Source organism: Carassius gibelio, chromosome B16 (assembly GCF_023724105.1).
Source record: "Carassius gibelio isolate Cgi1373 ecotype wild population from Czech Republic chromosome B16, carGib1.2-hapl.c, whole genome shotgun sequence".
Taxonomy (NCBI): domain Eukaryota; kingdom Metazoa; phylum Chordata; class Actinopteri; order Cypriniformes; family Cyprinidae; genus Carassius; species Carassius gibelio.
The window spans coordinates 12501322-12623217 of NC_068411.1; the positions used below are offsets into that span (position 1 = coordinate 12501322).

At 37.3% G+C, this 121896-nt stretch overlaps 9 protein-coding genes across 21 annotated transcripts in view; 3 read left to right on the forward strand and 6 right to left on the reverse strand.

Annotated features, from left to right (window-relative positions):
* cd27 (CD27 molecule) overlaps positions 1-328 on the reverse strand; it is an 8898-nt gene extending 8570 nt beyond the window's left edge. For 2 of the 5 annotated variants that reach the window (XM_052578134.1, XM_052578132.1), the window contains exon 1: positions 1-322. This exon is cut by the window's left edge. The gene's annotated coding sequence lies outside the window, so the exon portion shown is untranslated. The other 3 variants (XM_052578133.1, XM_052578131.1, XM_052578130.1) reach the window with 2 other exon arrangements.
* Positions 329-5178: 4850 nt separating this feature from the next.
* Positions 5179-13687, forward strand: tnfrsf1a (tumor necrosis factor receptor superfamily, member 1a). Of its 3 annotated transcripts, none has more exons than XM_052578126.1 (11): positions 5179-5312; positions 6440-6520; positions 6916-6999; positions 7495-7612; positions 8472-8600; positions 9590-9739; positions 9850-9934; positions 10148-10230; positions 11492-11640; positions 12031-12151; positions 12271-13687. In XM_052578126.1, exons 3-11 carry the CDS (start codon positions 6964-6966, stop codon positions 12573-12575), a joined length of 1176 nt encoding a protein of 391 aa, XP_052434086.1. In that variant the 5' UTR covers positions 5179-5312; positions 6440-6520; positions 6916-6963; the 3' UTR covers positions 12576-13687. The 3 variants fall into 3 exon arrangements, with proteins under 3 accessions (XP_052434086.1, XP_052434087.1, XP_052434085.1); XM_052578127.1 differs by lacking the exon at positions 5179-5312 and adding an exon at positions 6104-6122; XM_052578125.1 differs by lacking the exon at positions 5179-5312 and having other exon boundaries at positions 6324-6520.
* Positions 13688-14117: 430 nt separating this feature from the next.
* Positions 14118-30146, forward strand: plekhg6 (pleckstrin homology domain containing, family G (with RhoGef domain) member 6). The gene is made up of 15 exons (XM_052578135.1): positions 14118-14626; positions 16362-16551; positions 17618-17749; positions 17851-18003; positions 18504-18599; positions 18803-18853; positions 19178-19327; positions 19434-19544; positions 20403-20552; positions 21264-21398; positions 21498-21617; positions 21708-21837; positions 23315-23430; positions 25060-26489; positions 29720-30146. Exons 1-15 carry the CDS (start codon positions 14598-14600, stop codon positions 29904-29906), a joined length of 3180 nt encoding a protein of 1059 aa, XP_052434095.1. The 5' UTR covers positions 14118-14597; the 3' UTR covers positions 29907-30146.
* Positions 30147-30204: 58 nt separating this feature from the next.
* On the reverse strand, positions 30205-32754 carry LOC127974678 (lymphocyte activation gene 3 protein). Its single transcript, XM_052578124.1, has 8 exons — positions 32600-32754; positions 32371-32494; positions 32067-32281; positions 31769-31990; positions 31370-31675; positions 30940-31197; positions 30685-30803; positions 30205-30544 (listed from the first exon to the last, which is right to left on the reverse strand). Exons 1-8 carry the CDS (start codon positions 32649-32651, stop codon positions 30425-30427), a joined length of 1416 nt encoding a protein of 471 aa, XP_052434084.1. The 5' UTR covers positions 32652-32754; the 3' UTR covers positions 30205-30424.
* Positions 32755-38468: 5714 nt separating this feature from the next.
* On the reverse strand, positions 38469-43367 carry rpl18 (ribosomal protein L18). Its single transcript, XM_052579078.1, has 7 exons — positions 43295-43367; positions 42598-42684; positions 42384-42491; positions 42122-42220; positions 38951-39074; positions 38694-38763; positions 38469-38608 (listed from the first exon to the last, which is right to left on the reverse strand). Exons 1-7 carry the CDS (start codon positions 43295-43297, stop codon positions 38533-38535), a joined length of 567 nt encoding a protein of 188 aa, XP_052435038.1. The 5' UTR covers positions 43298-43367; the 3' UTR covers positions 38469-38532.
* A 1091-nt stretch (positions 43368-44458) lies between these two features.
* On the reverse strand, positions 44459-46764 carry si:ch211-120k19.1 (uncharacterized protein LOC563199 homolog). The gene is made up of 5 exons (XM_052579077.1): positions 46647-46764; positions 46002-46460; positions 45798-45868; positions 45608-45637; positions 44459-45534 (listed from the first exon to the last, which is right to left on the reverse strand). Exons 2-5 carry the CDS (start codon positions 46450-46452, stop codon positions 45415-45417), a joined length of 672 nt encoding a protein of 223 aa, XP_052435037.1. The 5' UTR covers positions 46453-46460; positions 46647-46764; the 3' UTR covers positions 44459-45414.
* A 1181-nt stretch (positions 46765-47945) lies between these two features.
* Positions 47946-51163, forward strand: LOC127975332 (uncharacterized). Its single transcript, XM_052579296.1, has 3 exons — positions 47946-48488; positions 48731-48920; positions 49465-51163. Exon 3 carries the CDS (start codon positions 49886-49888, stop codon positions 51029-51031), a length of 1146 nt encoding a protein of 381 aa, XP_052435256.1. The 5' UTR covers positions 47946-48488; positions 48731-48920; positions 49465-49885; the 3' UTR covers positions 51032-51163.
* A 576-nt stretch (positions 51164-51739) lies between these two features.
* Positions 51740-97465, reverse strand: myh14 (myosin, heavy chain 14, non-muscle). Of its 4 annotated transcripts, XM_052578283.1 has the most exons (44): positions 97284-97465; positions 92694-92862; positions 88976-89182; positions 87106-87262; positions 86345-86372; positions 80039-80156; positions 79389-79436; positions 77993-78085; positions 77831-77894; positions 77578-77676; positions 77337-77480; positions 77012-77226; positions 75883-76035; positions 75626-75799; positions 75349-75522; positions 75146-75260; positions 73918-73989; positions 73229-73434; positions 71304-71425; positions 70927-70996; positions 70565-70725; positions 70383-70491; positions 69441-69572; positions 69127-69333; positions 68916-69053; positions 68711-68834; positions 64713-64884; positions 64393-64605; positions 63329-63473; positions 63008-63214; positions 62341-62445; positions 61499-61651; positions 61160-61408; positions 60314-60526; positions 59972-60184; positions 59701-59862; positions 59352-59480; positions 59173-59261; positions 58865-58988; positions 58575-58783; positions 57686-57794; positions 57126-57298; positions 56751-56777; positions 51740-55649 (listed from the first exon to the last, which is right to left on the reverse strand). In XM_052578283.1, exons 2-44 carry the CDS (start codon positions 92850-92852, stop codon positions 55460-55462), a joined length of 6171 nt encoding a protein of 2056 aa, XP_052434243.1. In that variant the 5' UTR covers positions 92853-92862; positions 97284-97465; the 3' UTR covers positions 51740-55459. The 4 variants fall into 4 exon arrangements, with proteins under 4 accessions (XP_052434243.1, XP_052434245.1, XP_052434244.1 ...); XM_052578285.1 differs by lacking the exon at positions 73918-73989; XM_052578284.1 differs by lacking the exon at positions 56751-56777.
* Positions 97466-99071: 1606 nt separating this feature from the next.
* On the reverse strand, positions 99072-116814 carry kcnj14 (potassium inwardly rectifying channel subfamily J member 14). Of its 4 annotated transcripts, none has more exons than XM_052577561.1 (6): positions 116570-116814; positions 109464-109531; positions 109013-109319; positions 106688-108930; positions 104091-104408; positions 99072-103119 (listed from the first exon to the last, which is right to left on the reverse strand). In XM_052577561.1, the coding sequence occupies exons 4-6, from the start codon at positions 107735-107737 to the stop codon at positions 102859-102861; spliced, it is 1629 nt and encodes a 542-aa protein (XP_052433521.1). In that variant the 5' UTR covers positions 107738-108930; positions 109013-109319; positions 109464-109531; positions 116570-116814; the 3' UTR covers positions 99072-102858. The 4 variants fall into 4 exon arrangements, with proteins under 4 accessions (XP_052433521.1, XP_052433523.1, XP_052433524.1 ...); XM_052577563.1 differs by having other exon boundaries at positions 109464-109534; XM_052577564.1 differs by lacking the exon at positions 116570-116814 and adding an exon at positions 112510-112720.
* Positions 116815-121896: the final 5082 nt, after the last annotated feature.

The window sequence follows — 121896 nt, forward strand, 5'->3', positions numbered from 1 at the left end:
TTGTGGTATACTTAGCATGAAAGATATTAGTTTCAAATACATATATATTTTTCACTAGGGGAGCCAATTGCACTGAAGAGAGTAACTGAATTTCAAATTCAGCAAAAAAGTTACACAGGACTTATCATTGTTTATGCTCTTGATAATTATTTTAGAGTATTCATGCACATCCCTAGTGGCTAGAGTCGCAATATTTAATAGCAACAATTATTCTGAAACCAATAAATTAATTTAAAATCCTACCTTTCAGAATTTAAGACAAGAACCGGATAATTCGTGTAATGATCATGGAAGGAAGCTGATGCAGAGCCATGAGTTATAGGGAAGTTACAGAAAGAATAACGAAGTGGAAAGAAGGTGGGGCCATAGAAGGATTAAAGGGGGGGTGAAATGCTCGTTTTCACTCAATATCCTGTTAATCTTGAGTACCTATAGAGTAGTACTGCATCCTTCATAAATCCAAAAAGTCTTTAGTTTTATTATATTCATAAGAGAAAGATAGTCTGTACCGATTTTTCCTGGAAAAACACGACCGGCTGGAGGCGTGACATGTGGGCGGAGCTAAAGAATCACGAGCGCGAGTAGGCTTTTGCGTTGAGAGCGAAGCTGTGACAATACCGTGAGGACAAAACCAACCAAAACAAACCATGGCTAACAGTCAGATTCAGCCGTTTATTTATGATCCAGAATCAGATCCAGAGGCTGAAATTTAACAAGAGCAGCATCAGCAACAACGTCTCTATGTGGTATGTACTGAAACAGTATATATTTGCTTAGCGGTTTTGGAAAATGACTAAGTTCCACTTTGTCGTCTTTTTTTTTTTTTTTTTTTTTTTTTAAGCTGTACATGTGGAGAGTGCAGTTTGATGACAACATCGCATGTTGTTTACTTGATGTGCTTAGGCGCCTATAGCTAAGTTAACAACACAGAGATATTTGAAGCAGTTTTACTCACCGCCTGCGGTTCCAACACACGATCGTGACCCTTTTTCGTTGGGACTGCATTATCCTTAAGAAATAAACGATGTGCAAATCCGGCGTCAAACTGGGCCTTGTTTGTAAAACAAGCATCTTCGAAATGCAGGGAACAAACACAAACACTTGCACAACTCCGTTGATGCTCTGTAAAAATAAACTCCATCCACTGGTCCCTTAATACTGTTTTTTTTTTGGTAATCTGTGCAGGGTTGTCTTGCCCTGGCAACCAAAAACACACTTCTTTTGTGACATTTCGCGACGCTCTCGCTCTGATCAGTGAACATCTGTTGTGCTCTCTCTGCTCTGCTATACAGGAGCGTGCGCTCTTCCGGCAGACGTGCCCTCATGACCCATATAAGGAAATTCTGCTCCATCTAACGTCACACAGAGCCATACTCGAAAAAAACTTTCCGAAACTTGTGACAAACCGGAAGGAGTATTTTGGGAACAAAAATACTCTTTCAAACGTACAACTTAATTTTTTTAACTTTGTCCATGTTTAGCATGGGAATCCAACTCTTTAACAGTGTAAAAAACTCAGTATGCATGAAATAGCATTCACAGAAGTGTGCATGCTGTGAATTTAAATTGTATTTATTTACAGAGGTATATTATTTCACACTTCACTAGTAAAGTTTCAGAAAACTTTGAATGAATGTTTCAAAGTGAAGTCAACTTCAATGGATTTTCCTTGCACAGGAAGTAGGGAACAAAGAACAATGTGTAGGAACCGTGTCAATTGGAATGCAGTTCATTCATGGACCTATCTTCTATTGAGCTGATTATCTGGATCAGGTGTGTTAAATAGCTAAGAGAAGCATGCAACAATGCAGAGCGGTGGTTTATTTAACCAGTAACCAAGGTCCAGAGTCTGAGGCAATACCGGGAATTCCCCAATGCTGGGTGGGACCAGCGGAGGACGAACAATATCCCCGGGTGGAACAAAGGAGTCCACTGCACTGTACATAAACAGAGAGGATAAGGAGCTAAAGCCGTAGGCTGAGGAAGAGAAAAGGTTGGGGAACTGGCTCTTGGATAGACTTTCCAGTGTGAGCTTGCACTGAGATGAGGCTTCCACTGATGAGTAAACCACAGGAAGTTTTGGAGAAAGAAGCCCTTGCACTGACCATAAGGAACAGTTTATGCATTGACATACAAGTAGAAAAAATTTGAATTGGTGATGGTGCCATGTGTTTGGGGGTGGGGGGTTGTGCTTACTTTTGGCTGAATCTCTGGCAAGTTTGACGTAGCATCTGCTGGGCAGTTACTTACTGTAGTTCGGTCAACTAACTATTACTGTATGTCTCCATTCAGATGGTGTTAACTTCATCTGTTATATTCTTGAAGTAACATTCTATGGTGGCTTGGCTTCCATGGTCAAAAGAATGCAGTTCCAGACAGAATTCAATAACACCAAAAAATGAGAAGGTGGTATACTGTACAAACTCAGTACTTGGAAACTGAACAAATAAAAAACTAAAAAGAAAGGCAGGAAATACACTCAAGTCCAACACAAACAGAAGGACCTTCCTGGAGTCCACCCATTATTCTGATGATAACAGTTTTAATGGCCAGTGAGGATTATCGGTTAACATGTATGTCTTAAGCAGGAAATTAGGGTGTTACAGCATGTTCTCAAATTTTAATGCACATTTCTTAAAATTAAGTATAAAACATTTTTTATGTCGATATTAATGATGATTGCATGATCTCTGAATAATATTTGTCTTTAAATGCAATATATTTAAAGTGTTCCGGAAGTAGAACCAACCACTTTAGCACAGTCAAGAATACTTTAGCATATCTTTAGTTGGACTTTAGCATTACTTCCACACATTAAGTACAAAATGATTTGTTTCAGTTTAGCAGACTTTAAGTATCCCAGTTTAGTATACTGTACAATTGCAGGGTATTTTTATTTACCACATAAATACTCAAATGTATTTGCAGTATGCTTAGCATGAAATAAATGTCTTTCAAATACATTTTAGTCTATTTATTTTTCACTTGGGATACCAGACTGTTAGCAACTTTATTATGTAAAAAAAAATAAGTTGAAATAATGCAGACTGCTTGCTTTAAAAAAAGCATACACAATTTTCAACAACAAACAAAAAAATTCCATCAGCTGCGTCTGGGCAGGCGACATCACTTCCTCAAGCCCCACTCGCGCCAAAAAACTCCAAAAAACTCCACCGAAGTAAGAAGAAGAAAGTTAAGTCTGACACAGAGAAAGGGACCGATGTGTGCATTTCTAACATGTTTGGTTGGTAAAATAAATGTGGTAAATTTAAATAAGAGCGTCTTCCGTGTCTGGAATGGATGTATTCTTGAGTCTATAAGGTAAAAATAATACAATAAGATAACCTTGTTTGAAATGAAAATATTGGTTTCATCTATACTACTAGGTAAAGTTACTTATACTACTTTATAATGACTGGGTTAAATATAGGGGTGCACGATAAATATCGGGCGATAATAAATGCGCATCTCCTCAGTAAAGCCGGTGTTCTGACGATTTGTCCTACCCTGTCAGATTTTCCTACCTTCCACTAAAACAGTGGGTAGTACAATTCGACATGAAAAATGCTACTGTAAAGTTATGATTTATTAATGTCTACACCTACCACAACTCTAAACCTACCCTTACAGTAATGCAAATAATGTAATTATGTGTTATATTCGCAGTTGTAGCTAGAAGAGATACAGCTGCAGGAAACCAATAATACATTTTTTTTTCTACCAATTAGATTGTTTTTATTAAAGTTAACAACTACCCCAACCCTAAACCTACTGTACCTATGCAGATACATTAATTATCGTTTTTTTAGCATGAAAAAAAGGGCGCGAAATTGATGTGCGCATGCACAGTAATCCCTGAAAAATAGTAAAGAGTAAATCGTGTGCACAATTTACTAATTCATTCCCTCAATTTATTAAATTGTGGGCACGATAACTATTTCATTCACTCAATTTATAAATTGTGCGCATGATTTACTAATTCGTTCCCTCGATTTGCTAAATCATGCACACGGTTTAGCAAATCGAGGGAATGCAATAGTAAATCGAGGGAACGCAATAGTAAATCATGTGCACAATTTTTTTTTTTTTTTCTTGCATGTCATGTGCAGGGCTCCGTAATTCTAAAGCGTCACGTTTTTTAAAATGCCAGGAGTGTGCGTTCGGGCAAAAAAAAATTATTATTTTTTGATTAAAATAACTCATTGGTTACTCAGCTAACCAATCAGAGTGCAGGAGGGGCGGGGCAAATTCCACACTATTCAACTGTCATTTTGCCAAAGCAAGGACCAGAGCAAGTACTCTACATTGTGTCAACATTTTAGTCAGAAACAAATTATCTACCAAATCAGAAAAAAGTAGCAGTTTTTAGCAGCGGATATTTTAAGATAACCAAAGGGTGAGTCATCTGAACGGTAGAGAAGTTACAAGCAGTGTTTGATTCACTACAGTTATTCAGTTCATGGTAACACACCACTATTCATTCTTTTCCATTGAGGCACTCTTGGCAGGTTAATGGAATACAACCAGTATTAGTGTTTTTTTTTTAACTACCATCAGATAAAAGAATGAAAAATAGTTCTAAAAAATATGTGCTTAGTATACAATGTAAATTAAATATCAGACCTTTAAGAAGATCATTAACAGCATTATATGTTATTTGTTTTGAATTAATTTTGGCACCATGCTAAAGAACAATCCGTGGGCAATTTGTACAATCTCCATGGTTACATTATAGGTCACAGGGGAAATGAAGACAGGATGTGGTTTCAGAGGTGAGGAAGTTATTTCTTCGCCTCAGTTTGCACTACATTCTGTCTGCGATAATCAAAAAAGTCTTTAACTTCTTCCTCAACTCAGTGAAGAGTTTACGAAAATAAAGACAAAACATGGTATTTCAAAGCAAAGATAATTTCCTTAGTTGCTATGCAATGCAAAATCACACACATACTTTTTTTCATACATGCACTTGCATTTATTTTCTATTTTATATGGCCTTACTTGAACTGGTAATAATTCACTCATAAATGATAATGCTGTCACTCACCCTCAAGTGAACTCCTATGACTTCCTTTCTTGCATGAAACAACAGGCGAAATTCTGAAGAAGTACTCCTCTGATCCATGCATTGATAATGAATGCTGAATGAAGATGTCAAGCCTTAAACAGGACAAAAATTTACCAGAACATGATAAAAAGCGGTCCACGTGAAGTCATATGATTACTTTTTGTGACAAACAGATTGAAATTTTAATCTGCAGACTTGCTCAACTGAGGACGGCTCATCCAGACTGCAAATTAGGAGCAAAAGTCATGTAAGTAGAGATGTCTGATTTGTGAAGAATGATTTGAGTCTGATCTTTTCAAAGAATAGGTTGATCTTATTTATAAAACCACTCTGAATGATTAAATCTGATCGTGTTCTAAGTTCAAATCATCCACTCAGTAATGCAAGTTGCAACCATTAACCAGAATATTAAAAATGCCTTTTTTAGTTTCATGAATTAAGAAATTCATGACATGAGGGTGATTAGGCTAAATTGGGGTTTTAATTTTGGGGTTAATAATGGCTTTTTAAGTCTAATTTGACATTCTGATATATAAACCCTAGCAAAAAAATAAATAAAATGAAAATAATAATATACTTAAAATACATTTATTTCATACTAAGTAGTCTATTAATATATTAACTGACATATAACTCGAGACTTAGGCTACTGATATAAAAAATATAATTCAACTTTATTTGGAGTACAATATTTCTTAATTTTAAAGCTAAAATGTGTTTCAATGTCATTATTAATGAGAATTGGATCTTTGAATAATACCGGTCTTTAAATGCAAGAAATTTAATGTGCATCTGAAGTTTACTTGCAATAGTTCCATTTTAGCACCAAAAAATATACTTCAACATATCTTTAGTTGGACTTCTGCACAATTAAATAGCAAAATTTGTCATATAGCACAGCAGTTTAGTAGGCCAATACCAAAAATACAATTGCAGGGTATTTTTATTAAGTATCTAAAAGTATTTGTAGTATATTTAGCATTAAATAAATATATTTCTCATATATATTTGTATTTTATTTTATTTTTCCTTTTAGCCTTGGCTATGTGCATATATGGTAAGTCTCCCAAGCACAATAAAAGACATTCAACACAGTCCATATTAAGCTACCGTTAGCAGACACTGAACAAGGACGTTTTGTGTCCTTCAGTGTGCTTCCATTACTGTGTAAATACTGTGATTTTGTCAAAGTTGTTATATAACTTTAGAGTACTTTCGGTTTCATCCAGCCTCTCGAATTCCTTCATGAGATTTGGCACGAGAGGAGGAGTTGTTGTGACGCATAGCATTTCCAGTTAAAGACTGCCCTTCTCCGAGGAAATGGACGGTAGCGATACTTCAATCTCACATTTTTAAATTCGTTTTCAAATGTAGGCTATATTCCAGCTCTCTTGGGGATGACCGAGCTCTTCTGGGAGAGTAAGACGACACGATGTTGGATCGCCATGAGTAAAGGTAAGTTCACGCGAGCGCAGTAAAATCTCCACACGGAACTTGATCGTTATCTCTAATGTGGCACTTTTAGTGTGGGTGTCGAGATTGTACCGTAGGTTTGAAACGGATGGAAATGTTAAAGCGTCTCGCCGTTTGTCTTCTTTCCTAGTGTACATGTCTGTGTGGGTCTCATCTGGCATTAACAATAAAAAACTATTGTAACTTTAGATGTTACTGGGTGTGTGGTTTAGGTCTCGTTTGTTTCACAATAGGTTACTGTAAGAATAATCTGCTTTATAGACTACAAGGACATCAGAGTTAATGAAAACTGTCGTTTTTCTTATTTGATAAAGCTGTGAAATTAATCATGTTTAAGATTCTTAACTTCAATTCCCCCTTCTCCTGTGTCCGCCTAGTGTGTTTGGTGAAGTGAGAAATACTGCTTTAGCGCCCCCTGTAGCGCCATGAGGGAATGTCAGCTGTTCGCTTGTGTTCTGCTGGTAAGTTAGCATTTTCAGAGCATTTACTCAGCCACGAGCCTTCATTTCCAAAAGTGCCCCAGGTGGCCATCTAAAATACTTTATTAAAAGGTTGTGTTTTGGGCTGCTTTTCATTATGGTTGACTATGATTAAATAGCTTAATTATTCAGTGACTTTACCTATACATCAAATTAATAGTCAGGTTCCATAATCTAATTTTAACTATAACATTTAAACATTTCAGGACCGACCTACATTGAGATTTTGTAAGTTATGATGAGTGTAAGCCATGAGTAAGTGTAATTTCATTAAAAAAGAAAAAGTTTAATGAGGACTACATTGCCATAATGAGTGGAAAGGTTGTGTGTGAGGAATTACTTCTGGTTTATTCACCTCACTTGAAAGGAAAAATAAATCAAGCACTTTTCATGGTGGAATACAGTATTGCACTGTGCACTCACACATAATGTAAGGTTCTGGGATTTTTAACCTAAATGATCTTTTGTTCCCCACAGGCTCTAATCAGCCAGTCATATGTAATATCAGTTAGTGGAGGTCCGACTGGGAAAGGATATTGTCCTGAAAATGAATACTGGAATAATAAGGGATTCTGCTGTGATAAATGTCATGCAGGTAAAGCTCATTTAAATGCAGGCTTTATGTTATAGATGTACAGAGTGTATATCCCTTCAGTGAAAGGTGTTTTTTTTTGGTTTGAAGAAGATTTATCATATAATGTATGGAAGCATATGGTTTGCAAAATGCATTTTGTAATGTAACGTGCAAAATGACAATGCTATATGTACAATGGCAATGTATTTCTTTATTTAAATCTAATTTTTCCTTTTCCAATACATATGTGCAACATTTGGTGCAAAATGAAAATACAGTTATATGATTTACATTTGGCATTTTCTTCACTAGTTTTCACCTGTAAATTAAAAACTAATTTTAATGAAATTATTACATGTTTATTACATATAATGAATGGAATTGTATCACCCAAATTGATTAGCTATTTGTGACATGTCCAAGCAAAAGCTGTAGCAAAATGATCATTTAAATGCCCTTTTTTCCTAAATGCATTTAGACTTTACAGATACTGTAGGACACTTGAGATAGCATTTTTATGGTGATACCATGTGATTATTGTAGCAAAATGCATTCTGAGCCAAATGTGCAGCAAAAGGGAAATCTTTTATTTTTCTTAAATGGATTGACACTTACACTTAAGACATTTCAATCGCATTTTCATTAAATACCCTTCGATAATGGAGTTTAAGTCAATATGGATTTGAAAATGCATTCCGAGCCGATCCGGCACCCAACCTGTCAATCATAATATCTAAGCGGGTCTTGGCAACAAGATGCACGTCAATATTCCCCATTAATCAACAGGGTGTGTTTTTTTCTTTTCTTTTTTAAGAAACCCTTTGTTCAGCTTTCATAGATGGTTTTGTTCTGTCCTTTGTCCTTCTGTTTTCTACTCTAGGGTTTAAATTGAAAGAGGAGTGCCCTAAAAACAACACGAGGTCCTTATGTGTAAAATGTGAGAATGGAACCTTCCTAGAGACCGCAAATCACTATGACAAATGCTTCAGTTGCAGGAAGTGCAGCAAAGGTACAGCAATGGCATTTTAAAACTTTGATTTTCATATTTTCTTGTTATTGAAGAGGTAGTTAACCCTAAAGTGAAAATTCTGTCATCATTTACATAACTGTTGCATCATTCCAAATCTGCATGACTTTCTTGCTTCTGCGGAACACAGTTTGGAAGAATGTTGTAACAGGTTTTGTCTAAACAATGAAAGTCAAATTTAATTGACTTTAATTTATTGGAGAAAAAAAAAAAAACCTGTCCTCCAACCAATACGCTCTTATAGGTCGCTTGTCCAAATCCCTGAAATACGACCCATCAGAGCGTATACTACAATTGTGCCCCTATCGGCAAAAGGTCGTTTTCATATTAATGTTTTGTACTCTTTTATTTGCACTTTGGTTTGCGTTTTGTGTAGCTCCGATTATTGCGTTATACCTTGATATGTAATCATGCTATCATGGGTTCGATCCCAGGGAACGGATCTGCACGAAAACGTATATGCTCAATAAATCATAATTTAGCATGATTTCTGTGAGGGTTAGGTTTAGGGGTGGGGTTAGGTGTGGTCATTCGAACGAATAAGCCACATAGTAAAATATGTAGGAAATACTGTGAGATCGGTGTAAAAAGCCCACACATTGCATTTAAATAAACGTGCGTTTTGATTGGTAACTGCATTATACTTCATTTTATGACGACAGACACAACGCGATACTGTCATTATTTTTACGCCCACTAGAGGGCGCTTAACTTTAAAGCGTAAATAAAGGTCGTAATAAATGCTTGCACAAACGACCTATATGTTCGTTTTTTGTTGGAGGACAGGCTAAAAAAAAACCATAAGATGTTTTTTACAAATTTTCCACCTTATAAGGGCGAGTAAATGATGACAATTTTCATTTTGGGATGAAAGTATCCCTTTTATATATGCATGATTGTTAAAAACTTCACACAACCAATTAATCTGACGTTTGCTCAGTTTTCATGTGTATTTCTTCCATTAATCACAGCCAATTCCATAGAGCTATCACCATGTACATTCAAAAGGAATAGAGAGTGTGGGTGTAAACCTACATACTATTTCAACAATCTAAGCCCCTCGGATTGGGAATGTTCTCGCTGTAGAAAATGTGGACCTGGACAGCTGACAGTTGCAGAATGTAAGTCCCTCAAGTTTAATAAAGCTTCTTAATGAATTAAAGATATACATTAATCTTGTTTTTACATACCGTAATATGATAACCTTAGTAAATGTTTTCAATTTTGTCAGGTGGTGAAAAACAGAATACAAAGTGTCAGTGCAAAGAAAACCATTATGCTGTCCCTGGCAAAAACCTCTGTTTGCCGTGTGCTGAGTAAGTCAAACTTCGGTACTCTTCAAAATCCTGCTGGCAATTGTTCAGAGGTTAAGCTGATGAATGCACTTGTTCATCTTTTGATTTTGAAAAGTCTTAGTACACTTATGAATTCAGATGCGTTTAACTACACAAGCTCAGTTTTGTTGCAGTTTGAAATGCGTTCAACTGAAATGAATACCTCAGTACAAGTACACATCTTTTATCTTATAGATGTCAGGATGATTGTCCAGACGTGTGCAAATCCACCACACCTCCTAACATTTTAGGATCTTCCAAACCAACTAGTCCTCCAGGTGAGTACTGACCTGGGACATCTCCTCTGAGGAGGCATTGCCTCTTCAAAAAACTGGTTGAGAAATCTATGCAAATATTGCAAAATATAAAATAAAAAACTTTTCTTAAGTAACACTACAACAGCGTTTGCAGCCGGAGGCTACATCTCTCTCTACTCTCCTAAACCTATTGAGTTTTAACAGATCCCCAAGGCATGTGTTAGGTTTCGTAAGGGGAACAGTAAATTGAGAATGCATGTTGGAAAATCACATGAGAAGTGGCTATGATTGATTCATGCAATAAATCCCGCCTCCAGTCTTTGTATTTGTCACAAGTTTGATTATCAGTCTGAATGAACAAACTGATGGCGTTAATGAGAAACCCAATTAAAAAAAGGAAAAGAAGTCACATCAAAATAAAATTTCAAATAGACTGAAAACAGCATGGTGAAATTTCTTTGATGGCTAATGATCTGAAAAGCTGACAATTAATAAGAACAGCTGAATAGTCATTATTATGGAATAGTTATTGTTTAGGAATGAATGCAAGAAAAAAGCTTAAAACTATACTGGTTTTTTTCTTTTATAAGACTGGTTATAATAAATAGAACTTTACATTACATTTTTAAATGGAATTGGGTAACCCTTTATTTTATGGTGTCCTTGTTACACATTGTTGCATATACTTCTTATTATAATAACAATACGTTATTTATAATTACTGTACATGCAAGTAACCATAAACCAAAACCTAATCCTAATCCTGACCATATAGTAGTTCATATTACTCAGTACTTACATGTATAATTACACTGGAACAAAGAGACCTTAAAATAAAGTGTAACCTAGAGAAGTAATTGTTTTGTTTATTTGATACTGTAAATAATGTTAATTTAACCAGGAAAATGTGTAACTGAGACAAGAATGTACATTTGATTTAAAAAAAAAAAAAAAACGCACACCACTGGTACTGATCAACACCCATCCAATAATGTGTATCCCTTGGAAATAAAAAATATTGAAAAAGTTGATGTTTGTTGGCTTTCCTAACAGGACACTGTTGGCAAAATACTGTAAGGCTTTAGACTGTAACGATAAAGAGAGCTAGTCCGATATTTTTTTTGAAAGCATGAGCAATCTTGGGAAGTCCCCTCGCGTGTTCCTTTGAATTAGTCTAGCCATGACTAAGCAGTGATCCAAAAAACAACACGTGTCCTCAGGCAAGGAATAATGTTAAGGGGTGAGCTAAATGAGTTTGTTTCTGTTCTCCTTGGTGTTTCAGGCTTAATCCATCACATACTGGTCCCTGTGTGTGCATGCATCACGGTTCTAGCAGTGGGAGTGTTCCTGTTATACGAGGGCATCAGACTTTGGAAGAAAAAGAGCCGTGCTTTGTCATCGCAGCAATCAACACCTGTTTCCGATGATCAGGTAAAATGCTTGTTTGACCTATGACTAACAATGACAGAGACACCACAACCATTCTTCTCCACAATGCTAAACACATAATTACAGTAGCTTTGTTTTTATAGAAGATGATTCAGCTTTTATCGTAAATACTAATACTAATGTTATATCACAGGGACCCCCATCTGAACTCTCAGCCGACAAATAATATTAACAGAATTGCACTAATGCCTTAAAAAAATAAATGCTAAAGCGGTGCTGTATTACCTGTTTTTGTTAGTTAAACTGGTATATATATGTAAAAAAAGCCATGTTATCATCATGTGATGTTTTATACCCTATTTGACCGTTTTTGCATTTTTTAATTATTATTATCGTATAGTAATTAATATATATTTTTTATGTTCTCCACAGACATTGATTATCACAGTGGCACCAGACAAAGAACTCGATGAGAGCGTTCCTTTCACAAACCAGCCGTGCGAACCGGAGCTAAATGGGAAACTCCCAGACTGCGTCCCAAGAGAGATCAAAAGTATGTCTGTGTTTATTTCGTTCTACCCATAAATCCCTGGAAGCTGAAGTAACGATGCTTGTGATTCACATCTGTTGTCGCTCTCTCTCTCCCCGTTTCTTTCACTTTCACTCTTGTAGTTCACGAGTTCTTCTATTTTGTGCTGGACGAGGTGCCTATCGGAAGATTTAAAGAGCTTGTTCGTCGTCTTGGTGTATCTGAGCAGAACATCGACAGGGCCGAACAAGACCACAGGAACAGCAAAGATGCCCATTACCAGATGCTGAAGGTTTGGAGTGACAGCGGCAGTGGAGGAGGGAACAACGTTTTGCCATGGCACCGCATCCAGATGTTTGTAGACACTCTGAAGGACATGTATTTGGTTAACTGTGCAGACAACATCGAGAGCAGGTTCCTTTCAAAGGACCCAAGCACTTCAAACTGAGGCCATTAGAGGAGAAAGAAGAAAGGGCATTAAAGAGCGAACTTAACCTCCACCAGTTTCCAGTGGATTCCTTTGAGAATGGAACAGCTGTTTTTTTGGCCATGTCATATTTCCAGCTGTCCAAAGATTGCACACTAATGTTTTTTTGAATATGCTTATGTTCTTTGTTTGTATGCAAGCTTTTTTTTTTAGTGCTGTCAAAGTAAATGAGGGTGGTGGGGCGGTTGGGGTTTGGGTTGTAATTTTTCAGATGTTTATCGGAGATGACATAATCATAATCATATTCTCTCCAGGTTCACCTTATCATAGCACACATCTCACAATAACATGTCCAGGTCACACACACACACACACGCACACACACACTGTTCAACATTTTAAGGAAGAGTATTTTTGTTTGTTTGTTTGTTTTCAAGATTGTGTTCATTAAGACGACATTTATTTGATCAAAAACAGTCAATAAAAAACGGTGGTCCCTAGCAGCCTTTACTCCAGTCTTCAGTATTAAACTTAAACACCATAAGGTTCATATTCCTTTCATTTACATTTCTTACATATTCTTTTTTTGGCGGTGACCTGGGTATGTTCTTGATGGGTTTCGTGAGAGGCCTTATTGACCCAATAATGCCTCCAACTGTATAGATGAATTTAATGCTGATAGTAGTTGTATTTGCATGTACAAAACAAAAACAGTTTATAATTGCATTTGCATTTGAGGGGTATTTTATTAAAAAAATTAAACAGTTTTCTATTGTTGCATTATTCCACGGAATGATATTGAGCTTCAGCTGGAAACTAGCATTAAAATTCAATGCAAATGCAAATTATAAAGCTGATCTGACCAAAGATGTTTTTGTTTTTAAATTTAAATTCCTATATAAATAACCCATATATGCTGGAAAAAAACTTGGTTTTTCAAAACGAGTTGAAGGATTGAAATAGTGTTTTTTGTCAAATGAACTTCAATCATTTGTATGTGTCACATTTTCTTTTACAGAGGATGAATAGAAATATAAGAACAAATTCCCTAAATACATTTTTATATATTTTATCTCTTTTTTTTCATTTAACTGCCTAAAAACACAAATAAACAGTTTGTATATATTTTTTAATTCATGTGTAATTTGCTTCTTATTCTAATTCATTCTTTATCAGTTTAGATGAAACCTGGAAGTACATGCTTTGCAAAAGGCCTCAGCAGCACTAAATCTACAAGTGTTCTGTTAACAGACCTTTAACCACTAGACAAGCACCAAACCCAGCTCTGTTTCCTTTGATAAAAGGTGCATGTGTATTTATGTCCTGATGTGCATATGTTATGATCTTGCGCAATGTTGCTTTTCTGCATTCCTGTCCCACTGTATTTATTTCTGTCTGATATTTTTTCACGCCCTCTCTCGCTTCTTTTTTTTTAATCAGCTGAACTGCACGCGTTCACAGCTTGACTGATACCACACAATATGTACTATAGACATGAATAAAAACAGATAAAATTATTAATAAATGTAAAATGTTCAAAATCGGATTTACACAAAAGGAAGATTCTTTAAATCTACAGCTAAACCTAGGTATACCTAAATATGACCATGGCATCATGTTGATGGGTTTTTCTTTGGTAAGCACCTGTCAAATCCTCCCAGCATTTTAATTTCCTCATTGGAGGTGAAATAACATCTTTCTTCCTTATTCTGCATGTTTGCATGTGTGTGTGTGTGTGTGCATGCTCGTCTTTGTGGAACTAAACCACAGATCATCCATGTCTAAACAATAATAACTTTACATGTTGTTATGTAGCTGTGATCAAAGGCTGGTTGGTTGTCAATCACATCAGAAAGCAGTAATGGCCCCGTCAGGTTTATCTTCTCAGTCATGCCTGAAATAAGTCTGAAGAATCTGGTCTCACTTGCTCAACCTGTTGCTGAAGGAAAGGGTAAAGAAAAACGATATAGAAAGACACCGAGGACTCAGAAAGACAGATCCAGAAAGACAAGAGGGACAGAAAGAGACCTTGAAGATGTCTGAATGAGGGAAATGGACACAGTTAAATCCAGGTATCTGTTGGGGAAGACTTGTGTGTGTGCGTGTGTGTGTGTGTGTGTGTGTGTGTGTGTGTGTGTGTCTAAAACAAGAATCACATGTAAACAATTAAAGAACTGAGATTGTACTGTGAATCTAGTTTCGCTTCAGACTTTGTGGGACTTGCTGATATACAGTAAATTGCCTTTAAATCTAATTTTAGATATCCCATGCTGAATTTTTCAAAATGATGTTATGACTTTGTGTTTATGGCATATTCAGTGCCAGGCCTGCACTACAAATGTGCATTTGCAAACAGGTTCTGTGCATGTATATGGCTGAGTGTAAGTGTTTGTGTGTATTTTACCCTGAATTGACGGCTGATGGTAATGTTGACAAGGTGAATTTGAGCGGAATTGGTTTCTTGCCCAAAAGTGATGTCAAACGGGGGCGGATATTCAGATCTTTCAAAGGACATGTGTTTACGAGTCTCCTGAATCACACACCGGTGCATTTTATGCCCGTGAGATTCATGCATGACTGGGGAAAACTTACTCATCTGAATTACAGTGAATTCTGTGAATCAGAGTTGGTGTGTAAGAATACTGTATGTGTATTTATAAGCTTCAGCTTGTCTGTGCATGCCATCTCTTGTGAATGGCATGTATTGTGTATGTGTGTGTGTATTTAACACTTTATTTACTTACATTTATAGGACAGATTATTCCTCTGAAGTGAGCTAAACATTTGGGGATAAAATTAATTATCAGTTTTGGGAAGTCATCCTATAATTTAAAATGAAATCCTTCCATGTGTGATGCTGTAAAATGTGATGTTTTTTTTTGTTATTTTTATTTTTGAATTTTTACTATTATAGTAATTATGTTAATTCGACATAAAATTGCTGGTGGATTTATTGGTTTAATATTTTTTTAACTGTTTTTTTTTCAACTATTTTTACTGTTCTTTCTAACAGTTTTAAACTCCATATATACTAAATATGCAAAAAACACAAATATAAATTCTACAATTAAAAATGATATTTGTGTAATATACTAATTAGCAGTGAAATAAAAAATAGTATGGTATATTAATAGTTCTACAATTTATAAAACTACTTTAATGAATATGAAGTTTTTAATAATGAATTCATTTGAATTATTAATATTTATCAAATATGGATTACATGTTATTTATATCATTATACATACAGTATGTACAGGGAGCAGAAGACAGTTCCCACGGGAAAAATGCCTTAACATAGTAAATAATGTCATAATGACAATATAAATTAAAACAATGTTAAATAAATTAAAATATAATACAAGCGTTCAGACTGAGGGGGTAGAAGACATCATTAGCTCAATATAAAAACAAGATGAATGTACGTCAATGGAAAATGATCGAAAACCCACCATGATAGAAAAACAAGTGTGTGTCTGTGTGTGTGTGTGTGTGTCTGTGTGTGTGTGTGTGTGTGTGTCATGCTAGGTCAGGTCATGAGATGTAAAATGTTTTGAGATTTAAAGGGCACCAGTGGGCTCCAAATGTCTGGTATCAGTTCCTTCTAGTTGTGGTTTACAGTGGGTTTTAAATGGTTATGTATTATGCACAGCACAGTGATAAATGAAGCATAGCAGGTATGTTTTTTTTTTTTTTAGTAATTACTCAATGCTACTATTTTCACTTCTACTTTCCCTGTTTACTGTTGCACTGTTGTTGATCTTATTCATGTGTTCCTCTTATTGTAATCCTATCTGTGTCTATTAGTAATCCATCAAAAGGACCGGAACTGAGCAATGTCATGGCCCCAGAGGAAACTGCCCTCGGTGACAAGAGTGACAGACAGCGGGAGGAAGAGAGAGAGGCAGACACAGACACTGCTGATGGACTTGCAGTACTGTCAGTCGGTCAGCGGAGGGCACGACAGAAACACAGATACAACACTGTAGGCTACCAGGTACTCAATTCAGCAGATTATATTATTCAGCACCTGGAATTTCATTGCATTATGCAGCTGTTTTCATATAATCTGACTTTTAATGCATTTTAGATCAATAACATGACCATCCAAAACAGAAAAAAATTTAAGGGGGTACTGTACAGTTTTGATATCATAATTAAGAAAAAAAAGATGAAATTCTATTTTGAATTTTAAGTAGTTAAGCATATTGTTTTATTAGCAAAAATATCTCTGTCATGTGTTGCAACCAGCAAAATCAAGTGGTGCAACCAAGGTGCTGAAGTAAAGCAAAAAAAAAAAAAAAAAAAAAAAGGAAATGATATCAGGATCCCTAAAATTAATGTGCGTCATGGTCAATGTGTGTTCTGACATGATAAGATTAGTTCAAGGTATGCAAAATGTTGTGTGGTGCATCCTTCCAATGAGGAGCACCAAATAACTCAAAATTGAATAGTTAATTATTTTTTAAATATTTAAATAAATGATCATATTTTAGACATTATCATTATTATTAAATAGTTAGGCAAAAAAAAGCAACAAAAACAAATATATTGTCATTCATTAAGCAAATTCAAGAATGATGGAAATTTGGCTCTCCATATCCCAAAAACTTTATATTTAAGCTTTTTTTTTTATTTTTTGCTAAAATTGAATGGCATGTATTTTATACAATCCATGGGAAATCAAATGGTGCACTACTTCCAATGTTTAGTTACAGAAACCCGTCATACACAGATTCAGCCAAGGTCTTTTGAATTTAACACCCATTTCCTCTGCTTTCGTTCTGCAGCTCACATGTTCAGATGTCCAGACAGGTGCATATGCTGATTTGATTGATACTCAAATGATTTAACCAAGTAGAACATTGAACAGTGTGCTCTGTTGGTTCTGGAATGACATTTGTATCAGTCCCGCTATATGAGGAATGCTCTTCCAGGACCAACAAATGATGTTTTCGCAGAACCATGTTCTAGTTGGGCTTTATAAGCAGACACAGATTTAATCAGGCTTTACCTTATTGCTGTCAATTCAGCTTGTCACATTTATCAATTCTGGTTGTCAGAAAAAGAAGCAGAGGACAGCTATGGACTTTTCTACAGTGAGCAAGGGAACATCTGCTGGGGCGAAGAGCAGGGGTGCATTAAAGCAGGCACTTTTTAGCCAGGGAGTGTCTGACAGAAATGGCACATTTGAGGTAGGTCTAATTCTTTAATATTTATTTATTTATTGCCTGAACTGGTTCATAGTTGGATACATGGACTGATTACATTATTCTTTTTCGAATCTCTCCCTCAGGAACGATCAGGAGGTGTACAGGGGCAGCTGGACGCGTTGAAACAGGTTTTGGACTTATTCAGTACACCTGAGGACCTGAGGTGGACATGGGGCGAGGGAGGTACTGAGAAAGCACTGGAAAAGAGCTGGACAGACATAGTGGACTCTCATGAGGTAAGGCTAGATGCTACACAGATTCCTCAATTGGGCATGCGCACCAGTATAGCCTTATTTATGTCACACCGTACAACAATAATCACAGTTTGTGCATTTTTGTAAGGGGTAGGTTCAGGGTTGGGGTAGGTGTAGACGTTAATAAAACACAATTTGTGTTATTTGTAGCATACTTTCATATGCTCTGCTTATGAAAAGGTTTTATATGTTAGCTATTTATTAAATAACGTATAACATTTATAGAAACTTTATATACTATTTATAGGGAATAATTAAAATTATATAAATTAATACGAAATCGTAATCTTGTAAGATAGTTCAGGTAGGCTACATAGCATGTGATCGGTGATGTCTGTCGAAAGTGTAACACTGAATCATGCGCACTGGCAGGAATGTGCACTAACTCCATCACAACAAAGACGACAGAAGAAGTGTGTTGTTGTTGTTGTTGTGTGTATGTTGGCGTGTTGGTGACATGATCTATTTGTCTCTAATTCTAGTCCATGTCAAAACCCCAGCGGCACCAGCAGGAGGCGCTGTGGGAGCTTATTAATACCGAGCTATCCTACATCAACAAACTCACTATTGCCAAAGAAGTATGTCATAACACTGCAGTTTTTTATTAATGAGGATTCATTACAGTTTACTTGAGCAGATATAGACAATTAATTCACTATAACAGCAAAACAAATCGAATAATCATGTGTTTATGCTGAACAGATATTTGTTTTGCTTTGTATTTCCATGTGTGCATTTTAAGTGTATTTCTTACACATCCTCTTTCCTCTTTTCTGCACAGTTTGTGATGGCAGCACTGTCACACTGTCACAGACATGGATTCCTTCAGGAGGTTTGTGCGTCTCGTCTCATCTCATCTCTCACGTTTACATGGAGCCTTTTTCTTAAGAATTGACCTTCTAGAGTTACATACTCAGCAATGGCAGGCAGACGGAGTGCACAGCTGTATGTGACGGCAGAAGTGTGGTCAAATAGTGTGCCACTCTTTCATTCATTCTATAACCTAGAGCACCGGTGATGTCAGAAATGGAAACACTTTGTACGGATAGAATGGAAAATAATTTTGCTCTGAGTAGAGAGTAGAGCGTGTGGGCTACAACACCTGTCTCGATTCATCTTTTTCCATTTCTGTGTTCTTTCTTTCTTTCTTTTTCAGGTCAGCCCCACAATGCTCTTTTCCAATCTTCCTTCTATCCTTGAAGCACATCAAATCTTTTGGCGTGAAGTGATGTATCCAATGTTACAAGAGGTCCGTCTCACTGGAAGACCGTTCGACCCTCTCAGACTCGAGGCAGGATGTTTGCAGGTATGACACAACAACAGTACATGAGATTCTCAGCATTAAAGCTAATAATAATAATAATAATAATAATTTCAATCGTTTTACCTCATTTCTTTAAAATCTGTTTCAGTTTCCTGACCGTTTTCCTGCATACTTTGAGTACTGTTTGGAGCAGGAGAGAAATGTGGAGCTGACACGCAGACAGCTCGACACAAACCCACATTTTCACACCTATCTTACGGTACTCAAAATCACATTTGTATGTTAAAAGCAAGGAATTATCCTATTGGGAAAAACAATAACAATTAAGAAATAGTATCAAGAGTGCTGATGCTCATTTGGAACACCACTAAACTAAAGTTTTCGAGGGAAAAAAGCAATATTTGTGGACAATTTTGGCAATGTTCATTGTGCAAAATCGCAAATCAATGGGGCCTACATCCAGGCAATTTCAAATTCAAAAAAGAAATACACAACCTGTGCTAAATGAAAGAAAAGAAACTGATAAAATGACTGAATCCTATATATGGTAATTACATAATGTAGCAACATTAATTAGCATTTTCAGAAAATCCTCTCCAGATCTTAATGTGCAGAACACCCTAAATTAAGGCTGGAAAAAATGGTCAAATATAGACATTGAGATGGGTAGCGAGGTGTGAATTTATTTTCCACGTTTCACATGAACCGATTACCACACCAAGTTCCCCTGACAATGTTTTTTGCAACAGTGGACAGTATGCAAAGTAAGTAGGGTAGAAATGAGTGTGAGATAGCCTGCCTTTATGGTGGTGTGACTGTAGCTGGAGGTAATGGGGGTGCGCAGTTTCCTGAAGGGTACATAAAAATAACTGCACATTAAGCCCTGAAATTGCTTATCTTTAATTATCTGGCTATCCAGAAAACTGCAACGTCTGCGTTGAAGTCCACATGCTAATGTGCGATCATTTAATCATTTAATGTAATCATTTAAGCAAAATAAATGTCAGTAGTAAATGAGTTCAGATGCACATTTCAAACCACAGATGAACATGAGCTATAGATAACAATCGAATGTGTCGCATGAAGAAAGCTTTTTCTGATGTATTCGGTTCTGCAGTGGGTGGAGAATCATCCCCAGTGTGGGCGAATGCGTCTGGGCGATATGCAGGCCAAACCACACCAGAGGATCACCAAGTACCCTCTTTTACTGAAAGCTGTTCAGAAGACCACAGAAGACCACCCCACCAAAAACGCACTTGAGAGAATGGTGAGGAATTACATCATACACTCCACTTTTAATTTGTACTATCTTAAAAAATAATAATAATAATACTAAGTGCATTATAAAAATGACATACGTTACTAAAACTGTATGAACTTTACTGAAGCAAAATGACTTTATGAGATGAATTTTATTTGAATTTATTTAAAAAATCCAGATGGACTAGACGATGGAGGGATAAAAAAATGGTTTAAATCCATTTGTTGTTGTTGCTGGTGTTGGACAAAATACTAACCTTCTTTTTAGGACTTAAGGATTTTTGTGCATGATTACAGTGAAGATTCATACTTTGCAAAAACGTGTTAATTCGGTTGATGCACCTTCAGTGCTACGGTCATTAAAGCAAAAACTGGGGAAAATAAATTACATTCTAAAATCGAATGATATTGTTAGTATGAAAAGAAGAAGAAGAAGAAGTATATGAAACCAAAGGAAATAGAGGCACTTTCACTAGTTGGTCTTTATTACAATAATATTATGTGTGAAATATCACACCATGAAATGATCATGTCAAGAATATGAGTCAAACTATTGAGCTGCATTGTCTTTGTTATCATCTCTGTAATGTATGTCTTGCTATACACCTCTCTCTCTCTCTCTCTCTCTCTCTCTCTCTCTCTCTTTCTTTCTCTCTGTCGCTTTATTCTATTATTGAAGTTAAAGATGTCTGAGATACTGTCTCTTTTTCTCCTGCAGTTGTACAGTGTCAGTCATTTTCTAGAATCTATCAATGGCTATTTGCAGCTGAAAGAAGATACTCTTGCCCTCTCTGTTGCTGCTCAAAGAATAGAGGGATGCAAACTAGAAGGTCTGAGTGAAGAAATAGACAAGGTAAACAACAACAACAAAAAAATCTTGAATAACCATAAATTGTACATCCTTTGCGTGTATACATAAGAAAAAGGGCTAACAGAAAGATCTCCACCACAGTACGTTCGTGAGTTCTGCTGCTTTGATTTGATGAGGCCGGTGAGGGGGGTGGGGCCAAATGTCATAAGGAAGCAATTAATGGAAGAAACGTTGAAGGTCAGAATAAGAAAGGACACCAAGGCAAGTGAAAAGACAAACGAAGCTAATGTGATGTATTAATAATTTTTGCTTTGAACTCATAATTTCAGCTTTGATTTCTGGTTATGTCAGGAGCTTGTGGTCCTGCTCTTCACTGATGTGTTGCTGATGACCAAAACGCAGAAGAAATCAGACAAGCTGAAGGTAGTGCGTCCCCCTCTGCCTCTGGAGAGAATACACTGCATTGAGCTCAAAGATGGATGTGAGTGTGAACACCAACTCCTACACTTAACAATCTCCCCTGTCTGAAAGAACGTTTTAAACTGGGCTCGCATCAGTATGTTAACCCCGTTAATATGTATGGGCCATATTTTGCAATAGTTTTGTTTTAATAGGGCAAAATAAAACATTAAACACATTCTGAAATCTATCTAAATATCTTCATTTAATATGATCTTTACTTAATATCCTAATGATTTTTAGCATAAAAGAAAAATCTATATATTTTTTTGCTATTGCTAAAAATATACCCCAGCGACTCGAGACTTTTTGTGGAGAGAGTTTTTGTGGTCCAGGGTCACACTTATTATATACCTTAAACTGTACCAAAAAGATCTGATACATCATATGTATTTTATCCTATGCAGTGTGTGAAAAAATCTTAACGTACAGCAGATTTTCTGCCAAGACATTATCAGTTAAGTTTATAAAAAAAAATTTTACACCAAAACTCAACACAAAGCAATGTGTATTTTAAAATACTAGCATTACATAAATTTCTTTGTATTAACACCGCATGAGTCTGTTTTAACTGACTTTTGTGATTACCATATACGATGTGGTCCCAAAATCTTTCATTAAATTGAATTTAAACCATAAGCATAGTTTACCATAAACAAGTTTTACAAATATCAAAAATGTAAAAAACGAAACATTTACGAGTTTCCCGCTTTTTAGGTCACTAAACAAATAAGCAAATCTGTGACATCTTTTATTCGAACTCCTACAAAAGATCATGTTTTTCTTCTCATTAAAGAATAAGATGTCTGACAGGTGTTAAGTTATGCTGGTTTTACCTAAGGTTTATGCAGCTCGAGGGCTGCTGTCACTATTAACCAAATAATAAGTAAGTATTAAATTCATTTTATTATTTTTAAATTGTTGTGCTGAAACAAAAAAAAAAAAAGTCAGTGAGCCTTATATGCATATAGAAATTTGTAAATCAGTTTGTTTTAGTTTCTATATACTGTCATGTAACAAAGGGGGTCTCAGAGAGCAAGGGTAGGATTCAATTACAGTGTTATTTAAAGTGATAATCATGAACACAGGCATAAAAGAACTACAACCTAAAAGTGTCATATACTCATATACTTTTATATACTCAAAAGCATGAAGACACAAAATGCAAATTTCAAAATGCACATTGATTTTCCACATAGAAAAGGCTTTTCAAATAGCTCTATGTGAGCATTCTGTTGTTAGCATGTCAGGGCAGAGCATGGCATATTACTTGATAAGCTTGTTTTTGATTGGCTTTTTGAGAATGACTCCACCTAGGGTGAGTCCTGGTACATTGTCACAAAATATTCATTATGATTATGTAGTTGTGAATTCAAACATGAACGTTACCTGAACATGGAATTTGGAGTCTGGTGCACATTATGACCTCAAGAGAACTTCGAACTATGTATTATATGAAGCTAGATTAATTCTCACGCTATATCTGTTTCTCCCCGCAGATTCGTTTGTGCTGGTGGAGGTCGGTGATCTAGGATGTGCTGTCAGTGTGAACTTCCTGTCCACACCGAGTCCAGACAGCTGCACGTCATGGGTGTCTGCTCTGCGTGAGACTCAGGTACTTGCAGCAAACACACTCGACACCAGTGCGACAGAATATATACAAGAAATGTATTCCTTTTTTTTTCCCAAAATTAATTCTTTGTACTTTTTACTTTTGCCACTTTCCACGAATAGTAAAAAAGGATTTGAAAAGGGTAAAACATGAAGTCATCTTTTATGATTAGGAGAATGTTGACTGTTGATCTTCGGAGCTGCTCAGACTAATTTATATACAATTTATTTATTTAGTTGCGTTTTATACTTCGTTTATCTTAAATGAGGTTGTACGTTTTTTTTTTTCAACCAATCCTCAAATCCTAGAAATTAAATTCATAATCATTTAATTAGAATCTAAATAAAATAGACAAAATATATGATGTAATAATAATAATAATAATAATTAACTATACCAGAATGGGTAACAGGGTTGAAAGTAACAGGATTGTAAATTTAGCCCAAATGACACTGTCACTCAATAAAGGCTAATAAGACTTAAAATATACTGATTTATAGTTATTGTTAAACTTCATAAACTTAATAAACTAAAGAAAATATTTAAAATAAGGTTTTGCTATTTTTTTTTTCAACCCTGTTGCCACAGATCCTAGAAATTATATAAATGATTACTGAATTAAAATCTAAGTTAAATAGACAAAGTATATAAAGAAATAAGAATAACAACAACAACAACAACAATAAACTACACAAGAATAGGTAACAGGGTTGAACGTAACAGCATTGTAAATTTGGCCTAACTCCCGCTGTCACTCAGTTAGGCCATTCGACTTAAAATGTATTGTTTTATAGTCGTTATTATACTTCTATTTAATAAACTAAAGAAAAATATTGTAAAATATTTTAAATTAGGTTTTGCTATTTTTTCAACCGTGTTGCCACAGATCCTAGAAATTCTATCTATAATTATTGAATTAAAATCTAAATTAAATAGACAAAGTATATGAATTAATAATAACAACAACAACAATAATAAGCTACACCAGAAAAGGTAACAGGGTTAAATGTAACAGGGTTGTCAATTTGGACTAAATTACATTGTCGGTCAGTTAGGCTAGTTAGACTTAAAATATATTGTTTTATAGATTTTATTAAACTTCTATTTAATAAACTAAGGAAAAATATTTATTGATAGGTTATTCTTATTAAGTAACAGAGTAGAAACTAACATGGATGCAGATTTTCCCTATGATTACTCAGTAGGGATCTTTAAGGTTGTGCCTCACAAATGCAGTATACATTACAATTAGTCGAATTTGAGAATATTGAATGATAATATTTACTTTTCTTCACTCCATGCTTTAAAAAGGAACTACTGACATTAAAATTATTTGTACTTGGGGAAAATCATGCAGTAATAGGTGCATGTATAATGTGACAAACAGGTAATGCGCATATTACACTGTATTGACGATTTATTTATGGTTCTTGTAATTAAAATTAGTTTATTTCTGAAGAGATAAACATGAGATTTGTGCAGTTAATGCTTAATCAAAAGTAATTGGAGTGTGCCATTGTATCATTGAGTTTTATATACCATAATATACTTTACGTGCAGTATAGTTTGTGAGCAGAATACTGTATACTGTAGAGTTTGCTACTATAAACTGGTTCTTGTTGATGATCACAGGCGGCCTTAGAGACCTTGAGGAAAAATGAGACCAACAAAACACTGAAGACAACAAGTACGACAAAGTTTGGTGGTTCAGAGAGACTTCCCACTCAGGACGAACTGTCTGACAAAGTCATAGAGGATCCTGATGACCAATCAATATCTGATAGATCTGATAGTGATTTTGAGTCGGGGAGGCTATATCCTTACCATGGGGGAAAGTCTGATGAAGAAATGTTGATAGAAGAAGAACAAAGTAAGGTTCAGCAGCTGCCAGAGGATAGGAACTCTCCACTGATTGGCCAATCGAATGAAGTTGCGGCAACGACTAATTTAGATGGATTAAAAACTGAAAAAGGAAGAAAAATATCAGAAAGGCGAGTTACATGGAAACGTGGGCGACGGTCATCTGTAAATTCTAATGACATTACACAACAGGACTTACTTGTGAGAAACCAGTTGAATGGATCATACTTGATGCCTGGTGGAGATGTGGAGAACAATAGCACTTCTATTCAATCCCTGCCAAGCACTTCTGCATCAAACAAGTCTCTAATAACTGCATCGTCATATGGGACAACTGCAGAAACAGAGGAACCAGTGCATCAGGATCCAGATGATGACTCTGAAGAAATCAGGAGGAACTCTTTATACAGTCAGTCAGGAGATGACCAAGGGCTCCTCACAGAATCACGGAGGTTCTCCCGGAAACTGAAGTCCCCTCGCATTTGGAAAAAACGGGCCAATAATTTGCAACCGTCTGTTCCCTCAGACATTTCCAGGACAGATGTGAACGGATTGGAACTTACTCCCAATTCAAACTCCAATGGAAACCAGAGAAGAGCATCCAACCCTGTGAACAGTTTAGAACTCGCCTCCGATGCAAACTCCAGAGGAAGCCAGAGAAGAGCATCCACCCCTTGCATTAAACCCCAAGATTCCCCCCGAGTGCTAAAGCTGGGATCTCTAAAAAACAACCATGGCACGTTATGGTATGTTCCTGAAAAAAGCTTGTCACCAGACTCTCAGACGCACTCTGAACCTGAGCAGACGTGTGATGGGAATGTTAAAATGAAACCAATCAAACTGAAGACACGGAGGAGAGCCTCCAACCCGAAAATCAGCTCCTCTCAGAGTTCCCTTCCACCTTCTCACAGACGCAGCCCCTCGCCCCCAGCAGGCCTGGACCCCCAGATTCCCCCTTCTCCACTCCAGGGCCTGCTGCAGAGGGCAAAGGAACGGGAAAGAGAACGTGGACTGGGAAAAAGAGAGGGAAGGAAAAAAATCCCTCTACAAAGTTCTCCTACTGTTTCTGCCTCTCCATCACCGTCAGTTAGTGAAGGAGAGAGAGCGGCAGAAAGAGAGGAGTCGACAGAAGATGGGATGACATCTGCTCATGGATGGAGAGAGGGGAACGTGGATGGAAGTGAGGATGAGATGACAGACAGGTGAGTCTACATGTTGTCTCCTCTTCTCTGTGAGAAGTGAGGCGAAAGCACAATCTGAAAACAGTTCTTAGCATGGTTGTATCATGAAGTCTAAAAAATTTTTCTTGATCTTCTGAGATAGAAAGAGCTTGTTATACTTTAAAACCATCAGATGGCGTCATGCAACCATTTTTTGGGGAACCGGTTTAGATTCTGGCTATTTATTTAAAAAGAAATGCAACAAATTCTATTCAAATCCCAACCTACAGTAACATACTGTATGATGCTGTTGTTGTTTTAACTGGACTAACAGTGATAACCTTGTTTTTAGCATAGATATAGCTTTAGCATTTTAATAATCAATGATTTTGTGTTAAATGGAAAACGAGTAATATGGGAGCATTGATAAGTGAAGCATGAGGGGTCATGATTTTCACAAGATTTTCAGTTTATTTTCAGATAAATGGCGCACTAAGGTTATATATATTATATATAAGTAAGGTTATATATATATATATATATTTAATTAAATGAATTTTTGTAATTTAACTTTGTATAATATACAATATAATTGATAATTTACATAGAAAGGAAGCATAGCAGTTAAAAAGGGTCAGAGAGGGGACGAAAAATTATGAAATAAACTTAAGGTATAACCTATATATATTTTATTTTATATATTTTTTTGTTATTAGCATTGAATCTCAGCCTCAGTTATGAAATAATCTGTGATAAATACAGTATTGTTCAAAAAAATAGCAGTACAATGTGACTAACCAGAATAATCAAGGTTTTTCGTATATTTTTTTATTGCTACGTGGCAAACAAGTTACCAGTAGGTTCAGTAGATTCTCAGAAAACAAACGAGACCCAGCATTTCATGATATGCACGCTCTTAAGGCTGTGCAATTGGGCAATTAGTTGAATTAGTTGAAAGGGGTGTGTTCAAAAAAATAGCAGTGTGGCATTCAATCACTGAGGTCATCAATTTTGTGAAGAAACAGGTGTGAATCAGGTGGCCCCTATTTAAGGATGAAGACAACACTTGTTGAACATGCATTTGAAAGCTGAGGAAAATGGGTCGTTCAAGACATTGTTCAGAAGAACAGCGTACTTTGATTAAAAAGTTGATTAGAGAGGGGAAAACCTATAAAGAGGTGCAAAAAATGATAGGCTGTTCAGCTAAAATGATCTCCAATGCCTTAAAATGGAGAGCAAAACCAGAGAGACGTGGAAGAAAACGGAACACAACCATCAAAATGGATAGAAGAATAACCAGAATGGCAAAGGCTCAGCCAATGATCACCTCCAGGATGATCAAAGACAGTCTGGAGTTACCTGTAAGTACTGTGACAGTTAGAAGACGTCTGTGTGAAGCTAATCTATTTTCAAGAATCCCCCGCAAAGTCCCTCTGTTAAAAAAAAGGCATGTGCAGAAGAGGTTACAATTTGCCAAAGAACACATCAACTGGCCTAAAGAGAAATGGAGGAACATTTTGTGGACTGATGAGGGTAAAATTGTTCTTTTTGGGTCCAAGGGCCACAGGCAGTTTGTGAGACGACCCCCAAACTCTGAATTCAAGCCACAGTACACAGTGAAGACAGTGAAGCATGGAGGTGCAAGCATCATGATATGGGCATGTTTCTCCTACTATGGTGTTGGGCCTATTTATCGCATACCAGGGATCATGGATCAGTTTGCATATGTTAAAATACTTGAAGAGGTCATGTTGCCCTATGCTGAAGAGGACATGCCCTTGAAATGGTTGTTTCAACAAGACAATGACCCAAAACACACTAGTAAACGGGCAAAGTCTTGGTTCCAAACCAACAAAATTAATGTTATGGAGTGGCCAGCCCAATCTCCAGACCTTAATCCAATTGAGAACTTGTGGGGTGATATCAAAAATACTGTTTCTGAAGCAAAACCAAGAAATGTGAATGAATTGTGGAATGTTGTTAAAGAATCATGGAGTGGAATAACAGCTGAGAGGTGCCACAAGTTGGTTGACTCCATGCCACACAGATGTCAAGCAGTTTTAAAAAACTGTGGTCATACAACTAAATATTAGTTTAGTGATTCACAGGATTGCTAAATCCCAGAAAAAAAAAAAATGTTTGTACAAAATAGTTTTGAGTTTGTACAGTCAAAGGTAGACACTGCTATTTTTTTGAACACACCCCTTTCAACTAATTGCCCAATTGCACAGCCTTAAGAGCGTGCATATCATGAATGCTGGGTCTTGTTTGTTTTCTGACAATCTACTGAACCTACTGGTAACTTGTTTGCCACGTAGCAATAAAAAATATACTAAAAACCTTGATTATTCTGGTTAGTCACATTGTACTGCTATTATTTTGAACAATACTGTATATGCATAAATATGTGATATGACCCCTATAAATCGTACTGCATCTGTCGAGTATAAAACTCATCTTTGAATGTGTATTCATGTTTGTGTGATTTTTTTTTCTTTCCTTTCAAATTAACCCCAAAAATCACCTTAACTGTCCAGTGGAAAATCAATGATTTTCATTTTAAGTATATCTGTTCCATTTGTGAGAGATTGATGGTATGATATGACTGTCGAGAGTCCTTTCTGTGTTGAGGAACCTGACAGTTTCATGTGCGTTATTTCTTCTCTCTGCCCACACGTCGCACAATTCATCCATGTACTGTTACATAAAAATCTTTCTAAATTATTACATTCAAACCTTCCCTGCAAATTGTATTCAAATTTGACAACATCATTGTCCTGAAATGATATATAATCACTTGTTACTTCTTTTGGATGATAGACAAATTAGTTCTTCATTAGGGCCATTAGGAGTCAGGCTTTCCCCTGAAGAATGATTGCATGCAATGATATTGCACTTAGAACACTTCTTTAATAATTCATCAAAAGCTATGCAATTCTCAGTACAGGGTATATTAGAAACACATGAATTAAAGTTGCATGACATTTCAGATTATTTGAATGCAGCTTGAGCTTTTTGGTTAATAATAATTGATTATCTGTCTACATTTTTAATTTTACTGTACTGAAAAAAGTGTTTGCACTCACAAATAATTCCAAAGAAACACCAAGTAAAACAGAACTGAACATTACTGTACACATTGAAGGAAAAATACTGGAATAGTATTTTCTTGTAAACAACAAAATCATTCTCTGGAGTGTAGAGAAGAAAGGACATTAACCTTTACTTTTTTGAAGACATTTACCCATAAACCACTGTTCTCTCCCTTGAAGCAGTAATGTCCTAGAGGGCATCAGCGTGGACTGGCCAGGCTGGTGTTTTGATGATGAGGAGGTGTTTGACTTTGAGGACTTAGAAGATGAAGACTGGTTTAACACGACGCTGAACACAAACGAGCCCGGCAGGTCAGAGACCAAACCGTCAGAGAGGCAAGATGAAACCGAATGTAGTGAGGTGTAGACTGTTAAATCTGTAAAAAGTTCTTGGAGAAATGTAATGTATAAAGGTCTTTTGTGTTGTTTAAGGATTATGTAGCATGACTATTATGGTCAAATATATTTGAGTGATACATACAGCCTGCACAAGTGTTTTTTTTTTTTTTTTTTTTTAATGAAAGATGAATTTTGTGTCTATTGTTATTAATATATTTACTTAAATGTATGTGTGTACAGAATGTTTTCTCTGTATAGCGATATCAAGAACCTGTTTATATTGTATTTACTGTGCAAAAGAAACAAAAATCAATTAAAACATGATATATGAAGTATGTTCCCCCTTTATTTACATAGATTTTACATTTATATTTAAAACATATCTGCACCAAAATTAGTTTTTTTACAAAATGTATACATTTATATGTCAGTGATGTATTTACAGTTTAAATGGACTGCTACAGTTGTCTGTGTTTAAAACGAACTCACACACACATCCACATAGGCATCTGCCACAACACACACACACGTTTACACACACACTGGTTAGAGATCTCCGACACACACTTCAGTCACTTTTGGCCTGCTCCTCTCTCTCTGCTCTCGTTCAGTGGCGGCCTGATGGACGATGGTTTCCATCGCAGGGTAAAGAAGGATCATCTTCTTCTGTAAGGAGGAATAAATGAGATGAATATTAAAAAAGTGGTAACAAATCTTTCTTTTTAGAGAGCTTTTGTCTTTTGCAGCTTTGAAATATCAGTATGAAGCATGAAGCAATGCCTTGTTAAATCGAGACTGAAACATACCCGGCGGTAGTTCCTGTACATCTGGAACACAACCAGGAATACCACCAAGAAGAAAACGCCCAATCCCACCACCATAGCGGTTTTGTTGCCAGAACTTGAATTTTCACTCTTTACAGCGCCTGGAAAAAATGAACAAAACCGAATCAATCCAAATGTACTGCTTCTAGGGCTCATTTATCAGCACGCTGCTTTTATTTACTGCTGTGTAAATGCTAATGCAAAGATCATTTACTGTAATATAACTGCTCTACCTACCCATCACATGAAGTTCGTAAGTCACGCTCCCCAGAACTCCTTGCTCCCCGTAGTAGCGACAAACCCATTCACCAGCATCTTTCTCACTGACTTCTTGAATCCTGACGCTCTTTGTCTTTTGAACAGAGGTCACCGTTCGAGTGTCGTTTGGGCCGTAATTCACACGGAGCCACTCATAGGAAGTGATCTGGCTGGGGTTGCTGAGATGGCAGCTCAGGGACATGGGACCGTTACCACTGGATGATGACGAACTCAAAACTAAACCGAATTCAGAGAAATGCAGCATTCAGCAAATTCGGTTATTAGTTATTAGTTACTATTCAACATTAAATGTACAATCATATACATATAGTATTACGATATTAAAACTATATATCATTTTATGAAGCCACTTCATCCAATATTCTGAGTGATATATTATTCTTCTCACCTCGAGCTACAACTAGCTCCATCCTTCTTAGTACTGTATTGGTCTCTCCATTCAATCCCTTCATCGTTCCTGAGCATGTGTACATCCCTTCATCTCCATCCTGCACTGTCTGTATAGCAGCTGATGCCGAAGGCCCAGCAGACTTGTTGAAAGATTCAGGGAGAGGAAGAGGAGAGTATGATGTTGTGGAGGTTCTGTTCCACGTCGCGGTGGAAGGGATCAGACCATCGGTGAAGACGCAGGGCAAGGGGACGGAGGAACCCACTGCAGCGTACACCACTGAGTTGTTCTGAGGGGTGACGATTCCTGGGAAACCAACGGATGAGGTGGATGAGCGACTCTTGCAGATGTTATCTGAATGATGAAGCTGTTGTTGTTGTTTTTGAAACGGACACTCACCTTTGACCTGGAGGGATGCGGTTGCCTCTACCACTCCACCATTGTATGTAACCTGACAGGTCCAGTCTCCTCCATCTTTTTGAGACACGTTGGAGATGCTGGATCTCCATGTTAATTTGCCGTCTCGTTTCCAGTTGATTTGTACAGACTGTGTCCCAGGACTGACCTGGCACGCTGCCTCCATTCCTAATCCTTCCACCACTACTGCAGGAGAAAATGACACTGCGAAGAAAGAGAAAATATTACAGAAGACAGCCAATGACTTAATAAAGAATAAGTGACAATTCTTGGTTATTACCTCTTACAACTCTGAGATTGATGACCTTCAGCGTCCGAATCTTTCCATCGACTTCACAGATGTACTTTCCTGCGTCCTCGATTGTCGTTTCAGCGATGTGGAGGCTGTAATCCGCCTTTCCAGATTTCGGGACGGGACAGTTAACACGTGATGGGTTTCTAACCTGACGAAACTCTAACCCGCTCTTCTCTCGCCGCCAGACTGTCTTCAGGACACTGGGAAATTGAGAAAGAGAGCGAGAGATTAAAATGCCGATTGTCAGGTTTTGGATAGCTGTGTTTGGGGATGGATGAAATGTTCTTACTTTTCGACTATCCTGCTCCAGAAGACTGCGGTAGGATGTGAGAGCGCAGAAGTCTCATCCCTACATGGCAGCACTGCTAGAGAACCATGAGCCACAAACACATCATGTTCCTGACACTGAGCACCTGCAGAACACAGAAAGACGGCACATTTAAACCTACACGAAGAAGTTCAAACTAGCTGAGAGAGATCAATCAATATTTTACTCTACTCTAAAATGACACGCTCACCTTCAAAAACCAGCGCTAACCCCAGAATCGTCAGAAACTGCTTCTTAATCATGTTTCTTCTTTTATCTTTTAGTTGTTTTCCCCTAAAAACCCTTGTGCGTTTACTCCCGTCTCTCGGTTCATGTGCGCCGTCTCTGGTCTTTGTTCTTGATTATATAGTCTTGTGGGAGGTTATGTGGGTTGCAGTGTAGTCGGGGGGTTGCTCGCTGTAGGTAGTTCCTCTTCTTCTCAACATCACATGACTTCTAAAGATGCATTAGTGAAACTGTTGCTGTGCGGTCTGACTGACGTACTTTGGAAAAAGTTAGAGACACAAAGAGATGCTCAGAGAGTAATAGAACGAGGGAGAGGCAACTCTTGGGGTTCAGTTCTCCCCCGGATTCACCAGGTTTATCTTGAATTTTCTCTCACCATGTGAAACATCTGAAAGTATGTCAAACTTCAAAGAATGGAAACGTGTTGATATAAAAAAGTAACATGGAAAATGTACACAAGCAAGAATGTCTGTGTTTATAAATAATTAGGGTACTGTTGTGTATGTATATATATATATATATATATATATATATATATATATATATATATATGCATACTGTATGAAATTGAATTTATCTGCATGGTGCTTTACACAATGCATATTGCTTCAAATCAGCTTTATGCAAAATGCATGCACTGTAAGAAGAAAACACTTAGAAAACTAGAGCGGAAAATTGCAAGTACATTTTCTGTTAAATTGACAGACATTTCCTTTAACCCTAGAACACCCTACAATGCAAATGAGTCATTCAAAATATGGGTAAAACTCAACAATCAGTTCACAAAAATCCTTTACATTAACAGATTAGGCTGCATTTTTATAGTTTCTTAGAGTGTTTATGTATATATAGTCATTACAGTAGTATTTGATATTGTAATTCTATTTGCACATTTACATATTTGCATGGTGTTGAAAATATTTTCTATTACGTGCAAAGAATAATATCATATCATATTATATCATAGAATTCATCAGCATAAATAGATAACAAACATATAAATAATTTAGCCAACATATAAATAATTTATGCTGCAGCATGCAAGGAAATTCATGCCTAAATCGACGATATATAAAGATGCATTAGGGGGAGAATCATTGTAATTATAAAGAATGTAATCAAGTAATCAATAAGAAATTAATTATATTCTTATTACAAGTATTTTAAAATGTAACTTAATCTAATTACAATTACTGATTAAGTAATTCAGTTTACATGTAATGAGTAACTATCCTGCTCTGTATGTATGTATGCATGTATATTCATGTTTTGTTATGTTGCAGCGTTACGTTAAACTGCTTTAAGTAAAAAATGTTCCTCACCAATCTACACTCCATACACCATAATGAAAAAGCAATGCAGCAATTTTAACATCTTTGCAAATTTATTAAAGATAAAAAAAAACTTAGGAGCATTCATTTTACTTGTAAATGTTACCACACTTTTAATTACGTTGGATGGGTATGATTTGGAAAGGCACACACATCTAAATAAAATATCTGAAAGGTGAAAGTGAAGCAAAGACCAAAAAAACAAATAAAAAACACTGCCTATAGAGCTCAGAGACAGGATTCCATCAAACCACACATAATGGAAGATTTTTGGAGCTTAAACCGGGCCTTCTGGCCAAAATTGGCAGAAGAAGGTCTTTGGTTTGTGTAGTGACCAAGAACCTGATGGTCACTCCAGCTGAGCTCCAGGATCATATGTGGAGATAGAACACTTCACCAATCTGAGCTTTATGCCGGTGTGGGCAAACTCAGTCCTCTCCTCAGTGAAGATGCACACATGAAAACACACTTGGAATTAGCAAAAAAGCACCTAAAGGACCCTCAGATTGTGAGAAACACGATTGCTCATCACCTGCAGAGTACCATCCCAAAAGTAAAGTGTGCTGGTAGCAGCCTCATGCTGTGGGCATGGGACTGAGGAACTCGTCAGAGTAGAAGAAAAGCTCAATGCACCAAAATAGAGAGCAAGCTTGATTGACCTTAAACCCAATCAAATATTTCTGGAGAAACCATCCAACCTGACAGAGCTTGAGAGGTGAACAGGGGAGGAGAAGAATGGCAGATAATTGCCAAATGCTGATATGCAAAGCTTGTCGCATCATATTCCAAAATACTTGAAGCTGTAAAAGTGCCTCAGCTTAGTACTGAGTATGCAATGTACTTATATATATATATAGATAAATTTACAAAGCTGTGACAGTTCTGTTTTTGCTTTGCCATTATGGTGAATGGAGTGTAGACTGATAGGGAAAAAAGTCATTTAAAGCAATTTAACATACAGTAAGTTTGCAATAAAAAAAAAAAAATTTATGAAGGGGTTTGAATGTTTTCGCAAGGCACTATATATATATGAATGCCAAGACAGAATAAATTATTTTTTTGTACTGAAACTAGCCCACCCTTAACCAATGCATAAAAACACAAATGGCATGTATAGTTTTAGCCTGCACCGTGGCATCATTGTTTGTTTATGTGGTTGTGTAAGTGTGCTTTCTGTTATGTCAGCCTAGTTTTAGAGCTGAGCTTCGGAATGCATTTGATTCAGCCGTAGATATGCGGATGTGCGATCAGCATATTCTAAAACAGCACCACTTCCAGTAAAGGCAGAGAGACTGTGTGTGAGTGACATGAATATGGGGGCTGGAGTTGTTTTGATGAAGAAAGAGTTTGTGGCTGACTCAGTCGCTCCCCTCCCATTTACGCTTTGTTTTTCACTCCTCCTATCTTCTCACAATCCAGTTCAAGAAGAGGCATCTTTTGTAGTTCTTAGCATGCCGTGTACGACTCCAAGAATCGGAAGCATCGAATTTCCTTCCTTGTTGCAAAGTAACCCCGAAAAAAGTTTATGTTTAGGATCTTAATTTCTTTGAATGAGATACAAAATATTAAGCTAAGTAATTATCCAAATAAATTTCTCAACCAAATGATCTCAAGGTGTCTATTAATGAATTTGTGAAGTTCTCACTGGTGTTCACATTTACAATATGTTTGTTATATTAACATTTGGCAACCATAAATTGTATATCTCTTGATATCTATCTGTATAAGGGATGATTTTTTAAAAATTGGATTTCAGAGGCTGCTTATGCCAGCTTAGTGACGTTTGAACTTCTCGCCAAGTGGAAACAGTAAGCTGGCTATTAAATATGCAAATATGTAAATCCATGGAAAAAGCAGAAGGTAGGCCCTAGGTATGCCTTCATGAGGTAAAGTATGGGAGGATAACCGCAGATCTTCAGACTCTTTCATTCTTAGATTCTCATCATTTCCTTCCTGTCTGCATAATGTGAGCTCTCATGCCCATCATGCCCACATTTCACACATAAACATCCAAAATATCGACCTTGATCGACCTGAACTGCTGCTATGAATCTGGGCCATGTTGTGGTTGCATACAGCGCACAGATATCAGCATTCCCTTTCATGATCTCCTTCTCTTCAGAGTGATGGGGTCTTTCCTATTTACTGTATATGATATCTGATACAGCTGATTTGAATAACAGAAAAGCTGGGGAAGAACTTTCTGAGCCCCTTTGTGATGTGCATGGAAACTAGACAGAGTCATGAGTGGGAATACTGTGTGCATGCAGATAGCAGCGAGAATGGAACATATTAACACTGATTATGCTTGATGGAGGGATTATGACAGAGATATTACATATTCCTTCCCCTTTGACCCCATCAGTCATTTTCTCAGAAGAACAGACACCAGCGTTCTCCAGATTCATCTGTATTTGCTTTCTTGAACATGCTGAATTGAATTATTTGAATATATACTTGAACAGACTTTAGCAACTGTCAAATGCATCTTCTATATGGAGAAATTAAAGATGGCATTTTTAGTGACAGTAAAAGTTGTCTCTTATTATTGTAGTTTTTATTATAAATCCATAAAATATTTGAAACTTTGCCTTAATATGACAGTGAACTTTCTTTCTTTTTTCTTTTTTTATGGTAATTTTCTGCCGGGACATTATGTGTTTTCATATTTATTTCAACTGTAAAACACAACATAATGTAATACGTAATAATAAATAAATAAATAAATAAATAAATAAAGAGAGAAAAGTTGTAATTGTTAATTATGTAAAAAAGCAGTAGTGTGATTTGCAATTAGCGAAACATTAAAGATGTTCGCCATATAATTTTCGATTCAATAGGTAAATATATTTATGATTGCAAAATTGTATATATTTTTAATTATATTTAATATTTAAAAGAGTGCATTTCGAATGAAATTTGTATTGTAAGAGGCCTTAAATGCATATTCATAAACACCCCAGTGACACATTTAATTCAGAAAGCCATGCAAAGAATTTATTTTTATGTCTTGCAGCCTTTTTTTAGTGGCCAAAGTTCCACGAAAGCCAACAATAGATCACATGAGCTGTTTCATTCAAAACTTTGAATCACACAGAACATTTCTCCATAGAACTTATTCGAAACAGAGCTTTATAGATTATATGAATAGATGACGAGTCTCTGAGCGTCAGCCTCTTACCGTTTCTTACATCATGGCATTGATTCGTTTCATCTAGAAAGTTTTGTCCTTATATAGAAACCCCTAAATGTGTTTTAAATTCAACAGACTTCAGTGTGATTTATTAAAGGGGTTTAGAGTTTGAGAACCTGCTCTTCACAAGGGCTTCAGATTTCCTCATTTAAAACCATTTAGAAATGAAGTTTGAAATTATCAGTGGAAATTCAGAAATTAATATTCATTGTTAGTTATTATGATACCATCACATGTGGCTGAAACTATAACTGTCTACCGAAGTGTTTAATTTATCTGGTATATACTGGAAACAACAACCGCGGATTTGCAGATCAAATGAGGTCAGTTTCTGAAAAGTGTTTACTCACCAATAGCTAAAGTGCTTTGATTACCGGCCAAGCACTTCACTTCATTTTTGTTTCCACACACTTCTGCTGTCGCATTGCTCATCTTAGTTGCATCGTTGTTATTTTCGGTGTTTGCACAGACATCCTACATGTCAACAATTTCGAATTTGAATTGGGGGCATTGCATTTTCTATTGCTTTCTCTCAAAACCTCTGAAGTGATCTGCATTGATTGAATTTGGTATTTTACTCAAAAATGTTACTCATTTTAAAAAAACATTAAAAAAAAAATAGCATACTTGCATTGATCTATTTATTTTTGCGAACAGACATGCCATTGCAATGCCAAAGAGTCCAACTCTACTTAATCTAAAACGAATTTTCTTACTGGACAAGTTTATTGCCTTCCATAAAGAGTTTAGAAAATTTCTACTTTTAAATATAAATTTGAGCAATTATCTATTACTGAAATATGTTGCCAAAAACGTGGTTAAAATAACACTAATCTGGCCTGACAAGATCATTTTAAAAACATTTTTCTTACGAATTTCTAAAATTGTGAGCTAAATTAGATATTTACACAAATTTATCACTCGCTTGTAAAATTTTCATAAATGTTTAACTCAAACGGTTTAGGGCTCATTTTGTGCAAACGTACATGCAAATTAAGATGGAACATTCAAGGTCTGTGCACCTGTCCTCTGACGTTAACTTCTTGTAACTTGACAATAATAATTCTTAGAGTTAATTCTGAAACTGTATTGGAAAACGTGCATACACACATGTAGTTACAAAACAAAATTTCATCATTAGGTTTGCTTTTTCCACCTGTTGTGGTTAAGTCACAGTCATTTCAGTGCTTCAGGTGCATGCAGGGTGTCAATTTCACAAGTAAATAGGATTCAAAAAGGAAAAAAAAAAAGCCAGTACATTTCTGCAAAACACTAAGCTATTTTGAACAGAGCACAGATGAACTCAAAGATTGCTTTTGGACTATTATCCAATCTTTATTTGCATCACAATATTGAATACAAAAAGACAGATGTTTAGTTCTTGTATCCTCGGCTGGCTCTGCGACCACGGGCACGCTCGAACTTCCTGCCTTTGGAGCGCACATAGGGTCTAGAGAACAGAGAAACAAGCTTTGAGTAAACTGTTCATCAAAAGAATCAACGGCCTTAAATTAAAGTGCATATAGTTTCCTTACTTGGTATGGCTGTGGGGGGTTCCAGGAGCTTTGCCAAAATGCCTGTACACCTCTCTGGCCTTACGGGGTCCTGCGGACAAACAAGACAAGAGCTTTAACAACCCTGAGCTTAGCAGAAAACAAAATACCCATGTTGAAACTTAATTCAGGACATAAGCAATAAAACAAACTTAAATAATCCGGAGGTGGTTATGAAGACCAATCTGACTGAATTAAATTTTTTACTCCAGTTGAATCCTTGCTTTACGACCACGTACCTGACAACAGAACGGTGCCCTGTCCTCTTGGTGCAGTAAGCGCCAGCTGGTCAAAGGTCATGATCTGTCCACCAGCCTTCAAGATCCTGCTACGAGCACGGTCAGTCAACTTCAGGGCACACACCTGTGAGACGACACAGGATAGAGAAATGAGTATTTGGAAATTCAGACCATCTCATAAATCTGTGCGCTCATCGGCAGGTGTCAACAAAAAGAGACTTCAGAAAGGTTTGTGTGAAAAAACATCAAGACACACACCATTACTTGCATCGGATTATTAAAAGCATCATTATCCTTGTAACACAAAGTAATTCTCAGCTGTAAAGAGAAAACTTACATATATAATTCACATTATATCACATTTAATTTTTTTTATTCTTTTTTTTAAATATGATATAGCAACTGGCTACTTTTTATGCATGCCAATACTATTAAGCATTTACAGCAAACATAAAACACGTGTTATGAAACACCAGGAAACATTTCATCATTTGAATACATTTAGTATATACTTAATACAACTATACACATCCAATTATATAACTATAATTTATGCATTTTATTATAAACCAAAGCAAAATGCACCTTATACAACATCAATAAAGAAATTAAGAAAACATGTTAACTACGTATGCACAATATGAGATATTTGCCGATATCTGATATGCTTAAACTCTTTTTGGCCGATAACCAATACGGATACATTTCATTTTATTTGGAAACAACACCAAGTTCTCTCCTGTGTTGATATTATAATTATTTAAAATTTAGGTTAGTTTGTAACAAGAACATATTTGTTAGAACTAAACAATAATGAAATTTTATAATGACAGTACATTGTGAAAGCAACAATAAAACGATCCAATTTTTTTTTTTTTTTTTTTTAGAAAGATGCAGCAGTAACCTTAACATTTTATTTTAAGATTTAAAATTTGTAGATGGTCTAAAGCAAAAGAGTTGTAAAAATCCTGAAAATATTTTAGAGCTTAATAGTTTAAAAATGACATATTAAACATTAATGAACATCAGTACAGGCTATATAAAATTATTTAAATTTCCATAATATTGTGTCATGTTTGTGATTTTTTTTTTTACTCATGCAAGCTATAGCTTTTTGACCTTTATACTCATTTTATGACATCAATTACTGCTTTTATTTAATCAGAAATAGTCTAATTGTTATTTGTGCATTTTACTTTCATTTTATTAAAAGTAGAATAACAGCGCCACCTATGGATTTGAAACACCTCACTGCTGCCACTGCACGTGCCATCACAGTTTATTCTATCATACACAATGCGTCATTGTAGTGCTGGGCAGTAAACCAGTTCATACCGAAAACCAGTGTACCGTATTTTTCGGACTATAAGTCGCATCAGTCCAAAAATGTCTCATGATGAGAAAAAAAAAAAAAACATAAGTCGCACTGGACTATAAGTTGCATTTATTTAGAACCAAGAACCAATAGAAAACCATTACCGTCTACAGCCGCGAGAGGGCGCTGTATGTTTTCAGTGTAGACTACAGGAGCACTGAGCAGCATAGAGTGCCCTCTGGCGGCTGTAGACGGTAATGTTTCCTCTTGGTTCATGTCAAATTAATTTTGATAAGTCGCACCTGACTATAAGTCGCAGCACCAGCCAAACTATGAAAAAAAGTGTATACAGTATTTTCTCATTACGATGTTAATTTTGAATATACCGCCATACCGGTGTACTTAATTACTCAGCGTTTGGAACAAGCGCTATGCTGCGACACTGTTTCAGACAGACCCTTTACAATGTTGTTCTTATAAGCAGCAACTGCTAGGCCTGGTGAGGGTAAACTCAGCAGTGCTCTGGTGTTATGTTATAACGCCTGTTTCACACAGTCCGTCTGCTGTGTGTATTAACGGATTCCAGCTGCACGAGGTTGCCATCAGGGTGTTCAAGGAGCAGTGCGTCTGCAGCAGTGCAGCGATTGTTAACGTACGGAGTCTATTTTTGCTGTGTTGAAGGCACTGAATTAAAGTGAAAGTGCATTGTTCGCAGGAAAAATGAACATGGATTGACATGGAAACGCTGTCACATGGGTTTTAGGCTAGGTTTAAAACAAGAGCACTTTTAGATAAACAAGGAAAACAATACATGTTCACTTTTATGAAAGCAGGAAAACAAAGTTCATTAAGACCCGTGGGATTGCTTGTGATAAAGATTTAAATGCAAAATGCACAAGACTTTCTGTCTGTGGGGTTTTCATTTTAAATATTTTAACAAGAAAAGTAGGCCAATTATTGTGTTTAAATGTTTTGCCACTTGCTTAAGCAGCTTATTATACAAATCTAGAAGTAAAAAGCATGAATAATACGTTGTTTATATTTATCGAGTTTAAACTAAAGTCTATATGAAAGATTGTTACTGTTCTGTGATAAAAGACTTACGATGCTGAAAAAAAATATATACTTTTTTTTTTTACATATGAAATCAAAACAATGAACAAATGTTGTGTTTGTGGACTAAACAGACACGGATCAGTAGCGGACTGCAAACATGTCCTGTGTGAAAGCACAATGAGTCTGTGCTGCAGACTGCATATGCACTGCAGGCAGATTATGCATATATAAGATCCATTTTATGCAAGTGCTGTCGTGCTATTGCATAAATATTCACATAAATACACGTCTTGGAATATCAACCAGCAGAAAATGCACTGTATACCTGATTATGCATGAAAAAAACCCTGCATTATTTCACATGGAGCAGTATTAATTGACACAGATCCATTTTTCACTGACAAGCCGTGTAAAAACAATTATATGAAGAGTATTTTGTGCATCTTTTGTGCAGCTTATCAGCGAACAATTGCTCTGTGTAGTTAATGCTGTTCCATGTGAAATAGTGCATTTAGATTTACAGTTGATTCCAGAACCGGCTTTAAAGAGATGCACATTAAATATTGCATGCAATTTATCATGCAGCCTGAATGAGAACATTAAAAAGATAGCATACTTTAATAAAAAGAGGACACATTTAACTATTCACATTTAGCAATCATGCAGTTCAGCATCTCTTAAAAACAAATTTCTTATGAACAAGTGGTAAGAATCAGAAGACAGACAGATGTGTGGCCAGACAGACCTTGAACTCAAAGGCTTAATGACAATGTTATATGGCTTTCATTGTCTGGTCTTACCTTCAGTTTAGGGATTTTCTGAATCCTGACGTCATCAGTAATAGTTCCCACAACAACAGCAGTCAGGTTTTCACGGCCTGGATGCTTCATCTTACGGATCTAGAAGAAAAAACAATAAAATAAATTAGTTTACAAAAAAATAAAAATAAATACTTGTTCATCTTTTGAACATAACAGAGGTTCACTTATGTGACAAGGATTAACACAACAGGGCAAATGAGATGAGATGCATATACTGGAGTAAAACTGGGGTTCATCTCACCAGTCGGGACAGGGCCATAGGGGGGCGGTTGGTCTTGCTCATGAAGAGCCTCCTCAGGATGACCTTGTTGAAGGGGGCATCAGAACGGCGAGACAGGAATCTGTACAACTACAACAGAAATGCATTGTCATAAAATGAAAGCAACAGACATACTCGTGTGTCTTAATTAACATGGATTAACATTATGGTTTAACATTAACATTATGGTTCTTACCTTGACCAAGAGCCTCAGGTAAATATCCTGACTTTTGGGCTCCTTCCTGTGAACCTTACGGTCCTTGTTGTGTCTGATGTCAACTCCCTTTTAGATCGAACACAATATTCAATTAACGTTACACACAAATAAAAAGATTAAAACATAAAAAACGTGGAGCTGTGTTAGATTCAGCACGTTCTCAATTATACTAGCCACTATGATGTATATTTGTGAAATAATGGCTATAATAAATACAAACCCAACGTAAAATGAAGAGAACTTCATAAGATTAATATTAATGCATCGGTTTCAGGTACATGTGGCTCAGAGAAACGCGCATTACAAGCGCTAGCATAATTAGCTTAGCCAACACGAGTTCGATTCAGCGTCCAGGCAACATAAAATAAATATAAGCAAATATTCGCCGAATATCTGTGTATACGAAATTTTAATAAGGGAGTTACAGGTTGTTGTTTGACATCTTTCAGTTTTTCAACACACATGAATGGAAACTTCTGCTTCGCGGCCCGATGTGCGCTAGCCGACATTTACTTACTAAAGCCACACACAATACTCTACAATATACATATTTTTTTACTTGTAGTACTATGTAATGCTTCTAAACATAATTTGCAGCAGATTTAGAAGACCTATAGCTGAGGATGGTGGCAGATTTTGTAAACTGGTACATTCCTTAAGAAATCAAGCTACCTACCATCTCGGACTCAGAGTGAAAAGGGAAAAGGAAAGCTCGCGAGAGGACGTATAGCGAGATCACGGAAGGCTATGAGTCATGTGACTGGAAAGGCAAGTCCGGATTGGTGCAAGCTTCCTCTCATTGAAAAACTGCGAGCTTGCCTTACTGTCTATGGATGGTTACAGAAAGGTTTGTCGTAGAGAAAACACACTTAAACATTAAGTACACTATTTATTGAAAGTCTTTCTAAAACGCATTTAACCAAACAAATAGTTTAAAATATAAGTATGAACTCAGTCTCTATTTTAGTTACAAAAATCAACTAGTTACTCTATCTCACCATTACTTTTGAATCTTGCAGTCGAACTAGTGAGAGAAAATATAGAAAATATAGGCATAGACATTCTTGGTGGGACCTTTTTTTTTATTTGCAGATTAAACTCTTTTTCCCCCACTTAAAATTAAAGAGGTGCTACCAGAGTTATTGAAAATAACGGTCTTCTCAAAGGCATCAGGTCTGACTCTAAACTTTAAATGTGAATCAATAGCGATCCATAATTGTAACTTAGTTGATATAGAGTCCCTTCATTGAAACTGTGTGTACGGTATACTGTCCATGTCCAGAAAGGTAAGAAAAACATTATCAAAGTAGTTAGTATGTCAGTTAGAATTTTCTGAAGCATCAAAAATACATTTTGGTCCAAAAATAGCAAAAACGACGACTTTATTCAGCATTGTCTTCTCTTCCGTGTCTGTTTTGAGCGAGTTCAAAACACTGCAGTTTAGTGATATCCGGTTTGCAAATGAATCACTCGATGTAACCGGATCTTTTTGAACCAGTTCACCAAATCAAACTGAATCGTTTTAAACTGTTCGCGTCTCCAATATGCATTAATCCACAAATGACTTAAGCTGTTAACTTTTTTAATATGTCTGACACTCCCTCTGAGTTCAAACAAACCAATATCCCGGAGTAATTCATTTACTCAAATAGTAGACTGACTGAACTGCTGTGAAGAGAGAACTGAAGATGAACCCCTGAGCCAATTATGTGCACTATCCCTTTAAATCCTTCAATTATTGGTTAGCTCGAGACCTATCTATATTGGGTAGAATTATCTTGACTAAAACTGAGGGAATATCTAAACTTATTTATCTCATGCTTTATATATCTGCCCCAAGAGTAGTTAAATCGTTTATTTGGAAAAATAAAACAGATACCAAATCCCATATGGCGAAAAAGTATCTCCTTTCGGTACATTCAGAATTAAATGCTGAAAGATTGTTTAACAAAGTCACACTCAATATGGTATCATATTCCTAACCACATTATTAAAAATATTGCCAGCCTTGAATTTGTGTTTAGATGTGATGTCGACCCTTGCGAAATTCCTCTGAAGGTATCTAATTTTCATAAACAATTACTGCTTTTTTGATAATAAACTTTTCCCCTCAGAAGTCCACTCTTTGGAACAATAGGGATGTAATTATTAATAGGAAATCTCTTTTTAAAAGGGACTGGTATTATTGCTATTCGTGATTTATTAGATGATAATGGCATTAATAAATACAGAGTTAGAATTACAATAAAAGGTTTTAATAAGGTATGCAATGCTATACCCACTGGATTGTTAAGAATAATCCAAAGCGGTTTTCTGATCTTTTATTTAGACCTTTCTCTTTAATCTTTGAAAATATGTAATGTTGACCTTTTATAGAGTAAGTGTGATAACAAATGTATTTACAAAGAACTTAAACACATTATCACTGGTGATTATCAGTGTTATTTTCTGGGAGAAGTTAAAAACCTTGGTAAAGGACAAAGCTTTTACCCATTATGTGGAATACCCAGTTCCTCCAAAGGTCAAGGAGACTCATTACAAAATCATCTTTAGGATTTACCCAGTTAGTGACTTTATACAACAACTATTTCATTTCGAGTTGAATCCTTGTGGTTTCTGTTCTTCTTTTCCTGAAACACTTGAGCACCTTTTCTTTTACTGTGAGGTATGCTTCTAAATCTGGGTTCAATACACTACTGGCTGTCAGTAAAAATGGAGACAATATGTTGCATATGTTGATTAAAGACCAGTCCATGTTTTGGCTAAATTCAAAGCCAAGCAGCTGCAGAATAAAGCCTAAGTCAGGAAGTCACTCTTCTGTTGCTTGAAATGACACAAGAAGACAGTCCAGCCAAGAGCGACTCCTCCAACAAAAACAGTACGAGCCACCGGTGGGATCAGCGAGAAGTTCACAGCCTGAAACAAGAATATCATTTATGGAGAAAATGAGAAAACAGGTGAACAGAACAAATGGATGGACTAACAGTACCTGCATTGTTGACCAATACACAACTCCAGTCTACCGGAGAGAGAGAGAGAGAGAGAGAGAGAGAGAGAGAGAGAGAGAGAGAGAGAGAGAGAGAGAGAATTAAATCAGTGTGTCAGAATTGATCCTGAACCTTTATTATTTACATTTATGTTGAATACTTCTAGTGTTCTTCCTGTGTTTTTTTGGTTACCTTATAAGAGCTCCAAAATTTAGTTCTCCAGTCTTCAAGGGGATCCTCTGCACCCTCCAATGTGCTCAGCCCTTTAGAAGAGTAATAAACCCCTTACAGTAAAACATTTCCAACTATGAATTCATATGCACAGATATGTGTGCATTACTTCCTTCAATTATGAAAGCAGAAGCGGAAGTATGATGAAAATCCCCTGGTTCTCACCAATGTAGAAAGCACTTATTGTCATAGGGGCTGCAAATAGCTGGTCCAGAAACACTTTAAGTGACACTCTTCTGATCCCTCCTCCTGGAAACATCCTCTCCAGCCCCCGTAGCCAATGGTAATTGAAGTTGGCATGAAAACAGAAGCCAACCAGTGCCACCCGAGCAGTCTGGGCCCAGTCGATCCTGTGTTGCTGAGGAGCATGTTGAACTGGAGCCCTTATTTTGCTATCATCCTCTGCGTTTGCTTCTCCAGCCACAGGAAATTCTTCAGTGGTAGTGTTGGAGGTATCTTCTTGTCCCACTGGATCCGGTATGTGAACTGTCCCTTTGTCCTGAGCTTTTCCCATCATGCTTTGCTGAATGAGGTCTGCTGTGGCAAAAAGCGTTGTGTATCCCACCACATTGGAGATGTATGGGTGGGATTTGAACAAAACCCATGCTCTGTTCATGATGACCGCTAAACAACGATAATAGATATGTTATTACACTGAAACATGCACACTGGTTTGGTCGGGTCATTTGAATGTGAAGTTTTTATGTTTACAAATGACAATGACAGATAGATAGATATAGACAGATAGATAGACAGATGCTTAATGATTTTGAAAGAGTGTAAAAACACACTGCTTTTACAGTAACTCACCATGTAGCTGTCCAGTTTCAGAATGAATGACAAATCACAAGGTTCACTTTGTTGGATCCCTCGTAAACAAGCAAGCTGATTGGTCAAACACAGACAAATCGGACCTGTTTGTTCTGTGGTACAAAGTTCTTGTAGCAAGAATGAGTGTTTATGATAACGTTTATCAGTCAGAGAAAGAATGTGAGAAAAGAGCACATGGTGAGAACCAGGGAAGGTAAGTTAGGAACGGGAAAGGCATTAAGTTAATAATCTGTATACAGTTTTCTCATGATAATCATACAAAATTAAATGCAGAAATCAGATGCACAATATGAAGTATGAAGCTCACCAATGTTAAACTGGAGAGAAGGACACTGTAACACCAGGCTGAAAGCTGACGTTCTTCAAAACTGAGAGAGAACATGAGCTACAGTGACATGTGTGTGTGTGTGTGTGTGTGTGTGTGTAGTTGTACTAAATATAGTGAAGAAACTCCTGTCCACAGACAACTGCAAATGTTACCATAGTGCTGAATGATAATGGACCAATAATTATTAATATAACTACATTCAAACAAGATGATATTACCAATTTACCATCAGAGTCTTATCATCTAAAACTACTGAAAATAATTTATTATTTCAAATAACGCAGGAATAAAATATGCATTACAGGACAAACTTATACTTAAAAACATGTAAATGAATATTAGAAATGCTGCGGAATTGTGAAAACTGAAATAAAATAAGCTAAAGTACTAGAATTCATGTAATTAAAAAAAAAATATTAACGCTATAGAAATATTAGCTAAGCAAACTAATAAAAGTTACATAAAACACAACTAAACAACCGACTAAAATCTGAAAACTGAAAAGATAAGAATCAAAACTCATTTGAAATGTGAATAAATGTATAAATTAAATAACACTGAGCTTGGTTAAAATGAACAGAAATACCTTTGTGAATTTCTTTAAGTTATTTTTGAGAAGGAAACAATAAAAATTAAGATAATGAATATAATAGTAATATATTATTATGCTTTTTTTTCCATAAAGCGCATAACTTTGTCAAATTACGTAGATGTTTAATTGTGTGTATAAATACTGTTTCCAAAACTGAATGCGATCAAACATGATGCATTATTTCAGATGTGAATAAAACTACACCTTGGTGTCATTCTCATGAAAAAAATAAAAAATAAAATGTTCCACAGAAGAAGTTTGTCTATTAACAATTGTCCAACAGAGAACATCCATACATCATTGCAGAATTCTTTCCTTTTAAATTAACTAAAAAAAATCTAATTTCAAATATAAAAAAATGCTATATGTGGGTGCTGAATTTTTCATTTTCTTTGATATCACAAATTAAGCATGCACAGTTCAAATGAATATGTATGTGCTGCTATGAATCCTGTCCTCTGGACTGCGTTCCATTATGAATAACCCCACAGATATGTAAAAACAACCTTTTGTCCTAGGGCGAAGGCAATTTGTCAGTGGCAACCAGCGGAGCTCTCAGGCAGGAGAATGTGTTAATGAGAGATCAATTAAAGGGCCGTTAAGCGCTATGTTTGCTAACACTTAACAAGCGCTGCTGTTTCTGACAGAGCTTCAGTTGACTTCTTGGTAATTGCTTTTCTTTTTATTTGGCTGCACTTCTGTCCTCTTTAATGGTGCTATCTTGCCATCCTTTATCTAAGCAGACAAAGAATCGCTCATTCAATGAATCGATGCCACCTTCCTCTCATCATTCGCTCTCTCTCTTTTGGTTTCTTGGTCAGTCAAGGTACATAACCTGTGCAAAGCCTTTTGCTTCTCTGTGCACATCAATTCAAAGTGGATTCTTATTGAGCAACAGAAGGTAAGCTGGGCTTTCATATAGAAAGATTGAATTTGGTTACCATTAGGTTTTAGCGATCTAAATCTTGTTTAAATGCAGCGTTGGAGTAGTTCTGCTCCCTTTAGTTTTTGTGGTACATGATTGCAAAATGGTGAACATAAGCTTTTTTGACATTCTTTGACAATTTAGAAAAGTTACTGAATCTGATGTTGAATTTGATCTCTCTGTCACGCTTATATTTAACCCTCGTTCTATTTCCAAAGCTATGCGTCCATCCAGTATTTTGACCTTTGAACCGGGGTTGGAGGCTGGAGTGCCGTGGGGCCGTGATCTTTTTACTTTCGTGACTTCAGCAGCGGGTCACATGATGAGGACTTTGCAAAGACCACGGAAAAACAAGCCATCAAAACGACAAGTCAATCATCGCAGGTTTCTGCACAACATGATACAGAGGTATGCTATACTGGATATATTCATATAGTTCAAAGATATGAACAAATCTACAGTAGAGCAGTAATATTGTTTTAATATAAAATAACTTTTCTATTTTAATATAATAAAAAATTGTATTTATTCCTGTGATGGCAAAGCTGAATTTTCAGCATCATTACTCCAGTCTTTAATGTCACATGATACTTCAGAAATGATTGTAATATGCTGATTTGGCGCTCAAGAAATTTGTATTTTTATTATCAATGTTGCATACAGTTATTTCATTTCTTTTTTTAAATGCAGGATTCATTAATAAACAGAAAGCTTAAAAAAATATATATTTAAAAATATTATTTTTACTTTTTCTGACTCATTGAATGTGGCCTTGTTGAATGTATTAATTTCTTAAAAAAAAAAAAAAAAAAAAAATTTACCGACCCCAAACTTTTGGCTGTAAATTTATATATATATATATATATATATATATATATATATATATATATATATATATATATATATATATATATATATCATTATAATTAATATTCCATTTGTGTCTACACAGAAAATTTGCTGAAATAGAGGCATCGAACCATCAGCTTGCATCTGCTTTATGTTCAACTGATAACCCCCCCGATCATCTCACTCCCAGTTTATCTCACATTGAAACAGACCAGTCACCCAAACCTTCAAAAAGAGGTAAAAGAGCTTTACTTTTTTATTGTTTGTTCTGGTTTGGTATACGTTTTGTGACTCCTTGTTCTGTTTTCTAAGCTATTGAATCTTATATACCTGTAAATGCTGACAAAACTGAAGCGCTTCCTGAACAACAAGAGGATGTGTGTGACCTCTGGACATTGGACAGTCTTTTGGACACCCATGCGGCTGATAAAAGTTTCTCACCGTGCCAGTTCTCCAACAGTAGAGGAACGAATCCGAGAACTGAGACGGACGGCAAAGCTTTGGACAACATCCCTGCAAGCTCAATGGAGAAGGACATCGACTTCAGCTTCAGCTTCGAAAGGGAGCCAGCATCTACTGATTTAGAAAGCCTGACGCATATGAACAACAGTCTCCTAGAGGACAGCGTGTCCTGGTTTGGGTCCACTGAAAGAACAAGATCATATTCGAAACCACGTCTCACCAAGTACCATGACGTGAAGTTGCTCCCCACCGATGCTGATGTTCAAGACCTGTCACCTCTTTCTCCAGTGATTTCACTCTTGTCTTTGGATTCATGTGATTTGGAGGTTCAGATGCTCATAGATGCAGAGCACAATGTGAACCAAATGCAAGATGCCAGCATCAGAGAGAGTCTCCAAATGGATATGGTGGATGACCTTGACCTACTGGATTGTTCTGGTATTCATGGAGATCTGGCTAAAACGGAGTGGATGGATCACAGTGAAGAGTTTCCAAGCTCTCTGGATTCGGATCTAGAGAAACTATCAGGTTCTTTTGGTGGGGCCAATAACTCCATGTCCAATTTGGGCCAAACAGGTCATGAATGTTTTGCTAATGTTCTCTGTAGTCAAGAGCCACATAGACGTAGTTTCCATCATGATGAAATAAACTATACTATGAACCACAATATGATTCTAGAAGACCGGTTCGGTCAGGTTGAACCTTGCATGAAGACGAATGAAAAGGAGGATGGTTATTTAGATACAGATTTTTCTGTCATGGATGGTAATCACATGTTCCCAGTATTTGAGAGACAGTTGGACCAATGCAAAAGGATTCTTTATGAAAACTGGGAACAACAATCTCTTAAAAGCTCAAACAAGAACTATACAAGTCCAGATCTGATTATAATGCAAAGCACTGGTATCAGAAATGTTGACAAAAACACTGTTCAGGTTGAGAATCTCAACCAGACTTTATCAGGCTCCCAGTGCCCGATAACATGCTGCCTTGAAGGTTTTTGTTATCATAAAGAAGACTCTGGTTTTTACACAAAATTCAGAGGCAGTCACAACTTTGAGGGCGTGGCTACATCTTTCCCAGCCACACTGCATAAGCTCCACCCCACTCCAATTCCGACTCCGCCTCTAGATGATGATTGGTTGTTTGGTAATATTGTGGCGGAGGAAGAGGTGAATACCATGAATAATACATTTGGAAAGTACTGATCAGTCACTGGACAGTAATTGTATGAACTGTATTCATGAATTTCATTGTTTATTACACTTTTGTGATTTTTATGATAATTTCTGTGAAATGTTCTCGTCTGAGGTGTGAAATATTCAGTGTTTTCTGAAATAAAAACTGTATGAGTATTGAAACATAATACAAAAAAAAGAAAAAAAAATATTTAAATGTATCAATTTACTTTTTAAATTTAAACTGATTTTATTTAAAGAGCAAGTGTTTCATTATCTTTGGTCCGATATGGTTGGGAAGGCTTAAAAAATGCTTTAAAAGTTATATATTATTGTATTTTTGCATTTAAGTTACATGAATTACACTTTGCTATTTTAAATGTCTATTTATTTATCAATTTAAAGTGATTTATTAATTTATAATTTTATTGTTATACATAACCACGCTTTTTCATGTATAATGACGTTTTCAATTTCTACTTAATTGAAAAGCAATTCACTAATTATTATTAGTTTATTTTATTGTTAGATATAAACATGTTTTAAAACTTGGCATACTGCAAAACAATTTAAAATGTCTAATAATTTGTCAAATTCAACTGTGATTTCTATTTTTGGTTAATAAACGGATTCATTCTGTTTGTTTTTAAGTGTATTTCATTCCCTCACTGTAATTTTAAGTGGCACTATGCAGATGGTGAATCAATAGTGTGTTAGCGGGAAAATAAACCACACTGATTTCAAAACCAACGGTATATTAAAATTCACTCCAGTCTCAATTTATCATTATAGCAAAATAAAGCAAAAGATCAAATAAACAACATGGTTCAAAATTCAAGTTCTACAAATGCAAAAAAAAGCACAGAGTCCTCTTCAGAAACACTTCAGATACAAACACGTTTCTCCGCTGGAGTTTTAATTCCTTTTCATACATATTCTCAGCTATTGTCCACTCGTTTGACTTATCAAAGCTGCATTATCAAGCACAGGTTCAGTATAACAAAGCTCATATCAAACTAAAATATAGCATTCAAAGAAACACGACTGTTTTTTTTTTTATTCAAATGCACTCCAAATTGATTTTGAGTTTGAACAGCTCTGCAAATCTGTCCGTTAAATGTACAAATCAATTAAAATGACTCAGATTATAGGCAGATGTAATTTAGGAACATGGACAAATAAGAAGAATAAAAACAATCTGTTGTACAAGGCTTGAGTCTTTTGGCTTGTGTGTGCGCTCCTACCCTTTTGTCTTAACAGCGTGGTTTCCTTCCGTTCAATCAACATTTTACAACTAAATACAATTTCTAGGGCAGATACTGTTGCCGAACCACACAGGTGGTAATAACTGCGCTAATAACAGTGTAATAAACTCTTCAGTGCATCAAATTGTAATCTCACAGGCTGAACAGATCTTAAATATGTTCAAATACTTAATGGCGGCGACAGACAATTATTATTCACAGTTTAACACTGTTATCGCTGGAAAAGCTAGAGCAGCGTATTAAAATGCTTATCAGCTCAACAATATCTATGAAGGACAGTATAAGAGACTTGCGTTTAGTGAAGGTCAAGGAAACTTGCATTTGTCATGAATTCATCAATTAAAAAACTAAAAAACATTTCAAAACCAATCAACAACTTTAATCCAAAAAGTTTCTACGAGAAGGATGTCTGAGTCAGATTGCTGTTCAGGGAGACCTAATATTGTCATTTATTTATCAAATTCCAGACCGTGTGTATTTTCTGCAGATACTACAGGCACTGTTGACATGCATACAGCTAAAATAATGTCCCTTTAGTCATTCATATGCACAAGATTGTGTGTAACAGACGCTTTGAACCATAAATATCACCACATTCAAAAATGAACAAACAAACAAACAGTCAAACAAAAATATAATATGTCCTTTTGATAAAAAAAAAAAAGTTGCATTGATATAACGAGATAAGTAATAACTACCAGCCTTCAAACCCTGGGAAAACAGGCAAGATATTATATGTTTATAACTTCACAAGTTCACACCATGAGACAGAAACTCAGAAATCCTGATAAGACTTCTCACTCTTGCCCAGTGTCAATGTTACAATCTTTGAGGTCCGCTGCAGCTTATTTAGTGAAAATGTATTTTTTTTATTCTGTCCAGTGTTACTGACTGATACCCTGCTAACTGTAAACCCATCCTTACCCTCAAATCTCTTTCATTTTGCCTTGTTTTCACTTAATATTGCAAACTATACAACAACCATGACATGTCTATGTGCAGACAAAAAAATCAATACAAAACAAAATAAATAGACTGCATACTGGAATTCTCTTATTTGATAAAAATTACAACAAGTCTGGAGCCGATGTGTTAAAGACATAAATTAAGAAATCCTAACTACCTATCTATGTCACTACCAACAAAAGCGTCCCTTTAGAGTTACCTAACTATCTATGCACAGTATCTAAAAGGGTCTGATCTGCAGCACAGATACCATGAACTTAATAGAGAGCTGAACTGAATACTAAAGTTTGAAGGAGATCACAGAAGGTATATTTCAGATACCTAAGAGTCGTTACTGTTAAATCTACATGGAGGTGGCTGCTTTTCTTTTGTTTTCTGCTATAAGTCCAGTATCTGTTTGTCCTTTTATGTATTTTTTTATTTTTATTTTCTGTATCCTCATTTATTTATTTTTCTTATGGTCAGGTTAAGGCTAAGATGTAAAAGCTATAATGGCCAGCTCAAATTTGTAGCATATTCATTTAATAGAAAAGCATTTTTCTCTTTCTCACTTGTCTGTCTTTGTTTTATACAATCATAGCCATCTATGGAAGCCCATTTTTACCTCAGAGTAAAAAATAAAAAAGATAACTGTGACATTTTAAAATAAGATATAAAGTCACACTGTGAGATATAAAGTCACAATTAGGAGTTATAAGGGCAGATTTACAATCAGCTTGCGCCAGCGCAAACCCTCATTCGGAGTTAAAAAACCAACTGTCAGGATTTACTAAAGACAAGCAGTGAGAAATTAGCGCTGAAAAGGCATGGGCGCAGTTATTTTTTTGCAATTCGGTTATTTTTGCAATTCACTTGATTTAATATGCATTTGTAGGAGTTTTTCTTTCAATCTGTAAATTTATGGAAGGTAAGTATTTAAAAGAATCACACAACGCGATTTACTTGCGTTTGAAAGTTCACTGGAATTTGCTCCATTATTTAATTAGTCTTATAGCAGGCAGTACTTTGCATTTTCATCATGGAAATGAAATGTTACGTCTGTGTTCTTTAATGTGCATCTTATCAGTAAATAACCTGCAGAATTTTTCCCTACCATCTGCACTTTTATCGAAGTGCTCTCTAACGCTAATTTGTAAATCTAGCCCATAAAGTGTTACTGCACGATAGAAAGTTATGTCAAATTTTAAGTTACAAAGTTACAATTAATGGAAACAAGCTCGCAACTGCGAGATGTAACGTTGCAATTGCGAGGTATATAGTCAAACCTTGTCACATTTTGACATATAAGACCACAAATGTGAGTTATAAAACTGCAATTGTAAAAAAAACTAACTTGTTTGTGAGACGTAAAGTGACAATATATGAAGTCATTCATTGCGATTGAGAAAAACAAACTTTCATTTGTGACATATTTAGTCACACTATTAAGAAAGAAAGTTGCAGTTGTGAGGTATAGTCACATTGTGATATAAAGTCACAATTACGATAATCAAAATTGCGGTGGTGACATAAAATTGCAATTACCTTTTTTTTTTCTTTACTGGGGTGGAAATGGGCTTCCATAATCATCCTCTCTGCCTAATTTTGTATAACAAAAAGCATTGTTCTCTATTTATCTGAAGAATAGCGATCACTTTTAAAATTCAAACACGGAGATATTCTATAATACCTTGATACTGTTCAACTCTCAATTTCTTAAAACATTACATCATTTTAGGAGTGAGAGAGAGAAAGTTTCTCAGTGCTTCGAGGGTTTGATGGCTTGTGCGAGCACAGAGGATGCATTCTAGCCTGATCGTGGATCATCTGTGCAATACCCGATGGCCTTTGATTGCCATCAACATGCAAATTTGTTTCCTAAACACATGGCTTTTGATTGATTGAGAGAGAGCTTGAGATGGCCGTCATAATTCTACCACAACAAGCCTGATATACTGCACCGATATACAGTACTTGTATTTCCCAAGGAATGCTGGGAAATGCCGTTGTCTTAAAACTGCAGTCTTTACTGACTGCTTGCTTGGTTTAAATAGTACTATAAAAGTACTGCACAAGTCTTTCTCCATCTTGCATGCTAATTCATCTGTTCATTTAAAATCAATAAATCACATTAACTAGCTTCAAGTTACTGTATGTGTGACAGCACGGATGTTCTGTTATGTGTATGATTGCGAAAGCTATGTAAGTTAAACCAGTAAAACTGTCCATCTATCACACTCTCCCCTTCTTATTCAGCGTCGGTAAGGCTGTATGGAGGAGGGGGGCCCAGGGCGTTGTCTGAGGGTGTGGGGGTACCCGGCGGGCCGCTGGACGGGGTGGGAGAAGCACCTGGATCCTCAGAATCAGAGTTCTCCTGAGAAAGGTCATCCACCAGAGCCCTGCGGCCAGCACGCATGGAGATAGGGAGCGGAGCTCGCCTGAGACACAAACACAGATATAGAGAATTAACTGCAATTCATGCACAAAATATAATATAGATATACAGTGTCCCCAAACCATTATATATGAATTCGACACAAAATATCAAAGCAAGTTTTGACTTTTCTAGACATTTTCACACATAGCTGTTAAGATCAGAAGTTATTTGACAATAAAAAAAAAAAAAAAAAAAAAAAACATTTTGCTTTAAAACAATTGTGCTATAAACAAAAACAAAAGCCAAAATACTGTTTAATAACATTTTTGTCAAGTGTTTCGTTTTAACATTTAACCAGTGTTCTCGAACTCAATTCCTGGAGGGCCACAGCTCTGCAGAGTTTAGCTCCAAATCACACCTGCTTGGAAGTTTCTAGTGATCCTGAAGAGCTTTATTAGCTGGATCAGGTGTGTTTGATTAGGGTTGGAGCTAAACTGTGCACAGCTGTGGCCCTCCAGGAATTGAGTTTGAGCCAAATACTATAAACAAACAGAAAAAACAGCCAAAATAGCCTATTGCTTTAAGATGTTTTTAAACAAAACAAGAAAACCAAAAACTCAAGCCAAAATACAGTGTAATAACGTTTTTGTCAGATGTTTTGCTTTAACACATTTTGTCTAATAAACACAAGAAAAAAAAGCCCAAATAGTGTAATAACTTTTTTTTGTCATATATTTTGACCCCAAAACATTTTGTCCTATAAAGAAAACAAAACAAAACAAATCAATACAAAACAACTTGTTTTGATATTTTGTTCCCCGATTAAGTGTAAAAAATATTGTTTGGGTTCACTGTTTACAAACTGGAAGAAAGAAAGGAGAAAAGAGAGGACGATGAAAGAGTGAAACTAAGTCCATGATTGGTGGAAGAGAGAATCTGTGATTCATCACCATCTATAATCACAAAGTGACCCATAATTCAATGTAGATTACACCATCTTTATATGCTACTGAATAAATCAGTTACAAAGGACTAAAAAGGGCACCTCTACACCCCTTTACTGTCTCAACAGGGCACCTCTACACCACTAGAATCAAAAGGAGAAAGGATAATTGCTCAGAGAGGAACATAAAGCACACAATGGTCACACACGAAAACCTACTGTTCTGACTTCTGTCGTTCTGTGATGCTGAGTGGGTGTAGGAGACAGACAGACAAATATGGATGGACACACAATCAGACACATTAGATGAGTCAATGAGTGAATGAAACATGCACATACAGTGAAGAAATGGTTTGATGACATGCACATATACAATATTTATATATGAACAGAATGACTAGATCTTCCACTGTAATATAAGCACAACATATGGCAAGTTACCTATTTTGTTCTGTTCTGTGATATTTGATACATACTGTAAAAATAAGTATCTTGTCATGGTCTGGGCTTCTTGTTGCTTTTTAGCTGTCTGGTTAGGACACGGTGTTGCTCTCTTTGAATTTGAAGCACTGTCATAACCATCCTAATCTTTACCTGAGTTGGGAGCGGAGAGTGTTGAGCTCGCGGTTCATGATCTGCATGCTGTCGCTCATTTCCTCCAGCTCTCGCTGTAGCTTCCTGCGCTGAGCGTTGGAGCGAGAGTTCTCCTCCTCCACCTCCTCTAACTGCCTCTTCAGCTGACGGAGACGTCCCATAGACTTATCCAACTACAAAAAGAGAGATTTTAGAACTGTACAATTTCATGTGTGCTATGCTATCCATAACAAATAATATGCATCCTGCAAATCATGTGATGAGTTTCCAGAAGTTAATGAAGGCTGGTAAGGTAGCATTAGCTACTTATGATATATAATATAAGCTGTTGTAGAGTTTAGCAATTATGTTTCTGACAAGAAAATGCATTTAAAAGAAGAAATACAGACTGAATGGATAATAAGCAATGAACTTTTCGAGTTCATTTTATCTCAAGCTGATTGATTTGGCTGAGAGTTTAGAACCCTTTATTGAAATGTTACATGGAGAACTGCGTTAAAGAAGGTCTAAATCCTACACAGTTCTCCAGAGAGGCACTGATGATTTTTTTTTAGGAGTACCTGTTCTCTATACTGATCTGCATGTCTCCTTTCATCTTCCACCTGTATCAGAACTTCTTTCAGTTTCTTCTCTGTTTTCCTCACAAGCTTATTGGCCATGGCTCGCTCCCTAGGAAGGGAGAAAAAGGGAGAGAAGACACACAAAACATCACATTGCTGGTTTGATCTTTACAGTAAACTTAGATCCTTAAAAATCTAATTCACACAAAAAAAAATCTGTCATCATTTTTTGCTTTTTTTAGAAACTGTATGCTCTTGTAGATATAATGAAATTGAATAGTAACCCTAGATTTCAAGCATTATTTTTAGTGAATAATCTTAGTTTGTTGGTCACACAAAGGTATCAGATGGCTTTCAAGCACATTAAATATTACACGTAAGTTGTATAGGCAATATTTAAAATAATTTTAATGAAACGTTTTGTCCCGTTTAGATTTTTACCTGAACTGTAAGTAAAAGAACAGTTTTTTTTTTTTCATGGAATAAGGGTTTTAAAAGACCAATAAAATGACTGCTTTAACTGTACTGACACTATCAGATGAGAACATTATCTCAACATCGTCATTGTTATTGAACTTAGTCGAGCTGAATAGTGAAACGTTTACCTTCTGCAGAAGCTGAGCTAGATATTGACACTGTTATCTTCAGTAAAACTGCTTTACAGTTTAAATACATGAATAATTTCAAAACGGACTAATCTTACAACATTAGCAATTTTCTTTTCCTGTTTATTAATGTGAAGTGGCTTTGAAGCAATCTGCATTGTATTAAATGCTATAACAATATGACTTCATTTGAATTGACTCGAATAAGAAACCATGCTGTTTTGGAAAGACATCTGTACATTCGACTTCCCCGTTTTTCTTTAGCTCCCCATCTGTTTTCTTACTGTCTCTCCTGCTCCAGTTGTTCCTCCGCAGATTCTATCTTGGCCTCCAGGGCGGCGACACTGAGGCGATGTTTTCCCTTCACAGTTCCCTCCATCTCACTGAGACGAGTTTTCAGCTCTTTATTCTGCCTCTCCAGAGTCTCTCGTGCGCTCTCGCTCTTCTGCGCCAGCGTCCTCTCTCCAGATAACTGGACTGTAAGTGTCTCAACCTAAAAGAAACAGAGAGAAGGGCTCTGTCTCTGTGTATTTGTCTGGTAGTATAGTCTGTGTTTGTGTGTTTCTTTGTCTACCTGCAAGGTGCTCTTCCTCTGCCTCTCTGCTAGTAGTTCAGCGTTACTTTGTTCCTCTTCTAACTCTTCCTCCAGCTGAGTGATTCTGGCCTCAAGACGCCGCTTCTCTTCCAACAGTGCAGATCTGCAGGGGAAACAAAGTTTCACAACATGAATTCTATTTACTTTTCTAATAAATAGGCCTGGTGTTCAATAATGTGGACCTATGTATTGTGCACAATAAGACAAGGAACATGTATTAAGAGAGTAAGAATGGGGAAACTGTAATTTCATCATCACTGAACCTCAGCACAAGCACAGATACTGACTTTCCAGTTGTACTGTTGATGATTTCATCTGCCAGTTCTTCTCTCTCCTGTTGGGCCTGTCTCCGCTGCCTCTCAGAAACAGCCAGCTCCTGAGAGAATGTCATAAGAAGAGCACAAACAAAAGAATAAGAGACTCAAAGTAGTTCAATCATCTGGGTTACACAGGCAGAGGAACACACCTCTGTCAGCTGTAATAGTTCTGCTTCCAGCGTCTGCAGCCGTTTCTCGCTGTCCTTTGACTGGGCAACAATCTCGTCTCGAGCCAACTTGGTCTCATCAAGCTCACGGATAAGCTCCTTCATCTGAGTCTGGAAAACACAGAGGAACACAATGAATATTTACATCAGGGCTTTTCAGCTGATTTTTTATGACTACTCTGGTTTATTTGAATGAAATCTGTCCTTTTGGTTTACAATAAATATTCCAAACATCACTTCTAATACACAACTAGTTGTAATAATTTAACTCACAGCAACCCATTTTTATCATTTCTTGTGGTTTATCTAATGATCAATTAAACTGACGAACCTGGAGACGTTTCATCTGTCTTAGTGCTTCCTCTCTGCCCCGATTGGCTGCTTCCACCTGAGTCTCCGCCTCCTGCAGCTCTGTCTCCAGTTGTTTTTTGACAGTCAAAGCCTGAGCTCTCTGCGTCTTCTCCTCTTCAAGCATTGTTTCAAGTTCTCGAACCTGAACAAGTGACAGAAGAAACAAATAAAGAGCAGGAGAAAAAAGGCGGTTATTTTCAATTCTTTTCAAATATATTCTCATCGCTTCACTTCTGCTGAAGGCAGTTTACCTGTTTGTTGAGTGCTCTCCTCTTTTCTTCTCCTTTCTCCTCTTTAGTGCTGATCTCTCTCTCAAACTGAGCTCTAAGAGCCTGAAGGGTGACTTCCAGTCTGAGGCGAGCGTTCTCAGCTTCTGTCAGCTCATCCTCCAGCTCCTGGGTCTGTTCTTTCAGAGACTGGGCTTCTGTTTCCAAAGCCCGTCGAGAACGCTCTAGCTCATGAACCTGAAGAGGCGTGACAAAGGCAAAAAATTGTGATTTTTTTAGCACAGAATAAGCTCTTGTTATGTATACACTGTAAATAAATGTTAATAAATATCATATGAGAGTGCATTGGTAAAAAGCAAGTTGTACATTTTTGCCCACGTCATCTTGGGCGTTGACGAGCTGCTCCATCTCCAGGCGGAGCTGCTTATTGGTTCTCTCCAGCTCATCTCTCTGCTCTGTTGCTTCATGCAATGCCCTTGAGAGGGACAGGAAACGCGTCTCCTTCTCTCGACTCTCTGCTTCTGCGCGGTCCCGTTCCTCCAGCAGCCGAGCACTAACTGCTTTCTCCTCTGCCAAACACTGAAGGTTAAGGGTCAAAGGGTGAGGAACCTCTTGAGCTGCACTTCTCATTTTCAAGGCTTTTTACTTTTTACCATAGCCAATCCAGCCATCTATCCATCAGCAACCAGCCAATCTCTCCATCCATCCATCTATCCACCATTGCATCTATCCATACATACTTCCATTTATCATCCATCCATTCATCCACCAGTCAGCCCATCCATCCACCATTCAATCCATCCATCAGTTCATCCATTTATCATCCATCCATCCATCCATCCATCCATTCACCAGTTAATCTATCTATCCATCCATTTATCATCCATCCATCCACCTGGCAATCCATCCATCATTCCTTTCATCTCTCCAGCCATCCAAGTGAAATGTATCTATTCATCAAGTCAAACCATCCATCCCTCCACCATCCCATAAATTAATCCTTCCATCCACAAGTCAATCACTCCATCATTCCATCCATCTCTTTATAAATGCATTCATTTAGTCGAACCATCCATCCAACCCTTTGATCCACCAGTCAGACCATCCATTTATTCAGTCAATCCATCCTTCCAACCATCCAATCAATCTAACATCTATCCATCCATCCATCCACCCAACCATCCCTCCCTCTCTCAGTGTTTCCTACTGTACCTGATCAAATTTCTTCTGTCGTTTCTCCAGAGCAGTGCAGTTCTGTCTTTCTCTCTGCAAAGCAATTGTCATGTCCTCTATCTCTTCTCTCAGCCGTTCTTTCTGTCTCTCTATGCGTTCTTTCTCTTCTTCTTTGGCCCTCTCTCTCTGAACGGCGTTCTCCAGCTCTCTCTGCATCTTCCTCCTGGCCTCCTCCCCGACCTCCACCGCTGTATTCACTTCCTCTGTCTGCTTCTTTAGATCAGACAGCTGCATGGACACATAAGCATACAGTAATATCATAAAACAGAGTAAAGATACAACAACAGGTTTCTAGATGAGTGAAACATGGATGTGTACCTGTTGTGTGTGGTTCTGAATCTGGCGTGTAAGTTCTCTGGTCTTCTCCTCCTCCTCCTCTAGTCTCTCCATCAATCCAGCTTTTTCTTCCTCTAGAGCACGCACACGTGAGCCCAGTGCCAACTTCTGCCGTGTCTCTTCCTGCAGTAGATCCTAAAAAATATCAAACACACACGCATATATTAAGCATGCTTAAGAAGCCATCATATTCACAGTCAGAGAGACATCACAGTCTCTAAGATCTGCTTTAAAATGTAAAAACAATCAGAGGATTTCATTTCCTATTCATCCATCCAGCCATCATACAATGTGTTTCTTCAAAATCAGTTGAATTAAATGGTTAGTTCACCCAAAAATGAAAATTAGCCCAAAAATTACTCACCTTGAAGTCTAGATGACTTTCTTCTTTCATACGAATCCAGTCAGAGTTATTTTAAAAATGTTCATTGATCTTTAGATTAAAGTGATTATTATGTTTTGAATATGGAAATATTTCTTACAAAAATGCATTTATTCGTTACAGGAGGCCTTTGTTCACCCCCCAGAGCCATGTGAGAAAGTAATGCTATTTTTTATGTATGTGCTTTCTATTAAACTTCTTTTGGACCGATGCAGTGCAACACCCGCTGAGTGGCATCAAAGAGCTTGAAAGATCAAAGACATTTTTAAAAATAACTCTGACTGAATTCGTCTGAAAGAAGAAAGTCATATACACCCAAGATGACTTCAGGGTGAGTAATTTATGGCTTAATTTTCATTTTTGGCTGAACTAAACCTTTAAGTCCCATTAGCCTATTAATATGTAGCAGAAGAGAGCAAATGAAAACACAGACACAAGTTACCTGCACATCATGAAGTTGGCTCTCCAGACTGCTGACCTCCTTACTTAGGCGGTGAGATTTGGACTCAGATGAGGATAGGGAACTGGACAGAGACTCGAGCTCCGACTGAGAGGGAGAGAATTCAGTGTTTGGATGTTTTTAAAACTGGTTTGATTTATTGGTTAGTTTGTAATATTGTGGTTGGTAAACAAGCCAATTACCAGCTTGGACCAGCTAATGACAAGTTTGGACCAATTAGAAACCAGATACCATGTAACAAAATTGCTACCAGCTTAAACTAGATTTTCCAGAAAGGGAAGGATTTCTGTGCGCAAAACTTTTTTTGCCATTGTCTACTGTCAATAGTGTAGCAATGTACTGTATGAAGCATAGCTCTCAAAGCACTCACTTTCAAACCAAAGTTGTTTTCATTGTTCAACTCAACTAATTCACTTAACCAACTTTTGTTTCCAACAGATTTCTGGATTTTAACTGTAAAAATTGGCCCAAAACACAAGCTGAGTTTACATGAATTAGACCATCATCAGGTGCTGTTCCCAGGTGCCCACCAGAAATCAGTAAAAAAAAAATGTTTATTTTCCATAAATCAAGATTTTGAACTCTGATGTAAAATAGCCTTGGGTCCACACTGTGAAATTAGTGGCCTTAGTTGAAGGCTCATTTCTACCTGGAGTTTACTGAGTCGCTCCTCTCGCTCCTCTCTTTCTCTCTCAGCCTGTGCGAGGCGTGCGTTGAGTTCCTGTAACTGTCCTTCTGCTCGCTTTCTGCCCCTCTCGCTCTCCATCTTCCCTCCCTGTAAAGTCTTCAGCTCAGTGCTCAGGTTCATCCGCTCCTCCTCCAGAATGGCCTTGGCCTTCTCCAGAGACTGACGGGACTGTGAACATACATGCACATCAAAGGTTGGCAACTTAGAAATACAAACCTGACTTCCCAGTGTAACAACAGCTTGTAAACAAGTTGCATTTGACGTAAATGCTAAGAGACGCACTCTTTTGGCGTTGTCCAGCTGCTCCTGTAGGGAGTCTATAGCAGCGGTGTGTTTGATGCGGAGCTCTGACAGCTGGGCTTCGTGACGACGGGTCTCTTCCTCCAAACATCTCTGAAGCTCTCCTAATTCAGCCTCACGACGAGACCTTAACAAACACACATGCTTCAAATCAGGATAAATAAAGCTGTTCAAAATGCCTGCTTTAAAATAAAGTCTACTTTTCTGATAATTGTCATGAATGTGCACTTGAAGTGCACTTCAAATCTTAATATATATATATATTTTTTTAAATTGTACTTGTTGGTAATATAATATTAAATAAATAAAAGGCCACTTAAGTGTGTATCATGAAACTCTACTGTCTTTAAGAACACTTAAGTACACATTTAAAACGTGCACAATTAGAGGTTTTAAAGTACAAATCGTTGTTTTAATCTTTTTTTGTGTTTTAAAGTACACTTATGTTACATACTAAAGCACATGTAAAGTACTTAGTAGTGTGTTGAGTAAAGTAACATGTACATTTAAATAAAAGCTTCACTACAAATGTGATGAAAGTATATTGTAGTTTACCATAAATGCTTGTCACTACATTTGGCAGTACACTATTTTAAACCACACAATTAAAGCGATTATGAAATAATATATGAAAATATCAATTACATATGAAAGTGTACTTAAGTCCTGTTAAAGTAGCTCAAAACAGCATACTGAAGTTAAGTTACACTTAAACTGAAAAACATTATATTATACAGTGTGATTTTTTTATAGATTTGTATAAATTGAAACTATCATACTTTATTATTTATTTGCAATCAACATTCATTAAGTTTCCAAAACCATTACGGTGAGTTCTTCTGTACAGTTTTAAAATATATTAAGTATTGTTTTCAAGTGTATTTCTTTTTTACAAGGGTTTAAGTGTTTTCTAATTTTTTCGTGACAATTTAATATCAATATTTGTCTTTTAGTTGTACAGTTTCTGCCTTTTTTTCAGTAAGTATGTAAAGATTTTCAGTAAATCGTATTTAAAATAGCACACACACACACACAAACACACACACCTGAGCTCTTGCTGAGCAGCTGTAGTGTCCAGTGTATCTTCTAGTTCAGTCCTCAACGCCTCTAACTCCTCTCCCAGATCTCTCCTCTGTTTCTCAGCTCTCTCCCTCATTCCTTTTTCATTGTCCACCTCCTCTTTGAGCTCAGAGACCTGGGACATGGCCTCTCTCAGGGCTCTCTGAGACTCTGCACGACGTGCCCCCTCTTCTTCCAGCCTGAGGGAGAGTAAATGTAAGATATGTCATTGTTAAGGAGTATTACCTCTTAAAGTGGCTGTGCTACAAGGAATCGCTCTAAGATAGACTAATGTCTGTGCATGTACCGTGTCTGTAGTGTGGTGATCTCTTTCTCTCTCTGGCTCAGGCTGCCTCTCAGCTCAGTGACGAGTAAGCTCAGGTCAGACAGCTGCTCTTGGGCCTCCACTGCCTCTCCTTCCATCCGCCTCTTCCACTTCTCTTGTTCCAGACGGCCCTGCTCTTCCCTCTTCAGACGCTCTGAGGGAAAGGGAAAGACAGTTCTTTACCTGTTTGTGTTTTTATAAAAGAATAGTCCACCCCAAAATAAAAAAAAAAATTATTTATTTACCATCATGATATTCCAACCCCAACAATCCCAGTAACAGGAAGACAAAAGGAAATTTTTTAAAGAATCTTGATGCTGTCCTTTTGCATACTAAGGTGTTTATATTGAGCATGTGAGATGAGGTTCAAAAAGGTTCGCCATAAAAGCAGTTCATGTGATTTGTTTTTTTGTTCTCCACTATTGTTGTATGGAAAGGAGATGCATAGATATTCATCAAAAATCTCTCTTTTTAAAGAAATATATGATTGTTGTATATATGAGATACACTATCATTCAAAAGGGGTGAGTGAGATTTTTGAAAGAAGTCTCACCGAGGCTGAACATATTTAATTAAAATACAGTAAACAGCAATATCGTGAAATATTATTACAATTTAAAATAATTGTTTTCCGTTTCAATATATTTTAAAATGCAATTTATTCCTGTATGACAAAGCTGAATTTTCAATTTCAGCAGCCATTATTCGAGGCTTTAGTGTCACATGATCATTCAGATATCATTTTAATGATAATCATATGCTAAGCCGTTGCTCAAGAAGCATTTCTTTTGGAAAGTTTATGGAAAGTTTTGCTAAAATAATTGTGGAAACTTCCTTTTTTAGGATTCTTTGATGAATAGAAAGTGTTATTTGCATCTGGAATATAATTTTTTTGTAACAACCAAATGTCACTTTTGATAAATTTGATAAATAAAAGTATTCAATTCTTAAAAAGAATAAAAAAAAAAAAAAAAAAATATATATATATATATATATATATATATATATATATATATATATATATATATATATATATATATATATATATATATTAGGGGTGTAACGATACGCGTATTCGTATTGAACCGTTCGGTACGACGCTTTCGGTTCGGTACGCGGTACGCATTATGTATACCGAACGGTTCGTTGGACTAATTCATTATATTAAAAAAAAAAAAAAAAAAAACAAAAAAAAGAGAAATATAATGATATGCGTTCAACAAGGTAGCCCAATAACCCAAACGACGTAACAGGCAACGCCCCTGACACTCCCGAAGAAGAAAAAAACACCAACTTATATGTTTATGTTAGGCTACTCAGCAGGCGCTCGCTCACTCAGTACGCGCTGAGCTCGTTGCAAAATGGCCAATGTGTTTAACATACCAGAAAAAAGAAGATCCTCCAGTAACCAACAGGTCTGGTGTTTGGGTGCACTTTGGATTCCCTTTAAGCTATAATGGTGATGGCAAGAGAGTGGTGGATAAAAAAACAACGGTATGTCGCATCTGCAACATGACAGGGTACACCAGCGGGAATACAAAAAAAAAAAAAAAAAAAAAAAAAACACCAGCGGGAATACTTGAAACATGTCAACTCATTTACGCTGACATCACCTTATTGTGTCAGTATCTGGGAAAAGACGAAAAAAATGAGAAACAAGCACGCAACAAACTATCCCTGCAGCATTTAGACACCGGTATTATAGCTTACAGGGAATCCAAAGTGCACCCACACCAGACCTGTTGGTTATTTTAGGATCTTATATTTCTGGTCTGTTAAATGCATTAGACATTTTGCAACGAGCCTTCAGCGCGTGCTGAGTGAGCGAGCGCCTTAGGGGCCGTTCACATATCGCGCCTAAAAACGCGTGGAAAACGCTAAGCGCGTCTTTCTCCTCCTTTCCAAAGCGCTCGGGCAGAAGCGCTCATGAGGCGTCTGTCTTTGCTAAGCAACAATGACGTGCTCTCTCCATGAGACGCGGAAATTTCAGCGAATGATAAATGGATTTGCAAGCTCTAAAAATCGCTTGCAGTAGCTCTGCTACTAAATTTATTTCAAAATTGCAATCCATATACAACTGTGAACAGCTGTTCCTTCATCTTGGCTGAGTTCTCAACGTTGTTACGGGAAAGGATGAAGCTGATTGGTTAGTTCTTGTCACATGACCCGCGGTGCGCTTGCAGCATTCTGAAAAGTTGAGATGTTTTTACATTTTGCTGTATCTAAAACGTACCGAACCGAACCGAACCGAACCGTGACATCAGTGTATCGTATCGAACCGAACCGTGAATTTTGTGAACCGTTACACCCCTAATATATATATATATATATATATTAGTGCTGTCAAAATTAGCGCGTTAACGCATTCGATTAATTTGAAATATTTAACGCGTTAAAAAAAAATAACGCAATTAACGCGGTTGCAGTTTTTTTTTTTTTCCAGTTGTGGCCTTGTGTGTTCAACGTGCAAAGAAATATGGATAAGACCAAGGAAGGACTTTTAGACGGAAAGTTTCAGTATAAAACTCTGCCGGATTACTCTTCAGTCTGCCGCAAGAAACATTACTCTTCATTCAGTCTGCCACAAGAAACAGCAACATTAAAATCATGAACTCAAATGTCATTGTTTAAAAAAAACGTTAATAAGCTTAAACGAAAATAACAAAATAATTGTGTAGCGGAGTATTTTTTGTACACAGTGCCGCGAACTGTCAATCACTCCTGTACGCGTGCATCACTGTCCTCCTCAGCTGCAGCAACTTGCGCTCTCTCTCTTCATCAAGCTTTAAAACAAAAAGGGGACAAAAAGATCATATTGTCTTTGTGCATAGGCTATAGATTAATTAGATAAATGAATATCTAAATTTGTGCCTTGCCGTCTACGGTATTTTTTTAGAACTTAGAAAAAAGATGCTGCAGGGGGGGCTGCAGGACGACTCAACCTCCGCAGACAGTTTTTAATGTTTATCAGACAATAAATACTCAAGATTTTGCTTTAGTATAACTCACAACGAGTTTCACACACCTTCTCCGGCCACGTTGAGTTGTTGACACTTCACAGTGGGAAAAGCGACACATGCGCTATTCACTTGTATAACTTAAGGGTGAATGGGTAATGTAGTTTCTGCTCTGGGTGGGATGAATTAGGAAGCTTGCATTGTGAAGGGCGCTCTGAAAATCGGCAGTGCAGGTAAAAGATTAAAACCTCTATTAAAACAGATGTCCAAATGAGCGTACCGTTACGCTACAAGCACGTTCTGGACGCACGGAGAGGTGGCGGTACGCTCAAGAGCTATATTTGGAAGTGGCGGTACTGAGTACTGGTGCGTACTGGCCCACTTAAAGCAATGGCAATGACTATACTTTGGAATTTTTTTGCAGTCCACTTAGAATTCAACATGGAAATCATTTTTGTTTTTTATTGGCATTGATTGTTTTGAAATTCAAATGGTACTTACATGCCTGTGTTTTTATTTCTGTAATAAATATGGCTTTCAAGCCAACAGTTAATTTGGTGGATATTGATGGTTTATTGCAGGTATGTTGTTTACATGAGAAAATCTGTGTTACAAGTTAAACAAAAAATCCAATAAACAATCATATTTTGAATTTAAATAGTTTCTTTGTCTTGAGTTTACATTAATTATTTACATTTTACATTTACATATCCAAAAAGTTTCAGTCTTTTAATTGCGATTAATCGCGATTAATCGCGATTAATTTTAAAAAATTGTGCGATTAATTAGTTAATTTTTTTTAATCGATTGACAGCACTAATATATATATATATATATATATATATATATATATATATATATATATATAATGATCCCAAACGGTTATGTAAATAATTAATTCCAATATTGTGTTTCTGCCAAATGTAATAAATGCAGTTTTGAAATCTCCAAACAAAGACCAAATTAGATCTAATGAATCATCAACAAAGTATTTCAAAGCATAATTAACACAAGGACTGTTACCTTCTAAATCAGCGATGACAGCTTCCTGTTTGTTTTTCAGCTTGTTAAGACTCTTCACCTTCTCCTCTTCTTCTGTGAGTTGATCTGTCACTTCGTTCAGTCTCTCTTCCAGATGTTTTTTCTCCTGAGAATGGGAAAGACAAAGTCTTGAACCGCTGTACCATTCTAGCTTCATTCAAACAGCAGTCCTCTTCTCTTTACCTACCTTGCTTAATCTGTCTCTCTGCTCTCCCACAGTCAGCGTCTCGGCCTCCAGACTCTTCACTTTGCTCTCCAGGGTGACTTTCTCCAGCTGGAGGCGCTGACGTGTTCCCTCTTCCTCCTCGAGCTGTTCCTCCAGATCCTGAGAGAAAGAGACAGTGATGTTGAGAGAATAGTGGACATCAGACTCAGCCAGAAACACCCATCCTCCTCACCTGCACATGTTGCTGCATTCGCTTCTTCTCATTGGTCAGCTGAAGGGCCCTCTCCTCTTCCTCCTCCAATCGGCTCTCAAGCTCGCCCAACACATCTTCAAGCTCCTGTTTGCGACTGGCCAGCCGCGCTCTCATTTCCTCTGCCTCTGCGAATAACTCGGCCTCCGCCTGCAGCTGGTCAGTCAGCACTGACTTCTCCTCCATCAGCTTTCAAAGAGGACATCAAGATGAATGTGGAAATCAAACAAATAAACACTTTCTTTGGATTCCTAATATGCTCAACAAAAATGAGTGAAACGAGGAAATAAAGTTACCTGTTGATTTTTTCTGTCCAGTTCAGAGAAGTCATGCTCTAGTTTACTCAGATTGTCTTTGGCTTTCTGAAGCTGTGCTTCCCGAGCTTGAATCTCTTCATCCTGGCGGGTCACCTGCAGCAAGGGCTTCACCTGGATAAGAGGTCAAAGGTCACAAAGCAAATAAACACAAAAGACACCCATTCCAAATCTCATTTTCCAAAATGTGGGAATCTGCAAGGGTTAAGTGATATACTTTATTCAGCAAATATCAATAAATGTTGATACTTTTTATACTTTATTTAATGATAATTAATATTTGGCTGTTATTTTTTTGCCCTGTGTTTTTATAGTAATTATAATTCTTTAATAATAATAATTTGTTAATTGTTACAAAAAATACATCAAATAAACAATGTTATTTTAAACTTTCAATTTATCAAAAAATCATGAAAAAAGTATCACAGTTTCCACAGAAATATTAAACAAAACAATCATCTTCAAGTGTGATAATATGACATGTTTCTTGCGCATTAAAATCAGTATATTAAAATGATTTCTAATAGATCATGATAGTGTAGACAGGGGTTATAGCTGCTGAAAATTTGCTTTCATATCAGCTTTAATCCCAAAATAAATTGCACTTTGAAATATATAGTAAATAGAAAACAGTTTAAATTATAATAATATTTCACACTATGACAGTTTTACTGTGTTTGATCAAATGAATGCAGCCTTACCCTCCTCATTAGCTCCCTATTTATTGTCCTTGTGTTTGCAGTGTTAGTATGCAGTATGCAGTAAAAGAGTACATTACTACTTCATTTAATGAAAAATTATATACTATTTGTGTTTGCATTTTAGCCTTAACTACATTTGAACTAGATGCATTACCTTAAAGTTCAATTAAGCCCTACTTAATTTTTTTTTTATATAAAATGATTATGTAGTGCTGTGTGTTACCTTGGTGAAGAGTCTCCACCACTGCCAGTTTCTGAGCTTCAGGTACGCAGCACAGTTCCTCTGCATCACACGCAGAGCGCTCAGCTGCTGCTGCTTCTTATGGAAAGCCCTGAAAGAACAGGTCAGTTAATACGTATACATACACATACTACACACACACACACACACACACAGATGATTACCTCCTGGCAAGATATCCACGGGCCACGCTCTGGAAGTGGATGATAGTGTCAGTGATCTTCAAGTCTCGTTCTTCCTCCAGATGAGCCAAAACTCCAGCCCGGAAGAACACCTTACTCTGTCCCACCCTGAAAAGGTTCTTGTCCAGCTCCAAAGCACTGATCTGTAAGTCAAGTAACAACACATAATCAACAACCTGCACTGACAAAACTCCAGAATACCAATCAGAGTTCTGAATAAAACACTTAAACATCACTCATCCTGAAGCATTTGTGCTGTTCACGTTTATTGATCAGAAACACATATCCTCTATCAAATCAATGTTGTGAACTCAATAGGTTTAAGTTTGAATGGAATCACTTACCATTAGCACACACGCCTGTTTGCCATCCATAAAGGTTCGAGGAATAGCATTTGGAGTTAAGATCTCATACCTGAGACAGAAGACAATATAAGATTTTTTATTTATGCAAGCTATACCTCTATACACACGTTTACTTGCTTTACTAATGTAAATGGGGACATTCCAAAGATTTCTATTGCTTTACATACATCTAGTTATGAATAACCTAACCCTAACCGAAAACTTTCTGCATTTTTACAATTTAAATAAAAGTTTATTTTTCAATTTAAGACCGTTTTAACAAAGAAGGGTGTCCCCAAAAGTAGGTTTTGTCTGATTTAGCTCACTTCTGTTTACAGGTTTTTCCTCAAAGTATATACATAGTAGAATACACGCACCTCTGTCTGAACTCCTGGAATGGGATGCGGTTCGGGAAGCCCTGTCTGCAGATCCTGATTCCCTCCAGCACCCCATTACACCTTAACTGATCCAGAACCAAATGAGGACTCAACTTCCCTGCCTGTGACAATTTCAAGAACAAAAAATTAGGCATGCTACAATATTAAAATGATTAAATGACCAATAAATTCAGTACAAGTTTAAAGTGTAAATAAAAAAAAAATAAACCACTAAAGATTGAATTAAAATATATATTTGAAATGTTGCACAATGTAAAATGAGACTTGCTTTTACAATGACAGCAATGGCAGAGTGTCAGATGACAGCAAATATAATCGAAATGAGCAAGCATAACATTTAGTCTGAAAAGCAAAATAAGCATAAATGTTTAGTTTTTTTCCCTCCTGCTGTACATATGTTAGATCCCTAAATATATGTGAAACTCTCAAAAAGAAACTTTAAAAAATGTAAATGTTAAGATGCTAAAGGGTTAGTTCACCCAAATAGAAAAATTATGTCATTAATGACTCACCCTCATGTTGTTCCCCGTGAGACCTCCGTTTAGCTTCAGAACACAGTTTAAGATATTTTAGATTTAGTCTGAGAGCTCTCAGTCCCTCCATTGAAACTGTGTGTACGGTATACTGTCCATGTCCAGAAAGTTAAGAAAAACATTATCAAAGTAGTCCATGTGACATCAGAGGGTCAGTTAGAATTTTTTGAAGCATCGAAAATAAATTTTGGTCCAAAAATAGCAAAAACTACGACTTTATTCAGCATTTTCTTCTCTTCCGTGTCTGTTGTGAGACGCACTAATTCACAAATGACTTAAGCTGTTAACTTTTTTAATGTGGCTGACACTCCCTCTGAGTTCAAACAAACCAATATCCCGGAGTAATTCATTTACTCAAACAGTAGACTGACTGAACTGCTGTCAAGAGAGAACTGAAGATGAACACCAAGCTGAGCCAGATAACAAACGAAAGATTGAATCGTTCTCGAGTCAAGAACCGGTAGCATCGGTTTTCGGATCACCAGTAGTGATGGAAAGTTCGGTTCTTTTCTGCGAACTGGTTCTTTCAGACAGTTCGATTCAATAAACCGGTTGAAGAAAATGGTTCACCAGTTATTTTGCGCTCGACATAATGGCGTCATTGGCGATTCCTGCCCTTGATTCAAGCCTTCGGGTTACCTGGGCTCATAACACTAGCACAAAATCAGTTCAGAACAAGTCAATGTTTTGTTCGTTATCTGGCTCGGCTCGGTGTTCATCTTCAGTTCTCTCTTCACAGCAGTTCAGTCAGTGTACTGTTTGAGTGCATGCATTACTCCGGGATATTGGTTTGTTTTAACTCCGATAGAGTGTCAGACACAAAATAAAAAAGTTAACAGCATAAGTCATTAATGCTTATTGGAGATGCAAACCGATTCAAACTGGTTCAAAAAGATCCGGTTACATCGAATGATTCGTTTGTGAACCGGATATCACTAAACTGCAGTGTTTTGAACTCGGTCACAACAAGCACGGAAGAGAAGACAATGCTGAATAAAGTCGTAGTTTTTGCTATTTTTGGACCAAAATGTATTTTCGATGCTTCAACAAATTCTAACGGACCCTCTGATGTCACAAGGACTACTTTGATGATGTTTTTTTTACATTTCTGGACATGGACAGTATACCGTACACACAGCTTCAATGGAGGGACTGAGAGCTCTCAGACTAAATCTAAAATATCTTAAACTGTGTTGCGAAGATGAACGGAGGTCTCACTGGTTTGGAACAACATGAGGGTGAGTCATTTATGATATAATTTTTATATTTGGGTGAACTAACCCTTTAAGCTCTTATTGAGTAAAGAGAAGTCCCATGGCAACTTTTCAATTTCTAGTAAGATTCTATAATTCATTTTTGCCTTTTTCTTACCTTTTTCTCATGGTTAGGGATGATGCAGCGCAGGAAGTTGGGGTTGGTGTTGCGGAGGGTGGCCATCAGTTTAGTGAGAGACTCTTTATAGAGCTGTCCCACCGTCCGAAACATGCCCTTCTTTGTCTTGAGCCCGGCGGCCCCAAAACTCACCGGTCCACTGCTCTCACCAGATGACACCTGATCCAGACCCACAATCCTCTCCACTGACAAGCACAAAACAGAGATGTTAACATATAAAATGGACATGTGTATGGCATGTTCAAACAGCACTTTGACTCTATATTAGAGCTATTAAAACATACAAGAACCAGAAATATATTTTTTCTGTTTTGGTAAAAGTCTTAGTATGAATGTGTTGTTCTGTGTGTTGTCTTTAAGTTTCTCCAAACAGAAAAAATATTATTTCTATATTTAAAGAACCTTAAGAATGCTTTATGAAGAATAAACTAGAGACAAGCAGATCACATCCATCTAATGTTAAACTCAACTAAACTAACTAGAACAAGCTCTATAGCAACCCATGAAAAACAAACAACACTTTCTACTAAACTACAGTGCAAAACAGCAACCCACGCATCACATCACAATCTGATGCTATGATAGAGAGATGAAAGAAAGAGTAGAATGTTAATCAACAGTTAGATGAACTGATGAAGAGATTAAAAAGCAAGAGCAGAAAAACCTACTGCTGTCAGTGCCATTGGTTTGCAGTGTGGCATAAGAGTCAAAAAAGTACACGCGAGGAAGAGTTTGAATATCTGAGGAGAGGAGAGGAGAGGAAAGAAGAGGAGAGGAGAGGAAAGAAGAGGAGAGGAGAGGAGAGGACAGGAGAGGAAAGGATAGGAGAAGAGAGGAGAGGAAAGAAGAGGAGAGGGGAGGAGAGAGAAGATGAGAGGAAAGAAGAGGAGAGGAGAGAGAAGAGGAGAGGAAAGAAGAGGAGAGGAGAAGAGAGGAGAGAGAAGAGGAGAGGAGAGAAAAGAAGAAAAGGAGAGAAGAGAAGAAGAGAGGAGAGAAGAGAAGAGAAAGCAAAGCGTTAGTCTATTGTAGATTACAATATTAAATATTAGTAATAGAGTGAAAAATTAATTATTAATACTGCATTATCAAACATTTATTAAAAACACAATCATATATCCTTCCTTTGATTATACTGACAGCATTAAGACAGTTTTAAGCTGTTTTACAGTTTGTATTGTTTTTAACATTAACCATTTATAAGTACATGTAATGCATTAATATTACTTAGTACTTATATAATATATAATTATATAATATATACAACTATATAATGTATAATTAATATAATATAGTATAATTACATTATAACAAGATCAACTTAAAATAAAGTGTAACCTTACCAGTTTGTAATTGCATCAAGCTATTAATTTATTTAACGTTATTGTTAATATTAATAATAATAATTATATTTATCTATTTATTACAAACTTATTAGTATTAGTAGTAGTAGTAGTTTTCTTGCTTCTGAATGTAAAATCTTGGGAAATAGTAATTAATATTATTATTATTATTATTTATTTAATTTATTTATTTCCTTCTGACATTTACGGAAATTAATAATAATACCAACAGCACTAATATTATTTGTTTACTTGTGTATTTCTGCTTTAAATAAGTAATAGAATAAAAACAAAATTAATAACCATTTATTGATAAATAATGCTAATATATATCAGCATTTTGTTTGTAATAAAAACTTTAAGGCTTTAATTTAGCCGCTTTAAGGTTTGTATTGTTTGTACCAGTTTGTTATTGTATGAAGCAATTAACTTATTGTTGGTGGTGTTGTAGATATTAATAATAATAAAAATATATTTATTTATTCAAATACTTTTAAAAATATTTATTTATTTATTTATCCTTAATAATTATTTTATTTTATTTTATTTTACTCACCCTCCCTCCACAGCTCAGAGATGAAGGGATCAGATGACTGATGCAGGAGAGATGCAACATTATCATTCAATGGATCCATGTTCTTTATCAGCCACTCATCTGCCTTATAGTCCACCTGGCAGAGTAAGAAAGTATTATGACTGCACGTTGACTAGAAAACCAAGAAACCGAGACTACACCATAGTAAAAAAAATTCATCTGACCTTGCCAGCATAGTGTATAATGGAGAAGTCGGCCTCTTCTTTAATCTGCCGCGGCCGCATGAACTTTGAGTGTGATCCCTGCTCAGCTGACAGCTTGTCCACAAATGAGCGCTCAGTCGCCCTCGGAAACCAACACTCCTCATCCAACAGTGCCAGGACGCCAGGAGGATGAGCCTGTGGAGCAAACCAGCCAGAAACACTATAAAGATACCGCATGTCAAATCAGGTGTTTCTACCTGATGTGAATTAAGATGTACACACAAACACACACACTGACCGGCCTCTCGATGAGGTCGATGCAGGGCTGAAGATCCAGACCGAAGTCGATGAAGCTCCACTCGATGCCCTCTCGCTGGTACTCCTCTTGCTCCAGTATAAACATGGTGTGATTGAACAGCTGCTGTAGCTTCTCGTTAGTGTAATTGATACATAACTGCTCGAACGAGTTCAGCTGTTCAGAGAGAGAGGCAGAGAGAGATTAATATTTCTCAGCTGAGTAATAAACAAGCATTAAGACTCTCAGAGCTCGCTCACCTGGAAGATCTCGAACCCAGCGATGTCCAGGATCCCGATGAACGAGGCCCCCTGACGCTGTCTGCGGTCCAGCGCTCTGTTGATCCGGTGCACCAGCCAGCGGAACAGACGCTCATATGTGGCCTTCGCCAAAGCCTCCACCGCGAAATCAGCCTAAACGCACACAGACATGAACAAAAACATTTATATTGTACAGCACCGTTCACGATCCTTCAGGAAACATTCTAATATACTGGTTCACTGGATCATAATCAATGTTTAAAATGGTTTTGCTGCTTAATATATGTATGGAAACTGTGATACATTTTTTTTCAGGGATCTCTGAGGAATAGAAAGTTCATAAAGTGCAGCATTTATTCAATTATTTAATCAAAAACTAAATTTGGCTTTTAAAATACCCCCAAAAGGTCATTTAAAGCTATTATTGTGTTAAATGGTTAGGCTACAATGGCCTAACGTAAAGTATGGAACATCTCAGTATTTTCTGTTCATGCAAAGAATAGTCACTAGTGACCAAAACATTTCATTCATTCAGGGATTCAGTTAATGGCTCTCTCTCTATAAATGGGCTACTGAATCATTGGTTTATACGATTTGTTCAAAACATGGATTCATGGCTGCTGTGGCTTCATAGGTAACATTTTCATTGACAAAATTGAACAAAACGCACAACATTTTTGCAATTTGAGCAATTTTGCACAGTATTACCTTCTTGTTTACCGAACTGTTGTATAAAGTCACATTTGCGCATATGTTCTTTGTGGAATAAACAGTATTCTTGTGATTGCTCTCGCTGCTTGTGTGAAATCGCTTATCATATAATATAAATATGTGACAAAAACTCATACAAATCATTTTTTGCCCCAGTATCTTGAATTTTTAGGGCATGACTGAATTTATGTAGTGGTTGTCCTGCATCACATTCGTCAACAGTCCACTGTATAAAATGTAAGATGACATACAGGTCTGGTCATTTTTGCATAACTTATTAACTGAGTTAAACATCTTTTACACCTACCATGGGTAAACCGTGCATTAAATGTGCTGAAGTAACACTGCAGTGTAATAAAAACGTTTCCTTTCTATGTATTTGTAGTTGAAATCTTCATGAAGCCACACAAACACTCACCTGCTGCTTGGTCTGGGCCTTCTGCACGTACTCGCGGCCCACTTTGATGCGTGGAGTGAGAATGGCTCGGCTGAACTCCAGGACACTGATGCCCAGCAGGTGGCAGAGTTTCTGCGCTGCTGTGTCGTCCGGCATCGAGGCCTGATCTGTGTTCTTCTCTTTCTGAAACGTGATGTTCCCAAACTGCAGCACTGCAGAGATCACCTTTAACATAGCTGAAACAAAACAGAGACGGAGCAGGATGGAAAATCAGTTCTTTTTGTTCAGTGGTCAAGTACGTGTTATATGTTTTCTTCTCCATCTATTTGAGAACCTCCTCTCTTACATGTGGATTCTTCCTGGGTGAAACCCATGATAGTCACCGAGTCCATTGTCTGGGTAAAGTTTTCTGAATCACTCTGACCCGGAACAGGAAGTGACCCCCCACAGATAAAGCGGTACTGATCCGCACTGCCCAGCAGAAGCTCCTCTACAGAGAGAGTGAAAAATAAAAATGTTTCAATGAAAGAGAATGAAAACATTTATATTGTGCAGCTGTGTTATGTGTGTGTTTGTCTTCTACTGACTTCTCATGGCCTCAGAAGCTCCAGAGAGGAGCTGGTAGAAGATATGGAAGGTTCGCTCTTCTTTAGCCTGACGAATGGCTCGGGACTTCTCCAGCAAATCTGATACACGTGTGGGTTAAAGAGAAATGCACCAATAGAAACCTTGTTTATATAGTCTACATCATAGGCTGTCATTAACTGAATGAAGAAAGGCAGCCCAAATTTCATTTATTTTAAGTTGTCGACTGGTGATTTTTAGTGGATGTAAGGATACAGGTCTCAATATTAGCACCAACAATATATCCAGCAACATCAAAATTGATTCTGATGAATTTGCCCTAAAACAAATATAAAAGCTTGTTAGAACCGATCGAAACATCAAGTTCAATATCTCAGTTCAAGTGATGATGGTTGGATGTGCCGTTGCAGGGCTTACAAATCTGGAAGAATTGTCATTTTTGACGGTTTTGGCATTGCCGAAGGCTTCAAGAATGGGGTTTGCTTGTAGTAGCTGTCTCTCCAGTTCCCCCTAGACACAGGACAGGAAGAACAGCATGTCAGTGCAGGAATATTACCAAAACCACAGAAAAAAAGCTCAAAGTATCACAGTATCAGCATCAGCATCAGCATCAGCATATAACTGCAGCCAAACAACTCTCACACAAACACACATACATGTTTACTTCACTTAATGGAGACTTGGCACAGAATTATATTATTTTTGAATAAAGCAAATTATAATTACTATAGACTCCAAACATTAACTCAGTTATTATTAAGACAAAGGGTGTTCCCCCACAAAAAAAAGGAGTGCAGATGTATTGTAAGGTGACGTGATCTTAAGTCTTGTTTGTCAATTTCACAAACAAAAAAAAAACATCACTGTATGATAATGCACAAAAAAACATTTTTTATTTAAAAATAAAATATTTACATGTGTATGCAAATTAGGTATATAAATAAAAAAGTTAAGGTATTATTTATTATTTAGTTATAAAGTAAATAAAAGATCAATCTAGGCATTTTTGACATTTGACGTTTAATCCAAATGTTTAATTCAACAATGTAATTTGCTTTTTATTTTTATTATTATTATTACAAAAAGTGATAAAAAAGTAAGAGGACAAGATTGCATAAAACATGTTTCGTGAATTAAAATTAAATAAATAAATAAATACATTTAAATCAGGTAAAATAGGTAAAACAAAATTTAAAAACCACTGCCCTAAACCAAACCCTAAAAGAAAATTGTGGACAATAAAAAAGAAATTAAAAAAAATATAAAAGGTGGTCCTACATTAAAGCTAGGTCTAAAACACACACACACACACACAGTTGAAAGTGCAAACTTTCAAAATAAAATTGCAGCTCAGCCACAGCCTTCAGATGAAAACAATACAACAACAAATAAATTGTACAAGCTAGATAATCTGTTTTGGCTCTGAGGTTTTGCTCTTACCCTCAAAGAACAGTGTGCTCTAAACTCTCAAAAATAAACCATAGCAAAGCTTTACAATAATATGCATACAGCGCCCCCTGCAGGCCCCTAGTGGAAGTATTAGAGCACCCATACTCACATACTGCATAGTCTGTTAGAGTCCACAAAATAAGAGAGAGATGGGGTGGTTGAACAAGTGAACAGGACAAACAGGGGACAAAAAAATATAACATACTGGTGAGCAAAAAACATAAAAACATGGTTAACAAAACAAAACAAATAAATCCACACATTATGAGGTTAAAGTGGCAGGACATGAATTAGAACGGCTGTAATCTGAACTCTTTCCTGTTAGCCGGATGTGTCAGTCAAGAAGAGAAAAGCCCCCACTCACCCTGTTCACAGCACTACTGCCACGACCCAGAGAGCGCGTCCCATCCATCTTCAGCCCAGAGCAGAGGACAAAGAGAAAGAGAAAAGAAGAGCAGAAAGAAACAGCAGGACCCAGGAAAGAGAGGAGACGGAGAGAGAAAAGCAACCAAGAAGAGCCAAAATCCACATATTAGAGAAAAGCTGCATATAGCCCACAGATACACCAGCACTTACAGCTTTATAACTCAAGAGTTAACAATAACGATGAACTGAAGCAAGAGTGAAAGCTTTAGACCAAGAGTTCCAGCTTAAATTATAAACAATATTTATTTTTATTTTAACATTTAATGCAAATAATGTTTTTGCAGATTCAATATAAAATGTTGACAAAAAATACAACCAACATAATTTTTATCGGTGAATGTATTGGCAAGGCAAGTACAAACACTGGATCTGCAGAAGATTTCGTAATATTTTTGTAATTATTATTGTATTATTGCATTATGTATCATTTATTCTTATTGTTGAACAGAGATATTGGAGAACTAGGCTGCAGAAAAAAAACCACACAAAAAAATAATAGAATCGCAAGGTAAGCATGTGCTGACTTGTTAGAAAAGCAGAAAGTAGAAATAGCTGCCTCTTCTCTCCCTTATAAGTCCCCATGTTTACCTGCAGGGCGCTGTCTTTGGGACGACCCAGAGTGCCAGACTTGTGTGAGGACGCAACATGTGCCAGATACTGAATCACTTTTTTTGTGTTCTCCGTCTTTCCTGCACCAGATTCCCCTCTGAACACACACACGTATATAATCAGTACAAATAAACCACCTTCTGCTGTAAAATAGGTTTAGTCTATTTTCAGAGTTATTCAAACAAATACTAGCAGATGGCTTAGATTTTAACAAGATACAAAACACATATGCTGAAATAAAATTAGCAACACACGCCATAATGATGGAAATAACATGTTTTGATTGTCTCTCTAAATGAAATTTATATGCATTATACCAAGGTCGAGAGAACCAACAGAGCAAAATATTCTGGTAACTTACTGTTTACTAAATTTCTCCCTTATGCTGTAAAACGTACTCGGTTACTAACGTAACCTCGGTTCCCTGAAATACGGGAACGAGTACTGCGTCGAAGACGCATATGGGAAAAACCCCCTTTTTCTCCTGAACTGAAGCCTTATTCAATCACGCAGTGAAACTGCACAGCCATTGGATCGTGCAGTGCTATTAAAACAAACCAATGGCTTGGCAGCGGTGCTGCACGAACCTATGGCAGCGAAGCCCGCCAAAGCCCGCCAATATGGGCGGGGAATCTGGCTATATATTGGCCGCTTCGCCACAGGAATTCAGGTTACTTCGACTGAAGCGACGACTGAGTTGTGCAGCCTTTTTAGCATGGCAAGGAACGCAGTACTCGTTCCCGTATTTCAGGGAACCGAGGTTACGTTAGTAACCGAGTACGTTCCCTTTCAATACTTCACTCGTACTGCGTCGAAGACGCATATGGGAACCCAGTTCAATCACGCCATGCTAAGAAGGGAGGACGACCAACGCAATCAAACTTGATTTGTTAAACCAAGATATGATAATAGCAACTAGGGGCAGAATAAGCTCAATGAGGTTACGTCTGGCCTAGCCTGATCATCCCGTGTTCGTATCGCCTCAGTAGCCAAGGGACCGAGTGCATACGAGTAGAGTTTGAGCCTTGGGCAAGAATGGCCAAGAGCATGCAAATGAGGAACAAGAAGGTGACCTTCACACAGAAAGTACCCTAGCATGAAGCGCTGGGACGTCTAGATTGTAAAATCTAGCAAATGTGGACGGCGAGCTCCAGCCAGCCGCCTCACAAATTTCTGCGATAGTCACACCATTAGACCATGCCCAAGACGAAGACACTGCTCTCGTCGAATGGGCTCTTACTCCAATTGGGCTTTGCAGGCCCAAAGAAGAGTAGGCTAGCTGGATTGCATCCACAATCCACCTTGAAAGTCTTTGCTTAGAGACCGGTAACCCTCTGGTGCGGTTTCCAAAGCATATGAAGAGCTGTTCTGATCGTCTTATTGGTGCAGAACGCTCTATGTAGACTTTTAGAGCCCTCACTGGGCAAAGTAGATTCAGCCCTGGATCCTCCTCTGTGTTTTGTAACGCAGAGAGGGTGACCACTTGTGCTCTAAAAGGTGTGGAGAGCACCTTTGGCACATAGCCATGCCTCGGTTTCAGGACGACCCTCGAGTCGTTAGGCCCGAATTCTAGGCAATTAGGGCTCATCGAAAGTGCTTGCAAATCACCCACACGCTTAACAGACGCTAGTGCCAATAGCAGAGCGGTCTTTAGCGACAGGGCTTTAAGGCCTATGGACTGTAGCGGTTCAAAGGGGGCCCCCTTCAGGGCTCTCAGCACCGTGGGCAGGTCCCAAGAAGGGACGGTGGGAGGGCAAGGCGGATGAAGCCGTCTGGCACCTCTCATAAATCGGACGACTAAGTCGTTTCTGCCCACCGACTGGCCTGCTATAAGGGCGTGTGATGCCGCTATAGTTGCTACATAGACCTTGAGCGTGGAGGGGGATCGTCCCTTCTCCAAGAGCTCTTGCAAAAATGACAGTATCACTGATACGTCACAAGAGGTCGGGCTCTCACCATGGTCTGAACACCATGTGGAGAACACAGACCATTTGGAGGCATAGAGGCGTCGTGTAGACGGAGCTCTAGCCTGTGAAATTGTGTCTAGCACACGCTCAGGGAGTCCCGCGGGCTCCCGTCGAGCGACCAAATGTGCAGAGACCACTTCTCTGGGTGTGGATGCCAAATCGTCCCGTCCGCCTGAGAAAGGAGGTCCCGTCTCAGGGGAACGGGCCATGGGGCTGCAGTCAGCATCTGCGACAGGTCGGCTATCCAGTGCTGATTTTCCCAGAATGGGGCTACAAGCAGAACCCTGCATCTCTGGTCCCTGACCCGCCTGATTACTTGGGGAATCAGAGGGACCGGAGGAAAAGCATAAAGAAGACGGTTGGGCCAGTCCTGGGACAACGCGTCCTTGATCTTGGAAAAATATATTGGGCAATGAGAGTTGTCTTTTGAGGCAAAGAGGTCTATTTCCGCTCTGCCAAAGACCTCCCATATCTTCTGAACCGTCTGCGGGTGGAGTCTCCACTCTTCTGAGGAGACTCCGCTTCTTGACAGCATATCCGCGCCCTTGTTCAGCTTGCCCGGAAGATGCACTGCTCTCAGGGACCCCAAATTGCTTTGGGTCCATTCCAGCAGTCGCGACGTCAGTCTGAAGAGACGCGTCGACGACAGCCCACCTTGGTGATTTATATAAGAGACCACCGTCATGCTGTCCGATCTGACCAGCACGTGGTGGCTCTTTAGGTCTGACAGGAAGCTCTGGCAGGCTCGTTGAACTGCAATCATCTCGAGGCAGTTGATGTGAAGCCTGCTCTCCTCTTTCGACCATTGGCCGAAAGCGGGTTTCCCTTCGCACAGCGCGCCCCAACCCTTGTTGGACGCGTCTGTGGAGATCACTTTCCTTCTGCAAACCATACCAAGTGGAGCACCCCGTTCCATCCATTGCATGTCCCTCCAAGGGGTCAGGGCCGAAATACAGTCCTGACTCACCTTGATATTCAAGCGTCCGTGACGCCATGCATGAGGTGGAACACGTGGTTTCAGCCAATATTGGAGGGGGCGCATACGAAGCAGCCCGAGCTCCAGCACCGGCGATGCCGCCGCCATAAGACCCAGCAGCTTCTGGAATGTCTTTAGGGGTCGAGAAGCACCTATTTTGAAAGAGGCCGCAAGTCGCTGTAGAGCCGCAGCGCGCTCCTTCACCATTGTTGCCCTCATTGTCACTGAGTCTAACACTGTTCCCAGAAACGATATCCGCCGGCTGGGGAACAGTGAGCTCTTGACAAAGTTCACCCTGAGCCCCAGGCATTCCAGATGGCTGAGGAGCACAGTTCTGTAACCCAATGCCTCCCCCTCTGACTGAGCTAGAACTAGCCAGTCGTCGAGGTAATTGAGAATGCGGATGCCCTTCTGCCTGAGAGGGGAGAGAGCCGCATCCATGCACTTTGTGAACGTGCGAGGCGCCAGAGACAGCCCAAAGGGGAGGACCTTGTATTGGTAAGCCACGCCCTCGAAGGCAAATCTCAAGAACGGCCTGTGACGGGGGGCTATCTGGATGTGAAAGTAAGCGTCTTTCAGATCCAGCGAAAAGAACCAATCCCCTGAGCGTATTTGCGAGAGGATTTGTTTCAATGTGATCATTCTGAAGCGCCGTCTCATGAGGGCACGGTTCAGATGTCTTAAATCGAGGATGGGGCGCAGCCCACCATCCTTCTTGGGAACCAGGAAGTAACGGCTGTAAAACCCTGAGTCGCGGTGTGCTGGGGGAACGATTTCTATAGCTCCCTTCACCAGCAGATTTTTCACTTCGGCACGAAGAACGTGAGCGTTCTCGTTGTGCACTGAAGTGGTGACCGCCCCGCGAAAGCGTGGTGGCCGTCGTGCGAACTGAAGGGAATAGCCGTGTTTTATTACTCCCATGACCCAATCTGATACCCCGGGAATGGCTTGCCATTGTGAGGCCCGGATGGACAGAGGTTGTATTAACTCGAGTGATTGACCGCCGTGGGGGGACATAGCACTCGTGAGTGTTGTGTGAGGAGAACTGCTCTTTTTGTGAAGGAGTGTGTTTTTTTATTTTTTGCACTATAACAGCGCTTTGCTGTCTGGGCGCTAACAAGGGCCCATTGTTTGCAGCAGGAACAACTTCGTCGACATCTGGAGATGGACGGCAGAACACACGGGGCAGTTTGGGGGGTGGTCCGGCTGTGGCGAGACTTAGCCCCCTCCTCTTTCTTTCCTGTCGATCAGGATGACGGCGGCGGCGCAGGGTCCAGCACTATCTTGGGCCGGGGTCCCATGCGCTTGGGATACTGATACCGTCTGGTGGCCGAGCGAGAACGGTGTCGAGGCTCGGGTTTCACCGGCTGGGCTGCGGTGGTAGCAGCTGGCGCTTGCTTAGGAGGCTGACGAATCGGCACCTGTCTGGGGCGACTGGCAGCAGATGAAGCGCGCTTCGGCAGGAAGTGTCGCATTGCCTGGGACGACTTCTGCGCCTCTGTGAAACGCTCGGCGAATCCCTCTATCGCCGGGCCAAAGAGGCCGCTGGGGGAGATCGGTGCGTCTAGGAACTGGGCTCTGTCAGCATCCTTGATCTCCGTAAGGTTGAGCCATAAGTGGCGCTCCAAGACGACCAGGTTAGCCATCGAGCGCCCAATGGCCTGGGCGGTGCTCTTGGTAGCACGCAGCGCCAAGTCTGTTGCACTTCTCAGCTCCCTGAGTGTGGCGACATCTGGGCCAGACTCGTCGGTGGCGGCGAGAAGTTTGGCCTGGAAGACTTGAAGCACCGCCATAGAGTGGAGCGCCGCGGCTGCTTGCCCTGCCGATGAGTAGGCACGCCCGGCGAGCGCCGACGTCGTACGGCAGGGTTTGGACGGATGGTTGGCCTTGGCTTTCCATCCAATAGCTGCTGGCGGGCAGAGATGCACGGCCACAGACTCGTCCAGCGGCGGCAGCCGTTCGTATCCTCTTTCATCAGCGCCGTCAATTGAGGTGAGGGCGGATGAAGATGAAGTACGCAGGCGCGCTGAGTAGGGGGCGCGCCACGATTTAGTGAGCTCGTCGTGGACCTCCGGGAAGAACGGAGCAGTTCGCTGACGAGGGGCTTGCTGGCGCCCCGGCAGAAACCATTCATCCAGACGGCTACGGGCTGGTTCCTCTGGAGGAGACCAATCCAGACCCAGCTCATCCACTGCCCTGGAGAGAACGCGGATAAGCTCGGCGTCCATCCCGAGTTTCGAGCGGTTTGGTTCAGATGACATCGAGGGGGCGGGGTCCGGCGAGCCCGACAGCTCCTCAGCATCTGAAGCGGCTAGAGACATGCTGTCCTCTAGCAGTTCCTCCTCAGTCCCTCCAAACAAAACCAGATCACTCGCGGCAGCAGAGGGACACTGGTCTGGCTGTACAAAGAGGACTGGGGAATCCCCTCTGGGCGGAGAAAACGAGGCACGCGGGGGCTGAGCCGGCGTGAGCTCGCTTTCATCCTGCTGCTTTAATCCTCTGCCCCGCCTTTTCTTCCTCGCCGGCTCGCGGGAGGAAGAAAAAGGGAGGGCGCGAGGAGCGAGATCGCTCTCTGAAAAGAAAGCGATTCGCGAGCGCAGAGAGGCGATATTCATGTTCTCGCAATGAGAACATGAATTCCCCGCGAGTGCTGTGTCAGCGTGGGGTTTCCCCAAGCACGCGACACACTCGCTGTGCCCGTCATCAGCGTGCAGAGGGGCTCTGCACGAGCTGCAATGACGAGACGGCATTTGCAACAACGCCGTAGAAAAAGGCTCTTTTAGAGAAATTTGCTCTTTCAATATATCTCACCGGATGGCCGCAGGGAAGCGATGAATCTGCGGTGGGGACCGGCAGTCGCGTTCCAGTGCGAGGCGTGTCAACGGCGAGCAGTTCAGCGGAGATCAGCGAAGCGATGTGACGTCGTCGCTGAAGGAGAAATAATCTGAATTCCTGTGGCGAAGCGGCCAATATATAGCCAGATTCCCCGCCCATATTGGCGGGCTTTGGCGGGCTTCGCTGCCATAGGTTCGTGCAGCACCGCTGCCAAGCCATTGGTTTGTTTTAATAGCACTGCACGATCCAATGGCTGTGCAGTTTCACTGCGTGATTGAATAAGGCTTCAGTTCAGGAGAAAAAGGGGGTTTTTCCCATATGCGTCTTCGACGCAGTACGAGTGAAGTATTGAAAGGGAACTGTGTAACCTCTCCACCTTAAATGTTCAGTTAAGTGTTGACTGATTTCTAATCATTAGAAATCATTTGTTTTAATGGTCTGAAAATGCATATTTTCTGTACTTTCTGCCGAAATATGTAGTCAAATATGCAGCTGGTTGAAACTCACGTGCACAGGATAGACTGATCTTCTCTGTCTGTGTGAGGAAAACAACACACATTACCATAACAAATCAACAATTACAGTGACTTTGAATTATGTGAATTGTGTAACTGAATATGAAAAATTATTTATATGAGAGAAGAAACATATGAATCTATGCTCAGAAATAATAACTTAATTATAAGGATTCTAAGGCAGTACACTGAATGTTACTCTACATGAAACACAAATATAATAATATTGGGAGCATCTACTTTGATTTTGAAGACTAGTTCATTCATTCATTAACAAATTTAATTCATAATTAATATTTATAAATGGCCCTCCAGTTGTATTTTCTGTATTTTTGTGTGGTTAACTGCAGGCTTTTTCTCAAAGTGTTTAAAAAGATTAGACAGTAAATCTTTCTCACAGTTAAACCATTACAATAACATTATGTCATTTAAAAGAAATGAGTTAAGACACATGGCATAATTGCCATGGCTCTTTTTTCACTTCAAACACCCACACACACACACACACACACACACACACAGACACACACTGGTCAGGCCAGTTTATTAAACACAGACACACCCTGAAAAGCAGGAAACAGGGTGAAAACGCTGAATCTCAGTGTCTCAGTCCCGCCTGTGGTTTCACACTGTTAGTAGCCTACTAAGTATGTGAAAGAATTCAGTCGTCATGCAGCAACATGAAACTGGCTCTTCTGTCTAACTACTGCGATGCAGAGGTGTATGAAGCAGGTTAGCAGGTTGCCATGGTACCTTGCAGCATGCTCCTGTAGGCCGCCTCCGATATGGCATAGATATGTGGAGGCATCTCGTGGCGTTTCTTCCCACGATACATCTCTATGATGGAATCGGTATAGATGGGCAGGTTCTTATAGGGGTTGATCACCACACAAAACAGGCCGGAGTAAGTCTGTGGGGCGTCACACACAAACACAAGAATTCAGACAGATGGAAACAATGATGCTGGATGTCGAATCTATTTTTGGCAGAGCTGCCCAGACAGACCACCCACAGACCACCTGATGGACACCGCACACAAAACTAGCACTAACAGTACTTGCAAAAATCAGAAGCTGTGATCTGATTGGCTGCCTTCAGCCAGCTTGCTGAAGCCAGAGTGCTCAGGTTTTTATCAGTCTAAAGCACATTTGGAGAGTGGGCTGGTATAATAATCGATTTTAAGGAAGAATTACGAGCTTATAAGCTTTAGGTTTGATGTGCAGGTTTCCAAATTAATGCAAAAACTTTTGATTATAAATCAATGTTACAATTGTTAGTATTGTTAAATACTACACAAAATGGTTGTACAATTTACGAAGAAATTAGCGATTATAAATCAATGTGATGATTTTTATTATTTCTAAATTAAATATTAAACAAAATATGAATTATTATCAGACTTATTTTTTTAAAGGATCTCGGTGCAAAATTAAAAATTATTTTCATAATAATACATTTGTAACATTTTACAACTGTAAAATCACAATAATAATATTTGTGTCTTTTTTTTCGTATTTTAAGCTTTGATTAATCGTTTATTCTGGTGGAAAATCAAAGGTATAATAGCAAACATATTTATTTAAATAAATACATTTTGATAATCAAACAAGGCCATATCATGTTTTCAATTTTATTTTGATTAACTGTTCAGCCCTAGTTTTTTTTGAGGCACTTAGTCGCAAGTAAATTAAATATTCATAAGCAGAACTTATTTTTGCAGTTATGTTACTATTATTAATAATAATAATAATAATACATTTACCATATTATTTTAGTCAATTTTACTAAAACATCATATAAATTTAGAAATAACATTTGACATCATAGAAAAAAACTTAATCAACTATTTAATAATTTTATATATTAATTGTACATTATATTCTTCCATTTAACAAATATGGCATGTCAAACTGCTCTTGCTCATCCAAGCATGGAAAAATTGATGCAAATCTTCAGAGTTTATACACATATTGATTATTTCCATCTCATTTTAAGTGCAATTTTCCAAACCTTATAAAAAAATAAATCACCCAGCAACATTTTTTTGGTGAAGTGGACCAGACGTCACGCTTATAGTCAAAACAGGCATGCTTGCCACTGTACACAATGATCAGAAATATGAAGCCTGTCCTCAATATTATATATATATATATATATATATATATATATATATATATATATATACATATATATATCTCTACAAACACCGAAAAATGAACTTTCCAAATCAACATGATCTTATGCACTCATTTAAATTTGATTACTGTACCAAGTCGGGTGAAGTCAACACTGGGCTCAAGTGACTCTTTTGACAGATGTGTTATGAAGAAAGGCCCTTGATCTTGTGTGTGCATGAGTGCATCTGTGCATGAGTGTTTGTACTTTCTTGGCTGCGTTCAGCATGAAACCTGAGCAGAAATTTGAACTGTGAGCCTGTGATGAACAAACACGCGTGTGTGTGTGTGTGTGTGTGTGTGTGTGTGTGTTACACTATCCTTCTTGCTTACTCACACATGCCCACACACACTCATCTGATGGCAGGGCACAGTGGCAGGCATGTGTCTGGATTTAATGCTTGCTAAACACACGTGGGGAACAATTCTGTCTTAAGGCAAACACTCACATATATGAGTCCTGAATAGTATCTCTCTCGTAGGTTGTTTAAGACAGAGGCCTCATTGAGGCACGTGAGATCGGCCATGTCTTCAACTTTACTGAATCGAGGCGGGTTCATCCGCTGGAGCTCCTCCCTCGAAAGCGTCAGCTTCTTCCCACTGTCTGTAAGCTCCACCTCCACCTCGTCGCCTCGCTCCACACGGATGCTTGCAGACTGACCAAAGGAAACACAGGCAGAAAGATAAAAGATGATGAGAGACTACGTGAAATGTGCTCTTTGTAAAATGTTTTTTATGTAACGTGCTATCAACACATTTGCAGCTGATATGTCACTGTCCTTTATTAAAGTCATGATCACTGTCAAATTTTCTCTGATCATATTTCACTCCAACAAATAACGAGCAACATTGTTTAATGACAAGTAAGCACATTTATGACTCGGTCGGTAATATAATGCATTAAATAATTAAATAAAAATTCAGTAACGCATAAAATAAATAAAGTACAACGTGATACTATAACATTTATTTACAAATGTTATCTAAGTGTAAAAAATATATTAATATATACTTTTGTAGCATTTAGAAAAATGTTACCTGGATGCAAAAACATATATATGTTTTATAAAGTTTGCACATATATACATATATAATATATAAAAAGTATGTATTTAAAATAAAAAAATTTTTTTTTACATAATCTATGTGTGTGGACTGTGTATATTTATTATGCATGTATAAAGACACACACATATGGCATATATTTTGAAAATATTTACATGTACAAAATAAATATGCACAGTACACACATATATATTATGTAAACAAAAACCTTTATTTTGGATGCGACTAATCACGTATTTATATATATATATATATATATATATATATATATATATATATATATATATATATATATATATATATATAAATTATATAGAATTACATTATTTTCATGACAAGTAAACAAATTTGCAACAAAAAATGTATATATTTAGTATAAAACAAAACTAAAACTATATAAACACACTAATATGTTTTCATATTAGTCTTTTTAAATAATTTTTATATAAAATTAGATAGATTATTATATTATAAAAAATATTTTTTAAATTATACCAAATTAAAAATATTTACTTACATATTTACTTATTTATTTTGATTTATTTTATCTTAATGCTCTAAAAAATGTTACCAATGCACAGTGGGACTTTAGTGGGTTTATTCAAACAACACTGTGAGATAAACACACACAGTTTCAGTATTTCAGAGACTGATAATGATGTTTCTCACACAGGCATAGTCACTTTGTAAGAAACAGAGAATACATTCATGTTTGATGGAGACAGACAGTCTGAGGGGGAGTGTGTCAGAGATTGAGAAACAGAAATAGATATACTGAGACATAGAGAGAGAGAGTGTATAGAGTGACCTCCAACAGGAAGTGCTGAGATCTCCCTCTCTGTTCTCTCTGGCAGTCAGTCACATTCTCAACATGGGACACTTCATGACGAGGCCTCGTTTTGAACTGCGGTGACGTTTAGCAACCACTGGCTCAACAAGTGCATTGCGCTATTCATAGTGTCATATCCAAGCACTAAAGCCCTGACTCAAACACGTGTTTGGTGGGTGGGCTGCACAGAAGTAGCTTTTCAACTAGACGGAGAACAACATAAACAAGGTCAAAAGGTGAGCAGCAGATTAGAGCTTCCTGTCCTGGGTTGTAATCTGCTCCTCAAGAACCTGACCATCTAGTAGATCTGGCTCATTTTGTGATCATTTACGTGCTGTTATTAAGTTTTAAATCTTAATGATGGGCCTTTAGTTATTCAGCGGAACTGAAGAATTTTGAAGAATATTCAATATGTGGTCACAAAAGACGCAGAACCAAACTAGCACGACCGATGAGATTTAAAAGTGGTGAAGGGGAAGATTTTCAGTCATCAGCAACCTTAAAAAATGTCAGACACAAAAATCATTCCTGTTCATTTTTTTTTTTTTAATTCTCCTTGAAGTCACTGTTGTCACAGTTTGTTAAAAAACATCCTGTTTCCTTTGTTTTCATACTGGCTACTTTCTGCCTGATAATTTAATATTATATTTCTTATTATAATCATGTCATATATTCACTGCGTTCTGTGTGTGTTACCTGGTCTTTATTTGCCTACATATGATTCCCAGTGCACCCAGACATAATCAGATTACTGAGTGCACTGTCGCTCACAATGACTGCTTTCTTTTTAGTAACATTTTTTAATATACTAGGATTATACTATAATAGGATTACAGAATCAAGAAGTTTCTATTTAAAGTATTGTTTTCTATTTCATTTTCTTTTCACCACGTTCAAATTATTTCTTTCTAATTTAGTAAATATTATGTCAAATGAACTGTATATACATATGTGTTTGTGTATAGACAGACAGACAGACAGACAGACAGATAGATAGATAGATAGATTAGAATTAGAAATTTGAATTAAGATTTTAAAGAATTTAAAGCCATTATTGTGTTATATGAGAAAAGCATGAAATACATATTTGAAGAAAAAAAAATCAAAAAGAAATGTATCTTTTACAATTTTTGATTTACTTTTTTTTATTTTTGGGGGTGAACAATGCCATCAGTTTGTTTTTTCATTAATATGATTTTTTTCAGATTTTTTTATGAATAAGTAAATAAATAAGTAAATAAATCTTTTTAATGAAATGATACTTTAAGTAAGAATCTAAAACTGCCAGTAGGTAGCAGTAAATGTTTTAATGAGTAAGACATTCAGTCATTCATTAGTTCATTCATTCATTCAGCCAAGGTTGAATCATTCAGGAAGTAGGTAAATTGCACTCTTTATGAATGGCCCAATAAATCGTTGGTTCACCTGATTCTTTCAGAACGCCGACTCATTCAGAAACTGCGTTACTTGGAGGTGCACAACACTGATGTGGCTTTAATGGGTAATATTTGCATTGGCAAAGCTGATCAAAAACAGACAATACTTTGTCTAAAATATAACAATATTAAGTTCGTATTTACTGAATTGTTGTAAAAAATCAGTATCACACTTGCACTCTTGCTATTTGGGAAAAAAACAGCACTCGTGTGATATTGCACTCATTGTTCATGTTATATTGCTTAAAGGTGCTGTACGTAAGATTTTAACTCAACTAAAGCATAAAATTACCATAATATGTTTGCAGATATTTAAGAAACATGCTAAATTAACATACTCTTTTATATGAAAAACAATGCTACAGTCAGTTATTGCTCTTTGAAAATGTGCGTTCCGGGCCGGAATGTTGATCTTTGTTTTGGTTTGTGAAGCCCACCCACTGCCAGTTTACCCAAATGTATTTCTGCACCCTGGGTTGCCAGCTGCCGGAAAACACAGCATAGTTCATTTCATTCATCGTCAAGTGTGCTCGTTCCTATTTGTGTCACCAATCTGGCAACTTGCGTATGCGTCAAGCCTGAAGAGGAGGCACCTTTAACTATATCATATGATATAAATATGAAACAAAATCTCATACATGGGAATTTTCCCCAATCTCTTGAATTCTAGGGCATATAAGTGCCTTATTTAGGCTACATCAGGCAGTGAGTTTTACCGGTGTGTTCAGCTGTACTGGTATGTTATTTTTGTCCATATTTTGTCCATAATACTCTCTGAAATATCATCAACAAATGTAAAATAACATACTGCTCAAACACACTTTGTATCAATCTTACCTCAAACCCATGTTTCTCTGAAGGCACCCATACGAGTCTCTTAGCCGCCCAATCAGCTTGGCTGGAGGCGGAGAACACTGCGGTTGGTGACCCAGGCCCCGCCCCCGTGGACAGGAAGCGGGTGACATCATTAACATTGCCTCCCGCTGGCCTGGACATGGTTGTAGCACTGTGTAGGAGAAAGAAAGAGAGAGTTGTAACTCTTTATGGAGGAAGCACAGCAGAGACACCGATCATTACCCTTTATAGAATTATACCCATCATCATTATGATGCCACTGAGGCAATCAACAAGTCCATCAATCACAAAGAACAGAAAGGAACGCTGAGAGACAAACCAACAGACAAAGAGTGCTGGAGAGAGAAACAGAAAGAGGATTACAGTATTGTGACATTTAATATTGGGGTTATACTGAAGGACGGTCTGATTGAGAGCCTCAATAACAGTGTGCAAATGAGAAAATAAAATCTGATTGCGAAAATGCACACCAACATACTGTATACATTCATGTATTTTGGGTCTTGCTGTTGAATATCTGCATTTGCATTGACATTTATGCATTGAGGAGATGCTTTTGATCCAAAGATCCAACAGCAACCAAAGCCATTTCCAAAGATCCAACAACATTTGAAATATAAAATGCCATCTTTATTAGATAACTAGATTAAAATTCTGTACCGCAGCATTACCGGAGAACATTTAACATATAGTTTAGTGAACACTTCACCCATCTACTTCTTATCAGACCAAAAGTAAGTTTATCTGTTTGTTGAACCAATATTGTTTGTCAGGCTGTTTGGGATGCTCACAGATGGAGAGAGCTGTCCATTAGCATTCCTATTCATTTTAATGGCAGTTGCTTGGCTGACACAGGCGAACACAATATCTGCCATCAATCACATGAGATGTAAATGTGACTAATGCTAACGCTCCATGGATGCTGGAAAAACACATCATGTTGAAAGACAAAAGTTCAAATGTTTGGGGTCGGGAAGATTTTGTACTGTTTTTGAAAGAAGTATCTTATGCTCACTAAGACTGCCTTTCTATGATTTAAAATACAATAAAAAATATTTCATATATATTTTAAAATGTACTTTCTTAATGTGATGACACTTTTGATTAATTTAATGCATCCTTGCTAAGTAATAATTATTAATTTCTTTAAAAAAATAAATAGACAATTTTACTAACCCCAAACACAATTTATTTCAATACATATTTTTATTTATTTTAGAACTCGCCAAAAATAAATGGATACTGTTGAGGCTTCTATAACAAGTTTTTCAATTTACATGATATTTGCAAAAATAACTTTTTCTATCAAAATGCACTGTGCCTTTTTGAATGGCTGTTTATGGGGAAAAAAATGCTTTTTGCAGCCAGATGGTCTAGTTACAACTACCAGTATCAGCTAGCAGAACCACGCTAACCAGCTAATCCTGGTCTCTATGGTTAAATCAGAGCAGAGTTTCGATTTATGCTGGAAATCACCCTAGAAATAGCATGTTAAACTGGGAGAGGGAGCAAGTATTGGAGCACAGACAGAAATGACACACTTGGCCTTTTTCCGTGGGTTTGATGCAGTGCTGTTCCTCTCAGTGTGTGTATGTGCCTGAATGCATGTGTGTCTGAGGTGGATTGAGGGACGATGTGCATGTTCTGAATTTGATGGATCGGTGATGTGACAACCAGGCCAGAAAGAAAGCAAAGAGTGGAAATGAGGTCTAACCTTACAGGAAAAAACAGGCCATTCAGAACACATATTCCTATCCATGGTGTATACTATCAAACAGCCCATTCGACATCATTGCCTTTTATAACCTAATGCATTATGGTGGGGGACTACATCTTAGTCATCTGAGCACTAAAAATATAAATGATATATTTCACCCATTCACTCAGACTCATGTTTCAAACCTACTTTGCTCCATGCAACACAAAAAGAGAGGTTTCACAGCATTTCCTTGCTGCTCTCTTTATTAAAATTGAATAGGGACGCTAGATGTTGAGCTCCAAAAATGTATTGTTACCAATTGTTTATTTTGATAATCCAGTAATCTCCAGATTATTTTGGCAATTAATCAAGTATTGTTAGCAAGTAATAACCAGCTACACTTCATTTAAGGTGTTGTTGTTACCGTGTAATTATACAATTAAGTACTGAGTAATAGTGATTAACATACTATAGGGCTAGGAGTAGTGTTTGGTTTTTGTAATTATGTATAATTTACTGTTATTACTATAGTAAATACATAACATGGGTGTCAAGGACACTGTACAATAAAGTGTTACCCAATAGCCTTTGAAATGACTTTAAATACATATATAAACAACACTGGGGCAATAATAATTAATTCAATAAAGCAATAAAAGTAATCTTAAAACACATTATGTAATAGCTATATATCTGTGTAATAGTAAATAGTAAATAATGAATGTACTATATGTAAAGTTGGCAATACAGAACTAAAATCATAAATACTCCAAATACACTATTTTCACATCCCCATTCATTCTTTGATTGTTTGGAAATGAGCATCATGGACATTCTGCAAAGTGTGTCCTTTTGTGTTCATACAGAATAGAAAAAAAGGTGCATATAGGTTTGGAACAACATGAGGGTGAATATACATTTTGTCAGCTGAACCAATGTTATGTTTGTAAATCCAGTACACCTTCTATCCTGTCAAAAATGTATTATAGTCTAAGGTCTATTCGGGCATCTCTTCCACCTTTCCACTTCATTTGCGTGCCCTAGAGAAGAAAAGATCATCATAAACCATTCTGAACTTCAGTATCGCTCAGATAAACAGGCTCCCTGATTAAAAGAGTATTGTTATATGCAGTATAAATCCATATTCAAATCAATCAGGCTACATAACAAAGCCCTCTGTTGTGACATCCAGGCACTGAAGGAGGCTGTGAGCCTGTGGGCAATACAGCCTGTTTGACTGGACCCGGTAGTGACCTCACCCGACGCTGTTTCAAGAAATTTCGTAACGAAAGCAGGAACTTCACCAATGTAAAAGTCTTCCAAGTTTTCTGACTAAGATTGTGCAACACAAAGGGAATGTGTATGTACTAGCTGAATTCTTGTTTTTTTTTCTTGTCATCTGCTCTTTGTCCCAGTCCACAAAATTCCCCAGAGGGCTTCACAGCTCTTTTCCACGTAACTCAGAGTTATCGTAAATGCTGGCTGGTTTAGTCTATGCATGTCAATCACTTGGGTGTGTTTTCCTATAAGTGTGTTGGCAGCATCCAAAACATAACGATTAACGCAATTCAGACACTTTGATGAACTTCCAAACGGCCTGTAATAAATCTCACTGCAAAATATATGATGCAATGCCATAACAGACACATGCTCTTCAATATTTAGACTGGTGGTTGATCCATATGGATTTTTCAATGTTTGACTATCAAATAATGATATTTGCCCCTAAATATCTGTGTGGTGCATGCAACACAGGAAAGTATGGACCCAGGTAGCACACCTTACCCATCCACACCATCCGATGAGATCACTGTCTTTCTCACAAGAGATGGTAAATATGAGAAGACAGAGGGTGTATCTCTTTCGTTCTGTCCGTTTCACTCTCTTTTTCTCAAAATTTTGAATGTGAATTGTATTTTGTTGGAATGATTCTTTGTTTAGCATGAGATATTATTAAAGAAATAAGGATAAAGTGACAGTAATTTTAGGAAAATATAAGATAATCAAAACTGATCTGTTGTACAGACAATTTTTAGATTTTTTAGATTTAAGAGCAGTGAGTGTTCATATATAAATATATATATATAAATTTGGCTGTGACAGATCACTCACTCATATACACAAATTAGAGTATTTTAATGCCGGTCTTTGATTCCAGACTAGTGTTATAAAAATATATATAAATCATTTTTTGGTGTATTACAGGCGCGTTCCAGTCTGACTCAGCCAGAACGCGCCTAGCTGCCTCGAAATGCTGTCTAGGTAGTGAGTGCACTAGGTTTTGAGACACCGCGCCGGTAGCCAGGCTGGGTCCGTGTCTGTTCTGTGTAGGTCTAGCAAAGCTGATCTGTTCTCATTATAGAAGACCTACAATAGCCCACAAAGAGGAGAAACCACACCTCGGGCATTAGGCTAAATAGAGCACCTCTGATGGTTAATGCAGCATGGAAGAACGGCAAGAACGGTTCATACTTTCTTAAGATGGCTCAGGGAAACACCCTTTAACGGTGATTACTGACTGTATCTGCATATGAAGAGGAAACAATATTGTCTCTGTATGCGTTTGAATTATTTACTATATATCTATTCACTTGATTCTCAAAGAGCGTGCTATTTGAATAGACTTAATACATAATTAATAAAACGTTTTGATACCGCAAATGCGAGTTAACGCGCCCGCGATGTGGCTGTTTTTTATCATGCATTTAACGCCGGGGTCTTTCCAGATCTGTATACACATTCTCGGGGGAACTGTCCTTCCCCGGAGTCATTTTCGGCTTTATTTCGAGGCCCTATAACCCACTGAAACATGATCACGCGCACGGCACAGAATAAGGAGATACGGACCTAACACAAGCCAACGCGTGTCTTACCTTAAATGTGTTAATCCAACTCTCAGGATATGACTAGAGATGTGAAGAGGAAAGAAACGTGGTCTCGTGTGTTTTTTTTTCTTTTCAGTGTGAGAGAACTAATAGCGCAAATGCGGCTTTTCGCATTACAGCGCTCCCGTGAAGCCGCAAACTCATTCACACTGAGAATAAAACAGACAGGGAACGAAGCGAAGTGATGGCAAACGGAGAACTTCACCGAAACGCCGACGCTTCCTCACTATTGACCAATGGCGTTTAGGATTTAGAGGCTTAATCCCGCCCTCCAGAAAATAGAAGCTAATTAAAGCGCTCACTATCCCTTTGAACCCGCCTCGTGAATAGGACAGAGCGGCCACGCCTTTGCACTGGCGGCTTCTCGCTCGACAGCCAATTAGATGCGCTACGGTAAGATTGACAGGGCTAAACGACCAATGAATGGCGTGGAATGGGTGACGCTTGTCTAGATTGACGTGGCAGCAGGCCAATGGCAGAAGAGCAGCAGGTGCCGCTGCAGGACTGTCGCGCGGTGGTGTAGAGATGTGCGCGCTCTTTGTTGACAGCAGCGCAGTGTGTCTGTCTGAAGCTGGACGCCCCAGATTCCGCATTAATGCCGAGGAATCTGAAGATAGAGGTATGGATGTCCGCGCCTAACAATTACCGTAAAGTCAGAAATGGTCATGGAACCAAATCAGAGGTGACTACAGCTGTTTAAATTGAGCATAAATACACCATACAGATAATTAAATGACAATTTAGCATATTATGTATTGACCTAATAGTTAGACATAACATGTGATAAATTGACAAATAACGATGATTATTATTTTATTATTTGTAATTAATATAACAATATAATAATTACACAAGTCAGAAACATTATAGATGATTACAGCTGTTTAAATTAATACAATGACTATTTAGCATATATTATTATTATATATAATAGCCTATTATTGTTTTCAGTTAATTTAATAATTAACATGTTGTTACTATAAGTATGTAGGCCTAATACTGACATTACCCCAATTATTAGGCTACTATTTAGAAGTCCTTTTTATAAAAATGAATCCTTTTTAAGCACAACATATTTGGAATACGCATAGAAATGTAGGAGACAAGTCAAGAAAGCATGTTTTTTATTTTAATAATTTTTTTTTTATTCTACACATGTCCATGAAGCACATTCTGTCTTACAAAGTAGAAATGTGAATGGAACAGCACAGAGGCCTGGACACTGATTGACCAATAACTTGCAATAACTGCATTTAGAAAATAAATACAAATAGAACATGAGCCTCTGGATGATAATGGTGAACTCAGGCAATACTGAATCATGGAGTGATAAAAGCATCTGATAATTCGTCATGGTGATGGTTTTCCTTTAGTATTTAGAAATGTATAAAACAAAAATGAGGTCAAAATGCAAGTGATGGGTCCAGTTAGATGTCAAACTAGGGTAACCGGACTGACAGACAAGCACACACACACACACACACACACACACACAGACACACACAACAGTACTCACACAGGCCTATTAAAGTCATTTTGTGGTCATGAAGACTAATGATAAACAAGTAAGCTTACATGCAGAGAAACAGAACAATTTCAATAGATGACCATAGAAAATAAGTGGATACATTTTCTATTCAAATAGTGGGCTAGATATCTACGATTGTCCTAAGATAACAACTGTACACAGCCCTAAATTTGATCTGTGATAGGGTTCAGTCGAGTGTATGTATATTTTAGTCCACAACTAAAACTACAAGAGTACAGAGACACAACTTGAGAGACAGAGACAATTTATTGTTGCTCATTATTATACTATGAATATTGATTTGTATGACTTAATTTAGCCAAAGATCCATAAAAAATATCTTATATTTAAGCATAGGCAATGTACATTACTGTTCAGAAGTTTGGGGCAAGTAATTAATACGGTAGTTTGTTCAGCAAGGATGCATTAAATTGACAGTTAACAGTAAAGACATTTACAGTGTTACAAAATATTTATATTTAAATTAAATATTGTTCTTTTGATCTTTATTATCATTCAAAGAAACCTGAGGGGAAATATATAATATAAAAATATTGAGAAGCATTTTCCATTGTGATAATAATAAGAGAAGCTACACCAAATCAGCATATTAAAATGCTTTCTTGAAACAAAATTGCTTGCTATATGAGAACAATAAATAGCATTTTTAAAAACAGTTATCTTATAATGTAATAATATATTGCTGTTTTTACTGTATTTTTTATCAAATAATTGCAGCCTTGCTGACTATAAGAGACTGTGTTCAATAACACTGCATTCAAAAACGTTCTACAATTCTTAACCTTTGCATATTAGTTTAATACATATTTTGTGTAATATTATTATTCATGCAGCTACCAATAGCCAAGTTTTCTTCCACATTTTGTGCCGTTTATTGTTAAAATGCATTTTTTTATTTAAAAAAGCACTAAAATGCTGTCTCCTGCCTGTTTCCTTCCAGTTGGCCTTTTACTGATGAAGAAACAGTTGCATAAGCAAAATAAATAAATACAAAATAATGATAATAATTTGTCATTTGCAAAGAGACATTGATTCAATGTTTGCTTTTTTCCCTTCATTTAAATGATCATTAAATCTATTTTAGCAAAAAATACTTGGACGAAAACTTGGCAAGTGTCTCAGCTCTATGTAACACATTTGACCATATTCATATATAGACTCAAATAGATTTTTCTCAAAAGATAAGCATGGAAAATGTCTACAGGTTCCATCTGTGCCTGTAACATCAGCATAATACAACCTACATTTCTCCATTACTCCCTAAAACCTCAAAACAAGCAGGCTTCACTTTCAAAGGCACACCGCCGGCAAACGAATTACAAAAACACACAAGAAGAAACCTGTCCAGCAACATGCTTTAGGTCAGAATGTTTGTGTGGTTGTTTAAGAATGAATGGAAGCCAGAAAAAATAATAATAATGCCCCAGTCATTACATAACAATACTACAAACTGTAATAAGCCATTTACTAAATTTACCAGTTACTACTACACAGTTATGAAACACTGAAAGAAAGAAAAAATTAAAGTCAACAATCCAAAATATAAATATACCCATACATACTATCAGCTAATTCTTTTTTGGTCTGTGCAATTGTGACAAATATGTTACATTATTACAAATTACTCTGAAAGTGCTTCACATAATCTTCTATGTGTATTATGATACAAAAATGCATTAACTTGAATAAATAGAAAAAAAATATACAGTACATAAGAGAAACAACTTGAAAATGCTGCAGATTTTCAGTAGTTTCCTATTTTGCAGTGACTCTAGCAGGCATTCCCACATTCAGTAAGACACAAAAGCTCTCGCAACAAGTAATTTGATTTTTGAGAGAGGACTTTTTTTCTTGTTTTTTTTCTTACTAGTGTATGATATTGTCATAAGAAGTTATTTCCAATAGGTATTTCCTTCCAATTGTTTAATTGTGAAATCACTCATACTGGTTGCGGCCCCTAGAGGCCACTGTTGTGTCTGTCAGGTACACATGCTGGAGCCACCGCAGCTCATGTCGATTCTAGAAGATCGCCAGGTTCAATCAGCACACTGGGTCGGTGTTGCAACTCTCCTCATGTCAAAATGACCTTCTCCTTCTCCATCAATTCCTCTATATTCCCCCACTCCACAGTCTTTGATCTCATTTCAGTGTGACCGACCTGAATCTCCTGTGTTACTGCTACCTTCCTCTGCACTCTGACTTAAACATTACCTTTGTCCTTTCTGAAACCCATCTGAAAGCTCTTTCCCTACAAAGCTCCTACTTTTCAGGGGGAATTCATTAAAGATGAATGAAGTGTCAATGAGTTCATTTAAGTACTGCACTGCTGAACCAGTTAAGATTGCAACAGAAACAGGCCGAACAGAATGACGAAATGTCCAATATGGCGTCTCTAGTATATAAAGATCCACATCCCCCCAAATTTTTTTAACTTCTGGATCTGTCGTCCTTTAAGGGATAGTTTACCCAAAAATTTAAATTCTGTCATTAATTACTCATGTGTAATTAATTACTCATTATGTGGTTCAAAACCTGTTAAGCCGCATTCACACCAAAATCAAGAACTATAAAGATAACCACAGTATAAAGATAAAGATAGTAGCATTCACACTAGCGAACGATATCGTCTGTTTATTCTCAGCGCACACTCGCTCGTCTGCTGCTTTAAATTCTCGAGCTCTTTAAAGCAGGATGGATTCTGATTGGCTGTCAATGTTTTTATTGTTCATCAGCTTGAAAAAATCGTTTTGAAAGTGATTCCACCGATATCGTTTCTCTGTGCATTCATCGTTATTGCTGCGGTGTGGACTCTGCTATTCTTTTTAGAACGATTTTTAGAACTATATCTTTTATCGTTATCTTTAGTTATCGTTATTATTGGGCATTGAGACCTTCATTCATCTTCGGAACATAAATTAAGATATTTTTGTTGAAATCTGAAAGCTTTCTGACCCTGCTTAGACAGCAATGCAACTGACATGTTCAAGTGTTGTCATAAGTACCGACTTCAGTATTAGTCGGAATTGAAATTTTAAAAACGTACATTTCCCGCTAACATTTGAGTGCTTTTGAGCAAATTCTGAAACTGCTGTTTTGGCCAATGTGTTCACGCGCTCCACAGACATAACTGTGATTGGCTACAATGATCATCTCTTCATGCTTTTCACCGAGCACTCACACAGAGGAACATGAGAGCATTTAAAAGCAGGCATCTGACAGCTTTTAAACACTCATGTGTTGACATTTTTGAAACATAGGACATTGAAAAAATAGTTAATGTAGCCTTAATTTTATGAAGTTACGAGAAGAATTTTTTGTGCACAAAGAAAACAAAAATAATGACGTTATTCAACAATGAACAAGGCAGTTGCATCAGATTTGCTCTCTTGCAAACTATTCTCACACTTTCTAACTTTCTACATTTTAAATACATCTCACTACATTTTTTTATCATTCATGTATCATTCAATATATTGATAATTTTAAAATGTTATTTAATTTGTATGACTTCAGTGTTTCCCTACTCAATTTGACAGGACCTATGTATGACTAAAATAGCTGTTTCCAAGATGGCCACCTGAATTGACTTGCTTTGAAAGATACTTTGATAGCGTCTGATAAAACAGGATTACAGGGGTTAGTGAAGAAGACACATGCAGAAATACTGCACTAGTTCAATGTATTAGTGAATTCACCCCACTGTCTTTCTATCTTGCTCTTTCGTTCTCTTCTCCAAGGCTGTGAGAGGCCCCTTTCCCTCTTCTATTCTCCATCTTTTGTGCATTCTGTCTTCTCTCAGCCCATCCTATGCATGACCTATTGTCATTAATCAGTCCTACATTGTCCCTTTACGGCCCTCTTTGCCATAGTCCCCTGTCCAAGTCTTACTCTCCAGCCCTCTTTCTCCCGAACTCCTCCCTCCATCCTGACCCTTTCTCTTTCTTTCTCTATCTATCTCCCTTTCTTTCTTTGACCGCTGCTTTCCCTTGTGCCCTTTCATCCCAGCCGCATGGCTCAGTGTATGTGTGGGTGCTCACTGCAGGAGTCTTGTAGAGATGGGTGTGTGGGCCGAACGAGAGAGGGGGAACAACAGGGGGATGGAGAGAACTGGTCAGGGCAGGGAGGGACAGAGGGGGAGAGCTGCAGAGCCACCTCGTTCTCGTAACAGAAGGAGGAACGGGAGCCCAAGATGTACTTGTTCTCGGCTAACTCTTTAGCGCTGCAGGTGGGCGTGTCCGGAACCTCGTAAGTCCTGTTGAAGTATGAGTAGTCCACCTAGAGGTGGGGAGGACACATGACAAGCACAAGGCATAACTAGATTTGCATTTCTAAAAGAGTCAGGAAAGGAATATTGTTATTTTAGTTACAGGACAAGTTTTGGGGATTAGTTCTACATAAAAAAAAAAAATTAAGCAGGAGAATTAGCACTATACGCAACACCATCTTTGCAGCATGAAGTTGGCTTTAGATGGTTTCAAGAGTTCTTATTTATTTAGAATTGACTGATATTCAGAAGGGAATTATTAAAGCCTTTTTAAATTTAAATTAATTTCCAATTAATTAAAACTGAGGTTAAAGCAGATGGCAGGAACAGAATAATATTTTATTTCTCATGAGATCGGGTTGATCATATTTTATTTCATATTCATAATTTTTTTTCTCTGAATTGCATTTCTACATAAAATTCTTCGTCCAGTCATTAGAAATAATAAATTTTGTGTAAAACTGCCAATTAATTCCAAATTATTAATTTTGAATTTGGCCTGACCCTATTTCTTATCAACACAAACACTGATATGGGGTTTCTTATTGTGGTTGCTTAGTAAGTAAAGTCGCTATATCAAGAATTGTATTTATTCTTTATTTAACTTTTTTACAGATTGCTTATTTTTCTATAAATCTGGCAACACTGTAAAGAAACCAGTCCAATCACAACTGAGTATGTGAACAAAGTCAGAATATCACAATGTGATTGCTGTTGGTTAGAACTTAAATGGCAATAATTATATTAGTCAACAGATTTGTTGTTGGATGGATTGTGGTAAGTTAAATAGAGCTGAATTACATAAATCCAAATTCTATTTTAAAAATCTTACCAGAATGTTTGAGAAATTTCGATATAATGTAGCCTTACAAACACAGTAATGAGTCCAATATGGTCTTCTACACTTTACATCTACAACCACTACATTTCCTTACACATCCGTCACTTTCCACCCTCCATTTTTATTCTCTCTGTCTCTCACCTGGTAGCAGTTCTTCCTTTCATAGAGCACAGGTTCAAAGCGGTGACCCCAGAGGATCTCAGAGGCCAGGTATGAAGACCGGCATTGGGTTGTCATTGCAGTGGCCTCCACCATGCCCTCCAGAATCACCACCACTTCCATATCTTTGTCTTCCTCTAGTGTATGTTTGTCCACCTCAAAGAAAGGGCTCTCCTCATTAATTTCATGCACAATTGTCACAGGTGACACCAAAAAGATGCGATCTGTTCCTGTGTCAAAGCCGACATTGAGGTCTGCATTGTCCAGTGGCAGGAACTCACCCTCAGGGGTCACCCGTGGCTGCAGGAAAGGTCAAAAGCGCTGTTAAGTTTTACATACTGTACAGTAGATCAACGTTTTAGTCATTTTTATTGTTTGACATAAATGTCCTTTTGCATATTTAGATTAGTTAGTAATTTAATAACCAATATGTATTAATTACAGTCCATTTTATACAGACTGACATGGCACAATTTTTGTGAATGAAAACATTTTAGCTGACGATAATTTATAAAATGGGGAAAACATGTGTCTGTAACATACCAAACTTGAACTAAATTTTCCACAATTTTAAACAAGTTATAAATATGTTTTTACACATATCACATATTTCAAAGTTCACAACATTTCTGCCAGTAATTTCGACCTCCAAATCGCTGTTATGTGTCGTAATCACACAGTATATGATAAAAAAAATGTAAAAGCTGTCTTCCATGGACAAATCCAGTCTGTGTTTTGTAGTGACATCAGGATGTGTTAGAAACATTAGAACTGCATGTGGATATGAATAGAATAAAAGACTAATATAAACATGATCCTCAGTGACATTCACAAACACAATGACACATTTGAATACATTTATGACAATAAGATTTAATTCACTCTTAAAAAAAAGCATAATGACACAAATAATTTAACCAGGCCATTGAATTAAGTCTCTCTCTCTCTCACACACACACACACACACACACACACAATGGTTTGCTCTGGTAAAATTAATCCCCTCTGCAAATCTTATAAACCTCTGGTATGAGCTTGAACAAAACAAGCCGTTATTACCCACACCAACTGTCCAGATGTCAATCTTTCTCATTCTTTTTTCTCTTTCATTTACTCATCTCACCATGTATTCTACCTTCATGCAAGGTTTTTCTTTCTCTTATACACTAGACTACCCTTCAAAAGTTTGGTAAGATTTAATGGCATAAATTATTGAAAGATGTATTTTATGCTCACCACGGATCCATTTTTTTAATCAAAATACAGTAGAAATGGTAATATTGTGAAATATTATTAAATATTATTACATATAACAAAATGTAATTTATTCCTGTGATGGAAAAGCTGTGTTTTCAGCATCATTACTATAGTCCTAAGTGTCACATGATCCTTCAGAAATCATTCTAATATGATGATTTGTTCCTAAATGAACATTTCTTATTATTATCAATGTTAAACGCAGTTCTACATTTTTATGAAAAGAAAGTTTAAAAGAACAATATTTATTTGAAATATAAATGTTTCTAAGATGTCTTAACTGCAACATTTGATCAATGTAATGCAACCTCGCTGAATTAAAAGCATTCCCTAAAAAAATAAAAATCTTACAGTCCTCAAACCTTTGAATGGTAGTGTACCTTCAAAAGTACCACAGTTATGCCATGACAGCACTATTTACAATACAACGGTACAGTATTACCATCACTGTACCAAGGTACAGTCATATTTCCAAGCATCTCTGTCCCTGTTTATTTTCCCTCTGTTTCACACTTTCCAATTATTCTGACCTCAAAGCAAAATCAACCTCCACTTTAAAATTTACTTCAAAACTGGTGTTGAATTTAGCTCTTGTTTTGGGGACAGTTTCCAACCAGAACTAACCTTGCATTGTCAAATTATCTTTTGTTTCTTTTCAAAGAGTTTTAATTCAGAATTTAATGCTCATAGGTATTTTGGCATAAGTCACTTTTGGCGCTTTTTCACTGCATGGTACGGCTCAGTACAGTTCACTTTTCAGGGGTTTTCTACTGAGTACAGTACCTGGTACTTTTTTAGTACCACGTCGGTTGAGTTTCCAAGTGAACCGTACCATTACCAAAACATGACGTGTAAACTCTGCTGATCACATATTGGCCGCAGAGAATTGTCATTACTTGCGTCACTGAACTTGCGACACAAACGCATAAAGAACCGCTAGATTTAAATCAGTACAGCCAGTGAAGGATCGAACGCAACTGTTTTGAACGAGCACACCTTTTTTTAAACAACCAAAAAACTTAGTTGTCTGTTGTTGAAGGGCAGATGTTCCTATCATTGATAGCAGAGGAGTGGATCCATTGAGAGCTTGATGGAGTGATGCAGAATGAAAAAGCTTTTTTAGGAATTGTGGGAGTAGAGGCGGCACAACTATAACGACGTGAATAATCCTGCCCACTGATTCTTAATTGCAGTGGAAGTGCAAACCATGCAGGGCTGAGTCGTACCACGCAGTGGTAGCCATTTATGTAATGTGTGAATTGCATTTTTATTCTGTTTAATTGAACAGACAGGACAAGACACAAACAAAGCATCTCACTGACCTTCAGTATCTGTGCTCGTACATGGGCCTCCACCAGGTGGCTCTTGCGCAAGTTTCCCACTCGCCACATCATGCAGAGTTTCCCGTCCCTCATGGCCACCACGGCCACATCCGAGAACACCAGTGTCTCATTGCGCTTCTTGGGCTTGGCGATCTTAGCCATTACCGCCCCAATGATGAAAGCGTCGATGATGCAGCCCACAATGCACTGCAACACGACAGCCAGCACCGCCAGGGGGCAGGCCTCGGTAACGCTCCGGAAGCCATATCCTATAGACGTCTGCGTCTCCAGAGAGAAGAGGAACGCCGCCATGAAACTGTTCACCTGCTGAAAGCAGCGTTCCTCTGTCTCTGCCACCATCTCTGCTCGACCGGATTCCCCTACGGGTTCCAGAGGAGCCAGCGAGGAGGAAACAGATAAAGGAGTTGATGAGGAAGATGATGCCAGGAGCACCAGATCCCCATGAGCGGCGGCGATGAGCCAGAACGTGAAACCAAAGAGAAGCCAGGAGAGCAAGAAGGAGAGGGTGAACACCACGAGCATCCAGCGCCAGCGGATGTCCACGCAGGTGGTGAAGAGGTCGTTGAGGTAGCGCTGGCCCCTTTCGCTCATGTTGACGAAGGTGACGTTGCAGCGCCCGTCCTTGCCTACAAAGCGCCGTCGGGGCCGGCGGGACTGGCTGCGGCGTTCGTGGGGTGGCAAGGCCGAGAGGGCAGACGAGGACTTTCTCTTGCTCCTCTCCCACCTCCCTTCTGCCCCAGACTCCCCCCTGAGCGCCGGGCCACGCCCTCCTCCTCCTCCCCTCCTCCCTCCCCCTTCTTCATCATTATCGTCATCCTCTGCATCATCATCATCCTCATCCCTCTCTCCGCTCCTTCCTCCATTGCTATGGTGATGGTTGAGCACTTTGCCATTACAGTTGGGTGACGGAAGTGTGCCCGACTGGGAGGAAGTGACATCGTCACACTGTGCAAGCCTCATGACTTCCTCCTCATCCAGTGGGGTGTCCACAACCGCACTGAAGCGCCTCTTTACCCGAGCAGCCCCCATTATTGGTGACAGCAAGGTGATTGCTAAATGTTCAGGAAAATTGAAGCCTTGCCAGCTAAATCCAGGGTCAATATACAGAGGCAATGATATATATCCAAACTATGAATTGTAGACTGTATTCTACAGTGAGGCTTATGGCTTGAAGGAGACCGTATAATCATTCAGATCCCGGCAGCCAATCGTTGCCCAGAGTCGGAACACAATCGCATTAGAGATCATCTCTGACATCATCAAAGAGTCTCCACTTGAGTGGTCCGTCCACTGTCTGCTAGTAATAAACCGATATTCCTGGACTATTGTACTGAACGCAAAGTTCCAAAGTTGTTAGATGCAGTGAATGAAGAAAAATAAAAAATCCAGTTTCAATGCAGTTTCTCAGCTTTGGCAGTAGTTTTGCTAAGGTTAGGAGGTGGGCAGAGACTAGACAGAGGAAAACCGTGCTGCTGTAGGTCTATGCTTAACATATAGCAGTTTCATAAGAAAGTGAGCAACTAAAAGGCACAAACAAACAAACAAGGCGATGCTCAGGCAGAGCAGAAGGATGAAGGAAAACTGAACTTACATAACATGAAGGAAAGGCATAAACAAGCCTCACATATAGAGGGAAACTGAAAAGAACATGCACTAAACTGTCTAAAACATATGTGTGTAATAAATAACAACGTGCATATACAGACCAATCTTTCCCTTTGGGACCTCTTCAGCTTTCCTTATTTAAATGGTGAGACGTTTAAAGACACAAGAGAGACATGCAATTAATATGAAAACTAGTCAACATTTCTTAATACTTCACAAATGGGACCTCTTTGCCTTCAATATTGTGCAAATATAACTCTGGAACAGAACAAGTCCATTTCTCAATCATATTAGACATCAGAACAATTTAAACAGTCAAACAGTGACATTCTGTTACAGTCATGTTTCCATCTCCAATCTCCAAACACCAAGAGCCCAGTTCTCCAAAAGAAAGCGTAATTTTGCTCTAGAAAAACTCTTGATTGAAGTTCTATAACTGAATTACTATAGTGCACATATAACAATAGTAAGAGGTTTAGAGTGAATTGAATTATGACTTGTTGGTTCACTTTGATCTCTCCAAAAGCTTAAAAAAGCTAGGCGATGCTTTGAGATCTTCTTCAGAGTCCAAGTCCAGTTTGGTCATCAACAAAACACATGCAACTGGTGAAATGTTCCTAAAAATGAACATTAAGTCAGATCAATTATTAATGTCGTAGGATTAAAAATTAAATCATAGGAGAACTGAAGTGGTGTTACCTTTTCATACACCTTTTAGGAACCTGTAGTTCGAGGCTTAATGAATGTGAAAGAGAATTTTTAAAAACTTCCACTTGAGTCCACTTGAAACAAGAACTTATTCAAGGACGAAATTAGAAAACATAACACTCAAAAGAAAAAGAAAATTTCTAAAGTGAGAGGTGACAAAGTTTCATCTTCAAATATTTGTGCTAGAATATATCCACAGCAAATACAACTCAAGAATAGTTTGTCAGGGCCCCATCACGTTCCTTATTATTTGAATCTGCGGTTTTTGCATTGATGACATCACAGTCTCTGTTAACTCCTAGAGAGAAAGCATAATTATGAATGTTAAAATTAAATTTAAGGACTAGATAAAATGCTGATTAAGTCTGATTATTTATCTCCAAGAAAATGTTGTAATTCCATTTCAAAATTTGAACAAACTTTTATATATAAATATAATTACCAGTGCTGGCAGTAAATGAAGTGCATAGATCATCCCGTGTCTTCTTTGCCCTTTCGGTCAGCAGAAATCTGCTGAAAAAGAACAAATATTATGTAAAAGATAAGTGTTTCCTAAAAAGTCACCGGCCCCTCAAATTGAAAATTAATTGATTGATTCATTAATTTAAAAAAATTATGATGAAAAGTAATTATGTAGTAGTAAACCATAGATGAGTAATTCTACATTTCAGTAATACAAATTATAAATGTAGTATTTGTTTACTTTTATCAAACATATAAAAAATAATATTTAAATTTGTTTAATAAATAGACTTTCAATGTAAACGGCATAGACTTTAACCACAATAAAATATTTTGCTCATAGTGCCATGTGTGTGGTTCACTAAAGGATTTGGAGAGTGTGTGAGTCACATCTTATCTCACCACCAGTCTTTGACCTCTGACTCTAACCTCTACACACTGTAACCTAGGGCTGTGTGTATGAGAGACATCTCATTAGAGCACCAAACCTATTGATTAACACATGCACCAATGCTGTTGAAAATATACCATTGACACAGAGCTACTCGGTATTCATTTTCTCTAATAAGTTCAGCTGCAGCACTTAACTATGCATATTGTAATAAGTTATCTCTCTAATGAAGACTTATATGAATAATGAAATGTTGCTCCTTTTAAAAAAGCTCACGTGCAACAGATATTATTTTAATAACACTTGTACTATATGATTTGTGCTCAAATAATGAAAATAAGAGACAATTGAGTGCAACAATCCTGTTTCTAAAATAACCTTAGCATATAATACACTTTAACACTATAATAAAACACAACCTTTAAATACTTTATAACGTTTAATTATTGTGTGTGGACTGGAGGTCTTTTTGACCTCATACTGAATTATTATGCAAACAAAATACTGAAATGATGTAAAAATCAAATTAAAGCATTGAAATATAAAAAGTAGAAGTAAAATGAACAAACCAACAAACAAAAAAGCCTGTAAAAAATAAGGCATATTTTACAATTTCCACTTTTTCTAAGCATTTTTTTAAATTAATTGTGAATTTATTTTTTACAAAAGGTCAGACGTTCTTGTGTCCACTGAAGCACAAGATGCTTGAGAACTAAAGCAAATTAAAGCAAAAAAAAAAAAAAAAAAAAAAAATATATATATATATATATATATATATATATATATATATACACACAAGACCGTAAATTCAATATTATCCTGATAATATAATTTGTAAAGAAAAAAAAATCTACTCAATTTCCACATAGTGGTCTCAGATTAATAATAATAAAAAAAACAGTCAGACTCTCTCACTTTCTCTCTCCTTATCTCTCTGTGCCTCATGTTGGAGGTGTCTGGTGAAATCTCCCATGCTGTTAATGAGAGCTGAGTGCTCCTCAAACACCCCTGATCCTCTACAGCATGTGCAGTGTTCAGAAGTGTGAGATATGAGAGCAAGGTCAGCGTGATACGGGACATTCTAGAATAATTGCTGGCAAAGCACCAATGCAGCAGTGCCAGACTTATGTCGGGAGCAATTAACAGGAAACTATTGAAATCTATGTAAATCAGCTCAAAGGTTACACCACAATCAACTTTAGACTACATAACAAGCTTAATAGCTGTACCTGCCCCATCTGACTCCAGAATATTTTAATAACAGAAGTTGACATTTTTTTCAAGGATAAGCTATTTCAATAAATGTCCCAGTGCTCTATGAATCTCATTGTTTTCAACAGCACAGGTGTATTTTCTCTCATCTCTCTGACACTCAGATTGCATTTGTCACTCTATCCATCCTGAATTCTCTCTCTGTGTCTTTCTATCGCTCTCCCAGATTACATGTCCATGTTCAAGTGTTATGAAGGGAGATTAAGTCCCTGTGAAAATCATTTCAATAATATTCTGCACAGTGAATGACCTTTTGAACTTTTCTCTCTAACATACTCTCTATTTCACCTTTTCACAAATCTGATGGGGATAATCTTCCGGAGAAACTCTAGATTTACGCTGTTATTACATCACATGGCTGAGGTCATGGTGATTTATCAAGTACTGTATGTGAAAGTCATTTTACTTTAGCAAGGACTGACAATGCTGACTGACTCATATTCTATTTACTTTATGCTTTTACAGGCACTTTGCATATGATAAACATTTGTTTGTAAATGGGCAAATAGTATGTTTGTCTTTTATTTATAATATTGACAACTTTATGTAACCAAGAAGCAGCATAATTATACATGGCAGCATACTTCCACCAAAAGGGGTTTTGTTCTAAACCACCATTGGAATATTATGTTTCTGGTTTTGATTTGATACTTCTTAACAGTTTTGGTGCCTGAATGTTTCCATAAGTTATTCTTACAAAAACATTTGGAAAAACAGAATGCAATTTTGATTGTCTTCTGCAATTAATTGCCAAATTAGATAATCGGAGATTTCAACTGAATAACAAACACAGTATAACAAATAAGAAATACATTTAATATAATTATTGTATAAATAAATAAAGTGTTTACTTTTCACTGACATTGAAAACATAAAAAAACAATTGTTTATCTAAAAATAATTTTATTATAGTTAGTTATTAATGTTAATTTCGAAATTTACTAATGCATTATGTTTGTATGTTCATTCTATTTAATGTACTTGAGCTGACATTAACAACTAACTGTGTATTTTTTGTATTTTTACTGACTAATACTAACAAAGATTTAAAGTACAGTAACCAGTATACAGTAACCAGTATATTGCTCATTAGTAATATTAGTTAAAGCATTGATGGGACCTAAATGTAAAGTGTTACCCATATGATTAAACATTTATAGCTGCACCTGCAACAAACACAAGATTCATACTGAGAGCCATAACAATGTTAAACAGGAAAAATTTAATTTGCAGAAAATCAACGCCTAAAACTACACTGACCAGAGACGTAATGGAAAGAACTAATTGTTTTCAAATGATAATGCTGATTTACTGTAACAACATCAGTAGTATTGGTAGATGGTGGAAATGCATGCTATGTCACCTGCAGCAGAACACATGCAGTAATCCAACAGCCCACATTCAGCACAACCAATCCATAGTGTCATCGATTCCTCTATGCCACGAAATGAGGCCACAAAATGTCCATGGATTCACATGGCAGGGCTGTGTCTCTCTCAGTGTCCCTCTCTGGCTCACTCTCGATATCTCTAACTCACTTTCATTCCCTGATTTTCTGTCTGCTTCCATCTCTCTCGGTCTAGATATGCCAGAAGTGTGCGATGAGATTATATGATCCAGTCAGCCTGCAGAAGCCTGGCTGGAAACTAACTCACGTTAATCTGAGTGGAGTAATGAGAAAGTATTAACTACAGATAACATCACCACTCACTGCATTTCTACACAATAGGCTTCAGTGCAATCTCGTAATCATTAGAACCTAACGTATGCCAAGAAGAGCCAAACTAAATCTGTTACATGCATGAAAGAGTAATGACCGTTTTTTTAAATATTGAGTTCGGTACAAGTTAAGATCATTCAAGAGCATTTGTGTTATGGTAATTAATTACCACAAAAATCATTTCAACTCACCCTTTACAATAACAGACATGATAGAGGCCACTTCATAAGTGTTCAAATTCAGACCGTTATTGTCACACAATGTAAACAATTTGCAATTTAACATGATTTTATTCTGTTAAACAAACGTGAAGTTTTACAACTTTGACGCAATAACAACACAAAAACGACTGTAATTTAAACTGTTTTACAGCTCAAATAATACACAAGTTTTAACAGAATAATTAATGTTAATGCTTTTATAAATGTATAAATTCTCCATTCCTTATTAACCTTTTCTGTATAAATGTATATCCAATTTTACAACTTTGTCATATGACAATACAAACATGACTGTAATTTAAGCAGCTCTAATAATACACAAATTTTAACAAAATAATTATGGAATTATTAGCTTTACATTTTTGCAAAAAAAAAAAAAAAAACACTGGTAAACTTTATTAAAGCCTTTATTTATAATACATTATAGAATGGTTTTAATGCATAAATTATGCTTCATAATGCACATTATAGTGCACTGTACAATCTCATGAATATTTGTAATCACAGCTAATACATTATGTCACTTATTAATTCATTGTTACACTATGCGTTTTAAATTCAGTTAAAATTATGACAAAATATAATGTATTATAATGCACATTATAAATAATTATAATCCATTATACCCTTTAAAAACCCATTATAATGCATTAAACATAAAGGCTTTAAGTAAAGTGTTACTAAAACACTTTTGTGCTACAATTTTCTTTCTAAAGATATATCTAATTTTACAACTTGTCAAGCCTTAAATATATATTTTTAGAGCTCATATACAGATTTCGGTTTTTAAAACCTCCAAAAACTGGCCACATCTACTTTTTTAATCTTAATCTACATTTCTTTTAGTTTTGTTGTTGTTGTTGTTTTTCTTTATTCTATCAATTGAGCTAAACTTGAAGTAGACCCTGAATATCCCTTAATGAATACATTTTCGAATACATAATCATTCTTTATGCCTGTCTCTCTCCATAGTGTAACATAGCACATGCCTAATTCTCCTAAAGTCTCTCCTGCACATAATACGGTGCTCCTGCTCGTTCACTTCTCTGTCTCCCTGGTTTCCACACTGTGGTCTGGTGCTGCTGAGACAGCACCACTTCAACCCCAAGAGCTTCTAAAGTGTTGTGTTACCTTAGATATACGTGGGAGTGCTGAATTTGTATGGACGAGCCAGCGCTGACAGAACTTACCCTATTTCTTAGTCTTTGCAAACCTTATTTCTATAGGACACTACATTGACTTTATGGGTTATGAATTAAATGAGGAACTGCTTCATGGTGTCTTATCATAGAACCAATAGTGTGCATGAGAATCTTTATCACATATTCATTGTGATAAGAGCAAGCTAGTGCATGTTTAGTTGGTGAGGAAATTAAAATGTACTTTCGAACAACAGCTCAAGAACACAGGTTGACATGGAAAGAAACTATATTGGAATTACTTACAATGAACTATCTTGGCTGAAGTCCCGTTTCAACCAAAAACGATAACTATAAAGATTGCTAAAACAAAATTTCAATTAGTGCACACACCAATGTATTATAATTTGTCACTAAAATAGATCTATAGTCTCCTATGTCTCCAGATCTATAAAGTTATGTCACTTTAAATGCTCTGAATTCTGATTGGCTGTCACTCTTTTCATCATAACATCAGCTCAGTGTGATTCCAACGATCCTCTGTGTCGTTATCACTATAGCTGTGCGTGTGACCTCCCTATTCTCATTGAAAACATAACTGACATCCAATCAGAAATGGACAAATTTGAAAGTTGCAGGCGATGTAATTTGGTTGAATTGATGATTCAATGACTCATGGCTCATCATGATAAAGACAGTCACTTATTTCCACCTACTGTCTAAATAAAGTTTCCCGAAAAATGTTTCAATGAAAAAAATCCCCACTAAAAGACTGACAGATTGTGTAGACGGAGTACAATTCCACTACTGAAGCCTGTAGATTTCTGATTAATGCTGATTATATTCCACAAATCTTACATGCGAGTATATTTTAAAAAAATATCTCTTCTCTGATGTTCATCATCTCAACCATCTCAGACTCAATTTGTCTCTGTACCTCCTACAGCTCTGCCTCTCGCATTCTCGGAGATTAATTGTTGGACTGAAATAATGCATCAATCTTTTCATCTCATTGTTATTTTTTACTTTGCAGCGTTTCTTCTGCTCATCCTCTGCACCCACGAAAAGAAATAAAAAAATGTTGTTTGTCTGACACATATCAAAGGCTAATTCTCATGTGACATAACTATACATCGCATAATAATAATGGCTAGATTAAATGGTAGAAAGCATAACACTCTCTCATGCTATCGCTTTCAGATTCTCTCGATCACGTGGAGGAGAGGAGGATGGGAGATAAAGAACTAATCCTTTAGTCTCAAATAGTTCAGGGTTCATTTTCACATCACCACATAAACTCAAGCACAATTTCTCCTTACAAAAGTGATCATGACATTGCTATAAAATCATTTCTACAGGAATCAACCTTTTTACTCTCTCTGTGAGTCAAATAAAGAAAGCACTGATTCTTAGAACTAATGACCTTGAGGTTAATCTCTCAACTACAAACTAATAATACTGTAAACAGCACCAGATGAAGAAGAGAGAAATGAAACAAAAATCCTCTTTGCAGTGGCACTAAAGGAGGACAGTTATTTCGATCCAAAAAAAGGTGGAAAAAGCCAAATTTAGTGTGCAATTGTCTTTCTGTGTAGTTTAATAAAAAAATTATAAATGCTATGCAAAAAAATGTACTTTAAAATTACAGACTACAGTATCAACTACAAATCTAGACCTCTTCATGTAGAATACTATAAACATAGCTACTATTAAATCTACAGTATAAGCCTTGAGGAACCGTTTTTATAACTTTTAATAATTATATTAACAAACATTATATATAAATGTTATGAAACCTTTCACAGATTTCGTATTTTTATATTTCATATTATATTCATATATATCTGATTACATTCTGATCTCTATTATCTATTAATTTACATACATCGAGTACATTCATAAAAACGTATGCAACTGAATGTGAGACATTTTCGACAATATTTTTAATTACTTAACGATTAATGAAGGTTATTAAGGCCTATAAAGCTAGCAGTTTTGCTGAAAAAGGCTGCTGTGAATGAGGCCTGACTGAAATGCCTTTCACCTTGAGACTTGTTGACTAGTTTTATTACTCATATTTTTTTGTTGTAAAAAACCTCAAAAGCATACTAAAAACAATTGACCTAAATGTTGAGCAAATCCACTATCAAAAATGTTTTTTTGTTTCGTGTTTTCTAAACCATTACCAGACATGCTATATGGCTTAATTTGGTAGGCATAGTAATGAACTACGTCATTCACAACTATAGTCTATGTACAATCGGTTTTCTTTAAAAAATATATATAAACAGCACTGACAGTGGAAGTCAAATCTGAAGTTAGAAGAACAAAAACGACACTCACCGGCTCGTGCACAACTTGTCATCACATTATAGTCCAAATGAGCGTTATTTCTTTTCAGTTTCTATTTAATTTATGTAAAACTTTTCCTGTTCAGAAGATAAAGCGTCTCCTGATTGAGGATGCGTCGCATTTAAGAAGATTTGCGGCGCGTGGAAGTGTTGCGTGGGCGCTCTCCGCGCGCTCTGCTCCTCGCGCGCTCACCAGCACGCACAAAAAACTTCAGTGGAAGCTGCATCCTCTCCTCACCCTCTCTGCATCTTTTCAGTCTAATAACTCTTCCTTTTTACTAAGTCCTTGTCTCATGCCACAGAATTTACAGTAACGGTAATCTGAATGGTTTGGTGAAGTAATGTTGCACTGTTACGTCACAACATCAGCAGTGTGTTTGGATCGCAGTAACACAGTAAGTACAATAGGCTTATATCTAAACTCTAAAGTGGATATGACAGACACATACAGCAGTATAAAATGTGTATGTTAAAAAATGCCTACTTTAAATAGCTCGCATGAGTCCAAAAAATAAAAAAGACAGAGATTGATCAATGGAAAATGCTCTCCAGGCACGGAAACAGAGAGCAAAGAGAGGCTGATAGAGAGCGACAGGCTGACGTGACTGCAGAGAAGTGATTGGTTATCCACTGTTAAGTAATGTTTTATTTGTGACATTATTAAATATTTTGTTAACCTATATTATAAATATAGGGTCATAAATATGAAGCGATTGGATTATATTTTACAAATGACCAAATATGTGGAGGTTTTGGATTAGCTGATATAAATAAATTTAAGTAATTCAACTGATGATTCAAATGACACCAACAGTCAACCTCATTTATTTTCACGTGAGCTGAGGTTGCGCATATGAACCGCTAGAGGGCGGGATGTTTCTATTTTTCTCTATTTTCGGAGAGAATACTGTTTTCATCCAAAGGGGTTGTGCACTTGCTGAACCAGTATACATTTTTACTGCTAACACGGTTCACTGTGAAAAAGTGGCTTGTTATATAAGTTCAACAAAAAAAAAGAAGAGGAAGAAGAAAAAAGACACTCACCTGGACATGGTTATACTGTGACTGACTTAGATGGAGGAAAGAATGTGCCTCAAAATGTAAAAGAATGTGTGGTTTTACAATAAAATGGATCTGTTTTAAGTTTAACAAGATGACGGTGGCTTTAACAGCCATGTACATTCACAGTTTTAACGTCCTATTTACAATATATCCATGTACTATTATTTTTTTGTACAGCCTAATAAACTTTAGGACATTTGGACTTGTTTTCAAGAAATGCCGATTCCCTCCGGTACCACTCTCTGTTTTTAGTCTGTTTTTCCACACTTCGTCATTATAATTTGTTCTGCCTGACTGGATCAGATGCTTTCAATAAAAAATAAAAATTGCAGTAAATTAATGAAATAAAAATATAATTATTTAATACCACTGTATAAAGTGATATAGGCTATATTTCTGAAGGGACATGGAATTAAGTGTCCTTCTACTCACATAATGTCTGAACTCTGGCTTTTCTGTCTGTAATTAAGTAAATCATGTAAAACAAGGACACGCACAAACTGCTTTTGGCTATTATGTCATGAAATGAAATGGCCAGATTCATTATATGATTGGAAAATTGCCCAATTAATACAAATTGTATTTCAGTATGCAAAATAGCCCACTTAAGTGATGCATCTCAACACATGTCAGTTCTCAGAAAGCATGACTGGTTAATTTCAATGGAAACTGGGATTATATAATCTAACTTTCATGAATGCAGATGTAATCCTGTGCTAGCTTTCAGCACATGTTCAGTGTGGTCCTGGAATAAGATAAACATCCAGCTGAACAGAAGCCAATCTCCACTGGAGTCTGATCCACTCGCTGTACCTTGGGTTGCCAGATCTATAAAACGCTGAACTGAAAGTCAGATTCACTGAGTTTGCTTTTTGTTCTAGCAGTGGAAAAAGACCCAAAACAACACAATTTTGAGATAAATTTGAGTTAACTAGCCTTTATCTAATTTCTTCACGTAACCATCAAAAAATGTAGTAGTAGTAGTAGTAGTAGAAGCCTTTTACTTTTGGCATGCTCTGTTTTGAGAAATAGAATAAGAGCAAACTACTACTGAAATTCTGCCAGTGAACATATTTAGAAAATGTGTGAACATCATTTCTCTGAAGACAATGTTCTGTATGACCGGGGTAAAAAATAGACAACTTTGCAAAAATTTAAAGGAGGGATTTTTTTTTTTTTTTTTGACATCGGCTGGCCTAGTAAAACCCTGGATTCTCTCTCAAAAAATAATTCAGTCTCATAAAACAAATGCACACTTCTTAGTTTAAGTGAAATTAAAGATTACATTCTGGATGGAGATTTTTAGTGAGCCTTTTCTGCAGGTTACTTTGAAATGCCAGTAGATTTTGATAACAAGTGACTTCATCATTCAGTCATCAAATCTAGTCATTGAATCATTCAGTCAAACGATTAGTTTAAATGCACTGATTCTTTCAGGGATGAAACAAGAGGTGTGTCACAAAAATATTTTGCCATTTAAGTAGTGAGTGTCCCCACACAGAAAATTCCCAAAAAAGTGGACACTTGTGCACTCAACTGTCACAGCTTTCCTTAAATATTGGAGGGGGAGGAGGTATTATAATACGATGGTTGAGTAGGGGGAATTCAGGTCAACTGGGACATCTTTCGCCATTCAGATGACTGGATAAAAATAGTCCAGTTATCTTGAATTAACTCTATATCGGCCCTGTCCCAAATGGCACACTCGGGACTTGTGGACTTCCACACTTTGGTGATGTCATGTAGTGCAGACCTAGGGCCCTTGGCACAAGTCCACAAGGACGCATTGAGAAGTATTTTTGGGACAGACTCGATCGTCATGCCGGAAATAACCGTCTGGTCTGGTCTGGTCTGGTTGCTTTTGCTTATGCCACCTGGGACAATATATATATGATTATTTAAATAATGAATACAGTTGTAATAATACATAATGTTCCATTTAAACTACAATTTTAACACATAATAAACATGTGCATGAGTTTCAGGTGAATTAACAAGTATAAATATAAATACTTGGTTTACATATGACTCAGTAAAGCCGGACATTGGTTCTGTTTATTTAATGAATCATAATGCGATCGTATTATTCAATGCGCTGTTATTATGTTTGCGATATCAACCACTGGTCGATGGCCATAATGTTTGAGTTAACAACTGGTAAAATGTACACCTAGGTTATAAAAACCGTAATGATACCTACACTTAAATATTTTCTTCTCAGCCATGTCATCAATTGCTCTTGAGCGAAATCTCCTCCCATCCGTTGTCTGATTGGCATTTCGCAAGGCTTCCTGGGAAGTTAAAGTGTGCGGAGCCTGCATCTATGCGGGCTTCATGGAAGACCTCTTCAAGGGTACAAAGGGGGCGCTGCAGAGCACACTTTAGAGCATTAAAATGCTGAATGGGGCGGCCTACGGACTCGTAGACTCGGCGAGCACGTACAATTTAAGTCCATGAGACCGAAAGTCCATATGAAGTTCGCCGTTTGGGACAGGGCCATCAGGGGTTACAACTCTAATCTAATCTCGAGGTCCAGCCTTGATCAAACCCACCTGCTTGTGACTTTCTAGTAATCTTGAAGGCCTCGATTAGCTTGTTTAGTTGTGTTTAATTAGGGTTGGACCTAGCCAGAAAGTTTTTAGACCTAGCTAGAAAGTTGACCTCTGAAAGAAAGAAACCCTTTCCTACAAAGTGCGTAGTTAGTGCATAGTGTATAGTAAATCAGCTAAGTACCTCTATTTTTGAGTGAGATGTTAAATCATTCGAGTAAACCAATTTGTTTGACATGCGTTAGACATTCCTCCAACACAGTCTGTTTAATGGTCGGCTTGCACATAAATTAGATGCACTGAAAAATCATTAGACCTTCTTTTGCTGTATCTATGCTGTGTCCAAGATCACATACTCTCTGAGTAGTTAGCTTACTTCTTTTAAGGAATTACTTCATAACTATTTATCTCTGTTTTATATATACAGTAATATGAATGTGTGTGGTATGAATGTATTCTGGACTTTTGACATTCAGCTTGTTGTCATTGTCATGTGATCTTTCTCAAATATCTTTAATCTCAAATCCTCTTATTTGTCCTCTTTGTGTACACTTCAAAAAATTTTTTGGCAAAGCAGGTCATCCAGGTAATTTGTCCATACTGTTTAATAAATATTGTAAATTTAGATATAGCTACTTTTCTTTTTGCATACTTAAAAAAAATTTTTTTTTTTTAACTTAAAATATAGGATGGAAGTATTTACATATCTGTGCAGTCATTGATTTATTCAGTATTTTCAAAAGCAGGAACAAAGTAACTTTCTTTATGACAGTCATTTGCGTCCATTTATTGTTTTACCCAGATATGAAATACAGAAAATGCTGTTTCTTCTTTAATGGTTCAAAGACCAGTAGACCAATAGAACAAGCAGACACAAACTTATTTTCATTATTCAAAATTCATAAATCATGAAAAAATCTTCAAAAGTCAGTTTTTTATATAAATGCAAAATATATTTTTCAGCTTTTTAGCATCTCTATATTTATATATTTGCACCATATATTAAATCCTTGTAGTGCTCTAACACAATGTGCTCTATGTTCTTTCAGCAGCCATGCATGGTCCTCTCCAATATCACACAATTTGGACAAAATTATACCCCAATATATAGAATTTCTTGACGAAAGCTCTGGATTCTGCAATGTTTATTAGGCTTTGTCTCCATTGTTCACGGCTCTAGTTCTCAAGGAGAAGCATTACTTTCTAATTTTGCTAAAGAAAACTGGTTAAAATTGACATTTTTCTATATTAATTTGAGCATTGTTCACATGTTTATTAAAGTTTCAAAAAGACCAAAACAAACATCTGAAAATAAGACAATATTTTACTTTTCTTATGGCAGCATTTTGTTTACGGTTATAATTTCAATTCCGTTTCTCAGCATTGCATTTTTTTTTTAAATGTATGGTTAAAAAGTGAAAAATTTATGGATGCAAAACTACATGGATCAAATTAGGTTACAGATTACAAGTTCCCCTATTCAGAATCTAACTAGTAATTTGTGATTTTTTGCTTGTGAATAACAGCTCGTGTGATATTATGTCTGCCTGCTGTGCTCACTGATCAAGTTTTTGGTCAAAATTATGAACTGATAAAAACAGATGTGTATGTGCGTAAACATGCATGGTACTTGAGGCATAGATACAGCAAAAGAACGTCTAAAGATTTTCGATGCATCTAATTTACATGCAAGTCGAGCATTAATCAG

What these genes read in the sequence shown, in the direction of transcription:
- si:ch211-120k19.1 (XM_052579077.1), bottom strand. Translation starts at nt 46,452, where the DNA reads ATGAACAGAGCATGGGTTTTGTTCAAATCCCACCCATACATCTCCAAT. An exon ending in AATAAGTGCTTTCTACATTG is followed by an intron (nt 45,869 to 46,001) that starts GTGAGAACCAGG and finishes ACTCTTCTAAAG; the next exon opens with GGCTGAGCACATTGGAGGGT. An exon ending in TGTATTGGTCAACAATGCAG is followed by an intron (nt 45,535 to 45,607) that starts GTACTGTTAGTC and finishes TTCTTGTTTCAG; the next exon opens with GCTGTGAACTTCTCGCTGAT.
- myh14 (XM_052578283.1), bottom strand. Translation starts at nt 92,852, where the DNA reads ATGTCCAGGCCAGCGGGAGGCAATGTTAATGATGTCACCCGCTTCCTG. An exon ending in ACTATTCAGGACTCATATAT is followed by an intron (nt 87,263 to 88,975) that starts GTGAGTGTTTGC and finishes GACGCCCCACAG; the next exon opens with ACTTACTCCGGCCTGTTTTG. An exon ending in AGCTGGACAACGCCAAAAGA is followed by an intron (nt 63,215 to 63,328) that starts GTGCGTCTCTTA and finishes GTATGTTCACAG; the next exon opens with TCCCGTCAGTCTCTGGAGAA.
- LOC127974678 (XM_052578124.1), bottom strand. Translation starts at nt 32,651, where the DNA reads ATGATTAAGAAGCAGTTTCTGACGATTCTGGGGTTAGCGCTGGTTTTT. An exon ending in TGGAGCAGGATAGTCGAAAA is followed by an intron (nt 32,282 to 32,370) that starts GTAAGAACATTT and finishes TCAATTTCCCAG; the next exon opens with TGTCCTGAAGACAGTCTGGC. An exon ending in TTACGAACTTCATGTGATGG is followed by an intron (nt 30,804 to 30,939) that starts GTAGGTAGAGCA and finishes CATTTTTTCCAG; the next exon opens with GCGCTGTAAAGAGTGAAAAT.
- rpl18 (XM_052579078.1), bottom strand. An exon ending in ACCTGAGGCTCTTGGTCAAG is followed by an intron (nt 42,492 to 42,597) that starts GTAAGAACCATA and finishes TTTCTGTTGTAG; the next exon opens with TTGTACAGATTCCTGTCTCG. An exon ending in AGAAAATCCCTAAACTGAAG is followed by an intron (nt 39,075 to 42,121) that starts GTAAGACCAGAC and finishes GTCGTCTCACAG; the next exon opens with GTGTGTGCCCTGAAGTTGAC.
- kcnj14 (XM_052577561.1), bottom strand. Translation starts at nt 107,737, where the DNA reads ATGGGGGCTGCTCGGGTAAAGAGGCGCTTCAGTGCGGTTGTGGACACC. An exon ending in TACGAGCACAGATACTGAAG is followed by an intron (nt 104,409 to 106,687) that starts GTCAGTGAGATG and finishes CCTTTCCTGCAG; the next exon opens with CCACGGGTGACCCCTGAGGG. An exon ending in AAAGGAAGAACTGCTACCAG is followed by an intron (nt 103,120 to 104,090) that starts GTGAGAGACAGA and finishes CCCCACCTCTAG; the next exon opens with GTGGACTACTCATACTTCAA.
- LOC127975332 (XM_052579296.1), top strand. Translation starts at nt 49,886, where the DNA reads ATGGAGAAGGACATCGACTTCAGCTTCAGCTTCGAAAGGGAGCCAGCA.
- tnfrsf1a (XM_052578126.1), top strand. Translation starts at nt 6,964, where the DNA reads ATGAGGGAATGTCAGCTGTTCGCTTGTGTTCTGCTG. An exon ending in CTGTGATAAATGTCATGCAG is followed by an intron (nt 7,613 to 8,471) that starts GTAAAGCTCATT and finishes TTTCTACTCTAG; the next exon opens with GGTTTAAATTGAAAGAGGAG. An exon ending in ACAGCTGACAGTTGCAGAAT is followed by an intron (nt 9,740 to 9,849) that starts GTAAGTCCCTCA and finishes CAATTTTGTCAG; the next exon opens with GTGGTGAAAAACAGAATACA.
- plekhg6 (XM_052578135.1), top strand. Translation starts at nt 14,598, where the DNA reads ATGAGGGAAATGGACACAGTTAAATCCAG. An exon ending in ACAACACTGTAGGCTACCAG is followed by an intron (nt 16,552 to 17,617) that starts GTACTCAATTCA and finishes TCTGGTTGTCAG; the next exon opens with AAAAAGAAGCAGAGGACAGC. An exon ending in AAAACGCACTTGAGAGAATG is followed by an intron (nt 20,553 to 21,263) that starts GTGAGGAATTAC and finishes TTTCTCCTGCAG; the next exon opens with TTGTACAGTGTCAGTCATTT.